The sequence below is a fragment of the Ursus americanus genome, chromosome 26 (assembly GCF_024610735.1).
Source record: "Ursus americanus isolate L20-20 chromosome 26, mUrsAme1.1.p, whole genome shotgun sequence".
NCBI classification, from domain to species: domain Eukaryota; kingdom Metazoa; phylum Chordata; class Mammalia; order Carnivora; family Ursidae; genus Ursus; species Ursus americanus.
Window position 1 is genome coordinate 19,018,441 of NC_142152.1, and position 104,814 is coordinate 19,123,254.

Consider the following 104,814-nt stretch of genomic DNA (forward strand, 5'->3'; position numbering starts at 1 on the left):
TGTTTCCCCTCGGGGATCTGGCGAAGATTTCACAATCTTCCCCAATTCCGAGTTGGCCGGCCATGCCCTTCTGGCACGGGGTCATTCGTGAGTGATTCGCTGTCGGGACAGACGTTGTGTCTTACCTGGGAGCACCCCCAGGTCCGGTGTCACCTTTGTTTTCCTGCCCCACTTGGGACATGGGATTTGTTTGCCAGGCTGAGGACCCCAGTGCTTTTCTTCTCTGGAGTTTTGTCACATCTCTGGGGCCTTGCCAGGAAGCCGAAACTGAGGGGGTCTGTTCCCTTCAACCTTCTTAAAAAACATTCCACTGTCAAACGCTTGAACCTTTTTCTTTTCTCTTCATTCTACTTCTACCATAAGCCTGCATTCTTCTACGCGCTTGGGAAATGAGAAACCCAAGTCTCTGCTTTCTGCCATTTCATATACTTTCTCCGGGCAGTAAAGCATAAAGCTCCCTGCTGGATGGGAAGAGAATATACAGGGAGACGGAAAAAAAACAAACACAGAAACCATAACTTCATCTTTTAAAATACATTCTGGAGCCGTGGTGGCTCTTCCTTTGTGTCTGGACGAGGACAGTATGTGGGAACAGCACCTAGAGCTGGAAGCCGGCATCCCCCTTCGCTGTCACCACACTCTCTGCCTTGCCCCCTGCCCAGCCCGCTTCTCCCAGTTGTGCTGAGGCGATGCGGGGAGGGAGCTGCACCAGTGTGAGGCCTTCAGTCCACAGGAAACCTCTGGATACCCTGAGGGGCCGAGAGACACATGCTGTGGAGGGAATGATGCATCTTGTTGCCAGTAGGGTAGGCAAGCCTTCCTGCCTGGGTGACCACCCAGCCGTGACACCTGCTGATCGCTTGGGTTCATATTCTTCCCGGCAAAGAAAATACAGCCACTCAGTCAGCCACCAACTCAGGGCTTGACAGAGGCGAGACCCGCTAAATGAAACGCATTTGCAGATTACATGTGACAGAAGCAAAGAGAACCAAGACGAATTAAAGGGCAAAACCATCTCGGTGGATCTCATACCAGTGGATACCTGACCCACCCTGGCCAAGCCCTGGGAACCACCAAAGCAGCTGGCCTTAAGGCAAACCTAGGCAGACCACACCGAAAGGGGCAGTATTAAAGCCAGTCAGGGAAGACTGAGGGAAAAGGGCAGCAAGCTTTTAGGTGTTCCAGTGATGCCAACATGCAATGAGCTGGACGTTATGCTGTTTACAGTAAGAGGTGATGCATTGTATATGCATGCACATGTGATACGTGGAGACTGTGTACACAGGTGTCTAAGACAGAAACCTCGGCAACTCTCGCGTCGCCTGCGCCACAGAGCCTGGAGAGCAATATGGTGCGGCTACATCTTCTGTTGACCCTTGAAGAGCTACTTAGTTTCTTCTGGCTGAGCCTTAAAATAGTCTTTTTTTTTTTTTTCTTAGTTAGTTAGTTAATTTATTTAAGCAATCTCTCAAGACCCCGAGATTAAGAGTTGCACACTCTTCTGAATGAGCCAGCCGGCCACCCCTAAAATAGAAAATTCTTAGTAATTTACTCAGAATACTCTAACTTCCAACACACAAAAATGCTTACATCTTTATTTACATGTTCACCTACCCACTTTTACTATGTATCTGTCATCTAGCTGTTGCTTGGGATAATGTTCAGTACTCTGGGGCTTGGCCATCCTTTTCCAACTGGAGTCCGAAAATAGTGGCTTAATTGAATGTTCTCCCTGAGAGTAATTTCATAAGGTTGCCAAGGATTTGGTTGCACCAAACTGGTGTTTGAGACCAGTTGCACTTGACACTCCTTTTGCGTTATTTTCACTCCTGATTTTATTATCCACACCCCTTTGCCCCTGCCCTTCCCTAGGTATGTCCTCCACCCCACACACAGCCCAGCACATCTGCTCACCGGCCTTGGGCAATCGGAAGACATTCTTGTGAGGCTGGCTTCCTGATCGTGCGCTCAGGCTGATGAAATGCTGAAATCAACTAGAGGAGGTCGGTTGATTAGTGGTATCAGGAAAAATGGGAGATGGCTGTAGCTGAAAACTGATAACTGATTAAAAACTCGAGTTGGCTGCTCGTGTGACATATATGCTGTTGACCTGGGCACAGTGAGCGTCTCCTGCTTCCAGTACCTTTTCCCTCGTGAATAATTAGATGTACCTTTCTAAAGAGAAAGACACCACATAATAACTTGAATACAATCTTCAACTCTTTTTACTTCCCTAGAATCTCTACATCTTTACATCTTTTAGGAAACCATCTCTTGCCACGAGAAACACCGAAGCAGAGCGTTCACGGCAGCACCGTTGCGTTGGTCCTGGCGCTGCAGAGAGCAGGTGCTGACCTGCGGACCGGCAGCTGTTACAGCAAAAGCCTTTGCCCACTATTCCTTCAGCGCCAGTGAGCTAGGAGGAATAGCCGGGGCCAGGTATCAGGAAGTCCTTTCTGGAGTATCGGAAGGTCCCTGAGAGGAGCCTCACAGGATTTGTGGAGCAGGTGGGGGAGAAATGTGAACTATTGAAAAGAAGTGTGTGAGGCTCTCTGATGCTGGGCCTCTTCTGCTCCTGGCTTCTCACAAACTGAATGTGGAACTAGAAAAGGGAAAAAGATTATGCAAGCAATAACAGTTCAGGTTGTTTGTAGAGCATATGCCTTTTCTCTGAAGGTCTCTCCTCTAAGCAGTAATGCAGCTGAACTCCTGTTTTAAGATTCTTGTGAAAATGACAAGATCACAGTGAGGGTGTTATTACTGCAATAACGGATACTTCATTTTTCCATTACTGAAGGAGAAAACTCTCTGGGGAGTGAAATTCAACACTCAGTTTAACAGTAGCACTGCATACTAATTCATGCTGAAATGTTAAAAACCAATCCAGTTAAAAAAAACAACAACACATCCAGATAAAATGAAATGGGCCGTGATAATGGTATGGGCTTTCGATTAGATGGGTCTCATGTTATAAGGATTACAAATTCTTTCCTAAATGTTAATTAAGTTCTCAGTGCCTCTGGTAGTAAATATAAAGGTGGTCAGGTCGTGGATGAGAAAATTGAGCCAAGAGGCTCTGTGACTGGCCCCGGGGTGAATGAGAAGTTACAGGGAGGACACAGATACTGAATTCCTGGTTTCAGCTCCTGTCCTCGATTGCATACCTAAAGCTTAGACTCTGACCACAGAGCTTAGAGGTTTAGGCTGAGAGATTGCAGACAACTTAAATTTGGAAGACAGCCTCTAGACTTTTTTTTTTTTTTTAATTCGACAGAGATAGAGACAGCCAGCGAGAGAGGGAACACAAGCAGGGGGAGTGGGAGAGGAAGAAGCAGGCTCATAGCGGAGGAGCCTGATGTGGGGCTCGATCCCATAACACTGGGATCACGCCCTGAGCCGAAGGCAGACGCTTAACCGCTGTGCCACCCAGGCGCCCCTAGACTTTTTATTCAATCATAAATATATATTGCACAGTTTATATATGTCAAATACTGTGTTAGGGGTGCCTGGGTGGCACAGTCGTTAAGCGTCTGCCTTCGGCTCAGGGCGTGATCCCGGCATTATGGGATCGAGCCCCACATCAGGCTCCTCTGCTATGAGCCTGCTTCTTCCTCTCCCACTCCCCCTGCTTGTGTTCCCTCTCTCGCTGGCTGTCTCTATCTCTGTCAACTAAATAAATAAAATCTTAAAACAAAAACAAAAACAAAAACACTGTGTTAGCCACTAGGATTCTCAACCTGAATAAGATACAACTCCTAGGTTCAGGAAGCTTGTCTATAGTAAGAAAGATGTGTAAATAATTGTTAAGTGGGGCAACAATACATTTATACAGGATAGAGGGGCCACAAATGCATTTTTCTGGTAATTACAAAACAAGTGTCAAAAAATAGTACCATCAGTTTACTCCATACTGCAGTCACAATTCCCCATGCCACTGAAATACTCTCACCAAGACCGCCGGTGAGGTCCCTGTGGCTAAATGATCTGTAAGGGAGGAACATTAATTTTCCTCTATGCTTCTGGTTCTTAGCTGAGATGCCTGTAATAAGATTAACAAGAGAAAAACAAACAAAAGTGTATTATCATGTATACCTCATGTACACATGGGAGATACCCAGGAAAAACGAGTAACTCCCCAAGATGGCTTAGAATTCAGGATTAAAAACCATCGTAATAGGGAAAGGAGAGGAGGGCTGTAGGTCTCTAGGAAGATGAATGGGTCCTTAGACCAACAGATGGGAGGTATGGTGGTTTGTCACTGAGCTTGTCTGGGTGTGGTGTTGACTTCTAGTCTCCTCTCCTGTAATAAGAGTCCATCTTCCCTGGTTGATGATGAAACTCCAGGGGAGGGCATCTATGACAAGTGGACAAGTGAGTTCCTTTTAGAGGATCTGTCATTAGACATACAGGGGAGTTCAGAGAAAGCCCCTCTTTGCATTTGCTGTTTTACAAGTGCCTACAGCTCAGAATAACCCATACACCAAAGGAGCCTAGTTTTCAGTGGCATATCCTGAACTCCCACAGTCATTATTGGGGGTGACATGTTCGGCTACCCTTCAGATCTGAAAGTCACAGCTCAGTTTTCATGTACTTGGCCTTTCTGCAGCCTTGGACACTGTTGACTTTGTCCTTATTTTTGAAGCCCTCTCTTCCCTTGAACTTTGTGGCATTTTGTTATCTTGGTTTTCCTTCCAACCTCTGTTTCCTTGCAGACTCTTGCAATCCTTTTCAGGGCTCTGTAGTGGGCTTTTTTCCTATATTTCTATTACTCTTTCTGAGCAATCTTGTCCCAGGAATCCTGACTAATCTATCTCTAGTTCAGCTATCTGTCTTAAACTCCAGATAGACCTGTATATCTCTACCTGTTGGCTGTCTCCCCTTCAATCTTTTCTCAAGTCCTGTTGATTCTAACTCCTAAATGTCCAATGGTCTGTGCGTTTCTTCCCATTTCCAGAACCATTATCTTTATTTAGGTCACCATTATCTTTTGCTTAGACTCCCTGCCTCCAGTCTCCCCCATTTGAAATCCATTCTCCTGGGGTGACTGGGTGGCTCAGTCAGTTAAGCATCTGCCTTCTGCTCAGGACACGATCCCAGGGTCCTGGGATCCAGCGCATCCCGCTCCCTGCTCAGCCGGAAGCCTGCTTCTCCCTCTGCCTGCCACTCCCCCTGCTTGCGCACGCACGTGTTCTTTCTCTCTGTCAAATAAATAAATAAAATCTTAAAAAAAAAAAATCCATTCTCCTAATTCCAGCCAGGGCTGACCCCTTTAAAATGCAAGTACAGGGGCACTGGGGTGGCTCAGTCGTTTAAGTGTCCAACTCTTGGTTTTGGCTCAGGCTGTGATCTCAGGGTCCTGAGATCAAGCCCCATGTGCTGGGCTCAGCACAGTCGGCTTGTTTTTCTCCCTCTGCTACTTCCCTTGCTTGCTCTCTCTCTCAAATAAATACATGAGTAAAATCTTTGAAAAAGTGCAAATACAATCAGGTCCAAGTCTTTAAAATGAAACAACAAATCTGTTATAGTTCCTCCATTGTTCTTAGGATAAAATTTAAATTCCTTAGCACAGCTCACAAGGCTCCATGTAATCTGATGGTCCCTTTCAGCTTCTCCTACCTCATTCCTTTCCACGCTTTCCCCTCAAACTCGGTGTCTTAGCCATACTAAACTTCTTTAAGTTCCCTGAGTATGCTTTGATGTCTCTTGCCTCCAGACTTTAATATGTAGTATTCCCACAGTTTGGATTGATTCCCATCTATACGCCATTCTGCTCCCCACCCACTCCTGGCCTAATCTGGCCTAAGATCTTTCCAGTTTCAGTTTAGAGAGCTTTGCAGACCCCCCAAGTCAGGGATTAGTTTTCCTCCTGTGCGCTGTCTCAGCATCCTGCACTTTCCCACTGTTGCCCGGGCCATGCAGTATTGGAACTGCCCCGTTACTTGTCCTTGTCCCCTCTAGAAGAAGCTTGGTGAAGGGAGAGTCTGTGCTGGCCTTTTTTACCATTACATACTGCAGCACCTGCATGTAATGGGCAAGAAAGAATTATTTGCGTGATGGATGAATGAATGAAGCATGTATAGCCAATCTCACTCCATTTGGCACTTATTATATACTGCGTATACTGTTACATGCCCGTCTTCTCAACTGGATTGTAAATTTCCCTGGATCAGGGACTTGAACTTGAATGTGATATGCCACTTAGCACCTGAGTAGTGTTAAGCACACAGTGGACATCCATTCACTTGTTAATTAATTTAACAAGTATATAGAGTGTGTTTACAATGTCAGAGGCAAATGTGAACTTTGTGAGGAGGGAGGTTGGTGAGAAGGAAGCTAGGAAATGAGTCTGATTTAAACCTGCTGTAACTACTGCAATTTTTTATATCACATAGTAGTTGTAAATATGGCCTTAATCACAGAGAAAACCTTACCTATTACCAGCTTAGTAAAGGCAACTTGTTATTTCCAGTTGCCAAGGGAGCAAGGAATCAAGGTTTAAAAATAGATTAAAAAAATTTTTTTAAGATTTATTTATTTATCTTGGGGCGGGGAGAGCGTGAGCGGGAGGGGCTCTCTCTTGGGAGAGAATCCCAAGCAGACCCTGCGCTGAGTGCACGGAGCCCGACCCGAGGCTCACTTCCAGGACCCTGAGATCATGATCTGAGCTGGAATCAAGAGTCCGTGGCTTAACTGACTGCGCCACCCAGACATCCCAACGGATTCAGGGAGAAGCAGACTTCCTGCTGAGTAGGGAGCCCGACATGGGGCTTGATCCCAGGACCCTGGGATCATGATCTGAGCCAAAGGCAGACGCTTAACGGCTGAGCCACCCAGGTGCCCCCAATAGATTCTTTAAAAAGTCCCTAACATAAAGGAGAAAAAAGAAGGGAGCAAGAGAAAAACAATAGGACTAAGTAATCCAAGGGGCCAGCATCTCTAGCCGGGAAGGAGCTGCCTCAGGTATCACGTTATTCATGTGGTTTGGCAGAAATGGGGTGAAAGAGCCCTCTTCCCTCCAGTTAAAGGATAATTATATTTTAAATGTAAAATCATGACTCATAGAAATATAAAATTAACAGGTGTCTAAGATTCTATTTAATGCATTAATTAATGAGAGAACCAGGAAGATATTACAACTGATTCAAAAGATATTCCGAAGAGCAGACACATGTGTAGACAATCAGGAATGCTGAAATTAATCTGCTTAATAGACACAACACTGGTTTCTTGGGTGAGGAGGAGAGAGATCAGTTGTACTCTAGGAACACTTTGCATTTGCATTTTTATGAGCAAGAATCATCTGCACTGCTATCAGGGTTTTTTTTGCAACTCAAGAGTTGTAAAATAGCTCAAAGACAATGAAAGGTGAAGATAATCTGGAAAGGCTGGGCACCTAGTAATCTTTTTCACCCAGTCTTTCAAAGTCTTTCACAATTTTTCCTGACCACTAGAAGACCCCTCAACTTATCCTCCAACGTAAGGCTTCATTGTGTGAAGGCTTAGGGTTTTTCTAAAAACAGTTAAGGGGGAAAAAAGGTTTTTGAAAATTAACCACACAAAAGTAAAGTCTCCAGTATCCTCGGGTAAGACATTGAGTGGGGAAAAAAATCTCAGTTCTATTTGGATGCTTGTAAGCTCCAAAAGCCAACTTGATCTTTTTCTTTGAAATGTAACTCTCATGTCCTTCTTAAAACGGTATGTCTGGTAGTTAATCTCTTTTTTTTTTTTAGTTTGTTTTCATTAAATCTTTTATAAATACAGTTTGTAGAATGATACAGCAAACATCCAAATACTCACCACTCCGTTTAAGAAATACAGTTGTATTTGTCCCCTCCTCCCGATCTTATTTCTCTCCCTCTAGAAGTGACCATTCTCAATATGGATTGGGCGTTTATCATCCCCTTGGGTGTGTTTATGCTTTTGCAACATAAGTTTTATTCCTAAACAACAGACAATATTGTTTTGCATGTTTTTAAACTCTATATAAAATAGAATCATACTTTAGTTCCTTCTGTAACTTGCTTTTTCTGTCCATTGTTATGTTTTTGAGATTTTAGATCTGGTATTGTTTTTGTCAAAAATGATGACTTAGAAACCGAGTGCTTGATTGGTAACAAGAATGGGAAACTGGCATAGTTTTGATCCATTATTCATTATTATAAAAGTCCTGGTCATTGTAGCCATAGCAACAGTACATGAAAAGAAGGACAGAGGTGAACTACTGATGGCAATACATTTTTTAAAAGATTTATTTATTTTATAGAGAGAGAACAGGAGAGAAAACTGGAGCAGGGAGAGGAGCAAAGGGAGAGGGAGAGAAATCCCCAAGAGGATTCCCCACTGAGCATGGAGGCCAACATGGGGCTCGATCCCAGGATCCTGAGATACTGACCCCAGCCAAAATCAAGAGCACGCTGCCCAGCTGACTGAGCCACCCAGGTGCCCTGAATTTAACAAAGACTTTAAAGCAGCTATTATAAATATGTGCAAAGAACTAAAGAAAACCATGTTTAAAGAATTAAAGGAAAGCACACAACAGTGTATCAACAAAAAGAGATTCTCAATAAGGATATAGAAAAATTTTAAAACAAAACCAAATGGAAATTCTGGAACTGAAGAGTACAATAACTGAAAAAATCACTAGAGGGCTCAACAGCAGATTTGAGGTGGCAGGAATGAACTGGAAGATAGATCAATAGAAATGACCCAATCTGGGGGCACCAGGCTGGCTCAGTCGGGGTTAAGTGTCCAACTTGGTTTTGGCTCAGGTCATGATCTCAGGGTGGTGAGATCGAGCCCTGTGTCAGGCTTGGTGCTTTGTGTGGAGTCTGCTTGAGATTCTCTCTCTCCCTCTCCCTCTGCCCGCCCCCCAAATCTAAGAAAAAAAGAAATGACCCAATCTGAATACAGAGAGAAAGAAAATCAAAGAAAAATGAACAGAACTTCAGAGATCTGTGAGATATTAGCATACTAACATACATGCAATGGTAGTTTCAGGAGAGGAAAGAGAGAAAGGGGCAGAAAAGAATATATGAAGAAACAATGGCTGAAAACTTCCTAAATTTGATGAAAAACATTAATCCATACATCCAAGAAGTTCACTAAGGAAATATTATGAATAATTTTACGCCGGTAGCTTCTTTCCAACCTATGGTGACTGGTATTGACACTATAAAGCAAGATGGTTCTTTCTTGGAATAAAAGCCTTTATACTCATTGGTTGAATCTGGTTTAAGAAAAATTCAAACAAAATTATTTTCTTCTTCAACAAAGAAGATATTAGGTACACATAGAGAGCATGGACTAAAACCGAACATATTGACTTTTAATCTTAATGTGATTATTTTTGTGTTGATAATGTTTTCCTTTTTTAAAGATTTTTGAAAAAGATTTTGAGAGAGAGTGAGCTAGAGAGAGAGAGAGAGCACGAGCAGGGGGGAATGTCAGAGAAAGAGGGAGAAGCGGACTCCCCACTGAGCAAGGAGCGGAACGCGGGACTTGCTTTATTGGGCTCTCTGCTCAGCAAAGAGTCTGCTTCTCCCTCTCCCTCTGCCTGCTGCTCCCCTGCTTGTGCTCTCTCTCTCTGTGTCAAATAAATGAAATCTTAAAAAAAATTTAAGAGATAAAACTACCAGAAGCTCCAACCTGTTGAATGATTTTTACCCCTTTGCTCACTACCCCAGTCATCATTCAGCTACTAAATACCATGATTTATGCTGAGCTATTAGCTCTGACATGAATACAATATAAATAGCAATTCCTTCACCTGCCTAATTCAGGATGGTCTCTCTTAGGGTTTATTAAAGTCCCTGGGGATCCAAGCTGTTTTAGGAATAAGCCTTGCTCAACCCAGTTCAACACAAAGGGTAATTAATAATTAATGAAATTGAGAAATCAGTCCACACCGTAGCGGGGAGGCGGGGGTACAAGGGCACCTGGCTCTGGGGATCCCAAACAGGCCAGGTTTGGCCACTTGCCGCTAATGAAATACAAAGGCAGAGAGACAAATGGTGAAACGAGAAAGGCATTTTATTTCAGTGAGGCTAACACTGGGAAGACAGTGGACTAGTGTCTCAAAGACTGCCTCCAAAGTGCTGAAAATACTTCCAGGTTTATATAAGGAAAATGTGGGGCAGAGGTCATGGGTATGTGCAGGTGGGCAGTAGAGGTCACATCAATCATTGTCTTGGGGTCTGTCACTGGGGTCTTGCTGGCTCGGGGCAGTCCTTATTGCCCGAGGGGATGCTTTGCCCGCAGGATCTTTTGCCTGAGTTAAGAGATAGACTTGAAAGAATTTAATCATTTAGCAAGTTTGAGGTCAAAAAGGAGCAGTGGAATTCCTCTTTCAACATTGGGTAATCCATCTTTGAGGAAGCTGGGATTCTTAGTGAAAGAAAAGACAGCCCTTTTGTAAGGGAAAGGGTCCTAGCCCCGCGATTTGGAGAGGCAATTTTAACCCCAGCATTGCCCCTAACCAGCGGAAAAGCGGGTGATCCAACCACATCGGCTTTCCTAGTCTCAGTTTCCCTGTTTATAAAACCAGGGATAGGCTTAATGGCCCCTGTCTGAGGCTCAGAGAAGTCCACACAACAAATTAAATTCCTTCAAGGGCTGCTGGACCTGAACTCAGTGGTCAAGGCTAAACGAAGGATTGCTCTTTGGGTCCAGGCAGTACACCGCGGCCAGACGGTCAGCTTATTAACACAGTTTGCCCAGGGGCGCCTGAGTAGCTCAGTTAAGCCACCCACTCTTGACTTGGGCTCAGCTCATGATTCTCAGGGTGCTGAGATCAAACTGGGCCTACGCTCCTTGCCTGCTTAAGACCGTCTCTCTCCTTCTGCCTCTCCCCCGCCCACAACAACAAAAAACCCATAACACACTACCCAGACAAATGAGGATCTTTCATAACCCCACACCTTCCGCACCTCTCTCAGAAATGTGGGAACCCCGGAATCCTGCCTAAACTGTGAAAGCCCGCCCCCGCACGGGAGGGGGCGGCGGCGAGGAGCAGAGGTCTAGCAGTGCGCCTGCGTACTGGGTTCGGAGGGCAGCGGTCGCTCGGCGGGCCCCTCGCGTGCGCCGCACACCACGCGAGATTTCCTCCCCAGCGGCGGGGCGGTGACTGCCGGGAGTCGGGAGGTCCCACAGCTGCTGTCCCGGGAGCCACTGCTCGGTCGCGCCTTCCGGTTGTGGGAGGATCTAGGAGCCAGGGTGACCTCAACTTTTTTTCCCCCCGGAGCTGCGGCCACGCTGGCGTTATTGCCTAGGTCACTAGGCTAGGGAATGCTCGAGAAGAAACAGAAGCAGATTTTTTTTTTTTCTTCTTAATTTTTGAACTGTTGGGAGTAAGCAACCTCGAGTTTGGACGTAATTGTGTTTAAGGTGCGTCTGGGACGTTTATATAACACATATTTATTGAGCATGTGTCATATGACAGTCAGAGAGTGAACATAAATCATTGACACAAATCCCTGCCCTCTCGGCGCTTACAGTCGGTCGGGGAAGCCAGCTTGAAATTTGTGCTGTAGACGAAGATTTTTATTCATTTTCACGTGAGTGGTTGGTAGTGGGAGCCAGAGAGGAAGGTGAAGTCAGTGGGGAAGGGGAAGAGCCGGGCAGGAATCCCCACATATTAGACTTGGGCAGAAGGAGGAAACCAGAACACTGGAGATGGAGCGACCAGCCAGCCGCAAAGAGTGGAGGCAATCCCAGAGATGTCTACCTTTTATAACAAGGTCGTGGTCAGCAGAGCCATTAATGGCAGGATAATTGAACGAGATCAGGTTAGGGAAGTGTTTCTTTAAAAAGGTACTAGGAAGCTCATGTTACGGGAATGGGTTGTGTTGTGTTTGAGTGTGGGTTCCAGTGTTGGTCATTACCAGTTATGCAAACATGGGCAAGTTATTTGACCTGTTTCTCCCTTTCCTCGTCTAGACTATGGGGATAAATGACAATACCATCCTCAGAGTTGTTGGGTGGAGAGGTTAAGCGAAACAATGATTATAAAAACTTTAGCCCAGGCCCTGGCACTTAGTAACATTGGGAAGACTGGCTGAGAGAAGAGCCTTTTCTAAGATCCCACGTGACTAGAACTCGGCCAGGTATTCTGTCTACTTAATTGAATGCCCTTTTCCGAATACTACTAGGCTACAAGGTAGACACTCAACACACTCTTTATGACCAGCATGGGTGAATTTTTCTTTTCTTTCTTTTTCTTTCTTTTCTTTCAAGATTTTATTTGACAGAGAGTACAAGCAGGGGGAGAGGGAGAAGCAGACTCCCTGCTGAGCAGGGAGCCTGATGTAGGGTGAGAGTAAATTTTTCAGTTGATCATTGATCTGGTGTTATTTTGAGATATTACTTAACATAATTGGAAACCCACTTAATATCATACCAGACAAACATGGTATGCTTAATGTCAGTCAGTAAAGAGTTGAGTGTCTTCCCCACTCCTCTACTAAGGGTGAATGTAACACCACCATCACCTCTCCTTTCAGATCTAGAACTAAGTGTGTCATATTTTAAGATTTTAATTTTGTTCTTTATGTTTTAAATGTTTGTTGTGCTATCAAGGGATATTGTGCAATTATCCTATCTTAGTTAATTTTAGTATTTGACAGTTGAAAACTTTCTAATACAGAGGGAGAGAAATTTGATAGTGTACTTTTCATCCTAAAAAACAGTATTTGGGCAAATCTACAGTGTGCATATTTTAAAGAAAGCATACATTGAAAGTAATCAGAGAAGAAGGCAAATATGAAACTTCATTTGGGAAGACTCCTTTGATTGAAAATTATGGTGCTGTTAATAACCACTTCAGGGCAGTTCTCTTTGGATCCAGCATCAGATGGGAATATTTTGTTTTTTAATTCTTCCATAATTTACACGTACGGTGATTCAATAGAAAATTTCCTTTTAAAAATATGTTTAGCCCCACAAGACATTTTGGACTTCTTGATGTGATGAAAGAGGATGCACACAGCACCATCTTTAAAGATCCTTACCTAAAAAACTGAACCTGCATCTAATCAAATCTCTAGATGTAACTACTAGTTGGGGATTGCGGGGGCGGGGGGGGGGTTATGTGGATGGGGAAGATATAAGAATGAGACATAAAATGACATAAAAGAATGTCATTTATAAGAATAAATGACACTATGAGGAAGCAGTCAAAGGACATTCCATAGACAAAGGAATTAAGCAACAAATGTTTCTTCAACAATGGCATGAAATAAAAAAGGTGAGGAGACTCAAAATTAGTATGTGGACCTTGAATCCTGATTCTACTGAACCAACTGTAAAAAGACATGTTTGAGAGTTGCTCGAGGGGAGGGGGGTGGGGGGATAGGGTAACTGGATAATAGATGTTAAGTAGAGCTCGTGATGTAATGAGCACTGGGTGTTATATAAGACTGATGAATCACTGACCTCTACCTCTGAAACCAATAATACATTATATGTTAATTAATTAAATTTAAATTTTAAAAGGGGGAAATAAACTAAAAAAAAATAAATTGTCTACAATTGGCAAAAAAAAAAAAAAAGGACATGTTTGAGATGATCAGGGAATTTGAATATGTACTAAGTATTAGATAATGTTAAGGAATTACCTATATTATCAGTTCTGTCAGGTTAATAGTATAGTGTTTGTGTTTAAAATAATCTGTTACCAGAGATGCAAACTGAGGGATTTTTGGCAATAGGATAATGTTTGGGATTTGTTTTCAGGGGAAACAGGGAAATGCAGTCTTTTAGCAGGGAACATTGTACACGAAAGAGAGAATGGGTATTGAGGGCCGCTAGCCATTAATGTCACAACCAGTGAGGTTACAAATACATACATTATAAAAAGTAAGAAAGCAATATTCTTCCTTCTGTCTTACTGAATGTTGCTAACATCATTTAGTTAATTGGGAGTAGAATTCCCTTCCTCTAGGAAAGAGTACCTGTAGGACAGTTGGACATTATTATACGGCTATATATGTAAAAACCCTGTTTGGGGGAGATTGTGGGACAGTAGTGCAAAGAGTGAGGCATGTGAGATCTGGGATGAGAAGATTTATATTCCAGTTCTTTTTTTTTTAAAGATTTTATTTATTTATTTAACAGAGATAGAGACAGCCAGCGAGAGAGGGAACACAAGCAGGGGGAGTGGGGGAGGAAGAAGCAGGCTCATAACAGAGGAGCCTGATGTGGGACTCGATCCCGTAACGCCGGGTCACGCCCTGAGCCGAAGGCAGACGCTTAACCGTTGTGCCACCCAGGAGCCCCTATATTCCAGTTCTAAATCCTCTGCTTACCTGCTGTATGATCGTGGGTACTAAGTGTATCTCCACTTCCCCTATAAAATGAGAATAGTCATATATTTACCTACATAACTTTGTTTTAAAGAAAGGTAATGGAATCTATGTGAAAGTTCTGTATAGATTATCTCCGTATAAATATTATGGTAAGCAAGATTTGGCAAATACCCTGTGATGATTATTTAACATTTTTTGGAGTATATGTGAATATCAGGTTTATATAGGATACTCAAGTACTTTATAGGATACAGAGTAAAATGAAGAAATTGAAATATCCTGCAAATTTAGAAACTAGATTAGGAGTAGAGTCTTGCATAAACAAAATTGCCCGGTGATACAAGGCAATGGATTATTAGATATCAGATGGATTTACAGATGGTTGTCAAATGTCTAAGTGTGCTGCTATATAAAATCTTTTACAATATAAAATGTAAAATTAGAGATGATGTTAAGAACTAAATATGTTGCAATTGTTAAAAAAATAAGTGGTTGATACAGTTGTTTGCCTTTGGGCTTCTCAATGTTATGGACTAAAGATGATAAAATATCTAAGCAGAGAAGACAGAAGTGCTAAGTAAGTATATTAAATTTAAGAAAGATAATGTTTGCTTAGTATTTTAGAAGTCAAACAACTTAAACATACAGGATGGAATTTTTATGTAGTAGTTAAGAGATTGGCTCTGGAGGGTCCGGCAGCCTGGGTTTGAATTTTAGCTCCACCACCTTAGGAGAATGCTTAAACCCTTTAAGGCTCAGCTTCCTCCTCTGTAAAATGGGGATAATAATACCACTTAATAGGATTTTTAGGAGATGAAAAGAATATGTATATTTGGGGTGCCTGTGACTCTCGATCTCAGGGTTGTAAGGTCGAGCCCCACTTTGGGTGTGGAGATTACTTAAAATCTTTGAAAATAGAATATACACATTAAAGATTAAATGAATATATGTGTGTGTGTATGTAGATTTCATAGCACTCACAGTAGTGCTTGTCACGTAGTAGCACTTACTAAGGTCAGGGCCCTTTCTCCCAAGTCAGATAGTGCCAGACTGGAACTTCATTTTGCTTCTTTCATTAGCTCAAATTGAAAACCCAGAATAAACTGATCCTTTACTTTCTTATTTTGCCATTCTGTATTACAGAATTTTCTATAAGGTGAGGATTTCAAAATGCTTTCAATGTTTTACTTTTTTAAATTTTTTTTTTTTTTTTAGTAATTTTTACACCTTCAAGCAACATGGGACTTGAACTCAAAACCCTGAGGTCAAGAGTCACATGCTCTTCCAAATGAGACGGCCACGCACCTCTGATATTTTACTTCTATTATAAACAAAACTGTTAGTTTCCATTTTGATAAATGAATAAAATAATTTTTGAAAATTTGGTTACATCTCAACCAGCTAGTGTTTTTATTTTGCTACTAGATTAACTGTTTAACTCTGGAGGAATATATCATGTTTTTTTTTTTTTTTTTTTTTTTTTAAGATTTTATTTATTAATTTGACAGAGAGACAGCCAGTGAGAGAGGGAACACAAGCAGGGGGAGTGGGAGAGGAAGAAGCAGGCTTCCAGCGGAGGAGCCTGATGTGGGGCTCGATCCCAGAACACTGGGATCACGCCCTGAGCCAAAGGCAGACGCTTAACGACTGCGCCACCCAGGCGCCCCTATCATGTTTTCTTTTAATCAAGCCACAATGGGAGGCTTAATCATGATGGTATAAAGATGAATGTACTTGAATTATGAGGCCAAAAGCATTTTTCTCCTAGTCTTTTGAACTTGTTCCTATTAGCCAAAAATTCTGATTAGATTTAGTCTTTCTTTACATATTTGCTTTAGGAGGCAAACCCTGACAGTAGACTGTATCTTTTCTGGATCCTAAATATGATTTTTCCTCTCCTTGTTCAGAAACACAAATGTGCTCTTTTAAAAAATTTTTGAATATTTTAAAACCTTGTGATTTTAAAACTTTTCTGTTTGTAGGAGTTATTTTATACAGAAATCTTTTGAGACCCCTGTGCAGCAAGGTGATGATTGTACAAAGAGTGGTATTGAATTCCCGACCTGGTATGTATTTGTCTGTGATGAATGAACAGCTGTGGTCTTTGATAATTATTATTGTTATTTTTTAAGATTTATTTATTGGGGGGGGCAGGGGGAGGGGCAGAAGGAGAGGGAGAGAGAGAATCTCAAGCAGACTCCCTGCTGAGCGTGGAGCCCAAGGCTGGGTCAGTCCCATGTCTCTGAGATCATGACCTGAGCTGAAATCAACAGTGGGACACTGAACTGACTGAGCCACCCAGGCACCCCAGTCTTTGATAATTATTAATGAAAATGAAGGAACAAAAAGTAATCGTCAATGTGGTAAATTAAGTTAGGAAGATACTCACCCTGGTAGAGATATTAGAAGAAACTCTTTAAGCAATGTAATATTCACTTTTTTAAGTGATTACTTATCAAGGCTATTTGTTGAAGAAAGAAAGGTATTTTGAAATTATTATATTTAAAAGGTTATATTACAAATATATATGGCTTTTGTTTTTTTCTTTGTAGTATGTATTGTCAATTCTTAAAATTGGCCTTTCTGTTTTATGTGAAAAGCACTGACCTATGTCTGTGCTGACATCTAACCTGAATCATAGAAACTTAGATGTGGAAATAACCTGGGAGGTTTGGGCACACGCTGCTTTGGTTTTACTGTTTACTTATTTACTTAGTGTGTGGCTTGGGGAAATCACTTACCTTGTCTGTTTTTTCTTTTTTTTACCCCCACTTACCTTTTCTGACTTCAGTTTTAGTAAAGTGAGCTATTAGATAAAAATGTTTACATTCTGTTCCCACCTTAGACACCTGATGATTTAATCAATAGGAAGTTTGCTTATGTTAAACATAACTGAGTAAGAATAGACTTTTAGTGATGGCATTTTCTGCTTACAAATTTTTCTTTCCATACTTCAAATTTTCTAATTTTCAAGACTATATATTTATTTTAAAGTAGGCTCCACATCCAGTGTGGGACTCGAACCTACAATCTTGAGATCAAGAGTTGTAGCTCCACCAACTGAGCCAGCCAGGTGCCCCAAGACTTTACTTTTTTTTAAAAAATTGCATTAATTTAAGTTTCCATTTCTTCTTAAAATGAGGAAGGAAAGTTTGCTTAACTATTTATTTTGGCTGATGTGTTTCTGCTGCCTTGTAAATTTTGAATTTTCATAATTTAAACTGGCTGTGAGTTTTCACTTTTTGAAATCCTATAATTTTAAAACAGATGATGAAGTGTTTTATCTGTAATCAGCTTTAAAATTTTTTTTGAAGCTCTTAGCGATATTCCACAGGAACTTCTTGGGGAAAATCAAGAGCAATTGAAACTATTTGAAGAATTTACACTGTGTAACAGAGAAATTACAAAATAATGTAGATTTATTCATGTCTGTATTAAAAGGGAGTTATCTGTATCATAGAGTTAACCTTCTGAAGAATAATAATTACATAGGAAAGTAACTTTTTTATTTTATATTTTCCTTAATATTTTAGGAAAAAATGGTAATCCAGTGGCAGAAAATTTCCGAGTAGAAGAAGTAAATTTATCAGATAATATCAATGAAGGGCAAGTACAAGTGAGAACTCTTTATCTTTCTGTGGATCCTTACATGGTAAGAATGAGGATTTTGTGACTTGGTGAAAATTAATTTTATTTTCGTATTTTTCATGTGGCATCTCAATTCTATTGTGCAATCCTTACGATTAATAAATATTTGAGCAATTATATCTTGATACCTGGGAATTACAGATTGCCTTTGTTTTTATTCACTAGCGTTATTAAGGAATGTTGTAGAAGAATGTTTTCATAATAGTAGTACATGTGGTTAATCAGGTTCTTTCAAATTAGGATCGGAAATTCTCTCAACAAGGCAGGCTGTGTATAAGACCTTTATTCTAGCTGGTCTCTCTTTTTTTTTGAAGACTTATTTATGTATTTTAGAGCGGTGGGCAGGGGCAGAGGGAGAGGCAGAGAGAAACTCAAGCAGACTGCGCCCTGAACCCGACATGGGGCTCAGTCTCATGACCCTGAGATCATGATCTGAGCCAAAACCAAGAGTCAGACGCTTCACCAACTGCACCACCCAGGCACCCTTCTAGTTGGTCTCTTTTTGAAGGAACAGGCTCACTTTTAGAAGGAGATTTATTGAAAGATACTGTTAGAGCTGCAGATGAGAAGCGCTCAGGCACACAGACTTAGACTCTATACAGAGATAGTTTTTGCTTCTCCTTTTCCTATACAAATGCTTTCATTTCATTTTCTTGCCGGATTAGAACCCCCAGTACAGTGTTATATAGAAGTGGTGAGAGTGGACATTTTTATCTTGTTCCTAGATCTTAGGTAGAAAGCATTCAGTCTTTTGGGGCGCCTGGGTGGCACAGCGGTTGGGCGTCTGCCTTCGGCTCAGGGCGTGATCCCAGCATTATGGGATCGAGCCCCACGTCAGGCTCCTCCGCTATGAGCCTGCTTCTTCCTCTCCCACTCCCCCTGCTTGTGTTCCCTCTCTCGCTGGCTGTCTCTATCTCTGTCAAATAAATAAATAAAAATCTTTAAAAAAAAAAAAAAAAGAAAGCATTCAGTCTTTCATCATTAAGTATGAAGTGGGATTTGGTAGATGCCCTTTATCAGGTTGAGGAGATTTCCTCCTATTCCTGATTTGTTGAACATTTTTATCATAAAGAGATGTTGTTGTTGTTGTTTTTTAATTGTGATAAGATATATATAACAAAATATGCCGTTTTAACAATTTTCAAGTGTATAATTCAGTGGCATTAAGAACATTCACAGTGTTACACAGCCATTACCACTTTCCATTTCCAGAAATTTTTCATCATCCAAAACAGAAATTCTGTGCCCATTAAATAATAAAGTCCTCCTACTCCCTCCCATCAGAAGCAGTTTTAGATTTTGTCATGTGCATTTTCTAAAATGCTTCTATTAAGATGATCATGTGGTTTTTGCCTCTTAATCTGTTGATATCGTTTATTATATTAATTAATTTTTAGATGTTACATCAGTCTTGCATTCTTGGAATAAATGACACTTGTTCCTGGTGTGTAATTCCTTGATATGTTGTTGGATTTATTATTTTTTCTTTAAGATTTTATGTATTTTTTTGAGAGAGAGGCTACAGAGATAGTGAGAGAGAGTACAGGCAGGGAGAAGAGGAAGAAGCAGGCCCCTCACTGAGCAGGGAGCCCAACGTGGGGCTTGATCCCAGGAACCCTGGGTTCATGACCTGAGCCGAAGGCAGATGCTCAACCGACTGAGCCACCCAGGCACCCCTAGCATTTATTTTTTTTAAAAGATTTATTTATTTATTTATTTATTTGAGAGAGAGAAAGAGAGAGAATGTGTGTGTGCATGCACAAATAGAAGGAGGAGCAGAGAGGGATAAGCAGACTGCATGCTGAGTGTGGAACCTGATGCAGGGCTCAATGCTGGTGACTCAGATGCCCTGATATGATGTTGGATTAGTTTGCTACTATTTTGTTGAGGAGTTTTGCATCCATAAGGCTATGAAACTATATTCGTGGTGTGTTTTCTTGTGATGTGTTTGCCTGACTTTGGTATCAGGGTACTATGGGCCTCAGAATGGGCTGGGAAATGTTCCCACCTGTCCTATTTTTGGAAGAGTTTGTGAAGAATTGGTATTCTTGAGAAGATTGGTAGAATTCACCAATGAAGCTATCTGGCCTGGGCTTTTCTTTTTGGAGAATTTTAAAATTCCTAGTTCAATATCTTCATTTGTCTTAGGTCTACTAGGATTTTCTGTTTGTTCTTGAGTCAGCTTCAGTAGTTTGTGTCTAAGTTGTATAATTTATTGGCATACAGTTCTTAGTATTTCCTTATAATCCTTTTTTATCTCTGAAAGATAGGTAGTAATACCCTTTCTTCCATTCCCGATTTTAGTAATTTAAGTCTTGTCTATTTTTTTCTTGGTCAGGTTAGCTGAAACTGTCAATTTTGTTAATTTTTCAAAGGACCAACTTTTGGTTTTGTTGATTTTCTGTATTGTTTTCCTGTTGTCTGTTTCATTAATTTCTGTTCTTTGTACTAGTTTTATAGCTTCCTGTATTTATGTAAAATAAAAAGTTCAGAGAAAATCAGAATAGCTTATTCAATAAACTGTAAGATCAGTTGACTACATACTTTTAGGGAAAAATTACATTTTTAGCTCAACCCTTCACTAGAACAAATTCCAAGAGATAATAAAAAATTAAAGAAAAAATGAAACTATAAAAAACTTTAGGGGATGTCTGGGTGGCTCAGTTGTTAAGCATCTGACTCTTGATTTCAGTTCAGGTCGTGATCTTGGGTCATGCATTGGCTCTGCTTAAGATCCCCCCCCCCCCCGCCACCTCCTCCCGCCCCCGCACATCTTGAACTCTCTAAAAAATACATGCATATGTCTGGGTAAACAACTGAATGATGTTGGGGAATGAAAGACTTTGTAAGAATGACAGCAGACCCAGCTAATATGAAAAAACATGATTGATAAATATGACTATTTAAAAAACACTGTATTTTGTAAAACAATAAAATAGCATGTACAAAATCAAAAGATAAATGGCAAACTTAGAAGAATTTGCAGTATAAAGAAGAAAAAAGATGATAATGACTGACATGCAGAAAGCTCCTATACATTAATCTGTGAAAAGTAGAAGGTTGGCCAAAGAAACAAGCAGGCAATTCATAATCTCTTTCTGTGTTACTGTTTCTGTACTGTCTGCTTGCCTCCTCCTTTTGGCTTTTAAAGTACCCTTGTAAGGGATAAGGAAAATCTTGCCTTACCTCTTCTCAGGCTTCATTTACAGTGGCTGCCCAATGGCAGTGCCATGTTCTGCCAGGAGAGTTGTAGCTTTGGGAAGGCTCCTCTTCCCTCTGATCCAGGAGTGCAGTTCAGCCTCTTCCAGTGACACCAGTCACACTTGATTATGTTAACAGTGGAAGGCAATTTGATGACTTCATTCAAAATTCTTCCCCAGGGTAGGAAGAAATTGTTCTTTATGGGCTAGGGAAACGAGGTGGTGATTGGTCTAGAACATTCTAAATAGGCAAATGTTCAAGTTGATACAGAGGGGTAAATTAGGCCACTGATTTCCCACAGACCTAAGGATGCTCCACCTTTCAATGGCAGCTAAGACAAGCTCAGTCAAGCTGTGGGCCTCACTCAACACTCTAAACTGTGCTAAGCAAATCGCATGAAGAGAATAATGACGACAAATTCAGGAGAAAAATGACAGTGCACTATTTAGTGTTTAGAGTCAATTCTTTTTTTTTTTTTTTAAAGATTTTATTTATTTATTTGACAGAGATAGAGACAGCCAGCGAGAGAGGGAACACAAGCAGGGGGAGTGGGAGAGGAAGAAGCAGGCTCATAGCGGAGGAGCCTGATGTGGGGCTCGATCCCATAACGCCGGGATCACGCCCTGAGCCGAAGGCAGGCGCTTAACCGCTGTGCCACCCAGGCGCCCCTAGAGTCAATTCTTGATGATGACTGGTTTGGATTTCTTAAGACTTCAACACTTCAATGTATAAGACAAAGCTCAGGGCACAAAGTTACACATGCCCTGATGAACAAAATGTAAAGCATATCATTTAAGCCCAGGATAATAGGTACAAAGAAAATTAAAAGAATAAAATTTACCAAAATAAAGCCAAGGTTCAAGGTTAGAAGGGTTTTAAAAATCAAACAGAGCAGTCAAAAAGGAATATTTGAAAACAAGCAGAAGGGATGTGTTTTTCACAGTATTCTTTAAGTTGGAACAAACTTCCTGTTCAGCAGACTTCCCCCTGAGAATCTTATAGTGAGAGAAATTTATGACCCAAAGATTTTAGGAGAGATGATGATAAGATTATGACATAAATTGAATTCATAACCTCCACTTCTAAATACACCCAACCTCAAAACAACAAAAACAGAAAACCTCTTTTTCCTCCAGGGAAGTATATAGCTCCTTCATCCACTCATTTCATGCTACAAAGCGCTGAGTTTTTCTTGAGAATTTTGTCTCTTCGTTCTCTGTATTCGTTCGTCAGTCAATCTCAGGTCCTTACTTCTAAGTACATCTCAATTCAGTGCACTTTTCCATAAACTGCGAGGACATCTACCTAGTCCAAATCACCATTGTTTCTCCCCCAGTGGGGTATCCTTGCGTACACTCTTTGCCCCCTTAGGTGGTCTTCCACACTGCAGCCAGAAAGATATTTTTACAATTTACAATAGCAACTAATCATGTCACCTTTATGTTTAACGGCTTTCCTTTAGTCTTGAGATAAAGAGTAACGTTCTGGACGTGGTCTAAGATGCTGCATCGTCTGGTCCCTGTTTGCCTGCCCAGCCTTACCACCCTACTTTACTTCTTCCCTTTGTACCCTGGCCACATCGGGCCTCTTCTTGTGTAACACACCAGTGGCCCTTTTTGCTCAAGCCTAATATTAGTCGTTTTTTTCCTTTTTTATATTTTTTAATGCTTTCATAGCTTAGGGGTCTTCCTAATCCTGGGGAGACTGCCCCTACCAGCATATTTTTAGAGATAAAAAACATCTTGCCTGGAACATACCAACCACCTCCTTCATTTAACTCTCACATACTAAGCCAATATTTTCCCTGCCCCAAATCACCAAAGGGCCAGGTGCCAGACAACTGGGACCACCCCTATAAGCCAGAGCCCATGGAAATTATTCAAACTGTCTAACCCTAAACTTACTCAAGTTTGCTTACCCTGTCCTGCCCATTTCCTCCCCCTGAAGTCACAGTAAAGACTGGGCCGTGCTTTCCTGTTGCTGCTTTTTCTTCCTGACTCACTCTGGTGCTTCCCCGTATGGCCCTGGGTGGTACTATGTGCTCCTCCTCTTGGGAATTGTAAGTAATAAACTCTTCCTTAAAGACGGTTGTCTCCGTGTCTGTTGTTTTACTGTATCTGACTAAAAATCCCGAGTACAAATTAAAACAAGCCTTCACACATGCTGTCCCTCTGTCTTCTTCCCACCCCTCTCCCATTATCTGGCCAACTCCTGTTATTCCCTCCAAGCCTGCATTAAAAGGATTTGCTTTGGTAAATTACCTTGAACCCTCAGACTAATCCTTTCTCTGTTACATTTTCTCAAAACAAGACCTTGATCTGTAGCATTTATCCCATTTGTAATGAAGAATTATCTGTGTAGTTATTAGGTGTCTGTCTTCCCTAAGAAAGAGTAATCTTATGGAGTCAGAGGTCCTACTTATCACTTTATTTCCATCACTAGCATGGTGTTTATTAAGTATTAATTAAAGGAAGGAGGAAAGAAAATCATTTTGGTTGCTTTTATTAGACACTGTTCTTTTTTTTTTTTTTTTAAGATTTTATTTATTTATTTGACACAGAGAGAGACAGCCAGCGAGAGAGGGAACACAAGCAGGGGGAGTGGGAGAGGAAGAAGCAGGCTCCCAGCGGAGGAGCCTGATGTGGGGCTCGATCCTAGAACGCTGGGATCACGCCCTGAGCCGAAGGAAGATGCTTAATGACTGTGCCACCCAGGCGCCCCTATTAGACATTGTTCTTAAAAATATATAATTCATAACTAATTTTATTTATTTATTTATTTATTTATTTTTTCCAAATTTTCCAAATCTATTTCTTAGTTCTTACTCTTACTGTGCTGACAGCTGGCATCATTACTATCTGCCCTTATTAAGCAAGATCATAACTAATTTTATTTATTTATTTATTTATTTATTTTAAAGATTTTATTTATTTATTTGACAGACAGAGAGACAGCCAGTGAGAGAGGGAACACAAGCAGGGGGAGTGGGAGAGGAAGAAGCAGGCTCCCAGCGGAGGAGCCTGATGTGGGGCTCGATCCCAGGACCCTGGGATCACTCCCTGAGCTGAAGGCAGACACTTAATGACTGAGCCACCCAGGCGCCCCAAGATCATAACTAATTTTAATCGCCATGTGTTCACAGTATTTTACATGGTTGTATTTAATGTGTATATACTACTTTGATTTGATATTTAAGTGACTTTATGTACATACTTTCATATGAAAAACCAGTCCAAATATCATTATTTTGGTGGTTATATAATATTCTATTATGTTGACATCAATTACTTATTCCTATTTTCTCTGTTAGCCTTGTTTAAGAGTCTGGTCCTTGGGGGGCACCTGGCTGGCTCAGTCAGTAGAGCATGTGACTTTTGATCTCAGGGTTGTTAGTTCGAGCCCCACAATGGGTGTAGAGATTACTTTAAAAAATAAAAATAATTTACCTTAAAAAAGAAGAGAAGTAGGGTCAGGTCCTTGGTATTCAGTGGCTGTTGCACTTGCTTTCTGAGAATACTTGGGAGGGGCACACTAGCCCAAGTGTAGTTAGTATATTGTCATAGAAGCTTCTGTCTCAATTCCCTGTTTGGGTCTTTTCCCTGTTGAAAACTGTACCACATGGGCCCCCTTAATCAAGTTGCCTTCTGTCTTTTCTATCTCCTGGACCACACTGTGGGCCTCTACATCTTGGCCTTCATGAGTGGGCAAGAGTGAGCCACAGAAAAGAGGGGAGCCTTGACTGCTTCCCAGAGATATCTTTAGCTCTAATCCTGTGGAAAGGCATGTGTCATTGTGACATTTTGTCTTCGTAGAATAAAGAGATCATCCACCTGAGGTTAGGGGGTATGATGTAATGCTTGGTCTAAAATTGTGATGAACAGCTGTGTAAAAATTGTTTCATTTCTTCTTGGGTTATTTCCATTGAGGAAGCAGCACTGCTGGGACAATAGAAATGAATAGTATTAGGGTGTATATGTTGCCAGTTTGTGTTCTATAAAAAATGTACAGTTTTATAATAGCAACATGTAAGTGTAGGTAATTTGCCAGAATCCATTGAAACCATTGACACAGTATTTTGTATTATTTTTGCTAGTGTAATGTAATAGTACTTAAATTTCCTTAATTGTTTAAAAATTTTAACAGCTTTGTTGAAATATAACTCATCTATTATACAGTTTACACATTTAAAGTGTTCAATTCTGGGGCGCCTTGCTGGCTCAGTCAGAAGAGCATGCGACCCTTGATCCCAGGGTCATGAGTTCAAGCCCCATGATGGGTGTAGAGATTACTAAAAATAAGTAGATAAATAAATAAACTTAAAACAAGGTGTACAAATCAGTGGTTTTTAGTCTGTTCACAAGTTGTGGACCTTTCTAATTGTACTTCTTTGAAACTGATTAGAGAGGGGATACGTTTTTTTCTGGATAAAAAAATAACCGAAAGGAAGATAGAATTTAGGATAAATATAATTTGTTTGACTAAGATTTTATTTAACATTACTGACTCATACCTTTCTTTTAGTCACCAGGTAAATTAAGAAACTGGCGGGTATTATCAGGCAGAATTATCCTAATCAACGTTTTTTCTTTTTTAGCGTTGCAGAATGAATGAAGACACTGGTACTGATTATATAAAAGCTTGGCAGCTGTCTCAAGTGGTTGATGGTGGAGGTATTGGGATTGTAGAAGAAAGCAAACACATAAATTTTAAGAAAGGCGATTTTGTGATTTCCTTTTATTGGCCCTGGCAAACCAAGGTTATTCTAGATGGAAATAGCCTTGAAAAGGTGATGTATAATATACGATATCTGGATCCCCCCCCCCCCGTGTAGTTTTTACTTTGTGCATTTGGCATTCAGTTTGTTATCAGGGAGATATAATAAAAGCATACGTTTTCTTTTAGATAGCTTCCAAAATGTGGAAAACCCTTCTTTTCCACTGTTGGCCGTAACTGTATATGACAGTTCTTAGATTATTAGTAGATGGTGGTGTTTTCTGTATTTATTTTTCAAATTTTGCATATGTAAAATAAAACCTGAATTGTAAGCATCAAAAGCTATTTTATGCCAAGAACCAGAAGGCCCCCTAGAGTTGTATGCTTTAAAGTTTCCTGAGAAATTGCCATTTGACTTAAGAAATGCATTTGGTTTGTTCTTGAAATTACTTTTTCTGTCAAAGTCCTGAGTTCAGTTTCTGCTATTACTTGAATCATGTGAAATTACCAATATTTGTCTGTTTTGACCTATAATACCTGGCAGCTTCATGTAATTAAACCTAATATATGTCATCAGGGAAGTTACTTTATGCCTCTGACCCTTAGTTTCCCCATGTGCAAGATGAAAATAGTAGTTCTCTCACAAATGAGTGTGGAAGTTAGATGGTATGAGAAATATGACTAAGACTTTCTTAAGGGGCTCCTGGGTGGCTCAGTAGTTAAGCATCTGCTTTCGGCTCAGGGCCTGATCCCAGGGTCCTGGGATCGAGCCCTGCATCGGGCTCTCTGCTCTGCTGGGAGCCTGCTTCTTCCTCTCCCACTCCCCCTTCTTGTGTTCCCTCTCTCACTGGCTGTCTCTCTCTCTGTCAAATAAATAAATAAAATCTTAAAAAAAAAGATTTTCTTAAAAGTTTTATAAAATTTTAGTACTTTTTTAAAAAGATATTTTAATTTTTTAAATTTATTTGAGAGAGGGAGAGCACAAGTGGGGGCGGGGGAGGGGTACAGGGAGAGGGAGAAGGAGAAGCAGACTCCCTGCTGATCAGGGTGTCCCACATGGGCCTCGATCCCAGGACCCTGGGACCATGACCCAAGCCGAAGGCAGATGTTTAACCAACTGAGCCACCCAGGCATCTTTAGTATTTTTTATATTATTACAAATTCTTATAATCAGTTAAAAGTGACTGTTAAGATACAAACGATATGTGGCAGACGTTATACAATAATTTTCAGCTTAATGGTACTAGTAAAATATATTTAACTAGAAATTTCTTAGCAGAAAGTGAAAAAGAAATCTGCCCCAGGTTCTGGTTTTCCCTGTCCTTGTGCTATGGTGGGAAATGGAGCAGGGACAGCTTAAAAAGGCTTTAGGCACAGATATTAGAAATGAAGAAAAGGAATTCAGAAGGGATGGGGAAAGGATATTTGCTAAACACAAACCTATCTTTCAATCTTTTTATATTGGCTTTACAAGTAAATAACTGTTACCTACATGAAATATTTCTGTGTAGACCTTTCTAACTATTGTTGACTTTAACATCTCAATTACCTTTATGTACACACTAGATTTAACTGATAGCCATTTAAGACTGCTGAGTACAAACTGCCATTTTATTTGTTTATGACAGCTAAGTACAAATCAAATTAAGGTAGTGAATCTTAATTACTTTTGGTGGTTTATTAAATTTTTACCGAAATCATTCAATTCCTTAAAAAATTATTATGAAGTTTTTATGGTAGGGAGTCTTTCCATATCATTTCTCTTTATCCAATTCCCCCTAACTTTACAGATAAGAAAACAGACACAGAGAATGTAGAAGTATAACTAATTATTGATAGGGCCTGGTAAACATATAAACGTAAAATGCTAAAAAGTTAAGGGAGCCTCATTTTATTCTGTAATTAAACTAAAAGAAATTGTATCACACTTTCCTTATATTTTTATGGTACATTTTAAGCATCAGTAATGAGAACTGTTGGGGTTTGAGCTGATTTTTATATAGATAAATGTTTACTTTAGAATTGCTCAGAGATTTTAAAACCTTCCAACTCTGCCTATTTTTTCCCCTTAAATATTTCTTCTCTTTTTATATACTTGGGGCATTCACAAGAAAGAACGGTTAGTGTCTTTCATGTGGGAATTCTTTAAAGTTTTTGTTTGTTTGTTTGTTTTACTATAAAGAGAAGTAATATTCATTTCTTTTTTACTTCGTACAAGTAAATTATAGAATTTTAGCAAGACTGAAGAATGGCTCACTGTTCTAGAAACCATATTGGATTGTTTATTAGTCTGCTTGGAATGCCATTACAAAATACCATAGACTGGGTGGCTTAAACGACAGAAATTTATTTTCTCACAGTTCTGGAGGCTAAAAGTCTGAGATCTAGGTGCTGGAAAATTTGATTTGTAGTGAAGCCTCTCTTCCTGGCTTGCAGTTGGCTGCCTTTTTGCTGTGGCCTCACAGGGCATTCAGCCTTTCGTTTGTGCACATGCAGAGAAAGAGCTCTGGTGTCTCTTCCTCTTCTCATCAGGAAACAAGTCCTGTTTAGGGCCCCTTCCTTAGGACCTCATTTAACCTTAATTATCTCCGTAAAGGCCCTGTCTCCAAATATAGTTACATTAAGGAGTAGGTCATCAATGTAAGAATTTGGGGGGGACACAACAGTCCATAAGAGGTTGTCTTTACCTTGTTGACTTAAAACAGGAATTCCTAGTATTATTTTTTAAAGTTATATATTTTATTTTAGGTAGACCCACAACTTGTGGATGGACACATTTCATACTTTCTTGGAGCTATAGGTATGCCTGGTTTGACTTCCTTGATTGGGATACAGGAAAAAGGTCATATAACTGCTGGATCTAATCAGACAATGGTTGTTAGTGGAGCTGCTGGTGCTTGTGGATCCTTGGCCGGGCAGGTAAAATTTCTGAGAATTATTTGATTTTCTAAAAAAGTGGTCATAATCAAATTTCTGGATACATGTATATAATTTAAAATATAAAATGGAACAAATTTATAATAGTATTTTACACATTTTGGGTAGAACTGATGTTATTACATGCTTAGACTCTCTTCATAACAACATGAAAAATGTAGATTTTTGTATCTTGTTCTCTGTTAACCAAAAACAGACATGGTAAATGCTAGAGCATTGTTTTAATCAATATAAGGAAGAAGCTCATAGAGTACCTATCTGGAATTCATGAATTAAAAGGCAAACTCATATTTTTTTTTTTAAAGATTTTATTTATTTATTCGACAGAGAGAGACAGCCAGCGAGAGAGGGAACACAAGCAGGGGGAGTGGGAGAGGAAGAAGCAGGCTCAAAGCGGAAGAGCCTGATGTGGGACTCAATCCCGTAACACCGGGATCACGCCCTGAGCCGAAGGCAGACGATTAACCGCTGTGCCACCCAGGCGCCCCCAAACTCATATTTTTGAAAAGAATCTTCAAATAAGAGCACTTACTGTGTTCTAGAAATATAGGAAGGATTATGATAGAGTTTTAAAGTAAATTGTTTCATGAATAGTAGCCTTTATAGTGTGAAAACCATTGAAACAAAACATTTTATCATAGTAGTGATTTTAGTTCTTCAGAGGCCTGAAAAATATTGAACTGCAAGATAGTGATGTTTTGAGTCTGACTGTTCCTTTAATGAAATCAGCTTTAAATTGTGTGATTTTAACATTAAAACTAAGTCTAATGTTAGTCTTCATTTTTTTAGGAGTGACATTGTATCTGGTCTCAATTCTCTTGGTTTCAAATTACTTTAAGCCAACAGCTCTGTAATCAAACCTTATTGTGATGAATACTCTCTTATACTTGTAATATCTTGTATGCTTTCCCATTTTTACACATAAATGTGGTGACAGAAAATTGTTTAATTTTTAAAAATTTTCCCCCCTAGATTGGCCATTTGATGGGCTGTTCCAGAGTGGTGGGAATTTGTGGAACACAGGAGAAGTGCCTCTTTCTGACCTCAGAACTAGGCTTTGATGCTGCAGTTAATTATAAAAAGGGGAATGTGGCAGAACAGCTCCGTGAATTATGCCCAGCTGGAGTGGATGTTTACTTCGACAATGTTGGTGGTGACATCAGTGATACAGTGATAAGTCAGGTTGTGTGCCGATTTGTTTGTTATAAATTTGAATACTACGTTTTATTTGATGTGCTATCTTTTTACCTGATACTGAGAAAAAAATTCTATAACATTCTAGGGTTTATTGTGAGAAATAATGTAACATTCAGTATTGTAATTAAATGATACCGGAAGGCTTGCTGACAGCCACTTCCATTTGCTTGCAGATTTGCACGTGAACATCAATTTCAGTTCTTTGCTAGCAATATTATATTTTTTACCTGCAATTTATTTTTATCAAAAATTACTGTTGTAGGGGCACCTGGCTGGCTTGGTTGGTCAGGCATGTAACTCTTGATCTCAGGGCTGTGAGTTCTAGCCCCATGTTGGGTATAGAGATTACGTAAAAATAAAATTAAAAAAAAAAAATTACAGCTGTATTGTTCAAATGGTGAAGTTTTGACCCTAATTCCCTATCAACTAACTCACAGCCATGGCCTCTGACTTTGGTTAGGGAAAGGATTTTCATAGATTATGGGTATTTACATATTTTTATTGACAATGTTATAAAATACAAACATTAGCGATTAACACTATATTGTCCTTTACTATATGTAAAATTATTTGCAGTTGAGGTTAAACTATTTAAGTCCAAGGAAATACTTCATTGCTACTACTAGCAGTAGCAACAACAATGGCGACACCAGTGTAATTCTTTTGCGCGTTACCAAACTCTCATTTACCTCTATGTTCCTTTGGAGGGGACTTGTTTCCTAGCTAATTAAAACTCTTAAATACAAAGAAGGTGTAAATCTTCAAAGCAAAATCAATTAATTGGCACCAGATGATTAAATACAATAATCAAGGAGGCTTTCATTGAAGCAGGCATAAAATCAGTAAACATAGGAAAGGCATATATTTTAGGGTATAATCATCAATTTTCTCTGAACAGATGAATCAGAACAGCCACATCATCCTGTGTGGTCAAATTTCTCAGTATAACAAAGATGTGCCTTATCCTCCTCCACTACCCCCTGCTATAGAAGCAATCCAAAAAGAAAGAAACATCACAAGGTATGGTCTACCCTTTTCCCCTTATTACCAGATTCCTGAGTTTAAAGATCATAGATGTATATGAAATGTATTGTTCTTCATATGTAATTTTTCCTTATTTTTAAAAAAGATTTATTTATGTATTTCAGAGAGTGAGAAAGCACGCTTGTGCATACATGGGTAGGGGGAGGGGTGAGGGAGAAGGGGGAGAGAAGCAGACTCCCTGCTGAGCGTGGAGCACACTTCGAGAATTGATCTCATGACCTGGAGATGATGACCTGACCCTAATCAGGAGTTGGACACTCAGCCAACTGAGCCACCCAAGTGCCCCTATATTTTTCCTTATTAAATAAAACTTGAAAATATACATTTTAAGCTAGTTCAGTATTTAGGTTTTTGTGAACTAGCGCCCTGGCAGAAAACTTTGTAAAAAATGCATCTGCTCTATCAATCTTTTGCAAGTCTTTTTTTTCCCCAAGTGATAGAAACTCAACTCACATTGGTTTGAGTGCAAAGGAAATTTATTGGCTCATGTTTCTGAGAAGTCCGGTATTAGTATTGACTTAGATTTGGCTGGATAAAAGGTTTGCATAGTGGCATCTCTAGTCAGTTTTTCTCTACCTCTGGGCTGTGCTTTCTTTTGGGTTGGTTGTGTCGCAGGCTCTTTTGCAGCACAGCAAGAGGATGACTGTTACCTCTCGTCTTATACCAGGTTAGCAATCCGAGCAAAAAGAGAACAGCTCTCCCCTCTCGGTTTTGTTAAGTCCCAGAGCTGATACTTACTGGCTCAGACTGGCCTGGCTTTGGTCACAGGAGGGTGGGGAAAGGATATTATCCACAAAGTAAAATCACAGTACTAATTACCAAACAGAGTTCTGGATGCTGGCCAGACAAAACAATGGAAGTCTACTATACTTAACTTATAATTACACTTAAAACTGTATCTGACCAGACTCTGTGATTAAGTCCTAATGTTTGAAAGATTAACAGATATTAGAGTTCTGGAATGATTTGGTTTTCACCCTGCATAGTCTCTGATCATTATCCTTTTCTTCCCCACTGCAGAGAAAGATTTATGGTGTTGAACTATAAGGACAGATTTGAGTCTGGCATTTTACAGCTGAGTCAGTGGTTTAAAGAAGGAAATCTAAAGGTAGAACTTGCTTCTGTTCTTTATCTGTATCATTTGTCTGGTACTTAATATATTTTTATGTTATTTGAATTTATGATAGCAAACATTAGCTTCATAATACAAATTCCTACAAATTTGTACTAAATATTGTAAATTAAGTTTACTCCCAGGTGAGTATAACCTCCTGATTGCAAAACTCTTTCCTATTAGTCTCTTTATCTAAGATTTCATTAACCTTTACTTTTCTTAGACTATATTACAAAATAAATACGTGTTTTTTCCCAAATTTTAATATTAATTACTTCAACAAATATTCATGGAATGCTACTATGTGTTAGAAACTGTGCTTTCTCAAAAATCTTATAAACACCTCCTTGTACCCCTAACCCTCTACCACCATACTTCTTTGGTTCCCTCCCTGATATTCTGATATGTCTTGGTTGCTGACTGAAAATCAAGAGTTATTAACTTGAGGTCTAGAGACCCTGACCTAGGATGTTCTTGAAACTTGCAAATGATAGACAAAGTTATATGTGTGTGTGGTTATGTTCATGTACTTTGTTTTTTGAAAAGAGGTTGTATAGTTTGTGATATTACCAGTTGAAGATCAGACAATGGGAAAAGATTTTTTTTATTTTTATATTTTTAAAAGATTTATCTACCTATTCGAGAGAGAGACAGAGAGAGAGAGAATGTGAGTGGTGGGGAGGGGCAAGGAGAGAGGGAGAGAATCTCAGACTCTCTGCAGAGCCCAGAGACTAGAGCCTGATGCCCACGACCTGATCAAGACCTGAGCTGAAATCAAGAGTCAGATGCTTGACTGACTGAGTCACCCAGGTACCCCAAGAGGATTTAATTTTTAAGAACCATTTCATAGGAAACTTTTCTGTGCTACCTCCATGAAATGAAGAATATCTATTTTTAGACAGAAAATGCTAAATAGTATTGCTGCCCTTTGCAAAAATGAAGAATATTACAGTTGACCCTGAGCACCTCAGGGGTTAAAGGTGCTGACACCCTGCCCCTCCATGCAGTTGAAAATCCCGGTATGTCTTTTGACTACCCCAGAAGCTTTACTGATAACATAAAGGGTTGATTACCACATATTTTGTGTGTTATGTGTAATTTATACTGTATTCTTTTTTTTTAAAAGATTTTATTTATTTATTTGACAGAGATAGCAAGAGAGGGAACACAAGCACAGGGGAGCTGGAGAGGGAGAAGGAGGCTCCCCGCTGAGCAGGGAGCCAGATGCAGGGCTAGATCCCAGGACTCTGGGATCAGGACCTGAGCTGAAGGCAGACGCTTAACAACTGAGCCACCCAGGCGCCCCTATACTGTATTCTTTACAATAAACTAGAGGAAAAAAATGTTATTAAGAAAATCATAAGGAAGGGAAAATACATATATAGTATGTACTGTGTTTATAAAAAAAAAAAATCTGTGTATAAATAGACCTGCACAGTTTAAACCCATGTTGTTCAGGGTCAACTGTAAATAGATACACGGACCTAAAGAATACTATATGTAGCTATTTTGATTTACAGATCAAAGAGACTGTGATGAATGGATTGGAAAACATGGGAGGTAAGATGAATGTAGATTTATTTATTATATGCATGAGCTTGGCACAAATACTCCCTTTTTTCCTTGAATTCTACTTCCCTGGTGTTTTTTTCTTTTTAAATCATTTCTTTCTTTCCTGTAAAACCATCCTGCAGGTTTACTTAAATATCGATATCATCAATTTCCATTAAAGTTCAGCTTAATGGTATTTAAGAAGTATTGTTTTCACATTTCACATCATAAAATAAGTGTTTCTTTGGTTTTGAAACAAGTTATAAAAAAATATAAGAATCATGAAAGTCATTTATCTTCTAGGTAACTTTCAGGTTGAATGGTTTTATTTATTTATTTATTTATTTATTTGAGAGCAAGCGAGTGAGCAAGCCAGTGAGCATGAGCAGGGGGGAGGAGCAGAGGTAGAGGGAGAAGCAGGCTCCCTGGAGCCCAAATGCAGGGCAATCCCAGGATCCTGAGACCATGACCTGAGCCCAAGACAGACACTTAACTGACTGAGCCACCCAGGAGCCCCCAGGTTGAATGGTTCTAAGGCATCATAAGATTATATTAAACAGATTTTCAATATTTAGGTTGGTTTTTTTTTTAAGATTTTATTTATTTGAGAGAGAGTGCGCATGAGATGTGGGGCAGGATGGGGGGGGGGAGAGAAAGGGGGAGAGGCAGACTCCCTGGTGAGCGGGGAGCCTGCAGTGGGGCTCAGTCCCAGGACCCTGGGATCATGACTTGAGCTGAAGGCAGAAGCTTAACCAACTGATCCACCCAGGTGCCCCAGATTTCTATTTTTAATAGTTTTTGAAAAGTTGTTTTTGCTGACATTTTATCCTCATACTTATTTATTCTAGTCTTCAGACTCTCTAAACAGTGAATATTGAGGTAGATACAAACATTTCTAGTTTGGGTAAAAGTACATTTTTAAGATATAAATTGGGTTAGTTTATCTTGTAACTTTGTCAGTGTTTCACTTGAGGCTTCTTTTCATGATAATTTCCTTCGGTTTTTAATATTAAAATCATCGCAGAAATTATTCAAATTAACTGTATGTGTTTTCATGTACTGATAAACATGTATGATAGTGATATTTATGTTTTCATATAATCTAGGTCTTTTTTTTTTCTTTCTAGCTGCATTCCAGTCCATGATGACAGGAGGTAACATCGGAAAGCAGATAGTTTGCATTTCAGAAGAAACCTCTGTGTAATCTGTATAAGCATCTTCATCAAGGAAATACACAGATTTCTTTCCATTTTGCACAAAGATTTTTAAGATACATTTAAAAAATCTTAGCATACAGATAGCTTATTTAAATGTGATCATTGCTAATATTTTCTAGTTTCATAACATTTTTTCCCTGTATCTTCAATATCATATATGTTCTCTATATCCAACATGATTATTTACAGTAATAGATTGAAGTCAACATGACCTATTTTCTTTCTTTTACTGAAACATATTATATATGATATTTGATCAGATATTCTCAAACCACTGGAGATTTGATATAACTGTTTAATGGATCATACTTTATAAATTGATTTTTACAGTTAATAACTTTTATTTAAAGTAGAATGCTTGAGAGGACACGAAGTAAATGTATGTTGACCTGAAAATGCTTTATGTAATTCTTTTTTTTTTTTTTAAGATTTTATTTATTTATTTGACACAGAGAGAGACAGCCAGCGAGAGAGGGAACACAAGCAGGGGGAGTGGGAGAGGAAGAAGCAGGCTCCTAGTGGAGGACACCGGGATCACGCCCTGAGCCAAAGGCGTAATTCTTGAACTGTAACTTGGTATAAGAATAGAATTGGGATGATGGGGCGCCTGAGTGGCTCAGTCCTTAAGCGTCTGCCTTCGGCTCAGGGCGTGATCCCAGAGTTCTGAGATCGAGCCCCACATCAGGCTCCTCCAATGGGAGCCGGCTTCTTTCTCTCCCACTCCCCCTGCTTGTGTTCCCTCTCTCGCTGGCTGGCTGTCTCTCTCTGTTAAATAAATAAATAAAATCTTAAAAAAAAAAAAAGAATAGAATTGGGATGGCTTTTCTATATTGTAGATGGAAAAGGGATTTAATGGCAGAGCATTGTTGGAGCTTGGGGGGAATTTAGAGTTTGTGGAGCAGTTTTTAAGATTGGAGAGCAGAGGCTTTGTGTTGAGAAGAGAAATAACAGGTCAGTCAGGTTGATGAAGAGACTAGTTTATTACAGAGGATTATCTGTTTGTGCTTGGCTAAATAATTTACTGGATAGCCTAAAAACTCAAATATATAAAGCATGCTTGTTTTAGGTTAGCAGTTACATATACTGTCAAATAGTGTAAAGATTTTGAGGGCAAATAGATATAATCATCACTTGAAGTGATAGGTGATTAGAAAGATTTAGGCAACAAAGACAGCTTTAGAAAATGACAGAACTGACTGAGCAAATTAACAAATGATTGTAAACATGAATGTTTAATATCTAATGTACCTCTAAATAAGAGGGTTTGTTTAATTATAATCAACCCTTTACAACAATAAAATTGATATTTTTCAAGTGTTATGCTGCTTTATGGCCACCTTTTTACACTCTGCAATATATTTTATCTGCAACATTTGTAGGAAGTAGATTCAAATTGTGCCAGTAATGAGTCACTCAGTGTCCTCTTTTTTATGAAGATTTTATTCATTTATTTGAGAGAGAGGGAGAGCTAGAGAGAGAGAGAGAGCAGACAGAGGGAGAAAGAGAGAGAAGCAGATTCCGTAGGATCGGGGAGCCCCAGCACGGTCTCTGGATTCCAGGACCCTGGGATCATGACCTGAGCCCAAGGCAGACGCTTAACTGAGCCGCCCAGGCGCCCCTCACTGTCCTTTTGTTTTATATACCTTTCCTGGACCGTTTCATCTCCAAAGAGCGCGTCATCTCTGGTCTGTATGTTGATAACTCCCAAATCTGCATCTTTATTTCTGACCTCTTTCTTGGGCTTAGGACCTCCCAAGTAAAATATCCTGTTGACACCTGGGATAAACTGTTTATCTCAAGAGGAATTACCTTCCTCTTACATGCTTCTACTTTGTTTTTAAATCACCATTGTTTGCGCACCCAAACTAATACTCCCTCTCTCATTCAGATGCCTGTGGTCAAGGCTTCTGTTTAACCTTGAAAATGCCTTTCTTAGGGAACTCCTTTAATTCCCACTGCCGCTATCTTAGTTGAGTTCCTCATTCTTTGGCACACAGCAAGTATTGAAAAATAGTAATTTCAAAAAGTCTCACCCGCATAAAGCTCTAACGTGGTGGCATCCAGCCGGGAACTCAAGTATTCTACTCCCCAGTGTGGATATTCATTCGAGAGCTCGTTGCATCCTAATGTAGGGAACCCAGACTCTAGGGAATTCATATTACAAGAAAAGTTGTACATCTGAGTCTCAATTCTTACCCTGTCCCGAATGCAATGCAGAACTAGATTCTGCAAGTTCCTTTCTCAAGCAGTGAAGCTTTGAGGTCCTCTTCAGTGAGAACTTTGTTAAATGTTTAAGTAGTGCTCTCTTTCTCGCTGACCTCCATTGTAACTAGTTCTGATCTCAGCTGACAAGAAAAACTACCCCATCTGCTACTGCAAGGAAGCAGTGACGTCACGACTGGAATGAACTGACCCCGTTTTTCGGGTTTCGCAGACCGCGGGGGCCCCAAGGCGGGGAATGAATAGGCAGGAGACCACAACTCCTAGCGTCCGGGGGCCCAGCCCCGCGCACACAGCCCGGCCCCTGCCCGCCCTCTACACCTCCGGCGGAACCCCGCGCGGGACCGCTGAGGTCCAGCCTGGGGCGAGCGAGTGGGTGTGAGCGTTGGGGGCCGGCCAAACTTCCTGTCCCGCGCTGCCGCTGCTTCCGGCGGGAGCCGGAAGACGCTGTATGTGGACGGAATTCGGGACCGCCTGACGGCTAGCCGGGTGCCCGGGACGGGAAGGTGAGCTCCGGGCTGGGCCAGGCCACACCCGCGCTGCTGGGTGGTCCCCGAAAGGGAGGGAGCCAGTACCGGCTCCTCGGGGGCTCGGGCCGAGTTCGCCTCCGGAGAGGACAGGGAAACCGCCCCCCTTGGGCACCCCTCCCAGATCTGGCGGGCCCGGGAGCGGCCGGTCTGAAGCCCTATAGCTTCGGCCCTTCCCCTCGCGGCGTTGGGGCCGATGTTTCTGCTCCTTTGCTTGGTTTTGGGGGCAGCAGCTTAGAAACAAGACGGTCCTGAGAAAGCTGGAGTCAGCAGCGGGTCCCTAAGGGCGGGGGTTGCTGGACTGCACCCACCGCCGGGCCCTGCCCGCGGTCCTTGAGGCCTTACACTAAGGCCGTTGCAGAGGGGGAGAGAGGATGCCAAGAGGACTCTGCCCTGGATATTTCAGCCCAGAGCTGCCCTCTTCGTTCATACGTCCACTTACTTCCTGGGTCTAGAAGAAGGAAGGCAGGCTGCCGGCTCTGAGGGGGTCGGCTGCTGGCTTCTCCTTCGCCTGTCATTTCAAGGCGAGGCTGTGGGCTGTGTTTACAGCCTGTATGCATTCGCAGGTTGAATTTATCCTCTAAAGTTTCTTCAGAGGAAAGAATGCAATTAGTTTATTGAAGTTTATCCTACTTGCTCATGAGGCCCTCAAGTGCATTTAGGCACCGTTTGGAAGTTAAATATTACTAACCTGGGACTTAAGAATTTGTACTTCTTCACTTTGGCACATAGGTCAGCGTAACATATTTGCAAGGAGAGTAAAAGAAACATTTTGTAATAGAGTCAGCGGCATTTCGTTGTTGTTAGGGAGTGAGAAATTCCACTTTGTATTACTTGGTGTGGACAGAGTAAAGTCCGCTGATTGGAAGATTTAGGTTCTAATTTTTAAAAATTCTATATTTAAGTAAATATCTGATTTTTGACAAGTTACTTAATCTCTAGTGTTTTTCCCCTCCTCTGTAGGTGAAGAGGCTTACCTATTTATTGAGCCAGACACTTATGGTATGCTTAGTTTGTTCAAAGCATCATACTAGGTTAATGACAGTTAGAATGAATAAATTCAACGACCTTAACCAGTGGAAAAAATATGCATGTAGACAACTAATAGCCAAGGCAGGATGGAATAATTGCTAAAGAGAGGTGAAACTGTGTTGTGAGAACACCAAGGTAAAGACAGATTTGTTTTGACTGCAGGGAAAGGATCAGAGTCTTAGTGGATGGCATTTGAGTTGGATTTTAAAGGCTGGAAAGGATTTCAAAAAATCAGAACTGGATTGGGAGTGTTTATTACTGGTTGAAGACTATTGTAAGCAAAGACTTGAGCACTGAAATAGGCTGGTGTGTTCATTCCAAAACCCAGTACATGTGGGCTGGAGTAAAGGGTTATTTGAAGAATACGGACAGTGCTGTAACTGGAACAGTATTTGAGGATATACTGTAAAATATTTGAAATGCCATGCTTCGGAATTTGATAGTATTCTGAGGCACTGAATTTTAAGTGAGTGGAGTAACATAAACATTTCTGTGTTTCGGAAAGATAACTCAAGTGGCTGCATAAAAAGGTGGATTGAAAGGGGAATTTTTAGGGCAGGGTGACCAGTTAGAAGCCTATTTTTTTTTTTTTTAAAGATTTTATTTATTTATGTGACAGACAGCCAGCGAGAGAGGGAACACAGCAGGGGAGAGGGAGAGGAAGAAGCAGGCTCCCAGCCCAGGAGCCTGATGTGGGACTCGATCCCGGAACGTCAGGATCACGCCCTGAGCCGAAGGCAGACGCTTAACGACTGCGCCACCCAGGCGCCCCTAGAAGCCTATTTTAATAGTGTAGTTGAAACATAATGAGATCGAAACTGGGTATCACAGGAGGAATAAATTTGGGGGAATCAGAACTACTGGGATTATTTAAATATGGAGGATGAGACACATTGTTAAGGACCTAGAATTTGTGGCTGAGTGGGAAGAAGGTTGGGCAATAATTGAAATGGTTAATACAGGAAGAAGAACAGGTTTGGTGGTGGAGATGATAATCTAGACTTTGGGCATTGTTACGTTTGAGATGGTTATCCGTGGGGACATATCCGGCAAGCAGTTAGAAATAAAAATTTGGAGTTCAGAAGAGAGGTCAGGAGTAGAGACAAAAATTTTGGTATTATTTGCATGTCGTTCATTCACTGTACAGATATTTTATTCAGTACCTACTAGGTGCTTGCAGGGAAGTTTGTATGGAAGCCCTTAAATCTCATAGTAAAGCCAACCTTAGAGTTTCACAGTATCAGAAATGACTCTTGGAGACCTAAATTCCTTATGAATTACATATAATACTTTGCCAGGCACAATGCTAGGTAGTGGAAGGAAAGTTGTGAACAAGACAGACTAGTTCCTGCCCTTGTTTATGGAGCTTACAATTTACAGGGTAGCCAGACAAAAAATGAATACTATGTAAAATTAGAATTAGAAACAGCAAGATGCCAGGTTGGCTCCGTTGGTTAAGTGTCTGCCTTGGGCTCAGGTCATGATCCCAGGACTCAGGGATTGAGTCTTGCATCGTGCTCCTTGCTCAGTCCTTTGCCTGCTTCTCCCCCTGCTTGTGCTCTTTCTCCCTCTCTCTGACAAATAAATAAAATCTTTTTTTTTTTTAAAGATTTTATTTATTTATTCGACAGAGATAGAGACAGCCAGCGAGAGAGGGAACACAAGCAGGGGGAGTGGGAGAGGAAGAAGCAGGCTCATAGCGGAGGAGCCTGATGTGGGGCTCGATCCCAGAACGCCAGGATCATGCCCTAAGCCGAAGGCAGACACTTAACCGCTGTGCCACCCAGGCGCCCCTAAATAAATAAAATCTTAAAAAAAAAAAAGGAATTAGAAACAGCAGAGATAGAGAATAAAAGTTTAAGTATGGGGAATCTTCTTTGGATAAGGTCATCAGACAAAGCCTTTCTAAATGAGTTGATAAACAGCCCAGAAAAATGAAAAAGAGCTAATCAATGGAGAGAGCGGTAAAAGTGTTCCAAGGTAGAGGAAATGACATGTGCACATCCCTAACATCAGAAAGAGCTTAATTTGTTCAAGGAACTAAGATGGCTGAAGCTTGGTGAGCCCATAAGGGAGAGTGACTCTGGAGTGTAGTTGGAGAATCAGGAATGGATCGCATAGGTTCTTATAGGCCAGTATAAGGAGTTTGGATTTTGTCTAGGTGCATTGGGAAGCCAAGTAAAGAGTTTCAAGCAGGTGAGTGATATAATAGGACTCACATTTAAAGATGATACTTACTACTGTGAAGAGAATAGAATGGAGGGAGGCCAGGGTAGAAGCATGGAGACCAGTTAGGTGGCACTAACAGTGGTTTAGGACAAGTATTGATGGTGGCCTAAAATAGGCCACATTTGAGACAGTTGAGATAGAAGTAGGTGGATTTGCTGTTTCCGTAGGACTGGATATTGGGAGCAAAAGAAAGAAAGTAATAAAAATGGCTCCTAAATGGGGTGAATGGTGGTCCCATCTTGATTGGAAGGTTGTGGTGAGTGGGGCTGGCAGGACGTGATGAGAAACAGGCTTGGAAGAGAATTCATTTTGGACATGTTGAATTTGAGATATCAAGTTAAAATGTTAAGTAGAGATGTCAAGTAAGCAATTGTATATACAAGTCTGCAGCTCAGAAGCAATATCTGGGCTGTAGATAAAAATTTTGGTGATGAGCACCAGGTGTTGTATGGAAGCGTTGAGTAACTATTATATACCTGAAACTAATATTGCACTGTACGTTAACTAATTGGAATTTAAATAAAAACTTAAAAAAAATTGGAGACTGTATCATTTCAAGCCATAAGTTTACACTAGGAAGAGAATGTGGCAAGAAAAGAGAGCCTGAATACTACCCTGAGGAAAATTAATATTTAGAGGCAGAGTGCAAGAAGAGTATAGGAGTTACCAAAGGAAGCTGGGGGAATGGCAATGATGTAAGAGTAAAATGAGGAACATGTCTCTTGGAAGAAGAGTATAAGTAAAGTGTTGGAGGAAGTAGGCAGTGCTTCTAAGGGGTAATACCAGTTATGACTCTGGTCACAAGTGACCAGTTTGCTTCAGAAGAGGAATTTATAACAAGGATGTGGGCAGCTCCTGGGACCAAAGGAAATGATGAAGGCCCTGGCTTTATGAAGGACAGGAATTGGAGCAGCCCCGGGGAGGCTGCTAGCAGCATTACTCGCATGAATGGGCTGCTGCAGCAGTTTTCAGCCCTTTGTTAGTTCTTTCAGAATTCACATTCTGAGGAAAAGTGTCTGGTTTGTTCACTATGGGTCAAGTGTCCAACAGTTGGGCCAGTGAAGAAGAGAACACCTTGATCTACAGTCTCGACCAAGGATGTATCCAATGGGGGAGGGGTAGATCCCCAGACATAACATAGATCTGTCACCCACACAGGGGAAATGAATGTGAGATAATTAAAAACAGTAGTTGTTCATTGCAAAGGTCAAGAAGGGCTACAAAGTGTCCATTGAATTTGGTAACATGAAGATCTTTGGTAATCTTTACAAGAAAAGTTTTGGTGAAGTGATGGGATTGGATAGTGATTGGAGATTTGAAAGTGGAGACAAGTCTCTTGATAAATTTGGCTCTGAAGGATTGCAGAGAAATGGGGAGGTGACTGGAATAAAAATGAGGGCTGTGGGAATGGAACACCTCAGCAGATCCTGGGAAGGCAGAGGGAAAGCCCGGGATGAATCCTATAGTTTATAAGTTTCATTCTGGCTTCACAGTTCTCCATTCCAAATTTCTTTCACTAGTACCTATTACCACTGTGTTGTTAGAATTTAATCAACTTCCATAATACGCTAGATACGGATATAAAAGGTTACTTGGGTTTTTTTTTTTAAGATTATTTAATTGTCAGAGAGCGAGCTCGCGCACAAGTAGGAGTGGCAGGCAGAAGGAGAAGCAGGAGCTTCTCCGCTGAGCAAGGAGCCTGATGTGGGATTTAAGAGCAAGTACAAGCAGAGGGGAGTGACAGGCAGAGGGAAAAGCAGGCTACCCACTCAGACGCTTAACCAACTGAGCCACCCAGGCATTCCAGGACTACTGTTTTATACCAAAATTTACACTGTTCTTTTTTTAATTTTCATTTTTGATCATGGTGATTCCCTACCATTAGTAGAATTTTTGTTTTAGTTTTTCATTTTTAGTGAAGCATTGTTTGGGTCTATATTTGTGGTCAGCCGCAGGTACATATGGACGGAACTGAGAAGCAGATTGGTTACCAATTGAAGGGACCACAGTGTTTCTCAATTTCTTCCCTCTTTTTTCCTCACCTCCCCCCCTTTCTTTCTGAAACTGGGTCAAGGTCAAGGCATTTTCTGCCTCCCTAGAGTAAGAGCAGTACTGGTATTCTAGGCTTTGTTTTCCTAGGGTGGAATCACATTGCTTTTTAGAAGTTGACACAATGATGTTCTGTTTCTTTCCTGAGGCAGAGCTGTAAAAGCCCCTGGTCATCTTTCCCTTTGGAATACACTCCCTTCTGTATGGCAGTCAGGACTGAGGCAAGATACCACCTGTATCAGGTCTGTTCTCCTGTTGTAGTTTAGTTTATTTTGGCTTGGTTTTCCCGCCCAGTATTTCTCCATGTGGCCTGCATTAGTTTTAGACCATCTCTGCCCTCCTAACATGGTGTTACCACTAATTCCTGTCTTGTGTGAGGATTCAAGTTATTTCAGTTTCCCCAAGACTCTAATGATAATTGCTGATTGTAATATATATTTATAGCAGGTTTATATCAATGGCTTTATGTTTTATGGCTGAGTCTCTGTTTAACATGCATTTTAGACTTTTGAAGATACTTGATACTGTTTTCAGTCTTTGGGATGAAATCTTTTAAGTAGCTTTTGAGATCACTTTAGTGAGTTTTATTTTTAAAAAATTCAGAGTGCCTGAGATTAGCATAGGCTAGTATTGTTTCATGTAAATGTGTTATTTGTATGTGTCTCAGTGAGTATTTCATTCTCTGGGGTATGATGGAAAATGTATCTTACTGTGATTTGCAGTCAAAATGTTTGAAAACCACTGCTTTATAAGGAATTTGGACTCAGTTAATAAAAGGCAGATTTTTTTTTTTTTTTAAAGATTTTATTTTAAGTAATCTCTACTCCCAACATGAGGCTTGAACTCAAGACCCCAAGATCAAGAGTTACACACTCTACCAACTGAGCCAGCCAGGCGCATTTCTTAATCTTTTAGGGTATAAAAGCATTTGAAACATTTACTTGTTTTTTTTTTTTTTTTAAGATTTTATTTATTTATTTGAGCTAGAGAGTGAGCTAGAGAGCAGGAGCGGGGGCGGGGGGAGCAAAGGGAGAAGCAGACTCCCCACTGAGCAGGGAGCCCCATGCGACTCAATCCCAGGACCCTGGGATCATGACCTGAGCTGAAGGCAGACGCTTAACTGACTGAGCCACCTAGGTGCCCTGTTTACTTGTTTCTTAAGCACTTATGCAGAGCTTTGTTTTCTGAAGAATTTTGTGATTATTTCTTTTGACCGATATATAAATAATCCTAGGGTAGATTTGTTTCATCTGTATTTCAAATGAATTTCCTAGGGCCCAGAAGATGAGTAGCCTGCCTAGGTCTCAACCAAAAAGTCAGAGGCAGAATTTGGATTTCTGTTTTAGAGACCTTGGATTTTTCTTTTTTTTAATAAACATATCTCAGCTTCTTTATTTAACTTAGCTACGTAATGCATAATTTGCTGAATTATATTGAGTGTACTGTAGAAGAAAAATGCAGTTAATCAGACTTCAGTTCTCAGGATTTATTTATTTGGCTAAAAACAGAAGGAGAATTGTTCTCAGGAAGGTCTAGATCATAGAGATTCCTATTGTCTTAAATCAGCTTTGCTTTTTTTATGAGTTCTCTTGTTACCAATTTACAGAACTTTTCAGGGCTGCCTGTGTTCTTTGCTTTGGTTCATTGCAAAGGTTTGTATTGCCTGCATTCTTTTTAACCTTTAGGCTGACTGTGGGATAACATATAACATTTTCTGCTATTATTAGCTATTAACATAATAGGATTGGCAGGGTCAGTGGATTTCTAAAGAGTAGAATTTCTGCTGGACCAAGGTTGTTTTCTGTAAGCACTCTAATGTGCTTTGGTGGCCATAGGGGAACCATGCACACAGTAAAATTCCGTTGTTGCCAAGAGTAAAGGGAGAAAAGGGTCTAACTAGAACTACTTATTTCATATTTATTAATAATATTTATTAGACTAATCCCTGGGTGTCTGAGATCATTTTGTTTTGTTGTGAATTCTCTCCAGAGCCAAGATGCCTTATTTATGATTTGTGGAAAATACAAATTGATGGGCCTACCTTTGGTTGCTGATAGTTAAATGTCATTATCTCTTTTGTTATTTATGGGGCTAAATTAGTAATTTTTCTAATGTGAAAGGAAATAAGGGCATATAAATTTTGCCTGTCTACCAGATAAAGATTAGAAAAAAAGAACAAATATTAGTGTTCACATTGAAGAATTTGGGGTGACTACTCAGTATTACATTTCTTTTTTTTTTTTTTTTAAGATTTTATTTATTTATTCGACAGAGATAGAGACAGCCAGCGAGAGAGGAAACACAAGCAGGGGGAGTGGGAGAGGAAGAAGCAGGCTCATAGGGGAAGAGCCTGATGTGGGGCTCGATCCCATAACGCCGGGATCACGCCCTGAGCCGAAGGCAGACGCTTAACTGCTGCGCCACCCAGGCGCCCCCAATATTACATTTCTAGTCTCTTATCTTAATTAATAGCATAAGAAGGCTCTCCTTAAGACCCATAATTACCTTAAAAATAGTTTCCTTTTTTTTTTAAACTTAAAAAAAAAAAAAAAGATTTATTTATTTATTTATTTATTTGACAGAGAGAGAGAGAGACAGCCAGGGAGAGAGGGAACACAGGCAGGGGAAGTGGGAGAGGAAGAAGCAGGCTCATAGCGGAGGAGCCTGATGTGGGGCTCCATCCCAGAAGTTGGGATCATGCCCTGAGCCAAAGGCAGACGCTTAACGACTAAGCCACCCAGGTGCCCCCCAAAATAGTTTCCTTTTGAGTAAGAGTAGTGCCTTTCACTCCACTGTCATGCAAATTGCATTCAAAGGAAGAACAATGCATTGAACACTATATTGGCCCTCATACTGGCAAATTTTTATTATGATTACTCTAAATATACTTTGACATAAAGCTAGGTAGTAATTCTTATCCTGCCAGTGCTGAAGCTCCCAGTAGCTCTTAATCAACTGCAAAATCAAAACAAGTTTACAAATAATTCAATAATAGCAGTGGTAGGGTCAGTGGATTAAAAAAAAAAAAATTAACCTATGCTGAACCAAGATTGTTTCCTTTAAGCAATCTAATATATATTTATTTTTAATTGATGAATAGGTGACATACAATGTTAAATTAGTTTCAGGTATACAGCATAATGATTTGACAGTTTGATACATTACCACAATTTGATACACTACTCTGTGCTCACCAAGATAAGAGTAGTTACCATCTGCCATGATACAAATTTATTACAATATCAGCAGTCTAATGTTTTGATGGCTCTAGGGAACCATGTAGGTAGTACAATTTAGGCTATTGCAATTATATCAGTTGTTGCCATGGATTTATATCTTTATGAATGAGTATACAGTTGTAAACCACACCATAAAACAAAATTTAAAATAACATTCATATTTGGTAGAGATGTCGATTTGCTGAAATGCAGTACTTAAATTTGAACTTAATAGTGGAAAGATTTAGCCTTGAATTCAGTAATATATTTCCTGTGTTTCTACGTTTTAACTTCAGTAATACTATGCAGAGAATATCATACAAGGTATGTATTTAAAATGTCAAGACATTGTTAAGCAGCGTGTGATACGGGATTTCACATGTAACCAAAACTGACTAGAAGTCCTTGAATGCCAGTTTTAATGAGGTATTGTTAAATAACTGCAGAGTTAGAGTTGCCTTGTTCAAATGAAGATAAGATTTGTGTTGCAAAGGAGAACACACAGAATGGGAGAAAGTTTGTGCAAATCATATATCTGATAAGGGGCTTGTATCTAGAATATATAAAGAACTCTTACAACTCAACAATAAAAGACAACTCAATTTAAAAAAATGGGCATGTGATCTGAGTATTTCTCCTGAAAAGATGTGCAAATGGTCTATAAACACATGAAGAGATATGCAACATCATTAGCCATCAGGTAATGCAACTCAAAACCGCAATGAGTTACCATTCACACCTGCTAGGAGGGCTATAATAATGTGTTGGTGAGGATGTAGAGAAATCTACTGCTAGTGGGATTATGAAATGGTGCAGACACTTCGGAAAACAGCCTGGTAATTCCTCAAGAGGTTAATCATAGAGTTACCATATGATCTAGCAATTCCACATCTAGGTATATATCCAAAAGAGTAAGAACATATGTCTACTAAAAAACTTGTACATGAATGTTCATAGCAGCATTATTCATAATAGCCAAATTGTAGAAATAATCCAATGTCCATTAAGCGATACATGGATAAATAAAATGTATATTCATACAATAGAATATTATTGGCAACAGAAATTAAGCACTGACTCATATTACGAGAGGGATGAACCTTGGGAACATTATGTTAAGTGATAGTAGCCAAGCACAAAAGATCACATGTGTAATTCCATTTATATGAAATGTTTCGAATAGGCAAATCCATAGAGACAGGAATTAGTGGTCGCCTAGGCCTGATCAGGGGAGGGTTTGGGAGGAAATGGGGAGTGATTGCTGATAGGTACAAGGTTTCTTTTTTGGGGTGATGAAATTGTTGTAAAATTGGTTGTGGTTGTGATTGCACAACTCTGAATATACTAAAAACAATTTAACTGTAGTCTTTAAATGAGTGAATTGTATGCTATATGAATTATATCTCAGTGAAGCCGTTATTTAAAAATTTGCATTGCGGTTTTTGGAACCTGTTAAATGATGATGGGAATTGAGGATAGAAACAAATTTAATTGCATATTTGCCATCACACTTCGGCTAATATACATAGCAAGTTGCTGTGTTAAAGATGAGATTCACACAGTACACTTGATAAGGTACTGAGTGCTCCGGTGCAGATTCTTTTAAGGTCAGCCTGCCTATGCTACTCTATCCTACTAGTCACTCTTTAGTTCATATAGTGCACATACAAACCACAAACATGGGCAACAAATTCGGGCAGAACTCAGTTATAATATGGATATCCATTTGTTCCAAGATAATGCTTGTGTTATTTTCTTGAAAAATTATCACTGAAATGAATATACTAAAATAAAAAGATATCATAGATAACCATGGACCCTTGAGAAATGTGATGAGATGTGGCTCTTAAACTATAAGAGAGGTGGCAGCTTCCTTCTTTAAATTGTTATTACAGCTTTGCAAAAGTATCTAAGATCTAGTACATGATTTTTCTCTTGTTCAGTGCACATATTCATAAACTTCATTTTTTTTTTTCATTTTTCATTAGGTAAGGATAATGGAAACGCAGCAAGCATCATTGGTTTCTAAGAAACCTAACGAATATAAAAGGCAGCAAATAGTTGTCTAGTTTCTTAGAGATTTTACAATCCTGGAAACTCAGAGTTTGAGGAACCTTAAGAATAACCTAAACAAGTATTTGGTTATTTCTTGGCTTCTTAAGATGAACTGGAATTGGGGAGAAGGACTTCTTAAACCCTGGTGTTTCAAGGTCAGACATAGATAGATGTAATCACTATTCATGCTGACCTGCTCTGGGCAGCAGTCCTGGTTCTGCAACTTAATAACTTGAGCAAGTGATGCACTGAGCCTTGGTTCCTTCCTCTGTGAAAAAGGGGGATGGATAAACAACATTGAACTATTATGTATAGAGCTTGAATTAGGAAAACATAGGGAAAGAAAAAATCAGAGATTTATGATACTTGATTTTATGTAGGAAACTTAAATAAAAGGACACTTTCATTTACATCTTGTGAATTGTTATTTTTTTATGATGAAAGTGAGGATTTCTGGAAGCTAGCAAGAGGGAGAGGAAGGAACCAACAGAGTAATAAAAATTTATTCCTGAACTTCTAAATGTCTTTTTTGCAGAGTAAGCCTGCCTTGTTCTAACTTTCCAGTCAACTTTGGTATTAATTGAAAACTCCCTCCTGAGTACATTTTACACTGTGTAATTACTTTGTATATGGTAGTGCTCCCAAGTTTAGCAACAATTGTACAAAATACAGTGGACTCTTTTGTCAAAGTCTGAAAAAAATTAAGTGATAAAAAGTAAGAATTTTAATTATGGGGGAAAATAGCTACATCAGGGTTCCAAGGTTACTACTTTTGGGAAACACTTTTCAGATTTTGACTGTATAACTACTTTTAGAAAGATGAGGAAATTGAGAAAGGAAAAATAAGTCATACCAGCCTGCCACCTGATAGCTACTATCATAGTTGTATTAATTTCCTTTTACTTTTTTCTGTTCATATCTTTTTTTTTTTTTAAAGATTTTATTTATGTATTTGACAGAGATAGAGACAGCCAGCAAGAGAGGGAACACAAGCAGGGGGAGTGGGAAAGGAAGAAGCAGGCTCATAGCGGAGGAGCCTGATGTGGGGCTCGATCCCACAACGCCGGGATCACGCCCTGAGCCGAAGGCAGACGCTTAACCGCTGCGCCACCCAGGCGCCCCTCTGTTCATATCTTAACTAGTTTTAATAATAGCAAATATATAATTTTGTATTTTGTTTTTGTAATTTAACATGTCATTAGCACTTTTTGTTGTTGCGTTGTTTTTATAACCATATTTTTAAGTGACAGTGCCATAGTCTAATAAATCATTCCCTAAGTGTTGGGTATGTATGTGTATTTATATCTTGCTTGCAGTTGTTTATTGTTGTAGATGCTAACATGAAATTCTGTGGGCATATATTTTTTCTATTTTAAGACCTTTTCTTAAAATAGACTATTAGAAGTTGAAATTCTACGAAGTACAACTTTTAATGGATTTTGACATCTATTGGGCTTGTTCTATTTTAAAGCAAGTGTTTTGGTCTGAATTTTTTATTTGCTTGCTTGTTGTGATTTTCAGATGTGTAGAGAAGTGCCTTTGTTTATTTAGCTACATTTTTCTACTACTCTAATTCTCTCTCTCCCTTATCCTTTTTTAGGCTAAATTGATTACCCACCCAGCACAGCATCTTACAGGAAAAGCATAGCATTTCCTAGAGGAATATGAGCATAACAGGAAGGTGTCACTGACTCTGAATTAAATTTTTAACCTATCCCCTGAACAGCTACAGGATTTGGAAGCTGAATCAATGTTATCAGATGAGTTAGAATCCAAACCAGAGGTGAGCCCAGGCAGTGCCTTTTATTTATTTACTTATTTTTATTTTTTTTTGTGGGCTATCTTCCAAGGTTTGTCCTTAGTTCAGGAAGTCAGGAAACTTCTGTAATGAGCCAGATAGTAAATATTTTAGGTTTTGTGGGCCATATTGTTTTGGTTGTAACTACTAGTTTATTATTTTTTCTATCACAAAGTACTTTCTCAAAGATTTAAAAACTCCTTTTTACCTATCGCTTTTTATGTTTAAGTAAGTATAAGTTATTACACACTTAGGTAATTACATGATGACAAAATTTTATATGTATGATATATATGTGAATGTGTATATACATATATAAATATTTACTACCACAACCATTTTTCAGTAATTTTGTGTATATCTGAAAGTGTTTTCTTTCTAAATGTGATTAGAGGATTTAAACATTATTTGTTTATTATTTATTTTATTTTTATTTATTTTTTTAAGTAGGCTCCATGCCTAGCGTGGAGCCAAATGTGGGGCTTGAACTCACGACCCTGAGATCAAGACCTGAGCTGAGATCAAGAGTCGGATGCTTAGCTGGCTGAGCCACACAGACGCCCCTAAACATTTTGTTATTTTTATTCATTTCTCTTGCTTTAATTTTAGCACTTCTCTGTCACGTAGTGGAAAGGTCAATGAATTTGGAATCAGGTTACGTAAGTTTAAAGACTTATTTCCCCTACTAGTCATGTGACCTAGATAAGTCAGTTGATGTCTTTGACTTGATTCCTTATCTTTATTTATTTATTTTTTTTGATTCCTTATCTTTAAAATACATGTTTAGTCTTACTGTTTTACGGTAAGGTTTAAATGAACCAATATAATACAGCTTTTCTTTGAAACAGAGCACTTGATAAAAATAACTTTAAATGTTATTTCGTAGTTAATCTAGTTTTTCTGTGAATGTGGTTGAGACTAGTGAGCAGTAAAGATTTAATTATGCTATGAACTTTTGGTAAATTCAGAGGTTTAGATCATTCCTAACAACTTGTATTTTTCATTATTGTCTCTTCGTCTTCCCCTTTCTCCCTCCTCCCCCCAGCTCCTGGTACAGTTTGTTCAGAATACGTCCATCCCATTGGGACAGGGGCTAGTAGAATCAGAAGCTAAAGACATTACTTGTTTGTCCCTCCTTCCGGTGACTGAGGCCTCAGAATGCAGTCGGCTAATGTTACCAGGTAAAAATTAAGATTGCAAGAAATAAGATAAGCAAGTTTTAAGAGCTTAGCTTGCTCTGTCATACTGGTGGAATGGGATAAATGACTTTATAACTGACTGGTAAAAACTGTAAATACTGGGAATCATGGAGAATAAGCAACCATGGGAGTTACAAGTGCATTAGTAATTTAAGCCATAGTAACGGATAGGATCATTCATAGAATGTGAGAGTGAGAAGAAAAGACCAATGTGGAACTCCCTATTCAAGATACAGGGTAAAGCAGGAGAGCCTATGGAGGAGGGAAGAAGGGAAGGCTAGAGCAATAAGAGAAATATTGGTACAGAGTACGGGCATGGAACTTAAGAGAATAGTCAGTGTGTCAGATGCTTCTAAGAGGCCCATGAGATAGGAACTGTCCCAATGAGAGAGGACCAACAAGGCCATTGTTGACGTTGGCAGGACCTGTTCCATGGAAAGGGAATGGAAAGCCAGGTTGTAGAAGAGGGTTGAGGTATCACTGCAAGCTAAGTATAGTTGAGGAAGTAACTACACTTCGCAAGGCTCTCCTGCTATGGAAAGGAAAAAGAGAAGGACATAAGGTAGATGGCGGAATTCTTTTTTAAGATCTGAAATATTTGAGGTTGGTTTTATGCTAAGAGGAAAGAGCCAGTTAGAGAAGCTGCAAACAGAAAGAGTGGCTAATTAGTGGGGAGGCTTCAGGAGAGGTAGGAGTAACTAGAATGCTGATCATGATTTGTGAGATTAACTTTGGATGGGGAGAAGGAGGTCCTATTCCGTGACTGTTAGCAAGGAGAACATTATTTATGGGTGCAGTGGGTTCTTTGTTTTCTGGAAATTGGAATATTTAAAATTTGGAATATTGATGTTAAATCAGGGGAGGGTCACCACCTATTGGTGATTGGTGATAGCTTATTATAAAACTTTCTGGTTACTGTCTTCTAGTGGTGTCCTTTTTTCTTAGATTTTTTTGAAGTGACTTTAAAATCTTTTTCAGTGTTTTAAGGTTTAAGAAGGGCAGATACATTCAACCAATGTTGACTTAAGGTTTCCTTGTCTAGTTCCTAGCTTTTGCACATCTTCTGTCGTTCAACTCCTGTTTTTCTACTGGTATGTTGGAGTTTTCCCAGATCCTTGCGGATTTTCAATATGTGTATTTTTCCATGTGCTAATAAATTTTGATCTTCATTGGGCTTAAATTTTCCTCTCCTGATTTTATTTGTTGAATAATATTTTAACAGTATTGATGTGAAAAGAACAACAAAATCATTAATCTTCTTTTCTGCATTAACTTTAGGTTTAATTTTGATTAAAAATATTTTATTTTTTTAAAGTTTTTATTTATTTATTCACTTAAGTAATCTCTACACCCAGTGTGGGGCTCAGACTTACAACCCCGAGATCAAGAGTCTCATGTTCTTCTGACTGAGCCAGCCAGGTACCCTGATTAAAAATATTTTAGATAGCCAATTATCAATAATAATAAATGAAAACCTATGTACTCACCTCCCAGCTCATGAAACATAATATTACAAACACAAATGTATCTGCACGTACCTCCCTAACTTTATTCCTCTCCCTCTTAAATATGTGTGTATCATGCACGGCTGGTATGTTTTCTTTTTAGTTGGGATTTGTGATAGATACAGAAAAGTATAAAACCTGTACTTATACATCTTGAAGAATTATTATAAAGGAGATACCCACCACCCAATCAAGAAGTAGAACCTTGCCAGCTCCCAAGCCCCCAGGGGTTCCTCCCTGATAAAGACAACTTCTGTTCTTCATAGGTCACCACTGCCCTCAACTATTTGACCGATATTTGTTTCCCAAGTTTAACCACTGAGATCTAGGCAATGCAGTTTAATCTTACGTGTTTTTAGACCTTGGAATCATATGAATGTATGTTGTTGTACCTTTCTTCTGTTACTCTATAGTTGTGAGATTCATCCTTGCGTGTGTAGCTGTGGTTTTTTTGGTTTCATTGCTGTATAGTGTTCTATGTTTGTAACCACAGCTTCTTTATCCATGATACTGTTGATGAATATTTAGTTATTTTCCAGTGTTTTACTATGACAAACTGCTATGAACTTCATTAAAAAATTTTTTGTGTATGATAAAATATACATAACTAAAGATTTGTGATTTAAACCAGTTAATCATTTTATTTTATTTTATTTTATTTTATTTTATTTTATTTTATTTTATTTTATTTTATTTTTTTAAAGATTTTATTTATTTATTTGACAGAAATAGAGACAGCCAGCGAGAGAGGGTACACAAGCAGAGGGAGTGGGAGAGGAAGAAGCAGGCTCATAGCGGAGGAGCCTGATGTGGGGCTCGATCCCATAACGCCGGGATCACGCCCTGAGACGAAGGCAGATGCTTAATGACTGCGCCGCCCCTAAACCAGTTAATCATTTTAATCACATAAACTTAACTGTTTAACCAGTTCTGTGACATTAAGGACATTCATATTGTACTATTTCATTAGACTTTGAAATGGCAGTACTATCCCTAGGCTTCCGCTTTCATTCATGTAATCTTATCTGTTATCTTCCTTAAAAAAAATGATCTGCCTTTTACAAAGATGACTTGAAACCCCTGAAAACATTGGGTGCTTTAGCACTGTAGTGCAATTCCTCATTTTATTGGAACCAAAACCTTTGGAAATTCATTCCTTCCCTTAGAATAAAGTTCTAGAGAGCAAGTGTTCTGAATTATTTCTTTACATTTCAGTGTAAACCCAGAAGTATAATGAAACATATTTATGATTCTATAAAATTTCAGTGATTTCTCAGGCTGTGGCTTTTCCCCCCTAAGACTCAAAAGACCTGTCACATACATGCTATAAAAATTAAAGGGAGGGATCTCTTCCTGAGAAAAATAATTTAAAATTTAGATCCTATTCTTGAGTTAGTATTTATTGCATAAACTATATTTTTCGAGGGAAAAGTACTGATTTCTGGCCTGAACAGGACAAAGGAAGGTCTGTAATGTCCAAATGTGGTGGATGGTTGGTTGGTTTGTACTGCCAAGTGTCAAACGAGTCTGTCCCTCACATTTTGGCTGACTCCCTTTAAAACTGAAAGTTATCTCTCTGTTCTCTTCTGAGGGAAATTTTGTATTTGTAGAATAAAAATGCTGCTCCTCCTGTAAGGGATGTTATAAGGGTATTCGGTGCTGTCTATCAGAATGGCGAGCTCTGTGGTGATAGGTGCTACATAAAGCCGTGGTGTTTTCCCTTTGCTAGATGATACTCCAAGTCATACAAACTCCTCCAAGGAGGTCCCTTCCTCGGCTGTGTTGAGAAGCCTTCAGGTGAATGTGGGCCCAGACGGAGAGGAGACAAGGGCTCAGACTGTACAGAAGTCCCCGGAGTTTTTATCCACTCCAGAGTCTCCTAGCTTGTTGCAAGATCTACAGCCAAGTGATAATACATCTTTTATTCTTCTTAACCTAACAAGAGCAGGTATTCTTTTATCCTTTTCTGAACTCTGCTCATGCTTAAGAAAAAAACTGGGGGGGTGGTGGTGCATATTTTACTCAATCATACTTAAAATGGAAAGAAGCCTTATTATTATTTTAGAGAATTGGTATAGTCTGGTGATAAGTTGAATGTGTAGAGGGAGAAGGCAGACTTTAGGATGACTCAGAAGTTTCTCGTTTGGGAAATTAGGTTGTGCCATTCAGCAAGATAGTGAGCCCAAGAACAGGGTTGGGGGGACCATGATTTGTTCCAGTTTGTGGTTGTTGATGTTGGGATTTCAGAGGGATATTCACGAGGAAGTGTCCTTTAGAGAATTAGAAACAGGAATCCAGAGTTCTAGAAATGTTTTGGTGCTTATCAGCATTCAGGAAATGTCTGAAACAGTGAATATGGATTCTTTGATTCAGGAGCATAAACAAAAGAAAGCAAATCTGGGACCCTGGAAAAAACACATTTAAGAGGGTAACAGAAGAGTAGGGAGGAGCTGCTAGAGAGGATAAAGTAAACAGAAGAAGAGTGGTATGGGAGAAGCCAAGAGAGGGAAAATGTCTTAAAGAAGAAAAGGTAGTAAATTATGCCAAATACCACACGATGGGCTCGTGAGATGAGGAGGGAAGTGCATGTCTGGTGACCCGAGCAAGAGCGATTGTTACTGAGGGAGTAGAGGTGGAGGCCAGGGTTCTAACCATGGTGGGGAGCGGATGACAGGTGAGAAAGTAGATAAAAAAAGTTAGAAGGTACACTTGCAGGAAACTTGACTGTGAAACAGTGAATAGCTAGAGTAGTACTAGGGATTTTCTCTTTTTAAAAATAAAGATGGGTGAGACAGATTTAAAGGCTCTAAGGGGAGGTTGTAAGGTGGCCAGTAGAGAGGAATGGCTTGTAGATGGCAGAGAGAAGATGATGGAAGGGTGGGAATCAGGATACTAGCTTGCTTGCCCTGGGGGGACAGCTTTGCCTCTGAATCCAGAGGACGTAAGAAAGATAAACCTGGGAGTGGAAAGGTGATAACCTAATGTAGTAGGAGAACAGAAGCTTGAGGTGAGAGGTGAAAATCTGGACTAGCTGATTCAGGCCACGAAGTATCTGGGCCAGGGCTGATAAAAGGGTAACTTGATGGGTAACTTTTACATATCCTCTTGTTTCTTCCAGGTCTGGGCTCTTCAGCTGAGCACTTAGTATTTGTACAAGATGAGGCAGAGGATTCAGGGAATGATTTCCTCTCCAGTGAGAGCACGGACAGTAGCATTCCATGGTTCCTCCGGGTTCAGGAGTTGGCTCATGATAGTTTGATTGCTGCTACTCGTGCACAACTGGCAAAGAATGCAAAAACCAGCAGCAATGGTGAGAACCCTGTGACGTTTTCATTTCCAGTATTCCGTGTGGAGATTTTGGTAATGCAATGACTGTATTTTGAAATGACTGCAATCTAAGTTATTTTGTTGGTGAGAGCAGACAGCTAGAAATGTGTATGTTGTTTGTCTTATTTTCTGTAAAATAACTCAGCTATGCCAGATACGTGTGCAAAATCAACAACACTAGCATTCTCAATTGTCAGCTTTAAATAATGTACAGAGCCCCTTTAAAGGGAAAACATTTTCACAGATCAAGATGTTATCTTGAATTGTTTTTATTGTACTGATCCCTATACTTTGAGCTTTTATACCGTTATAAAGTCAAAACAGTATTGCTAATTAATAGAAATAAAACTACAAAACCAGTGAAAATAAAGTTAATATTTTATTTTGGCAGATGATGGTGTTTTGCTGAAACTGAATTGCTACTCATAGCAGTTTAGCAATTTTAGTAGCAGCTACCACTGCCTTTTTTTTTTTTTTTTTTTTTGGAACCCATTCATCATATGACCTTAAATATCCAACCAGTCTATAGGGCTGTTTCTTTGGAGTTCAGCGTGCCTGTACTAACTCTGTGCCATTTTTCTTTATCCAGTAGTTTTCAAATGTAGTCCTTGAATCATCAGCATCACCTGGGAACGTAGAAATACAAATTCTCAGGCCTCATCCTACTGAATCAGAAACATGCGATCTTTTAGTAAGCCCTCTCAGTGGTTCCAGTACATGTTAAAGCTTGAGGACCATGACTCTATTCAAACCACCCCTAAACCAGTGCACAACCTTGGCTCATGTAACATGCTCTAATACTTTTTGTTTTAGAGCTGCTTGTATATTTTCTCTTTAATCTGTGACAGTTAAGGTACTACAACAAATTATGAAGGTAAGGTACACACTATCATTATCACAAACCAAGCTTAAGCACTGAAATCTTATGTTGGTACATGGCTGTTTGGAGCTCATGTGGCTGATCTAGAATATGCTTATGATTCTTTTGTGATTACTATGCAAGTGAAAATAAAAAATTAAAGACTTTCTCAAGGATCCCTGAGAGTATTTCAGGATATTCCAGTTTTAGAAACATTAACTTAAATCTTTTCTACATAGAGAACTCCAAACTTCTTTTTTTTAAGTTTTTATTTAAATTCCAGTTAGTTGACATACAGCTTAGCATTAGTTTCGGGTGTACAGTATAGTGATTCAACACCAGGTGCTCATCACAAGTGCACTCCTTAATCCCCATCACCTATTTCACCCATCCCCCCCACCCACCTCCCCTCTGGCAACCATCAGTTGTTTTCTAGTGGTAAGAGTCTTTTTCTTGGTTTGCCTCTTTTTTTTTCCCTTTCCTCTTTTGTTTCTTAAATTCCACCCGTGAGTGAGATCATATGGTATTTGTCCTTCTCTGACTGACTTATTTCACTTAGTGTGATAGTTTCTAGCTCCATCCATGTCACTGCAAAGAGAACTCCAGACTTCTGTTAATTTCAAGATAATTAGTTCTGCTTTGACTATCGTAGTGCTGCTTAGAATGGCCAATTTTACCATTTTGGGGAGGCTGTACAGTTCAGATTCTTCCTGGGATGCTTTTGCTAATTTCTGGATCCTGAAACCATCAGCATCTCATTGCAATAAGAAGGTACTGCTGTATGTGCTAGGAAGAAGCTGTGCAGGGAGGGAACTTTGGGTTTGGCATCTGGAGACCTGGGATCCAGACCTGGTGCCGTCATTAACTCATCCTCTGCCTGGGGGATTTAACCTTCTTAGCTGCAGTTTTCTCATGATCAGAACACAGAGATCAGGTAGCTTACCTGATTGGGTTGTTTTGGAGATTTAAATAAGATTCTATCTGGGAAATGCTTTATAATCAGCAAAGCATTGTGTGGATGTTTTTATTACTCTCAAAATAATGTTACCTTACTACCTAACAACTACCTTGTGTACTTGAATATAAAGTGAGCCCAAATATATGATAGTCTTCTATTTTGTCAATGAGCTGATTCCATAAAACCTTTTTAGGGGGCTAACTTACAGATATCTAAACCATTAGGCCTATAGATAAAATTAAACACTGTAAGTTGTTTTTTGAAAATTTTATTACTTTGATTACACACACATTTTAAATCATGAAATATATTAACTTAATATTGCTTTTTACCCACTAACATAATGAAATGATTTTATTTGGTATTTAAATGCATCTTTAACATAAATATCTTTGTCGTTACTAAAGCCATTTTGTGAGTCCTGTAGTAGTTTCTCACAGCACATCTTCACTTCTAAGTTGATTGAAATACACATAAATTTAAATTTTGTATATGATGCTTTATATAAGGGGTTAGCAAAGGGCCAAATGACCCCCTGTTTTGTAAATAAAGTTTTGTTGGAACACGGGCATCCTCATTCATTACAAATCGTCTGGCTGCTATAGTGGCAAAGTTGAGTAGTTGTGACAGAGACCGTAAGGTCCTCCAAGCCAAAAATACTTAGTGTCTGGCCCTTTACTGGATAAGTTTACTGACCCATGCTATCTATGATACTCTCACTGGAAATTTTATCCCAAATGCAAAGACCTCACATAACTGTGGGGTCTTTAAAATGTTTACAGTGTTATCCAACGTGTGTTATATAAGGTGTTGAATTTCTTTGTCTTTCTCTTTTTTGGTGGGGGGAACCAGTTCATCAGATGATCTCTAAATATCCAAAACTATCATTGGTTGATGTCATTTTAAGCTAATTCATCTTCTGCAAACAGTTCTTTGTATTTTTAAGGGATTAATTTCATAAGGACTCAAATACAGGGCAATTCACTATTTTCTGAGCAGTTTTTAAATTTCATGATTTTGTCAGTGTTCTCGTTTTATCTACAACATTGAATGCACAAAGCCCCAAATGTCAGCGGTTTAAATTTCTGTATTAGCGTGGGATTTCTACTGATCTTTCATTAGACATTAATTAGCTGGAGTTCTGGAGTTGGTGGGGAGTTTCCTTTATGGTATATACAGTTTTGTACTGTTTAAAATTTACCTATGTGCAGCTCTTTTTCAATTGAATAAAAACTATGTGGGACAATATTAAAAAAGAAAAAAATTAATACTAACTAACAAAAGGCATCTTAGATTCTACTCTGACCTTGGAGCAATTAGTTTTATGATTAGCTCAACTGTCAGGTTCCAGGAAATGTGATGGGCACCACATTTATTGTCCCTATTCTTGGCTTTTGAGAGGGAAATTTGGAAATATAAATCTTACTTCTGAGGTATATGTAGTAGAAAGATAAACTCCGTTTGCTTGTAGCATAATTAAGTAGTCGTAAATATTTTTCTCTGTTGATATCCGACTATATCTTGAAGACAAAGAAAGGAAAGGAATACTACGTGTAAATCTGGGATTTATATAAAGCTTTAATTAATTGATTTCACTTAAATTTAAGGGAGGCACTGCATTGCACGCTCCTCTTCTTCCTTCCTTTTGTTCTTCTGAACAAAAAACCTCAGTTGATGTTATTTCTAGCTTTTTAAAATGTGGTTAGAAATTATAAAATCAGCTGAGTTTTTGCATTCTTAAAGAGAAGTGGCACAGGAAATTAGAAGGATATTCTTATACTCTAAAATGATAGAAATAGCCAATTGACCTCAGAAGATAGAAATCTAAGAATGATCATCTACAAAAGAAATCACAACCATAAACTGAGAACTAAGCCAGAATGGCTGCCCTTCCTAAAATAAATATAAATTCGGTAATACCTAGAACAGGAAGCCGTCTTTAGCATCCCACTCCAGGTGTTGACGTATATGCTTCCCTGCCAATTTGTGTAATGCAGACTGGGTTTAACTCTCCTTTTTTATGTGAAACCATTGTGGACATTTCTTACATTTGCCAAAGAGGCCTGGTCTTGTGAAACAAAGCATGATGGCTTTTGATAATTCTCTGGAGTAAGGGGGTGGGAACAAATTGTGTGCTCACTTCTGTGGTTGATGGATATAAAGAGAGCTAGGGAGGCTGAAGATAGATATCTGCTTATTGATCAGTAGGAGTAAAGTACAGGAGCTTTATTGATTGAACCAAAGTACCTCAGCAGCTTCCTTCCCTGGATTACAAATATGTGACTCTGTTACAGGAGAAAATGTCCACCTCAGTTCTGGTGATGGGCAGCCCAAAGATTCTGGGCCCCTTCCTCAAGTGGAAAAGAAGCTCAAATGTACAGTTGAAGGCTGTGACCGGACATTTGTGTGGCCAGCTCACTTCAAGTACCATCTCAAAACGCATCGGTGAGCATAGCTGAGGTTCCATACTTGGAGCTCAAGAATGTTGATGCTTCTGGAAGAGCTTGTCCCCCAGCTGACAAATTAAAGGAAAGCAGGGGCTCCAGTTCACTTGCGATTAAGATATCTTTTGTTTTTTAATAGAAAGGTTTGCATTGTCTCATTTACCTCATTCTTCACAAATATTTAATAAGACATTTGGCACCTAAGCATCTTAGAACAAGAGTTCTGGAATCTCATTATAAAATATAATTTCTTGGAAAACTTAAAAAAAATACATAAGCATGGGTGTCACTCATAAACCTGTGAAATCAGTATTCAAGAAGTAAGGTGTGGGGCACCTGGCTGGCTCAGTTGGTAGAACATGCAGCTCTTGATCTTGGGGTCATGAGTTCAAGCCCCAAGTTGAACTGGGCATAGAGATTACTTTTAAAAAGGGGGGTGGGGAGTAAGGCCTGGGGCATCTGTGGTTTTAATAAACTTTAGATGATTCTGGTATATCCAGGTTTGGGATTTACTGTCTGCTTTGAGAGGCAATACGAGCTTTGATTTGTCCTTTCTAGCAAAGAGCATTTTCAGGTATTGTTGCTTATGTGATTTTTTTTTTTTTTCCAGAAATGACCGCTCTTTCATCTGTCCTGCAGAAGGTTGTGGGAAAAGCTTCTATGTGCTGCAGAGGCTGAAGGTGCACATGAGGACCCATAATGGGGAGAAGCCCTTTATGTGCCCCGAGTCTAGCTGTGGCAAGCAGTTCACTACAGCTGGAAATCTGAAGAACCACTTGCGCATCCACACAGGTGCGTGCAACCCCAGCGTTCCTGTAGTTAATCTACCCCTTGGCTCAGGGTTTGATTGCCTGTCCTTAGGAAAGGCTCTGAGGTGGGAATAGAAATGAAGGTTTAGGTTTGTTGCTAGAACTCTGAAAATGGAATTTCTTTTTTTCACATGCTTCATGGCACTTTTCAGTTAATTCGGTAACATTTATTGACCTTTCACCTGTGTGTGAGGAATGGACAGTGTTGATTTCTGCCTCTAGGAACCTAAAGTGTAGGAAGGGATATAAGACCTTCTCTGATAACAATGATATGATGAGATATGGACAAAATCAGTATTTCCAAATATCTTCAAATGTTACATGGTTGTAATTTTGATCGGTAATATTTATTGAATCACAGAAACCATACAGAGCCTCTTCCAGCCACTAAGTGGGATAAGGTAAGGGGGGAAGTGCAAAAGCTAAGATGAATGCCTGACTTTGAGGAGTTTGCTTGAGAAGCAGAATGGGAAAGTGACTTGATCTGGGTCAAATAGCATGTTAATATCAAAAGTGCAAAGAAAGATACCCTGAGTCTCATTCTAAGAGTTTCAAGGGTGATTTTCCAAGCCGCTTGGCCTAAAATGTGCTAAGTTTCTTGTCAGAGCTTAATCACTGAACCGAGACCAGTCTCTTAGGATGTGTAACTGTTCTTCCCCACTTCTTTGCCACTTTCTTTGTCTCTTTTTTCTTCTCGCATTGCTAAAATGACAGTAGGTAAAATTAAAGGGCATTAAAAAGTGAAACCCAAGCTGAAGCCACATTTGTTCCAGGTATGTCCCTGTGATTCCTGCTAGGTGGACATTACTGTTGGATATGTTTTAGGGCACAATAGCTCTGTTCTCGGCTTTTTCTTGAGAGACTAAACTATACTTGCTCCAAGAAGCACTTTGAATAAAAGAACAAAAAAAAACATCTTGCAGACTAGAAAAGGGAAGAAGTAGAGTTTACCATGCTCTGTGGTTGAATTCATTAACCTCTTCATCCTCGTGTTGCTCATTCTCTTTGTAGATTGGATAAAAACTGAACATCTTAAAATGCTTTCTTTTACTGTGGAGTATGACCTTATTTTCTCTCTTCATTCTAGTTCCTGCTAGCTTTCCCTTGTTAATCTCCTAATTGCTCATCATTTCCAGAACTTGTCGTTTCTCCCATTTCACTCGGCGTGTCTCTCGCTGCAGTCTCAGGGCACAGTGTAATCATTTCTCCTGGATGCCTCACAGATCCCAGTTGCCAGAATTATATAATATTAAAAGTTAGCATTTATTGAGGCAATTTAGTATGTGTCAAGTACATATACATTGTCTCATTTAATCCTCAAGGATACTTTATGAATTAGATACTGTATTTATTGACAAAGAAATAGGGGATTAGAGAGTTAAACAATTTGCCCGATATTACACAGCTAGGAAATGGCAGAGTTGGGATTTGAATTCTGATCAGACTCTAAAGCTCTTTCAAGGATTTTGTTTTTAAATGCTGACGTCTCAGTTTATCTGAAATGTCAAAAGTGACCTCATCTTTATTTTTTTTTTTAAAGATTTTATTTATTTATTCGACAGAGATGGAGACAGCCAGCGAGAGAGGGAACACAAGCAGGGGGAGTGGGAGAGGAAGAAGCAGGCTCATAGCGAAGGAGCCTGATGTGGGGCTCGATCCCATAACGCCGGGATCACGCCCTGAGCCGAAGGCAGAGGCTTAACCGCTGTGCCACCCAGGCGCTCCGTGACCTCATCTTTATTAGTAGTGACACCAGTAATTAAAGCTACTGATTTTGGTGACTTACCATGAGGGCTGACTGTGTGCCAGACACTATGCTGAACATATTTAACTTGTAGTGTCTCAGTTCTCAAAATAATCTTTTGAGATTATATTATGTTAATTTTATTTTTTTAAGATTTATTTATTTCAGAGAGAGGGAACACACTTGAGCATTGGGGAGGGGCAGAGGGAGAGAGGCAGACTCCCTGCTGAGCAGCATGGAGTGGGGAGTGATCTCATCATAAACAGTGATTTGAACAAACCCACTGTAGGGGCGCCTGGGTGGCACAGCGGTTAAGCGTCTGCCTTCGGCTCAGGGCGTGATCCCGGCGTTATGGGATCGAGCCCCATATCAGGCTCCTATGCTATGGGCCTGCTTCTTCCTCTCCCACTCCCCCTGCTTGTGTTCCCTCTCTCGCTGGCTGTCTCTATCTCTGTCAAATAAATAAATAAATAAAATCTTAAAAAAAAAAATAAACAAACCCACTGTAAAAGACATTTTTGAGACAACTGCAAAAAAACTAAACATGAACTGAGTATGAGATATCACCACCCTGATCTCACCACCCTGAAATCACGACTTGAGCCAAAATCAAAAGTCGGACGCCCAATGGACTGAGGCAACCAGGCACCCCAGAATTCCTCCCTTTTCTAAATACTTAAAGCATTTTTTTGTACAGGAATTTATATTAAGGCTATTTATGAATACATTTCTCTCTCACACCAGTCTGTGACCCTCAGATACGAGCTGCATCTCTGATTTTTTTTCGCTTTTTATTTTGAAATACTTACAGTCTCATGAGAGTTATGAAAATAGTACAGAGTTGTATTGTGTGCCTTACCCAGCTTCCCCAAAAAGTGACATCCTCTGTAGCCACAGTACAGTATCAAAACCAGAAAGTTAATAGTACTGTCAGTTAGTCTACAGGCCTTATTTAGTTTTTACAATGCATCTTTGATTTTTAAAATAACAATGTAATATGGTAGACAATAAAAATTATGGAGAAGCACAAAGAAGAAAGGAAATCATCCATAATAGCACTATCAGGATGTAACTACTTTCAGCATATTGTTACAGATTTTTCTTTGTACCTCTGACTGAATATCTGTTTTCAGTGTTTGCTTTAGACAGTGGAACTACGTAAAACCTATTTTATAACCTTTAAAAATGTGTACTTTATAGTGGATTTAGAAACTGAATCATAAAAAGGATTGATCTAAGGTAAAAATCCTGACAGCATATGCAGTGTTAATCTTGATACCCTCAAAAGGGTTGGGATCACTGAAGAAGATAGGTCAGTGTAGCTGGGGGTCAGCCCTTGAGCCAGGAAGGAGAAGGAAGTGTGATGCTCAGAGGTAGCCACTCTAAAAAAGAGGGCAGGGCTATCTGGTGGGCTGTCGGCTAGGAGACCACTGAGAGGTGACACTTGCTGGATAGATAACCCCACCGAAACTACATAGCCCGAATTCAAGAAATCTGAGCAAGTCATTAGAAACTGGCTAAGGCTAATGGGGAAAGAGAGTAATAGATAGGGGCCCTGGGTGGCTCAGCCGTTAAACGTCTGCCTTTGGCTCAGGTCATGATCCCAGGGTCCTGGGATCGAGCCCCACATCGGGCTCCCTGTGCTGTGGGGAGCCTGCTTCTCCCTCTCACACTCCCCTTGCTTGTGTTCCCTCTCTTGCTGTCTCTGTCAAATAAATAAATAAAATCTTTAAAAAAAAAGAGAGAGTAATAGTTCATCAGAAGACTGACTCTTCATGTCATTTTCTGTCTCTAGGAGAGAAGCCTTTCCTTTGTGAAGCCCAAGGATGTGGCCGTTCCTTTGCTGAGTATTCTAGCCTGCGAAAACACTTGGTGGTTCACTCAGGTACTAGAACCCGTGCAGTCATAGATTTCAGGGAAGGTGGAGAACCAAAAAGATAAAAGGGTGGTGGGTGGGGGAATGGTGAAAGAAATCTAGAAAGAAACAAACTGTTTGACATAAAGTTTGCTCCTCATGACAGAATCAGAAATCAGGGCTCTTGATAATTGCTTTATACTCAGCTGAGCCATTGATTGAATTGCTTCCTAATCCAGAGCTTTTCTGAGGAGATCAGCAAATTCATTTGGCACTGTGTTGGGTGCTTTATAAGTTACGTCAGATATGTACCATGGAGGTTATTCAAAGTAGAGATTTCCAAGGCAGAAGTGAACTCAAGAGTGGAGAGGGATTCTAGAACGGAATCAAGTAATTGTTCAAATGGTTAACCATGGGTAGCGTAGGGAAGCCAAAACAGGAGGAGTGGAGAGAAGGAACTGGAAGTTATTTATGATGAGGACAGCAAAGCAATTCGGTGGGATCGAGGGAGTTGGAGAGGTGTAAGCAATCAGGGATATGAATTTCAGAGTTGCATTCTTACCTGATGACAAGTTCTAAGCAGAAGGTGGCAAACTGATAACCTTAGGTTACGTGTGGACCTCCAGGTATGTTTTGTTTGGCTTGTAGGGTGTTTTCTTACGTAATAACAATACTGTTATACCTTTCAGAATTAACAGTTCTTTAGTTTTATCTCATACTCAGTTCATGTTTAGTTTTTTTGCAGTTGTCTCAAAATGTCTTTTATAGTGAGTTTGTTTAAATCAGGATCCAGTAAGGTTTAATTATTATACTTAGTTTAATTATTACACTTAGAAAATGTTCTTTAATCTAAGTCGGTCTATACTCACTTTTTTTTTTTTTTCCCCATGCCGTAGACTTATTCCACTGAAGAGTTAGTTCGGTTTTATAGAATGTCCCACATTCTGGATTTGTTGGTTTGCTTCCTTTTATGTTATTTAACTTGTTTCCCTAGATTTCCTGTAGGTGGAAGTAAGCCCTAAAAGCTTCAAAGGTTCAAAGACTTGGCAAGGATGTGTTATATAAATGGTTGTATGTGTTTCATTTTGTATCATCGTATCAGGAGCCACACAGTGCTTGGTTGTCAGAATTTATCAGTGGGTTCAGGTGGTAACACCCTGATCTTCACATTGTAAAGTTCCCTAGCACCTTTTGCTGTATGGTTTCATCTCTGAGTGATGCCTGAATTGGTTATTTCATTAGGATTGTAAAATGGTGGTTTTCTAATTCTATCATTCTGTCACATCAGCTGGAATTCTTCTGTGTATAATAGGTCTCTTCTCTATCCAGTAGGGCTATTTGGTAATTTGCACAGGAAAGGCAGGAAAAATGTGTGATCCTTTTCTTTTCATTTCTTTTAGTTACGAGTTTTCAAAATAAGAAATTGGTGCTCTTGTTTCTTCCAGTAGATTTATGGGTTTCTGTGTAGTCACTGTGTATCCATCCATTGTAGTTCTCTTTTAACAGCTTTTTTGATGTATGATGCATATACCTTAAAATTCATCCATTGGAAGCATACAAATCAGTGATAGAAAATATATAAATTGTACAGTCATCACCACAATCCAGGTTTAGAACACTTCTGTCAACACCAGAAAGATCCTTTGTGCCCCCTGGTTGTCAGTTCCTGCTCCCACCCCCAGATCTAGGCAACCACCGGTCAGCTTTCTGTCTCCATAGATTTTCCGTTTCTGGAAATTTTCTGGCCATTTCACTTACTTTGGCCACCTACTAATCTCCTGTAGGCATGTGTTTCTGACCGCAGCTATAAGGGTGGTTGTCCGAACAGGAGACTGAGAGCTTTGGACTTGAGGACACAGAGGGTAGTTCAGATCACTGTGTAGAAGAACGACCGGTTTAAATGCTGCCGACTGTGAGTGGTGGCAGGAACTGAGATAAGGGAGTATTTTGAACCCAGGGTTGGAATCCTTGAGGATGGTACATGTTCTGGAGGTCCGTGGAATACTCTATCTGGAAAGGGAAGGAAATATTCTGTGTGGCTTCCATGATCTGCTACCAAAGAGGTTGTGAAGGCAGCAGTACAGTAGGCCTGGAAAGGATAGGAGTTGGGAGCAATGGGTGTGCTCAGCCCTCCTGGTGAACTCTTCCTGCCTTCCCTGGTGTATGAAGGTTTTGAGTCTGGGGACCTCCAAGGCTAGGTGGAGAATGGGAGAAGGAAAATCCTCTTATGTTTAGTTTAACATTCTCTGAACTTCTCTGTCCATTCTCTTGCTGTCAGAAATGTACCCTGTTTTTTTGGCTACCCTGTCTTAACCTGCTCTCTGTTTCAGGAGAGAAGCCTCATCAGTGTCAAGTCTGTGGGAAGACCTTCTCTCAGAGTGGGAGTAGGAATGTGCACATGAGAAAGCACCACTTGCAGCTGGGAGCCGCTGGGAGTCAAGAGCAGGAGCAAACTGGTGAGGAGAGAGGGTGGAGTGGAGGGCTATGTCTTCTGGATTCAAAAAGCCAAATAACTGGCCTCTCTGGTTATTTGGAAATTTTCAGATTCTGTGCTGGGGAGAGAAACCTAGTTTCCTTTGATGGACCAGTGGTTTCCAAATACAGCTCTATAGTAAAATCTGTAAGCTTTTAAAATGTATATATTTGTATTGCCTGTCTACCCCTCACCCCCAAATAAAACAGTACAAACTGATAACTGAAATTATTTGGGAATAATATCTCAGAATCTGTAGTTCTTGTTTCTCTAGTGAGTTTGATGGTAACTAGTGCTGATCCATAAACCAGCATTTGAGTATTATTGTGATAAAGACTTCTATAAGATGAGGGTTTAAACATTTTTTACAGATCAGTCATGACTCCCTTTTTACCCTAACTTAAATTTGATAACTTATTTTGGTTATTTTTTTCAATGTCTTACTTTAATTAGTTATTTCATTCCAAATACTCCTTTCCAAGGATGCATTCATCCCATTTCATATATCAGTTCTCCAAATGCTGATCACAGGCAAGGATATTTATCTATGAGGCTCCACCCTTTCCTCTCCTAGGTTTATTCTTGCTCCCCCAAAGTAGATAGCATCCAAGATACAGGTTAACTTCTAGTTCTGAAAGGAAAGGCCAGCTTCCTGTGAAAGAAAATGGGGACCAGGCACAGCCTTGCCTGTCACGTGTCTCTCACATCCTGTTCTCTGTGCAGCCGAGCCACTAATGGGCAGTAGTTTGCTTGAAGAGGCTTCAGTAACCAGTAAAAACCTGGTGCCTATGAATTCCCAGCCCAGCCTTGGTGGAGAGTCCTTGAACCTACCAAATACCAATTCTATCCTAGGAGTTGATGATGGTAAGACTTTCAACTCTCCTTTATTTGGGGAAAATGGGCTGCAACTAGGGACTAAGGAATGGGGTTGTCTCCAAAATGGAGGTTTTAATTAATTTCACTTCTTGTCAGTAGCTGTGGTATGATTGTGTAGTGCATTTGTGTTCTTTGTCTCTGGGATGGATAAGTGAATCTGTTAAAAAAAAAATATTTTTTTGTTGGACAGATAATGTAACAAAAGAATAAAGAGAAAAAAATTTAAGAAGAAAATTATCCATCATCCTAGCATCCTAGCCCAACTATTTCTATCTTTCCTATTGCAGTTATGGAAGAACTTAACTTTTAAAACATTTAAACAGAACATAACCAGGTTTTACAGAGGAGATATAAAGCAATTTCTCCATACCTTCAAAGCCATACCTTCTGGAGAAAAGAAAGGGCTCTCTAGGAAACAGTTGCTCCTCTCTGGTATAGAAATTTCACCCAAGTTACACAGGCCAGGCCCTCTTCTCTGAAAAACTTAACAGGTGAGGTCAGCATGCATTTATTCAGTGCCTACTGTGTGCCTGGCACCATGGGAAGGATAAAGGTAGAAAACAGGGACCTTAAAATCTAGTTGAGAAGTCAAAACTTACGTATGGGAAATAACATTGAGTGAATAGAAGATCGTATATAAGTAAATGCTAAATTACACAGTACTGTCTGGAAGGGCAGTATATATTGAAAGCCCCATAGAAGAAACTTTCGATTTATTAGAGGCCTAAGCAGTTTATGTATAAACTATTTCCAGAAGATTTTTACAGTGATCCACCGATGAAGTCCGAGATCCTGTGTTTTAGTTACTCGTATCCCACTCAGTAAGTTTTGTGTATAAGTGACCATGTTTGTGTAAACTTCTGTGTGGAGCCCACAAGGCCCAGTGTGTGCTTTCCACAACATGCCTCCTCGGTTTCGTAATAGGATACCAGAGGATAGTTGAAGCATGAGACACAGAAATTGCATGGAACTACTTTGCCATTCTTAAGGAAGAAAGTCTCAAGGGAGGAAGGGACACTGAATAGGAACTTTGAAGCCAGATTTAAGTTCTTAACTTCTGCATAGTATGCTGTTTATATCATTGGTGGCTGCTTTAAGGGTTGGCTGTGGTCCCCTGATCTGCCTGCCGCCACAGCTTTTGCCCTGTTTCATGCATGGCCCCTCCAGCTAACAGTGCTAAAGCTATACTCTCTAAATTGGTATATTGAAAAATGGCCAACTCTTGATATATATGTATCAAGATTTTTTACCTTTTCTTCCCATTCCCCTTTTGTAATACTTTCCAGATTTCACTGGTAATGATTATTATTATTATCAGACAGGAATTAGTTTGGAAGAAATACTGGAATATGGGTTTTTCAGGGAGCAGTTTTTAGTGTTCTTAGTGAGAGGCTTGATAATGTAGGTAGGTGTATCTGTGGATTCACTTTTCATTGAAACATTTTCTGCTGTTTCAGAGGTGCTTGCTGAAGGATCCCCACGTCCCCTGTCTTCAGTGCCTGATGTGACACATCACTTGGTGACCATGCAGTCAGGGAGGCAATCATACGAGGTTTCTGTCTTAACTGCCGTAAATCCACAGGAGGTAAATCTATCTCTTGCCCTTTCTTTGTTTCTGTGGAGACTGTTGTGGACAGCGGTTGGGAATCTATTTTAGATGACCTGAAAATGACTCCAATTCCCCTTTCCTGGAAACTTTGGCTAGAATATCCTCCTTTAAGTTAAGCAAGAGTCCGCTTAACTTGAGCTTGATTGTTAGGGTCTCCTGGATTGGGAGATTGGTCACTCACGTCTGGGTCTCTCAGCTTTAATTTCCTTTATAGACATACCTTACTGAGTGATATCTGCCCCTACTGTTCTCTGGCTATAACGTGAGGATGCTGCTTTTATTTTATAAAGAAAACAAAATCCTGGACAGAGTGGTCCTTGAGCAAAAAAGATAGTGACAAAATCATTGAAAATAATCATTGTTCATTTTATTAGGGTCATAGGTCTATGAGATACCAGGCTGAACCAAGCCTTTAGGAATGTGTTCATTTGCTTGTGGAATGAGAACCATCATCTAAATCAGGGAAAGGTTTTAGGTTGATTCTAAGCATTCCCAACTCTATGGTCTTGGCTCTAACCCAGAAAACAGAATGAAAACCAGTCAGGCTTCTAGAATCTTAGGGTATTTTGTCCTGAGGGGGGGGTAGATCACTTCATCATGAGCTCATTTCATATGCATAAACTTTTGGCAAAATCCATGTACCCTGGATGCCTTTGTATTACAGTATCTCTTACAGTGCTCTCCCGTCTTTTCCCCTGACCTTTTCATTATAACCTGATACCACAAAATCAGCTCTTCCAGTATTCAGATGACTGCATCCTATATTAAATATTCTGGATTATTCTGTAAGATTCCTGGGGATGCCCAGGATCACAGGGCTCTGGACATGCATGTTAATGATTCCGCCAGAACCTTCCCTTGTATTCATCATTGTGACCCATCGTCTGAGCCTTGCTTATATTGAAAGTTTTTTTGCTGTTGGTTTCGTTGGTTCTTTGCTAAGTCACCTTCTCCTGGCTACTGCTTTGGAACGTAACTCACCTACGAAGACTTCCTTTATTATTTCCTCTCTTCTTTATGTATTTAAAAATTTTTATTATTAAAGTTTTCAAAGAGTGTAGCGAGAGAAAGTATAGTGTAATGAACTCATGTAGCTCTCCCCCCAACTTCAACAGTTAAGTTTCTGCTATTATTTTCCTTTCCCTGCCTACTTCTTGTTATTGCTGTTCTGTTTGTGCTGGAGTATTTAGAAGCAAATCACAGACATGCCTTTTTATTTGTAGACATTTCAGCATGTACCTCTAATAGATAAGTATTTTTTCATAGCTGTAATATCTTCATCATACCCAGCAAAATTAACAATTGTTTATTGATATCCTCGAATACTTAGTCTGTGTTCCTTTTATTTTTTCTCAAAATGTCTTTTAGTGGTTGGTTGGTTGAAATCAGGATTCAAACAAGACCCATTCACTGCATTTGGTTAATAATTCTCTTTATCTCTAATAGTTTTCCCCATCCCCCTACTCCCTACCCCTGTTTTTTCAGAATGACTGCCTATTTAATAAGAATTCCCCACGTCTGGTTTTGGCTGATTGAGTCCTTTTGTTTTTTAATATATTTCTCTATCTACAGATTTCCTAAAAACTGGTAGTTAGGAGCTTAGATTCATGTTTAGTTTTCCCCCTTGGCAAGAATATTCTATAGGTGGTGCTCATGCTTTCTGTTACAGCTCACAGCAGACATGAGCTTAATGATTTACCAATGGGTTACGTAAAAATTTTGGCAAACATTACTGATCATGGCCTAGATCAGTTTTTTTTTTATTAAGGCTTGCAAATGGTGATTATCCTAACTCCCTTTTTCTTTCTGCTTTTACGAATTGTGATTCTTCTATAAAAGAAATATTTTCTCTCATCAACTATTGGATTGGTCTGAAGCAGCTCAGAAAAATCATCTCCTTTTTTATCTAGTGGAAATTATTATCCTGACAGACCAACCCACAACACTCAACCTTTTCCTTTTTTATATTTGTAACCTTGGAGCTTTTCTCCAAGGTTTTGCTTTGCTAAATACCTTTTTTTATCGAAGCATTTCAGGTTTTCTCAAACAAATGCCAGGTGTATAGAAACTTAGTCAGCAGTACTACATACCTAATGTGTGCAAGGCCCTCTGTTGGGGACTAAACAACAGAAAACCCAGTACAGTCTCTGCCTTAAAGAGCTTACAGCCAGACTTCGGACCTCTGCCTTTTGTAACTGTGCACAGTGGTGCCCCTGGAGTTGTGCTGTACAGAGAGAATGGGAAGGGCAACAGATCAAAAAATGGGCAATTTTTAGACAGTGTAGGTAAGTGGTAGTCTTGGGGGGAGGCAGGGAATAAGTTTTAGAGTTTAAGTTGAGACCTAGGGATGGATAGCAGTTATATTGATGGATAAGTGGGAGGGATTGGAAGAAAATAACAGGCAGCAGTGTGTACAAGGGCAGAAGGAAGCTGAGGGAGCAGGACTCAACTATGGAACCACAAAGGGTTGAGTAAGATGGAATGTGGAATGGAACGTGAGAGCAGGAAAGATAAGCTGGTTTCTCTCTTGAAGGGCCTTCACTTCAAGGACATGATTTTATCCTGGGGACAGTGGGGCACCACATTAAGCCGGGTGTGACATGGTCAGTTTGTGTGTGCAAAAAGTCCAGTAATAGCACATTTGTTCCCCTTGGACCTAGGCACGTGGGTCTGGAATTGGCTTCAGAGTGTCCTTGTCTGGGTGATGCTCACTCACAGCCTCAGACAGACACAATACCACAGACCACCTATAAAAAACAGAAGAAAACTCAGCCTTCACCCCAGGAGGCCACTAAGGGAGTACAGGCCCTAAGCACCCAATTTCATGATGGAAGCCCCAGACGCTTCATAGAAAAATATTAACAACACAAAAGAGAAAGTGCTGCCCTTAGTGGAGCTGACGATGCTAGACGATCACTTTTCCCTCACGGGTCATCGCATATTTACAAACACACCTTCTGTCTGAGCCTCACTTCTGTGTTTCCTTCACTCTTACCTCTGTTATTTACCTCTTATCCCAGGCATTCCCACTGCTCCTCCCTTTGCCTTATTACGGCAGGCTTACCACAGCCTCTGATACCTTCATTTTTAGAACTACAAGCCCCGCAAGGCTCCAGGTTTAGTCCTCTTCCTCATCCAAGCTCCTGGTACTAACTAACCTTCCTCCGCTGACTGAGGAATGTTGACTAACTGACCTTCCTCCTCTGACAGGAATGTTGATTCCTTAGGGATTCACAGATAGAAGGAGGCTATTTGCAACCCCCCCTTTATGTATGTATGTATTTGACAGAGATAGAGACAGCCAGCGAGAGAGGGAACACAAGCAGGGGGAGTGGGAGAGGAAGAAGCAGGCTCATAGCAGAGGAGCCTGATGTGGGGCTCGATCCCATAACACCGGGATCACGTCTTGAGCCGAAGGCAGACGCCTAACCGCTGTGCCACCCAGGCGCCCTGCAACCTCCCTTTTTAAAAAAATTTTTTAAAAAGATTTTATTTATTTGAGAGGGAGAGAGTCAGCAGGGTGGAGGGGCAAAGTGAGAGACAGTCTTTAAGCAGATCTGAGCGAGGAGCCCAATGATGGGCTTGATCTCACCCTGAGATCATGACCTGAGTTGAAACCAAGAGTCAGACGCTTAATGGACTGTGCCACCCAGGCACCCCAGCTATTTGCAGTCCGTAAACCAACACATGTCCATTTCAAATTCTGGTTTTGGAGATAATCACACATTATAGATCAGACCTGTAAGAATTTACTGATGCACTTGTACTTGGACTCCTGTAAATATGCTCTAAAAATAAGCTCATCAAGAATATCAGAGAATAACCAAAGCAAGTACCAGAAATTATCATGGGAGGGGCACCTTGCTGGCTTAGGTCAGTAGAGTATGGGACTCTTGATCTCGGGGTGGTGAGTTTGAGCCCCATGTTGGGCATGGAGATTACTTAAAAAGAAAGAAATGAATGACTCATACTTTAAAAAAAGTATCCTCTTTAAAAAAAAGAAATTATCATGGGAAATATATCAAAACTACATCTTATTCAGATGGTTCAGATTGGACAATTTTTATTTTTCCCTCAGTGTTACCCAGTCTCCTGCAAATCAGACAGAGGACTCATTGTGCTGGCCCAACTGGGACCCCAGGGCTTTTGGACCTCTGCTGACTTAAAGGCATCCCAAGTGGGGTTCTGTAGGCACATTGAGCTCACATTCTTTTTTTTTTTTTTTTATAATGATTTTTTATTATATTATGTTAGTCACCATACAGTACATCCCCGGTTTTCGATGTAAGGAGCTCACATTCTTGAACAGGAAGCAGTGTAAATGATTGTTGGCTAGCCTTGAATGTATCAGAATTTGTCCCCAAAAAGAGGAAAACAAATTACAAATTCTTTAAGATTTCTCATCAAGTGCCATTGCTAAATTTGAGCGCAAACATCTGGATCTTGACCTAGATTAAAAAGACACCATTCTTACATCCCCACCACACAGCATCAAATGAAATTTGTGCTTTCTTTAAATTTTTAACTTTTTCTTTAAATTTTGTTTAAATTTCTTTATATTCCATCTTATTAAATTCTACTATATAAATTACCTTCTTCCAAATTGAGATCACCAAGTAAATCTGTCTTCAGCCCAAGAATTTATCTGGTTATAATTTAATAAGCCAAGTTTTTATTCTGAATTTCACTGTGTTACTCGCATTCTCATTCTCATAATGAAATAGAACCCAAGTTCTTCAGTTATTGTACAGAACCACCTTTCAACAGGAAGCCTCGAGTGTAGAGTAGAAAGTCTGTTTTAGCTGCCACCCTCGTGGAGTCTCAGGCTTGTCTCCATCATAGGAAAGACATCCTTTTAAGCCCTGGGAATCCCTGGATTCCTTATGAGCGGTTTCTAGCTCCCATATAGAACTCATTGGGAATAGCTTCCCATTTCTCTTCTACTTGAGTGTTCTGCCTGTACTTTGGACTAACGCTGACATAAGATTTTTGGTTCCACTATTTCTGATACATCTGTAAGTTATGGATGCCTCCATCACTGACTGGTGAGTACGTGACTACACAAACAATAGTTTGGCTTATGGTCTCAGGATCTTTTATTGCCATAGTGGAAATGCCAGCATCATGAAGTGGCCAAAATGCTGTCCCAGCGTCAGGATGTGAAAGAGATCCATCAGTCCACACGTGCCTCTTGCTTTGGAGCTAGGTATCCATGACTCACCCTGGCAGTGCATTCCCCACTCCCACTCATAAACCTTTTCCTTAGTACGAATTATTTTTCCTGGTATTCATTGGTAGCCTATTCCAGATTTGGTTTTAATCTTTTACAGTTACTAAACCAGGAGAATTAACTGAAAGACGGATATGAGCACGGGCACTGACTCCTGGAAGAGCGGCTCTGTCTGAGCCCAGAGTGCACACAGTGGGAGCAGGATGCTTCTGGCTCACAGTCTGCCAGACCAAAATGAATCTGTGAAGGACAGGACCCCGCTTCTGCCTCTGTTCATCTTTCCCGACATAGAAGATGAATGTGGGAGAGCTTCTCTTCAAACTACATCTGATCCAGACAAGGAAGAAAGCAGTGAATGTGGGCTGGGTAACTGTACCTACCTCTCTTCCCACTACAAATTTTTGGGATGGACTTCTCCCAAAAGGGAATTTGATTATGTGTTGGCTGAAATTTCTTCAGTATGACTGTTAAGGGATTTTTCTCTGAAGAATTTTCATCCCAGACTCAGCTGTCTTTTCACATGGATGAACTAAGTCCTGCCACCAACCATAAAACTTCACCAAGAAGTTAAGCTTTCCAGATGCCTTGTTGCTTTGGAGAAGGGAGTGATGTCAGTTCTGTTGTGGCATTCTCCCTTTAGCAACCTGAGTAAGAGACTCTCTGCCACTGGGCTGCAAAAAAATAAATTACTTGAATCCCTACTCGGCCCGAGCTGAGGTACTATCTTGTCATACCCACTTCTACTTGGTCACTTTGCTTTCTTTGTTTATGGAATATACAGTAGCATGTTAAAAAGTTTTTTGTTTTTTTTCAAGTTAAATATCACATGATTCAGAGCTTCAGTTGTTTTCCCTTTAAATAAACAAGACAGCCCAGTCAGTTCTTCGGTTCCTTGTTTTGCTCAAAACATGTTTTCTTAGAGAGGAGGTTAAGAAAAGAGTTCAGGCTTTCCCTTTAAAAGAGGGCACTGATTTACCCTTTGGATTCCATGCAGGTAAAACCGAGCCCACGAGTCTTGGGGAACGGGACATGAGCATCTTCTCTAACTAGCAAACCTAGATAGTAGTGATCATAGTACTGCTCTGTCATCACCAGAAGGGACCATGTCTGAGTCTGGAAAAATGGCAATAATAGATACTTTTGAATTTTTCCATAAAGTTAAAAAATAAAAACATGAGAAATATGCTTTTTTTAAGAGTAGGCACTCTTGCTATCACCTTCATCTCTACAGCTGATAGAGAGTATCTGATTTATCATTGGTGAGAAGAGGAGTGTTGCAGAGATCACTTACTAGTAGAAAATCATGGCTGTCAGAGAATTTTCATATTTATTTAAAATGAACCTCATGCTGACACATAAATACCATGCACACAGTGGCATATTCCAAGCAGATAACAGGAAAGAATTAACTGCTGTAATAGAGTTCTAAACTTGTTAATGACATGCATAATCATCCTTTGTTATGTAGAGTGAGTTCATGTCAATTTCTTGTATTCTTAAGATTGCCAGTTTTTACTTCCTGTAGCCTTACTTTTATACCTTACAGCATGGTTCTTAATTGGGAACGTTTTTGCCTGCCCCCTGCCCCACATGTGGCAATATCTGGAGACATTTTTGTTCGTCAGACCGGGGAGAGGGAGTTACTGGCATCTAGTGAGTAGAAGCCGGGGATGCTGCTAAACACCCTGCAGTGGATAGGACGGCTCCCTCTGCTCCCTCTCCCAGCACAGACTCATCTGGCCCCAAATGTCAGCAGTACTGAGGCTGAGAAACCCTGTACCAGAAGTTGCGAGCTTGTATCCTGCAGGTGTTTTGTCACTCCCACACAATATTTCTAAGTAGTTTTTAAATTAGTTGCCAACATGCAAATTTCTGGCTTCTGTTGAAAGCTCGGTTGATCTGGCAATTCTGGGCCTGTGTTCTAGCAGAGACTCTAGTCTTTACTGTCTCCTACTATCTTATACCCAGCCCATGAGATCCATATGTTTCCTGACTAGCCCCTTGTAGGCATTTGGACTTGTGCCCTTTTTTTAAAAGTAGGAGGCACAAGGCAAGAATGCGTAACTCAGCTCTGTTCCCTCTGTCCTGAGGTTTTTCACTTTGATTTACTTAAACCATTCATTCTCTGTTTGTTACCTTCCTTTTTTCCTCCCTGATACTTCTCTTTTCCCCATTCTCCAAGAGTAGCCATTGACTCAGAAGCCAAGTTTTGCCTGTCTTGATTCAACCCCAAGTTAGCTGGTTAATATTGAAAAGCAGTAATCTTAAGTGTTACTGATTAAGCAAGTGATTTGAAATTATTTAGCAATTCGTAAAATGGCTCTTCCAGTTCTTTCTTGGGGTTTGGAGGCTGTTGTAGAGATTCTTCTAAATCCTGCTGTGGATTTCCGGTGCTGAGTTTTGTAGTTTCATGGGTGCTAGAGAATAAATTAAAGCATTATGAAATAAAATGTTTTTAATTAAAGCATTATATAAGGCTTAAGGATGGTTTCAACATTTTCATTATTTTACATGATGTGTAAAGGGAAATTTCTAGGGGGAAAAGTGGGATAGGAATTGGAGGGGCCATTAGGATTTAAGAAACCAAACAAAGTTGAGAATAATGCCGATACTATGCTTTTCTCCCCTTCACTTATACCAATGGAGGGGTAGTGCTAATGAGTTACTTTTTTAAAGAGTGTTAGATTTTAACAAGCAATGGTGACCATCCTGAGGGAAAAAGAAAGGCTTTGATTGTTCAGGATAGTATAGCTTTTATTGTGGTTCTATACAGGTTTTTACCTACAGTTATCCAAACAAAAAGTGCTAGAAAAATAGTATTATCATTTTATAGTAAGTAAAAATATACATTGGGGCAACTTTACACCCACAGACACACATACGGTTTGTTCCTCAAAAGTGAAGTGGAAATATTTTTGACTGATGGCCCTGGAACTAGAATAGGAAAAATGATCTGTTTCAAATTGAAGAAATCTACACCTCATATACTGTGGTTATATTTTATTCACAACTGCACTATTCTCCCAATTGAAATGTGTTATTTGGAGATCTCTGGGTTAGTATTCTCTACAGGATTGTGATCTCAAGATCTACGAGTGGCTGTCCTGAAGCTCCCCAACAGTGGCATTACGAGGGATGGCAGTTTGAGAGCTGCAGAATACCAAGGAGCATCTGAGATTACCTGGGACAATCACGGACTTCTGACTGCTCCCGCCATTGTACAACCCGGCTGTCCTGAACCTTGTTCCTCACAAAGTCTTCATCCAGCCCAGCCTGCTTCAGGGTGTCTCGGTACCGTTGTTCTGCGGCTTTCCTGGCAAGGTCCTATGGAATGGAAATTAATCTGCTGTAGCTGTCTTGTGAATTACCAGGTAATTCTGAATCACTTGCTTAATCTGTATGCCTAAAATTGCCCCCTGCCCCAACCCCCCATTAGTGCTGGGCACAGACATGCATGGAAATTTCTTAGAGTCTTTTCAAGCCTTAAAGTGCATAGGAACTACCTGAGGATCTTATTATTAATGTGAGTTCTCATTGGTAGGTCTCAGATAAGGCTCTCATTCTGTATATCTAATACTCCCAGGAGATGCCAACTGTTGATTTGGAAGCTCAACTTTTGGGAAGGATTTAGATTTTTGGAAGACCAAGTGAGACTCAGATGAAAAAAATGGACTTAAAAACACTTTAAGATTTAAAAACAACCAGGGGCGCCTGGGTGGTACAGTCGGTTAAGTGTTCAACTCTTGGTTTTGGCTCAGGTCATGATCTCAGGGTCCTGGGACTGAGCCCCGAGTCTGGCTTCACACTCAGTTCGGAGTCTACTTGAGATTCCCTCTCCCTCTGCCTCTCCTGCTTGTGCTTTCTCTCTAATTTAGAGCAAATAAATATCTTAACAACAAAAAAAGATTTAAAAACAACCAAACCATCATCAGGAACACTAAAATATAAAAAAACAAACCCACAAACATATAACAAATAGGAAATAAACTGCACTAGTAACACGCTTAACAGGATAGATGGTCTGCATATGGACCAGAAAAAGATTATTTTTTGTTTGTTTTAATTTAAGCAAAATCATGTAGAGCACTTTGTATTTTTCCTAGAGTGGTGAAAGATGTGTTGAGATCTGAGAGTGAGCTTTGCTTGAAAAAATTAACCTAAAGAGGAAAGGTCATTATGAGAGATTTTTGAGCAATGCAAGTTGCTAAGTAAACCCAAGACCGTCCAGCGTGTGTGAGTATGTGTGTGGTATGTATGGGGGTGGGCAGGAGTGTACCCGGGAAATGCCTAGATAACACACTGGCTGTAAGACAGAGATAATGTCCAGCAGTTGGAATCAGGTCACTAGGAAGCCCTACCTTTTGTCTGAAACTGGAGAGAAGAGGGATCTACAGAGCCTGATACAACCCCAAACCTCCAGGGGGTGGCCTTTCTAAGGCTGTTCAGATAGCACCAGAGCTTCCTTAGGGAGAGGAGGTTGCAACTGGTCCAACTTCCCTAGAGGTCTAGAGAACACCTTAAAATGAGTCTTCCATCCTGAAAGCCACTTAATCTGAAAAGGGCTTTCTGGGGTGCTTGTGAGCATCCCAATGTCTGGAGACCCATAAATGTGCCACAGCTCTGGAGGCTGGGGATGCCCAGCACTGCAGGGGGAGAGATGTTAGTAAGTTAAAGAGCATCTCACTACACAGCTAAACGGTCACTGGGTATGTGGGATCTAGGCCTCACCATGATTCAAACTGAAAGCCAGACTGGAGCAAACACTCCAAGAAGTGAAATACTTTATAGATGCCTCTGAAGTCATCTTGGATGAAATCAGTCCAAGCAACATTCACCACTGCACTACTTATTTGGGGGAGGGGGGATGGTAGTTAATAAAACAGGCCCGATTTAGAATCTTTTTGAGGCTCCAGGAAATGTTTAATACCCAGATATTAAACTGTTCAATGACTTGGGACGCCTAGGGTGGCTCAGTCGATTACGCATCCTCTTTCGGCTCAGGTCATGATCCCAGGGTCCTGGGATCGAGTCCCGCGTCGGGCTCCCTGCTCAGCGGGGAGCCTGGTTCTCCTTCTTTCTCCCTTGGACCCTCCCCGCTGCTTTTGCTCTCTATGTCTCTCTCTCTGTCTGACAAATAAAATCTTTAAAAATAAATAAATAAACTGTTCCATCATTTTAAAAGCCCTTTCATCCAAGACTGAAAGAAAGAGAGTGATGGTTGGGTTTTACCTTGGTAACTTGTTCGAAGAGATAGGGCCTTGTCTGTATTCTTTTCTTCATTTCTTCCAATTCTTTCTTATACTCGTTTGCTCTTTTACGGTCATTGTTCCTGGAATTAACAAGATTTTTAGAACGAATTCTGTCTTTTCCTAATTTGAAATACCCTTCACTCCAATTAAGCAAAATAATTCCCAAGGACATTGTAAATTCCTAACTGTGCGTAGCAAAATCCCTGTGTGCGATTATAGGAGTCTACTAACTCCATTTCGCCATTTTTCAAGGCCAATGATCTGCTGAATCCCAAGACAGGCACCCTTTGACACGTGGACACTGACCGATTCTCTTTCAGCTTTGCTCTGAACACTTCCTCCAGGCTTTGATGGGGATCCATGGCTTTTGCACGCAAGGTCACAGATTTAGACATCGCTTGACACTTCTTTTTGTGCATCTCCAACCACTGAGTACTCTCATCTGCTTTGTCCTTTTTTTCAAGTGAACTTCTAAAGAGACGAGGCAAAACACATACAGATGACCAACTTGAGTATATTTAAAAGCAATCTTAGTAACCTTTCTGGAAAGTAAAATGGTGTTTTCTATGAAGGGGGTGGTTTACCACATTGGCATTTCAGAAAGAATAGGATTCTGAGATTGGCAGATGAAGCCTTCCCAGCGCTATGGATGCAGTGATTTTCTGCCGCAGGAGAAGTTCATTAACTGAACTGAAAAATATGAGTTAAAATATCCTTACACTCAGGCTTCTGGCCTGGTCTGGAAACAAAATGATACTAAGAGCTGCCATTTGCAGAGCTACCTACTCTGAACCAAGAGCAGAAAGGAATCAACTGCTTTATATCCATTATCTTCATAACTGCCCTATGAGGTAAGAACTGTGAGCTCCCCCTCTTTTATAGGCAAGGAGATCGAGGTTCAGAGAGGGTAAGCCACTTACTCAAAGCCACCCAGCATGCCAGTGGAAAAGCCAAGATTTGAACCAGGATGTCTGACTCCCAAACCTCTGCCCTTGACCACTGTTCTGGAAGGTGCCTGGGTTAATGGTCCTTTGGGAATACAGATCTGCATTTTCACAAAGAAGTGAAAATAGGCCTCTTTCCATGCACAGTTTAGGGTTAACTTATAGCACTTAGTTTGTGTAAGTATCATTTGACAAGGTACTATGGAGAGTTCTACCAAAAGAAAAAACAGTCAAGACTCTTGCATTTGGATATTTATATTCAAATGAACAGATTAGGAAGGAGGGCATGGAAGTTGTCTGCTATGGTATCAAATTCCCTGTTGTTGGAAAGCAGATATGGACATCCCTAGGGGCGCCAGCCTCTGGTTCATAAGGCCTACCTTACTGGGGCCTCAGGATACTGATGCATTTAGCCTTGATTTAGTCACTCTAAGAAATTTGAGGCAGAAGGGATTCTAAATACATTTCTAAGATCCCTGTTGTGGGTCCTAAAGAGCCAAGTAGGTCCCATGCACTCCTCTGTGAGCCCCACAGGAAAGCACCAAGATGCTAGTCCTCTCCCAGAGCTTGTCATTACCATGACCTTTCCTGCCGACTTCAGCTCAGAGGTCTAGTGGAGGAACTCTTGCTGGGGTGCTGGTTTGATGAGAACAATACCATGACAGAGTCCAGTCAGTTAGAGAATTAAAAAGTAAGGAGGCTCGTGCTTCCTAACCAATTTCTGATAGTTCCCCAAAAATGAATCTCAGAGAACCTCTAATCTGCGTGGTGGATGCCTTCTCTGTGACCAGGTCTGCCACCTGCCATCTGTCATGCTTCTCTGAATTCCTGTTCCTAATGGCTTCCTCTTTCGTCTGTGGGTCTTCACCCATGTGGTTTTCTCTGGAACCTTCTTTCTTTCCAGCCTTCGGCTAATTCCTCATTCTTCAGAGATCTATTAAAGAGACCCCTGCCCAGGCTGTCCAGTGCCCCCAAGGTTCCCTGTATTCCCCCACCATTGCACTTCTTGCAAAATATGGTAACTTTTTTGCTTTTCTGTATTTCATACTAGATAATAAACTAGAGGTTCCTTAAGGTATCTCCAGCCTTAACATTGTGACCGGCACAGAGTTGAGTTCCCCGTGAATATTTGCCGAATGACGGCCAGGTGTTCTCCAGCACTACGTGTGGAGGGTTTTGTGTATTCCCGTCCTGATCAGAGTTCCCTTCCACCCCTATAGGTTTCTCTGATAACCGGAGAGGAGGCCCAGCGGCAGGATGGTTTCTAGCATCGGGGTCAAGATTCGAGCGCTGAACACTGATCTTGATCCTGGGCCAAGATCTCGAGCCCGACTACTCACCTGACTGCAGATTCCCTCTTCCTGGTGGCATCTGTGATGTGCACAGGGAGGGTGTTGGCCGAGAGGGAAGCAAGGCCACTCAGAGAACGACTCCTTGGCAGGGGTGTGGCTGGTGGCTGTGGAGAGTCCTGGAAGAAATGAAGGTTGGTATTGATGGAACAGCAATGTGTGATTAGTTTCTATTCTAACTAGAATTCAATTTCAGTGAAGGACTGGTCAGACTGAGGATATTTTTTTTTTCCTGGAATATTTTTTTTTTCCTGGGATTACGGAATGAGTTTATTACCAGGCCAAGAGTTGGATATCAATCCTAAAGTTTTAAAATCAAATGAGAAGAGTTCTTTAGAATTGATAGAGGGACGTGAGCAATTGATCCCAGCTCCCTACATTCTAGACTTGCTTGGACTTATTTCTGCAAAATTCCTCTAGAAAAGTTCCCTCTAGGAAGGCAAGGAAGGGAAGTATTCTTATGGTTGTTCAGAGGAATTGTGGCGCTTACAGCAGAGCCAGTGTTTTGTTTTGAATTTTTTTTTAACTTTTAAAAATTTAAATTCAATTGATTAACATATTAATGTATTATTAGTTTCAGAGGCAGAGGTCAATGATTCATCACTCTTCTATAATGAGCCAATGTTTTTAAAAAAAGATAGGAAAATGTCATGAGAAGTGCCTCCTGTTGAGACTGGCCTGTCTGCTAGGTCCCAGGCCCCGACCCTCTTGCAGTTGCCTGAGCTCTCACCCTCTGCCCTCTGGGCGTGGCAGCATCACAGGGCCGCTGAGTGCGACGCAGGCTGCCAGTTCTCAGCAAGAAGGGCTTGGTGCGAGTCACTTCTCTGGTGTCCCTTCTCTTGGCAGCTCTTCTCTGGAAGGCCCTGTAAAGGCCTTCATAGTCAGGGACGGCAGGATTCACACGAGGCTGGAATCCAAAGTCTGTGTGCAGAAACGCAAGCTTTTCCTTCTGGGTTCGGGTAGCTGTGCGAGGCTGTGGGTCAGCCCGGCTGCCTGACGAGGCGATAGGGGAGGAAGCCTTCTGGAGCATGTCTAGGGCTCTCATCTGGATGCGAATTTTCCTGAAGAGTTCCGCTTCTGTGGAGAAGAAGTCGGGGTGGTGAGAGGGGGCCCTGCCTCATACCTAAAGGTTTGGCGAATGTTCCCTCTAAAGCACTAGCGTGCTGGAGCTGACCGACAGTTATGCAGGAATTTAGGGCACCAGCTGACATTGTACGGGAAGCTCCACGTTGGCTAGGAGAGGTGTACTTAATACCACGGAAAATGGCAAACACTACAGATCAGCTTGCTTTTTGTCTTTTCTGGAGAGTTCGTTCACAAACGTTGGCCAGGACACGGCTGCCAGGTGCAGGTAGGCTGCAGAGGCAGCCACCACTGACACCCACTGCTTTCTGTGGTTCCTCCTTCAGAGGCGGAGCTGGAGGGGCAGGCCGGTCACCCCCGTCTCCCAGGTCCCCCTGGCTCAGGGCAAGTCCCTGCAATCCACTCGGAGGCCCATGCTGTTGCCCAAATCATTCTTGCCTGGCGTCTCTGGTCAGTCCCAAGTTCTGCGGTCCCTGCTCTTTGACCATGCTCCAGTCTGGCGCCTCCTCACCATCCCTGCTGCTAATTTCACAGCCTCGCCACTGAATTGTTGACACAGTGTCCTACAGACCACCATCCCTCCAGGCCTGTCCGTCCCCCCTTAATCATCTCCATGGCATCCAAGTGATCTTCCCGAGCTGGTACCCAATCCTGAGCCACCCTACTAAACAGCCCTGTGGTGGCTCCCAGTGCCCTTAGGGTGAAGTCCAAATTTCCTCCCACAGCCTCCAAGCCCCTGGGTCTGGCCCATGCCCGCCTCTCCCTCCCTATTCCTTCTTCTCTCCGGTCCCTTGTCCCTTGCATGTATTCAGCTTCCTCTGACCTCCGCGCTGTTCTCTCTGGCTCACTCTTCCTCCCTCTTCCCATCCTTCAGGGTTAGCCTCAGTGCTCACTTTCCCCGGGACCTTCCCTGTCTGCTCCCACTGCCTCAGCACATCCGAATTGAGGTCCCTGTCCTGTGCTCCATATGAGGGGGAAGCCTTTAATCCTTGCAAACCGCTCACCACATCTGTAGTTTTGTTACCTAGTATCTGTCTTAGTCCCTTGTCCACCAACTCCACGTCTGTCTATTCCGCACAGAGTCGTGCCTGGGGCTTGGCACGTTACCGAGTGAGTAAAGCCTGAGTCCTTTCACCGAACCCCATTTCTTGAAATGTGCATCACACCAGGATGAGGGAGGCGTGGGCACTTTGGTCAGGGGCAGCTGGTGGTGGCACTGGCCTAAGCTGGTCGTTGGGCGTCTCACTGGTTCTCTCTGTTCTTGTACCTGAGCTGCTGCGAACGCATTCGCGTCCTCACTGAGGGATTGGTCACAGGACCAACCTGGGGAGTGCTGTGCCACCTCTCGTATCCTGCTCCTGCGAGGGCTCCCCCACAACACAGACAGAGCCAGCCCTACCCTGTGGCCTGCCCTCAGCGTGGTCTGGAGGCTGGACCTCCCAAACAATGAATTTTTCTCCCAGCCAGGCTGACCCCTGAGCCTAAGTCCCCACAGCACCTCTTGGTAGCCCCCAGGCAGCAGGCAGCAAGGTGGGAAGGAGGTCTTTACCCTGGAGTTTGTCCCCGAGGGCTGGCTCCAGAATGGACTTGGGGATCCTTCTGGTGGCTTTCTGCTTGGGGACCTTGGCCTTGGCTGTGGCGGCCAACTCCCTCTGTTTAGCGGCTTCCTTTCTCTGTTCCTCCTTCACTAGGAAGCTGAAGGGCTTCAAGGAGGAGAGGAGCAGTTCCTTCCTCTTCTGGATCCCTGCCTGCCTGCGGGCCTCGTTGCACTCAGTGATCTCCTGGTAGAGGGGCAGGTAGACGTGTGCGGGCACGGGCTGTGCCCGGAACTGCCGGTGGCACTCAGCCTCCTCCTGCCCCTGCCGCTGGGCCTGCTTCCTCTCCTGCTCGAAGGAAGCAGGGGAGGCCAGCCACTGGGCCTTCTTCTGGGCCTCACGCAGCGTCATGCGGAACGGCCGGGGCACAGTGATGGTTGATGCCCAGGAGCAGGTGCTTCTGTGCTGCGAGGGAGGCCTGGAGCCTGAACGTGGCTGCGGCTGACCCTTGGGATCGTCAGAGGGCAGGCTGCTCAGGGAGCTGCAGCGCCTTGTGGAGCCACACCTGGGGGGAGAAAGCAGCTGCGTGGAGGGCATGTGGAGGAGCCGTGGAGGACCCCGGAGGCCGGAGGCTGGCTCCTCCTCCTGCTCCTCCCTGGTCCTCCCTTCCAGGAGGTGGCAGCCGGCTTCTCAGCCTAGCATCATGGCCCCACAGGCCTCTAAGCCCAGGCCTCTCTCAACTGGGCCTCCCTCCTTTCCCTCAGGCTATCTAACAGCCCACTGGGAAGTCTTGTCTCAGAATTGAGTCAAGAATTGCCACTTTGCATTCTAATATTTTCTGGTTTTTTCTCTTAAAGATTTTTTTTTTTTTTTAAAGTAATCTCCACACCCATCCCGGGGCTCTAACTCTCATCCCTGAGATCAAGAGTTGCACACTCCACCGGCTGAGCCAGCCAGGCGCCCTGCAGTCTGATATTCCGCATGAGTCATGTTCCGCATGAGAACAGTACAGCGGTACAGAGCAGAGCTTTAGAGGTGGACCCAGGTTCAAATGTTGCTTCAAACAATTAGCAGCCGTGTGACCTTTAGCAGGGTTTGCTTGGAACCTTGATTTCCTCATCTGGAGAATGGCAAAAATAATATCTACTTACAGGGTTAGTGGGAAGGAAAATAAATATTATATAAGTGCAGCATCCATGCATATAACAGGGCTTGGCCAAGGTAGATGGACCTCGTTGCCATCCTCGGGGAGGGAGTGAAAAAGGCGTCCCATTAATCAATTCCAGTACTTCCAGTGACTAAAGGTTACCCAAAGTGATTTAAGACGGCTGGGTAGCAATCAGAACACGTTTGGCTCCGAAGGCTGATTCTGAGCTGGAGCCTGGGTAAGGGACAACTTGCAGAAGTGGTCTTTGCTTTACTGAGGAAGAGGATGAGGTCCAGAGTCATGATGTGACTTGGCCAGAGTTGTGCATGAAACAGCTGGTGACCTGCAGGGTCTTACCTCGGAGACAGGGGATATTGGACCTGTGGCTTCCCCCTGCCTACGTCTTGGAAGAAACTCTCCAGGTCTTCTTCATCTTCGGAGACGTTCTCACTGCTGTCTAGGTCAGACTGATAAAGGGGTTCCGACAGGCACCACCTGCCTTTCTGCTTTAGTACCTCCAGGGTCTTGTAAAAGCTCCCACTTGAGTCAGAAGAGTCAGAAAGCGTCAAGTGCTCTGGGCTGAGGAACTCATCCAGTTTGCCAGCCCTGGGCAAAACCAGCCCATCCCCAGACAGCTCCTCTTCTGTCTCCGAGTCTGAGGAGGATTTGGGGGGAAATACCTACAGGGAAATAGAATAAACGGTAGGTCGACTATCATTTCAAATTTACTCAAAACGTAACTGTTAATTTCACTTTGAATAAGTCTCTGTATATTAGGGAGTGGGAAGGAAGAAAAATAAAACGTGGTCCTTGCTTTAAAGAAATTTCACAAATTGGTATATGGGGTATGCTTGGTTGAAGGCCAGGGAAGGGAAGCAGATGGGTAAGCAGTTAGAGTACGTTCTCTGCAGCACGCATTCTGCCCCCTGCACTCCAGGAATCCCACCCAGATCTTGGCCACACTCTGGGCCTTGCCCTATTTGGGTTTTACCTACTTGTTGCCAGTCTTCCTTTTCCTGCTTCTCCTGTCTACACCTCTGCTTTCCTCCTATTCTAAGATCCACCCTGTTACTAGGAATGAATAATTAACTGGACAGACAGTGTGGTCTAGCTGAAAGAACAATGTCATAGAAAGTGGGTTTAAATACTCCATTCATCTAGAAAATATCTATTTGGTGCCTAATGTGCACTGGGCATTAGGCTGGGAACGAGTCAAACAAGGTCCCTACTCACAAAGCTTACATTCTAGTGAGAGGGAGACAGACAGAATAAGATGATAATATATTCAATGAAAGACATTAACTTGAGAGATTATACAGTGATGAAATGGTTTGAGGAAGCTTTTCTGTTGATAAAAGCCCATCAGATAAAGACCACTAGGAATGTATCTATAATCAGAGTTAGGTTTATTAATTTGTTGGAGTACACCATGAAAAATTAAGGGAACTTGCAGGGTGGGGGGATGAGAGTGGGGACTTCCAGTGAGAGGGTAGGGGAAGGGCTTTTTCTAGGGTTGGCTTGTCCTAGATGATTCTGAGGAGGAGAGTGGATCCCTCTGGATGGATGCTTTTGTGAAGAGGGCACAGTTCAGTGAGTGAGTGAGTGAGTGAGCAATTTTTATTCAAGCTAACTAGAACAAGGTGGGGCTGGGTATGTAATTGATAGGTAAGCATCATCATTTAGAAGGGGGTCCTAGTCTTTTTGTGTACTGTGGGCCTGTGAGAAACTGTTTTCTGCTAATCTGGCTGCTCACCTTAGCTGTGTCTGTTACAGTCCGCATTGTACTCTCTCAGTTCTGGGCTGATTTTTACTTTCTCACTGCAGAGGAATTTTAGACAGACACCTGATTGATGAGAGGGAGCCAGCTTTGCTAAGATCTGGGGTAGGAGGGTTCTGGGTTCAAGGAAAAACAAATGCAAAGGCCTTGAAGCAGGAATAAACTTGGCTCTTGGAGAGGTAGAAGGAGGGCCAGCATGGCTGGAAGACAGTGGAATGAGATACCCTTAGAGAAGCAGGTGTGGGGTCAGGATTGGACTGGGTAAGATGACTGCATCCAGAAATCAGTTGGAAGTAGGCTGCTACAGGCCTCCAGGTGACAGACACTTGGTGATGGTTCTCTAAGGTCCAGCTCTAATCCTGAGAAGAACACTGGATTCTGAGTCAAAGGTATGTATGTGCTCCACCCCTGCGCTGCTACTGAGGAGCATGTGATCTTGGGAAAAAAAATTTTAAATGACTTTATTGAGATATAATTCAGACATCATACAATTCACTTACTGAAAGAGTACAATGCAGTGGGTTTTAGTATATTCACAGAGTTGTGCAACCATCACCACCATTAATTTTAGAGCATTTTAATCACCTCAAAGAAAGCCTATATACCATTTAGCAGTCACTCCCTATTTTGCTTAGTCCTTCCAACCCTTCCCTACCCGCCAGCCCTAAGCAACCACCAATCTACTTTCTGTGTGGATACTGTGGCAAATTTCTTTTCTTTTTTTTAAAAGATTTTATTTATTTGAGAGAGAGCGAGCGAGCGAGAAAGCACACACGAGTGGGGGGAGGGGCAGAGGGGGAGAAACAGACTCCCTGCTTGAGCAGGGAGCCTGACGTGGAGCTTGATGCCAGGACTCTGGGATCATGACCTGAGACGCAGACAGACGCTAAACGGATGGAGCCACCCAAGCGCCCCTTCCTTTTTTTTTTTTTTTTAATTTAATTTTTTATTTAGAGCGAGCGCGCACGCAGGAGTAGGGGGAGGGGCAGAGGAAGAGCAGACTCCCCGCTGAACAGGAAGCCTCCCCCCCCCAGGACCCTGGGATCATGACCTGAGCCGAAGGCAGAGCTTAACTGACTGAGCCACCCAGGCGCCCCACTGTGGCATATTTCTTATTCTCTGCCTGCCTCGGTTTTCTTTTCTACAAAATGGAGACAACATCATGCTCTCAGTCCTAAGGCAGTTGACAGGATAAGCGAAAACCGAGGGCCATCGCTGTGGTTCTATGCGGTTCTATGAAGAGCTCAACCCCTTAGGGAGTCCGCCTGCCTGTCCCTAAACGCCCCTCTGCGACACGCCCTGCCCTCTGTCTCCAAGGCAACGTCAAACAGGTTTCCTCTCTTAGAGATTCCTTTCCGGGGCGCAGACCTAATTCCTCTCCTTCTCTTTCTCTCCTCACCTGACGGCTCCACTGGGCGCCGCTGGAGGCTCCCGCAGGCCTCCCGATGGTCATCTTGTCCGCGGGGCAGAGACGGAGGCGGCGGTGACAGCTGCGTGCTCCACGCTGGCTGCGGGGGCGGTACTAGCTACGCGATCAGGTTCCGCCCCTTTCTAGCTTTGGCTTCTGATTGGCTCCCAGGCGGATGCCTGAACCAGTCCCCCTTCCCAGGGAGCCTCTAATCCTTCCCGCCCAAGTTGGCAGGGATCGCTTTCTGATTGGCCTACTCTTTGCGCGTTCTATTTCCGGAACTGAGGCCGGGCCGACGCAGCTAGCGATTGGACAGCTCTGCTCCGGAAGTGCAGCAAAAGGAGGCCCTAAAGGTGCGCTAAGTACGTTGCGGGTCAGCACCATGGCGGCCCGCCTGGCTGTGAGCCGGTGGAGGGCTGCACCTTCAGCTGCTGGGAGAGGCCCGCTGCTGTCCTGCCGGAGGTGGTCGGGCGCCAAGGCAGACACGGTGTACGATGTGGTGGTGTCGGGCGGAGGCTTGGTGGGTGCAGCCATGGCCTGTGCCTTGGGTAAGCGCTTCTCCAGTCAGGTAGGGGCGGGGAGTGGGGCCGTGGAGGAACTGTGAGGACCGTGGGAACCTGCGCTCCTGTGCTTTTTCTCCTGCCCGGAGGAGCCCCAGGGCAGAGCGTTTGGTCCTTCAGGGTTCCGAAGGTCAAAAGTGGGAGGGTCCTTAGGAGTTATTTTAAACCCTGCCTGTTGTTATTTAGGAATGGGCACAGTTGGAAGCAATTAGGCGTTGTATCGGGCTAGGCGTTTGTTTCTTTTTAAAAATAGCTTTTTTGAGCTATATTTGCATACCATAAGATGCCCCCATTTAACCATACAATGTAATGGTTTTTAGTATATTAACAGGTTGTGCATCCTTCACCACCATACATTTTAGAATATTTTTATCACCTTCCAAAGAAACAGGAACGAATTAGCAGTCACTGCCCGTTTCCCCCCAAAGCTCCTCAGCCCTAGGCAACCACTTGTGAGATTTTGTCTCTATAGATCTGCTTTTTCCTGACATTTCCATATAGTTGGATTTTGCTTAATGTTTAAAATTTCATCCAGGCTGTAACGTGCACCAGTACTTTTTTTTATGGTTGAGTAATTCTTCATTGTGTTGGCTGTACTACATTTGGTTTATGCATTTATTGATGGACGTTTGGGTTTCCACTTCTGGACTGTTTCAAATAATGCTGTTATTTTGGGTACAGGCTTTTGTGTAAACAAACATTTTTGGTTACTTGGATATATTTCTAGGAGTGGAATTGCTGGATCACATACATAGTAACTCTGTGTTTGTTTTGAAGAACTGCCAAATGGTATTCCAAGGTGGCTGCACCATTTTACATTCCCACCAGCAGTATATGAGGGGTCCAGTTTCTCCACATCTTGGACAGCACCTGCTGTCATCCTTGTGTGAAATGATATCTCCTGGTTTGATTTGCGTTTCCTTAATGACTAATGATGTTGACTATCCTTTCATATGCTTATTTGTATATCTTTGAAGAAATGCCTGTTCAGAACCTTTGCCATTTTCTTTTTTTTAAGTAATTTCTTCGCCTGATGTGGGTTTCGACCTCAGGACCCCACGATCAAGAGTTGCATACTCTACCAACTGAGCCAGCCAGACACCCCCCTATGCCCATTTTAGGCAATTTGTCTTTCTGTTATTGAGTTCTAAGAGTTGTGTGGCGTTTTTTTGTGGTTTTTTTTTTGTGTGTTTTTTTTTTAATCTGGGCACAGGTCCCTTAACAGCTAAGTGATTAGCAAATATTTTCTCTTATTTTATGGGTTGCCTTTTAATTTTCTTGATGGTGTCCTTTGAAGCACAGAAGTTTTTAATTTCGGTAAAGTTCAACTTGTCAAGTTTTTACCACTTATACTTTTGGTTTCACATCTAAGAAATCATTAGCTAGCCCAAAGTCATGAAGATTCACTCTTGTGTTAAGAGTTTTGTAGTTTTGGGGCGCCTGGGTGGCACAGCGGTTAGGCATCTGCCTTCGGCTCAGGGCGTGATCCCGGCGTTCTGGGATCGAGCCCCACATCAGGCTCTTCTGCTGTGAGCCTGCTTCTTCCTCTCCCACTCCCCCTGCTTGTGTTCCCTCTCTCGCTGGCTGTCTCTATCTCTTCCAATAAATAAATAAATTCTTAAAAAAAAAAAAAAAAGAGTTTTGTAGTTTTAACTCTTAGATTTAAGCCTACGATCTACTTGGAGTTAAACTTTGTGTGTAAGGTGAGGTAAGGACTTTGTTTTTACGTGTATAGTTTAGGCTGGTTTGCTTCACTGTGATATAGATCCTGTTTTCGTATTTTATGTGAGGAAACTTGCTTAGCAAGGTTAAGTAGGGACCAGAGCCTTAAAAGTCAACTGGTAGCAGACTCAGAACTTGAACCCAAGCCACCAAACTCCAGATCTTTTGCCTTTTTTCTTTTTTTTTTTTTTAATTTATTTATCTGAGAGAGCGTGCGTGCACATGGGGGTGGAGGGTAGAGAGAAGGGACAGACAGAGAGGGAGAGAAGCAGACTCCCTGCTGAGCACAGAGCCTGCTGCAGGGCTGGATCCCAGGACTCTTGAGATGATGACCTGAGCCAAAATCAAAAGCCGGACCCTCAACCAGCTGAGCCACCCAGGCGCCCCCAGGTCTTTTGCTTTTAACAATTGTATAGTGATTTGCAGAAACTGGATTTGAGTTTTCTGGCCTCACAAATTAAAGATCGCTAATGTGAAAGCATTTGTTGACTTAAGAATAAGGGGTGCAAAGGACCACAGGGGAAGGGAGGGAAAACTGAATGGGAAGAAGTCAGAGAGGGAGACAAACCATGAGAGACCGGACTCCGGGAAACAAACTGAGGGTTACAGAAGGGAGGGGGATGATGGGTATTAAGGAGGGCACGTGTTGTGATGACCACTGGGTGTTAAACGCAGGTAATGAATCATTGAACAGTACATCAAAAACGAATGACATCTATGTTGGCTAACTGAACATAAAAAAAAATTTAAAAATCTATTTTCTGGTGCTATAATAAACACATTTTAAAATTTAAAAAATAAGTAAATAATTAAAAAAAAAAGAATAAGGTGTGACAGCCACATCTTCCCTAGGGTGGCTCCTCTTCTGGGAAACAATGCTTTGTATGAACTAATCGGCTTGAATCTCAAAGTAATTATATAAAACATAGTTATCAATTATTGATAGGCATCTTTTAAAGTATTTTGTGTACGTTTTTACTTAATCCTCATCTTTTAATTGAAGTCTAGTTGACACACATCCTCAATAATCTTGATTGTAGATTGTGCAGATAAGGAAATTAAAACTCAGAAAGATTAAGTAACTTGTACTCAAAAGTTGGAAATTGGGAGATACAGAGCCTTTTTGAGACACAGAACTCTCTGGCAGGTTTATATACCTTTCCTTCCTGACAGCCATTTTGGTTGTACCTACTGGTCAATGGGCTAAAATAGCGGTTCTTGGGGCGCCTGGGTAGCGCAGTCGTTAAGCGTCTGCCTTTGGCTCAGGGCGTGATCCCGGCGTTCTGGGATCGAGCCCCACATCGGGCTTCTCCGCTGGGAGCCTGCTTCTTCCTCTCCCACTCCCCCTGCCTGTGTTCCCTCTCTCGCTGGCTGTCTCTAACAAAGAAATAAATAAATCTTTAAAAATAATAATAATAAATAAATAAAATAAAATAGCGGTTCTTGAGAACTCAAAGCTTGAGCTTGAGTGCATTTAAGAATCACGTGGGGTTTTCCTTTTGTTTGGAGGTGTTGAATAAGGCATATACAGAAAATTCAGAAGGGATTTTGAGTTCTGAAATACAAAGGGGATAGGACATGCAGTATAAAGGATGTAAAGGGAGACTTCCATTTTTTTTTTAAGATTTTATTTATTTGATATATAGAGAGAGACAGCCAGCGAGAGAGGGAACACAACAGGGGGAGTGGGAGAGGAAGAAGCAGGCTCCCAGCGGAGCCTGGGATCACGCCCTGGGCCGAAGGCAGACTCTTAACAACTGAGCCACCCAGGTGCCACCGTTTTTTATTTTTAGCCACCCAGTTCTCCTTGAAGATAGGCGCCTGTTACCAGTTTGTGGGGCATATTTTAAAAATGAGGATTCCAGGTTTCACGTCCATTGACTGATTGGGTTTATCCAGGTGGGTCCCAGGAGCCTGTACTTTTAACAAATACCTCCAGAGGTGGATGCCTGGAGACCACGCTTTGAGAAAGAGAAGCAGTGGGAAGAGCTTAATTTTCTTCTAGTGACTTTACTTCTTAACTTTTTATATAATTCTGTATGACGTATACCTGAAAAAATTTCTAGTCTTACTAAAACTTTAGTGTTAATACTTGTATTTTAACTTTTTCCTCCCTGTCTTTTTGTCTTACCCTCCCCCCCCAATGCCTCAAGGGAGGGAGAGCAGCAGTGCTCTCTTTTACAAACTTAAACAGAGAATTCTGTATTGTAATTGTTTCTTTTTTCCGTCTCTTGCATAGAAGTATAAGTCCTCAAAGTCAGGACTGACTTTAAACAGTTAAAATACAGAATTCTCTGTGTAATTCTACAAAAGAAAGGTCAAGGACCCGAGTACACTGGGCTGTGAGCATCACTGCTCCAAGTCGAAACTACCAAACGGAGGTTTACAAAAGAAAATTCACACACTGGCTAATTTCCTGAAAAAACTCAGAGAAAATAGTAAATGTTAAATGTGAAAGTTGAAACTCTGGTAGGTTTGGAATCTTTCATGTGATTTATTCAGTGAGCAAGCCTCGCTGTTTTCCTATAAAGCAGCTGGGACCCTGGGCGGATCCTCAGCCTTTCAGAGGCAGGTGTGGTGTTGGGAGTGTTTTCTCTTGTTGAGTCAGATAAACTACCAGCCTGCGATTTTGTGCTGCCGGTGTTTCCCCTTGATCCTCACAGCATGTATCCCAGAGAATATTGGCAGTAGTTTATATGGGGATCAGCCTTACTTTTTATTCCAACGTCCACTTAATTTTAGACAGCTGCTTTTTTTAAAAGTGAAAAATTTTCAGTAGGCTCTATATTATTTCCCAAGTCAATTTGTTTTCCTTGATTCTTCTTCAGACTCACATTAGTTGATGTTTCAGCCTTGAAACATCTATATTTCCCTCTCACGTTATTATTTGTAAATTGTATTCTGTAGTATTCTTTCTCCAAATGAGTTTTCTAAAATGTTACTTTAAGTGGCTAAAAAATAAAACACTGAACCCGGCTATATTTTCTAATGTGTTTGGAAATATACTTCGTTTCCTGTTAGTTTCCTTGTCTCTCATTTAACAAAATGTCCATTGAATATCTGTTTTCTGGGTTGAGGAGATAGAGCATTTGCTGCTGGGAATATTAGCCGAAAGAAAAGGATTGGTTCCTGCCCCCAGGGAATTTAGAATCTAGCAAGAAAGACGTGTAAGTAACTAATAGAAGGGATTATGAAATGAAAGCTCCCCTGGAGCAGCGAGCCGCTGACTGTGCTGGGGGCGGAGGTGCGGGGAGCGGCATGAACACCGCTGGGGAGGTGAGACTTGAGTGAGTAGGATTCCAGAGGGAGGAAGGAGGTGGCCAGGGGGGGCATTCGGGTGGAGCAGGTGCTGGAAGGCAGCCCTCCCCGAGGAGCGTGGAGCGTGGCTGTTCCCACCCTCCAGTGTAACCCGGCCCCGCAAGCTGGGGCCCCGTGATCATGGTAGTCCTGGTGCTGCTCACTGCCTGGTCACCGGAGCGACCTTGGTTTTCACACTCCCTAGTTACGTCTTACGGTAATGCCACTCTTCTTATTTAGATTCCAAAAAATGTGGGGTTGTCATCATTACTAAAACCTACCGTGTTTCTAATGATCCTGTCACCTTTTTCCTCCTTTCTTGGCTGCAGCAGCTCCCTGCTTACCGTTTCCATGTCTTTCCCTGGGGCATGGTGGAGGGACTATCTGGGCTGCAGACACCTAGTAACCAAGGCCCCAGGTCCCCTTTTTACTTCGCTCTACAGATGTTTGAGGACCAGATTTGTAGGTACAATTGGTGTATCTTGGGGGCTCCTTTTCTTTTACAAGTAATTCTTTATCCTTGATTTAATCTCAAGGCCACAACGAATTTTGCTTATTAATATTCCATTTTTCTGTTGAACAGGATTTGTAATTTTTAGTGACTTAACAGTTTAAAGATTAGAAATGTCTGGTGTCTAAATACTTCAGCCTTTCTGTTTTACTTCATTCTTCCTTTCTGGGGAATTCTACTGTGAGTTTTGCCATTATTAGCTTCTTTGCACATGGCAGGTGTTGGACTGTGAAGAGAAACCTTACAGTCATGGGCAGGGTGGCTCACGTGGCTGAAATAGTGGCATATGTTCTTGCTTAGGATTTTGTCTGGTGTTTCCTTTTTGTGTGCCCGAGAGAAATTTGTATACTAAGGGCTAAGGAATTAGTTAATCTGTTGCTTCTCTTGGAAATGAGAAAGGGAAGAAATTCTGACTTTCCCAATATGATATAAAATGTTGATTCCTTTTTTTTTTTTTTTTTTTAAGGATATGATATTCACTTTCATGACAAGAAAATCCTGTTGCTAGAAGCAGGTCCAAAGAAAGTATGGGAGAAATTGCCAGAAACTTACAGCAACAGAGTCAGCTCCATTTCCCCTGGCTCTGCAACCCTTCTCAGTAGTGAGTAGATCTTTCATTCAACCAATACCTTGTCTGTCTTGGCTTTCCAGTGTGTCCCATAGGGCAGAGTCTCGAGCATCTGGTGAGGGGGCTGAGCATGGGGGAGGAGGGGTTGGTATGGTAATGTAGCGCACCGTTGAAGAGGAGGACCCCTGACACTATGAAAGTGTCCCCTCCCAGTCTGAGGAAGACCTCCTTGGGACATGTGGGTTCAGCATGTAGACTTCGTTTGTGATGTTGGGTCATTATGAGCTGGTGGAATTGAAACTGAACGAATTATGACCGTTCACTTTTAGTACGAGTACCCTCTTTATTCCCAGAGACAGCCTGCTCGGGGTCTGGGGAGTTTGCATGCTAAATGCTTTTGCAGTGTAGGTCCATGTGTGCACACAGAACCCATTAGAAAACTGTCTTTAGGTCTCTGCCAAACATTATGCCCCCGGCTATCCTGTCTAGAACCACCCTGTCAAAACTTAAGGTTCTTCCGTCACTCCTCAGCCCCTCATACTGCTTTATTTTTCTTTAGAACACTTAGTACTACCTGACAGTGATTATGTGTTTGTTTTCTTACTGTCTGTCTCTCCAGCCATAATGTGAGCTGCAAAAGGGCAGGACGTTTGTTTGGTTTCACACTTCACGCTCAGTAACTAGGATTGTGTCTGGCTCAGTAAATGTGTCCACACTGAATAAATCTGTTTAGTGCTATGGGGTTTTAAAAAAAAAAAAAAAAAGTTAAAAGACCGTCTTTTTTTTTTTTTTTTTTTTAAGATTTTAAGTAATTTCTATACCCACTGTGGGGCTCAGACTCACGACCCTGAGATCAAGAGTGCTGTGCCCTTCTGACTGAGCCAGTCAGGCACCCCCCAAAATAGTCTTTATCCAGAGAGTTTATAACTTCTATAGGATGATGAAAAACAATATGGGTTTGGTTTCCTTTTATATTTTCCCTAACTTTAATGTGATTTGACTTTCAAAAAAAATATTTGGGGGGGCAGAGGGAGAGAGGCAGAGAGAATCTCAGGCAGACTCCCCACTGAGCGTGGAGCCCGACATGGGGCATGATCTCATGACCCTGAGATCACGACCTGAGCTGAAACCAAGAGTTGGACACTTGACTGACTGAGCCACCCAGGTGCCCCAGATTACTTTTTGATTATGACAGCTGGGTCTTTTTTCATGCTGTATAATCTGAACTGGGGAACAGAGTAGTTTAACTCCTAGCATCAAACAGGAAGAAATGGAGAGTATTTTTCTGTCATTGGAGGACACTGAAAATGATCTCTTACTTTACAGGTTGGAGAGACAGAGCCCAGGAGGGGTGTGTCCCGTGAGGTTGCTCTGGCCTATGTATGGATCCTTTCTTTTGTAGGTTTTGGAGCCTGGGACCACATCTGCAACATGAGATACAGAGCCTTTCGGCGAATGCAGGTGCCTCCTTTATCACTTTTGGCATGATATCTTAGTTGTCCATATACTTTTCTGTATCTTGGAATCCATATTCTCTGTATTTTGTGTGAAAGTGGGAAGTTCCCAGTCAGTCTAAGGAAGTGGGGGGAAGCATTCTCAAGAGAATTTTCTTCTCGCCTTCTGTCTCCTATCAGAGGAACTGATACTGTGATTTTTCTGCTTCTGTCACTTAGGGAAGGCAGTACTGTTTCTGATGGGAGCAAGAGATCTTCTCTTCCTTGGGTTATAATACAAACTTTCCCTTCATGTTTCCAGGTGTGGGATGCCTGCTCAGAGGCCCTGATAATGTTCGATAAGGATAATCTGGATGACATGGGCTATATAGTGGAGAATGATGTCATAATGTGCGCTCTAACCAAGCAGCTGGAGGCGGTGTCAGGTGAGGCACCACCCTCTTGGCATCTTCCTTCTACTCTGCAAGGGGAAATTTTTCTAGGACTTATTGGAAAAAAGAATCCCTTTCATGGAGACTATCCACCATAAAGAAACCCTCTGATGGATATCTTAGGGTTTTTTCTTTTTTTTTTCCCCCAACAGTTTTATTCAGGTATAATTTATATGCCCTAAAATTCACCCATTTTAAGTGTACAATTTAGTGATTTTTAGTGTAGAGTTATGCCACCGTCACAATATCATTTTAGAACGTTTCTGTCACCTCAAAGAGAAGTCTTACCCCATTCCCAGCCCCAGCCCCTGGCACCACTGATCTACTTTTGGTCTCTCGGGATTTGCCTGTTCTGGACATTTCATTTCATGTAGAGTGAATCATAGTGTATTCTTTTGTGTCTACTTCTCTCCCCGGACATATCTTTGATATTCATTCATGTTGTAGCCTGTATTAGCAGTCCATTCTTTTTTTCTTTTTTTAAGATTTTATTTATTTATTTGACAGACAGCCAGTGAGAGAGGGAACACAGGCAGGGGGAGTGGGAGAGGAAGAAGCAGGCTCCTAGCGGAGAAGCCTGGTGCGGGGCTCGACCCCAGGACTCTGGGATCACGCCCTGAGCCGAAGGCAGACGCTTAAGGACTGCGCCACCCAGGCGGGTGGGTACTGAGGAGTAGACTTGCTGGGTCATATACTCTATGTTTAACATCTTCAGAAACTGCTGAACTTTTTCAAAGAGGCTGCACTTTCCTACCATTAATATATAAGGGTCCCAGTTTCTCCACATCCTTGCCAACACTTTTCCTTTTATTTTTTTATTCTATCCATCCTGGTGACTGAAACGGTATCTTATTGTAGTTTTGATTGTATTTCCCATCTTCTCCTATGCTTATTGGCCATTCGGAGAAATGACTATTCAGAATCTTCTGCCCATTTAAAAACTGAATCGTCTTTTTCTTTTTGAGTTATAGGAGTTCTTTATGTATTCTGAATATAAATTCATTATCAGATATATGATTTGGAAATACCTCAGGATTGTTCGAAGTGAGAGAAAAATCGGAAGTAACTTAAATGCTTTCTGATATGGTATAGTAATTTATCCATTCAGTGAACTTATGTGCAGCTTTGTTTTCATAAAGATTTTATTTTTTTAAGTAATCTCTACACCCAACATGGGGCCTGAACTCACAACCCTGAGATCCAGAGTCCCATGCTCTACTGACTGAGCCAGCCAGGTGCCCCACTTAGTGCAACTTTTAAAGATAATTTAGGCCTAATCTTTAGTCACTTAGAAACACGTTCCATAACATATTGGTGAAAAAAGTACATGTCATATCCTATGTCTACACGCGCATCTATACACATAGGAAATAGCTGGAAAGCTACATGGGAAAGCTCTAAGTGTAGTTGCCTCTGAATCGTATGATTCAGGGTGATTTTTCCATCCCTTTTAAATCTTTGTTGTTCAGACTTTGCAGGCATATCATTTTTATGATCAGAAGAGTAGAATGATTTCCAGTGGCAAAAAAAATCTTAGGAAATCTAGAACTTTTTTAAGCCCCTGGGATTCCCACCCTGTTGATTCTGAGGCACAGAGTGAACCTAGAAGAGCAGGAATGTGGGGGTGAGAAGGAAGAATCCCTGCTGCGGGCTGGTCATTCAGTGAGGGCTGATTTTTTTTTTTTTTTTTTTTTGACACTGACTCATCCCTGTGGCTCTGTCATTTACCAGCTCTCAGACTGCAGCATTAATTATAGTAGCTATATTTTAGATTTCACTTTTCTTGTTTAGGAGTAAACGATAAGAGACAGCTGTCCCGAGAGCTCGCTTTAGATTTAGTTACAGCTTTTTCCTCAGCCCGTGTGGGCTCCCTTTCTAATGTTTTGTTTTCTCTCTTCTGACCTCCTAGACCGGGTGACGGTTCTCTACCGGAGCAAAGCAGTCAGCTACACCTGGCCTTATCCGTTTACCATGGCAGACTCCAGCCCTTGGGTTCATATTACCCTAGGTGATGGCAGCACCCTCCAGACTAAATTGTTGGTAGTTGAAAATTCTTATTTTGCCAGGGGTCTTGCATATCCATAGCTTATCCTAGACTCTAGGGCCTTCTGTTTTAGATTTAAGCTATAATTTTTGGCAAAGTTTTTGGTTATAAGGACCAGTACGCACTCAGGCCAACTCAAGTTAAGATGGTCTTGTAAATCCTGTATGGGAAGCAGTCTCCTGGACAGTCTTAGGTCTTGAAAGAAAAGGGGAACAGGAACAGCAGTTGAGGTGGTTCTTTCCCTCGCAGGAGTCCTGTAGTCACTTCATCTCCTTGCACTTCCCATGTCTCTGTTCGCCAGCTTCCCCTTTTACCTGGCAGCCATTCCTAACCTTCCAGCAGGACTGTTCAGCTCCAGTGCCTGCCATATTAACTTCTAGTTCAAGTATCAAGAGAATTTGGCTAAGTTAACCTATAGCTGACACCTCATGGGGCAGATGGCCAGCTTTGGTCCATTAGCTGACACTGGGGCCACCTATGTAAGGCCACCCCTCCCAGGGGCTGTGAGTGAGGTGGGCGGGGTAAAAGTTGCCTGCCACGGATGAGCTTGTGAACAGTCGGGACTAGAGAAAACTTAAGGAGGCAGAGACAAACTTCTGGAACAGCTGCATGTGTTAGGAGGTTATAAGACAACAGACTTTTGTTTCCACGCAGATCGGTGCCGACGGTCACAACTCAGGAGTGCGGCAGGCTGCCGGGATTCAGAATGTCAGCTGGAACTATGATCAGTCTGCTGTTGTGGCCACTCTGCATTTATCAGAGGTAAGATCCTGAGCCCATCATCTGGGGACCCTGCTCGAGTTTAGTGGGTACTAAGTGCTTTTCGTGAGAACTCGTCCTTTCTCTGTTGTAGGCCACAGAAAACAACGTAGCTTGGCAGAGATTTCTTCCCTCTGGGCCCATTGCTCTGCTCCCGGTAAGAAGTCCTTCTGGCTGGTCTGCTTAAACATGCCCAGCCTTCTTCTCTTATGGCTTCATTTTCTCTCAACCTTTTTCTGGTTTCTAGGGAATATGCCCAGGCCAACTTTGTTTCCCCTTACTTCCTGTATGCTGGAGAGCTCCCAAGAACAGAAGTCTTACCCTTATTTTTTTATTTATTTTTTTCTTTATTTTTTTCTTTAGTGCGTGTGTGCCTGAAAGTGGGGGGAGGGGCAGAGGGAGAGAATCTCAAGCAGTCTCCCTGCTGAGCGTGGGGCCCCGCGTGGGTCTCGAGCTCCCGGCCCTGAGATCATGACCTAAGCTGAAATCAACCGACTGAGCCACCCAGGCGCCCCAGTATTGATGTTCTTTTGACACAGCTCTCAGACACCTTGAGCTCCTTGGTCTGGTCCACATCCCATGAACATGCAGCAGAGCTCGTCGGCATGGATGAAGAAAAGTTCGTGGATACCATTAACTCTGCGTTTGTGAGTATGAGCTTGTCCCGCTGGTGCTGTGTTGCAGGGCGGATACAGAGAGGTGGTTTTGATGAGGGAAAAAGGAATAAGCAACCAGTGGCCCCTTTGTAACTCTAGGGTTTGATCTGGGCTACGTGGAGGGGAGGGCATTCAGGAAAATGCAAAACAATGGAACTTAATAACCTCCGTGCTTTTTTTTGAGGGTTGTGGGCCACTGTTGTAGTTAGCATTGGCCTGTTTTTTGAAGCTGTAACACTTGGCTAATTTTGAATAGCTGTACTAGGTTCAAAGTACCTGAACCTTTGAAGCCTGATTCATTAGAAGGGTTCTTAGAGGAGCTGAGCACATTTTAGCAGGGAGCGTAAGAGAAAGTTTTGTAGATGGACGTGGGTTCAGTATTCGGAAGTAGACACAGCCTTTAATAATATTGGCACCAAGAACTTCAGAGCTTAAACACCACGTATATCTAAATTCACTAACAGTAATAATCAGTAAGATTTACTGGACGTTTGCTGTGTGCTGTCTACGGTGAAAAGTTGTACCTGTCTGATTTTAATGCGCGGAACCGTCGAGGAGGGTATTGTTGTCATGCTCGTTTAGAGCTCAGTTACTTGCCCGAGGTCACAGAGCTGGCAGTAAAGCCGGGTTTAGAAGTCAGGCTGGCCCTGGAACCTGTGGTTTTAACCACAGACTCCACCACCTCGCCAGTGACTTCGCAGTACTTTACGCCGAGGAACTTAGACGTCAGGGCTCTGGAGTTGCAACGAGAGGGAAAGGAACTGCACGTACTAAGCGGCTTCCAGGGTAGGTGGTGAACACTGCCCCTCTGGCCGCTCAGCGTGTACTCCTGCCACGGGCTTCCGCAGTGCGAACGTTTAGCAGCAATCACACGTGCCTTCTGGTAGAAGAGTGGAGGGTTGGGGGGGAGGCTCACAGCTTCTGGATGCTCTGAGGGTCACCCTGGTGAATTTAAGATTTTGGAGAGAGTGTGAGCGAGCGCGTGCAAGAGCAGAGGGAGAAGCAGACTCCTCACTGAGCACAGAGCCTGACGTGGGGCTCAATCCCAGGACCCCAGGATCATGACCTGAGCTGAAGGCAGATGCTTCACGGAGCCACCCAGGCGCCCCTAGAAGGACATTCTAAGCAGAGGGAGGAATGCCAGGGGCGAGAGGATGTTGTTTGGTTTTTGAGGGTTAAGGTGAAGTGAAAGGTGGAAGTTCACAGGCAGGGGCAGCTCAGGAGCAGTTTGGTTTGATCCTGAAGCCTGTGGGGAAGGGTAAGGACTTGTGTTCGGCATTGTTTAAGGGGCTGGTCACCTGTGGTCTAGATCAGTTTAGACATGTTAGGTGCCATTAACGCTTGGCTTTAGTGATAAAATGGGTTTCCTTGCTGTTTTTTTTTATTTCCTGTTAATCACTGATGAATTTCCACTGTCTGTGGCTGGCGCTACTCAGTGGAGTGACGCCAACCACACGGACTTCATCGACTCGGCCAGCACCGTGCTGCAGTCTGTGGTCGGCTTTCTGAGGCCCACTAAGGTCTCAGCTCGCCAGCTGCCCCCAAGCGTAGCCAGAGTGGACGCCAGAAGCCGAGTGCTGTTTCCACTTGGGTTGGGACATGCTGCTGAGTACGTCCGGCCGCGGCTGGCGCTCATCGGGTAAGACGACAACGGAGCCGGGCCGCTCTCTCCTCACCTGGCTGCAGGGGTCCGCACCTGAACTCTGCTTTCTTCTTAGGGATGCGGCCCACAGAGTCCACCCACTTGCAGGACAAGGTGTCAACATGGGCTTTGGGGATGTCTCCAGCTTGGTCCATCACCTCAGTGCTGCAGCCTTCAATGGGAAGGACTTAGGTAAGGGTTCACATACCTCAGAGAAGTATCCAGAGGTCATGTAGTCAGGGAAGGTCGGGACCCCAAGATGCCCCTCCGTGGCCAGATGTGGTAGACATGGATGTGTCTGGCTTGCTAGGAAACAACTTCACTATAAGATGAGGGATTTATACCTTTCCTCCTTCCTCCAGGCTCTATGAGCCATCTCACAGGTTACGAAACAGATCGACAGCGTCACAACACTGCTCTTCTGGCTGCTACTGACCTACTGAAAAGGCTCTATTCCACCAGTGCCGCTCCGTTGGTGCTGCTCCGGACGTGGGGTCTACAGGCCACAAACGCAGTATCTCCACTCAAAGTAAGGTCGCTCACGGCTCTCCAGGAGTTGCCCACTGAGGAGGGACTTGGCCAATGATCTGAATTTCTTTGAATTAATTTTCTTGGCTGTAAAATAATCTTTTTATGCATACCTCCCCCATTGGTTACGAGCAAAAACATCCTTGCTGGGCTTGTGGGTGCTAGAGCCCACATCTAAACAATAAGTTTATAGGAGGAAGAGGAACTTAAAATAGTGAATAGGAACTTTTAAAGATAAAGATGCATTAGGGGCGCGTGGGTGGCTCAGTTGGTTAAGCGTCTGTTGATTTTGGCTCAGGTCATGATCTTGGGGTTGTGAGATCGAGCCCTTCTTCAGGCTCCGCACTCAGTGCAGTCTGCTTGTCTCTCTTGCTCAAATAAATAACAATATTTTAAAAAAAAGCTTTAAACTCCTTTTGCTGCTTGGCCTGCTTCTTTCCTGAGAAACTTCCATTTAAAGACACTTCGGAGGGACTCTTAAGTAGGCTCCACTCCCATCATGGAGCCTTGAAATCACAACCCTTATACCAAGACCTGAGCTGAGATCAAGAGTTGGACGCTTAACCAACTGAGCCACCCAGTCACTCCTGGATATTTTATTTTAAAATATTTTCTTCACTTGCTCTCACACCTTAACAATGTCAAAATATCATTCTTTTTTTTTTTTCATTTTTCTCCAGGAACAGATTATGGCCTTTGCAAGCAAATGAATGCTCCTCTTCTGGACATTCTGTTGAAGAAAAATGAACACCTTTCCTCAAGACCGTCACATATTTTCAAGATTTAATAAATTTGCTTTATGTTAGAATTCTCTAGTCACTTTTTCTCCTCTGCTTAATGGGCCTGTGGAGTCCAAATAATGAGTGATCGATAATTTGCTGTGAGGAGGGCGTATCAGTCAAGCCAATAAAAAACCCCAAAGGAAGACTATTATGATTTGGTTGAAAAGCCTTTTTATTACTAAAAGAAAAATTGCTAAGGTACTGTCTTGTTCATTTTTGAGAGAGGATTTATAAAAGGGAAGATTTCTAAAAGTAAGTTGCTATCAACTTGAAACAGGCTTCTATTTACATAGCATATTTTATGGTAACCTCCTGGTAACCACAAGGGAGAAATACAGTAAGTACACAAAAGAAAACGAGAAAGGCATCTAAACGTAAACTTAAGCCATCAAACCACAAGAGTGAAAGAGAGGAACAGAGAACTACATAA

At 41.5% G+C, this 104,814-nt stretch overlaps 4 protein-coding genes across 11 annotated transcripts; 3 read left to right on the plus strand and 1 right to left on the minus strand.

Annotated features, from left to right (window-relative positions):
* The first annotated feature begins 11,113 nt into the window (after positions 1-11,113).
* On the plus strand, positions 11,114-36,242 carry PTGR2 (prostaglandin reductase 2). 2 transcript variants are annotated; one of them, XM_045807844.2, is made up of 10 exons: positions 11,114-11,382; positions 16,283-16,366; positions 17,834-17,952; positions 25,744-25,935; positions 28,611-28,781; positions 29,772-29,981; positions 30,895-31,016; positions 32,061-32,148; positions 33,675-33,714; positions 34,833-36,242. In XM_045807844.2, the coding sequence occupies exons 2-10, from the start codon at positions 16,330-16,332 to the stop codon at positions 34,907-34,909; spliced, it is 1,056 nt and encodes a 351-aa protein (XP_045663800.1). In that variant the 5' UTR covers positions 11,114-11,382; positions 16,283-16,329; the 3' UTR covers positions 34,910-36,242. The 2 variants fall into 2 exon arrangements, with proteins under 2 accessions (XP_045663800.1, XP_045663801.1); XM_045807845.2 differs by lacking the exon at positions 11,114-11,382 and adding an exon at positions 11,433-11,552.
* A 1,254-nt stretch (positions 36,243-37,496) lies between these two features.
* On the plus strand, positions 37,497-75,817 carry ZNF410 (zinc finger protein 410). 5 transcript variants are annotated; one of them, XM_087856130.1, is made up of 13 exons: positions 37,497-37,648; positions 49,853-50,035; positions 50,660-50,709; positions 51,096-51,231; positions 54,484-54,702; positions 55,873-56,064; positions 60,193-60,343; positions 60,953-61,134; positions 64,691-64,780; positions 67,081-67,206; positions 67,947-68,087; positions 69,557-69,684; positions 75,039-75,817. In XM_087856130.1, the coding sequence occupies exons 3-13, from the start codon at positions 50,689-50,691 to the stop codon at positions 75,057-75,059; spliced, it is 1,407 nt and encodes a 468-aa protein (XP_087712256.1). In that variant the 5' UTR covers positions 37,497-37,648; positions 49,853-50,035; positions 50,660-50,688; the 3' UTR covers positions 75,060-75,817. The 5 variants fall into 5 exon arrangements, 4 of the variants coding, with proteins under 4 accessions (XP_087712256.1, XP_045663792.1, XP_045663793.1 ...); XM_045807837.2 differs by lacking the exon at positions 50,660-50,709 and adding an exon at positions 43,132-43,221 and having other exon boundaries at positions 37,541-37,648; XM_045807838.2 differs by lacking the exon at positions 50,660-50,709 and adding an exon at positions 48,186-48,407 and having other exon boundaries at positions 37,563-37,648.
* A 425-nt stretch (positions 75,818-76,242) lies between these two features.
* Positions 76,243-89,531, minus strand: FAM161B (FAM161 centrosomal protein B). Its single transcript, XM_045807828.2, has 9 exons — positions 89,422-89,531; positions 86,603-86,925; positions 85,113-85,663; positions 83,211-83,557; positions 82,472-82,599; positions 80,494-80,658; positions 80,168-80,267; positions 78,120-78,262; positions 76,243-77,355 (listed from the first exon to the last, which is right to left on the minus strand). The coding sequence occupies exons 1-9, from the start codon at positions 89,473-89,475 to the stop codon at positions 77,217-77,219; spliced, it is 1,950 nt and encodes a 649-aa protein (XP_045663784.2). The 5' UTR covers positions 89,476-89,531; the 3' UTR covers positions 76,243-77,216.
* COQ6 (coenzyme Q6, monooxygenase) lies at positions 82,490-104,535 on the plus strand. Of its 3 annotated transcripts, none has more exons than XM_087856129.1 (12): positions 82,490-82,614; positions 95,987-96,121; positions 97,415-97,549; positions 97,844-97,967; positions 99,883-100,013; positions 100,672-100,779; positions 100,871-100,933; positions 101,316-101,423; positions 102,869-103,071; positions 103,151-103,266; positions 103,437-103,603; positions 104,283-104,535. In XM_087856129.1, the coding sequence occupies exons 3-12, from the start codon at positions 97,520-97,522 to the stop codon at positions 104,310-104,312; spliced, it is 1,080 nt and encodes a 359-aa protein (XP_087712255.1). In that variant the 5' UTR covers positions 82,490-82,614; positions 95,987-96,121; positions 97,415-97,519; the 3' UTR covers positions 104,313-104,535. The 3 variants fall into 3 exon arrangements, with proteins under 3 accessions (XP_087712255.1, XP_087712254.1, XP_045663786.1); XM_087856128.1 differs by having other exon boundaries at positions 97,491-97,549; XM_045807830.2 differs by lacking the exon at positions 82,490-82,614 and adding an exon at positions 89,756-89,978 and having other exon boundaries at positions 97,491-97,549.
* Positions 104,536-104,814: the final 279 nt, after the last annotated feature.

Excerpts from the sequence above, each read along its gene's own strand:
- FAM161B (XM_045807828.2), bottom strand. The coding sequence starts at position 89,475 with ATGACCATCGGGAGGCCTGCGGGAGCCTCCAGCGGCGCCCAGTGGAGC. Across the intron at positions 85,664-86,602 it reads CAATATCCCCTGTCTCCGAG|GTGTGGCTCCACAAGGCGCT; the intron begins GTAAGACCCTGC and ends TTCTCCCCCCAG. Across the intron at positions 78,263-80,167 it reads TCTTCGAACAAGTTACCAAG|GACCTTGCCAGGAAAGCCGC; the intron begins GTAAAACCCAAC and ends TCCATTCCATAG.
- COQ6 (XM_045807830.2), top strand. The coding sequence starts at position 89,813 with ATGGCGGCCCGCCTGGCTGTGAGCCGGTGGAGGGCTGCACCTTCAGCT. Across the intron at positions 97,968-99,882 it reads GCAGCTGGAGGCGGTGTCAG|ACCGGGTGACGGTTCTCTAC; the intron begins GTGAGGCACCAC and ends CTGACCTCCTAG. Across the intron at positions 100,934-101,315 it reads GGCCCATTGCTCTGCTCCCG|CTCTCAGACACCTTGAGCTC; the intron begins GTAAGAAGTCCT and ends CTTTTGACACAG.
- PTGR2 (XM_045807844.2), top strand. The coding sequence starts at position 16,330 with ATGATTGTACAAAGAGTGGTATTGAATTCCCGACCTG. Across the intron at positions 29,982-30,894 it reads GTGATACAGTGATAAGTCAG|ATGAATCAGAACAGCCACAT; the intron begins GTTGTGTGCCGA and ends TTCTCTGAACAG. Across the intron at positions 33,715-34,832 it reads TGGATTGGAAAACATGGGAG|CTGCATTCCAGTCCATGATG; the intron begins GTAAGATGAATG and ends TTTTCTTTCTAG.
- ZNF410 (XM_045807836.2), top strand. The coding sequence starts at position 50,003 with ATGTTATCAGATGAGTTAGAATCCAAACCAGAG. Across the intron at positions 51,232-54,483 it reads CAGTCGGCTAATGTTACCAG|ATGATACTCCAAGTCATACA; the intron begins GTAAAAATTAAG and ends TCCCTTTGCTAG. Across the intron at positions 68,088-69,556 it reads TATCCTAGGAGTTGATGATG|AGGTGCTTGCTGAAGGATCC; the intron begins GTAAGACTTTCA and ends CTGCTGTTTCAG.